General features: G+C 47.2%; 33 protein-coding genes across 33 annotated transcripts in view; 20 read left to right on the forward strand and 13 right to left on the reverse strand.

Moving 5' to 3' along the window:
* Nucleotides 1-707: 707 nt before the first annotated feature.
* On the forward strand, nucleotides 708-1,465 carry H6S33_001939 (uncharacterized protein; the record flags this gene model as incomplete). The annotated part of the gene is made up of 3 exons (XM_044833641.1): nucleotides 708-1,012; nucleotides 1,100-1,198; nucleotides 1,273-1,465. The coding sequence occupies 3 exons, from the start codon at nucleotides 708-710 to the stop codon at nucleotides 1,463-1,465; spliced, it is 597 nt and encodes a 198-aa protein (XP_044693082.1).
* An 875-nt stretch (nucleotides 1,466-2,340) lies between these two features.
* On the reverse strand, nucleotides 2,341-2,808 carry H6S33_001940 (uncharacterized protein; the record flags this gene model as incomplete). Its single annotated transcript, XM_044833652.1, has 1 exon — nucleotides 2,341-2,808. The coding sequence occupies one exon, from the start codon at nucleotides 2,806-2,808 to the stop codon at nucleotides 2,341-2,343; it is 468 nt and encodes a 155-aa protein (XP_044693083.1).
* Nucleotides 2,809-6,365: 3,557 nt separating this feature from the next.
* Nucleotides 6,366-8,254, forward strand: H6S33_001941 (uncharacterized protein; the record flags this gene model as incomplete). Its single annotated transcript, XM_044833663.1, has 5 exons — nucleotides 6,366-6,453; nucleotides 6,552-6,793; nucleotides 6,879-7,162; nucleotides 7,242-7,964; nucleotides 8,029-8,254. The coding sequence occupies 5 exons, from the start codon at nucleotides 6,366-6,368 to the stop codon at nucleotides 8,252-8,254; spliced, it is 1,563 nt and encodes a 520-aa protein (XP_044693084.1).
* A 5,636-nt stretch (nucleotides 8,255-13,890) lies between these two features.
* Nucleotides 13,891-14,755, forward strand: H6S33_001942 (uncharacterized protein; the record flags this gene model as incomplete). Its single annotated transcript, XM_044833675.1, has 2 exons — nucleotides 13,891-14,021; nucleotides 14,116-14,755. 2 exons carry the CDS (start codon nucleotides 13,891-13,893, stop codon nucleotides 14,753-14,755), a joined length of 771 nt encoding a protein of 256 aa, XP_044693085.1.
* Nucleotides 14,756-18,224: 3,469 nt separating this feature from the next.
* On the forward strand, nucleotides 18,225-20,321 carry H6S33_001943 (uncharacterized protein; the record flags this gene model as incomplete). The annotated part of the gene is made up of 2 exons (XM_044833686.1): nucleotides 18,225-18,438; nucleotides 18,496-20,321. The coding sequence occupies 2 exons, from the start codon at nucleotides 18,225-18,227 to the stop codon at nucleotides 20,319-20,321; spliced, it is 2,040 nt and encodes a 679-aa protein (XP_044693086.1).
* A 2,010-nt stretch (nucleotides 20,322-22,331) lies between these two features.
* Nucleotides 22,332-24,128, forward strand: H6S33_001944 (uncharacterized protein; the record flags this gene model as incomplete). Its single annotated transcript, XM_044833697.1, has 3 exons — nucleotides 22,332-23,131; nucleotides 23,622-23,852; nucleotides 23,939-24,128. 3 exons carry the CDS (start codon nucleotides 22,332-22,334, stop codon nucleotides 24,126-24,128), a joined length of 1,221 nt encoding a protein of 406 aa, XP_044693087.1.
* A 770-nt stretch (nucleotides 24,129-24,898) lies between these two features.
* Nucleotides 24,899-30,240, forward strand: H6S33_001945 (uncharacterized protein; the record flags this gene model as incomplete). The annotated part of the gene is made up of 3 exons (XM_044833708.1): nucleotides 24,899-25,767; nucleotides 25,902-27,034; nucleotides 27,278-30,240. The coding sequence occupies 3 exons, from the start codon at nucleotides 24,899-24,901 to the stop codon at nucleotides 30,238-30,240; spliced, it is 4,965 nt and encodes a 1,654-aa protein (XP_044693088.1).
* Nucleotides 30,241-32,876: 2,636 nt separating this feature from the next.
* Nucleotides 32,877-34,072, forward strand: H6S33_001946 (uncharacterized protein; the record flags this gene model as incomplete). Its single annotated transcript, XM_044833719.1, has 8 exons — nucleotides 32,877-32,971; nucleotides 33,039-33,137; nucleotides 33,199-33,262; nucleotides 33,446-33,486; nucleotides 33,580-33,669; nucleotides 33,739-33,906; nucleotides 33,975-33,983; nucleotides 34,051-34,072. The coding sequence occupies 8 exons, from the start codon at nucleotides 32,877-32,879 to the stop codon at nucleotides 34,070-34,072; spliced, it is 588 nt and encodes a 195-aa protein (XP_044693089.1).
* Nucleotides 34,073-34,501: 429 nt separating this feature from the next.
* Nucleotides 34,502-36,502, forward strand: H6S33_001947 (uncharacterized protein; the record flags this gene model as incomplete). Its single annotated transcript, XM_044833730.1, has 1 exon — nucleotides 34,502-36,502. One exon carries the CDS (start codon nucleotides 34,502-34,504, stop codon nucleotides 36,500-36,502), a length of 2,001 nt encoding a protein of 666 aa, XP_044693090.1.
* Nucleotides 36,503-37,008: 506 nt separating this feature from the next.
* H6S33_001948 (uncharacterized protein) lies at nucleotides 37,009-38,145 on the reverse strand (the record flags this gene model as incomplete). The annotated part of the gene is made up of 2 exons (XM_044833741.1): nucleotides 37,009-37,337; nucleotides 37,404-38,145. 2 exons carry the CDS (start codon nucleotides 38,143-38,145, stop codon nucleotides 37,009-37,011), a joined length of 1,071 nt encoding a protein of 356 aa, XP_044693091.1.
* A 614-nt stretch (nucleotides 38,146-38,759) lies between these two features.
* Nucleotides 38,760-39,393, reverse strand: H6S33_001949 (uncharacterized protein; the record flags this gene model as incomplete). Its single annotated transcript, XM_044833750.1, has 4 exons — nucleotides 38,760-38,786; nucleotides 38,846-38,939; nucleotides 38,999-39,290; nucleotides 39,348-39,393. 4 exons carry the CDS (start codon nucleotides 39,391-39,393, stop codon nucleotides 38,760-38,762), a joined length of 459 nt encoding a protein of 152 aa, XP_044693092.1.
* A 3,404-nt stretch (nucleotides 39,394-42,797) lies between these two features.
* Nucleotides 42,798-43,912, forward strand: H6S33_001950 (uncharacterized protein; the record flags this gene model as incomplete). The annotated part of the gene is made up of 3 exons (XM_044833751.1): nucleotides 42,798-42,855; nucleotides 42,912-43,275; nucleotides 43,333-43,912. 3 exons carry the CDS (start codon nucleotides 42,798-42,800, stop codon nucleotides 43,910-43,912), a joined length of 1,002 nt encoding a protein of 333 aa, XP_044693093.1.
* Nucleotides 43,913-48,221: 4,309 nt separating this feature from the next.
* On the forward strand, nucleotides 48,222-48,561 carry H6S33_001951 (uncharacterized protein; the record flags this gene model as incomplete). Its single annotated transcript, XM_044833752.1, has 2 exons — nucleotides 48,222-48,233; nucleotides 48,283-48,561. The coding sequence occupies 2 exons, from the start codon at nucleotides 48,222-48,224 to the stop codon at nucleotides 48,559-48,561; spliced, it is 291 nt and encodes a 96-aa protein (XP_044693094.1).
* Nucleotides 48,562-52,313: 3,752 nt separating this feature from the next.
* On the forward strand, nucleotides 52,314-53,027 carry H6S33_001952 (uncharacterized protein; the record flags this gene model as incomplete). Its single annotated transcript, XM_044833754.1, has 1 exon — nucleotides 52,314-53,027. One exon carries the CDS (start codon nucleotides 52,314-52,316, stop codon nucleotides 53,025-53,027), a length of 714 nt encoding a protein of 237 aa, XP_044693095.1.
* Nucleotides 53,028-53,936: 909 nt separating this feature from the next.
* On the forward strand, nucleotides 53,937-54,503 carry H6S33_001953 (uncharacterized protein; the record flags this gene model as incomplete). The annotated part of the gene is made up of 1 exon (XM_044833755.1): nucleotides 53,937-54,503. One exon carries the CDS (start codon nucleotides 53,937-53,939, stop codon nucleotides 54,501-54,503), a length of 567 nt encoding a protein of 188 aa, XP_044693096.1.
* A 5,832-nt stretch (nucleotides 54,504-60,335) lies between these two features.
* Nucleotides 60,336-60,886, reverse strand: H6S33_001954 (uncharacterized protein; the record flags this gene model as incomplete). Its single annotated transcript, XM_044833756.1, has 3 exons — nucleotides 60,336-60,705; nucleotides 60,765-60,818; nucleotides 60,873-60,886. 3 exons carry the CDS (start codon nucleotides 60,884-60,886, stop codon nucleotides 60,336-60,338), a joined length of 438 nt encoding a protein of 145 aa, XP_044693097.1.
* A 1,269-nt stretch (nucleotides 60,887-62,155) lies between these two features.
* On the reverse strand, nucleotides 62,156-63,319 carry H6S33_001955 (uncharacterized protein; the record flags this gene model as incomplete). Its single annotated transcript, XM_044833757.1, has 2 exons — nucleotides 62,156-63,074; nucleotides 63,165-63,319. The coding sequence occupies 2 exons, from the start codon at nucleotides 63,317-63,319 to the stop codon at nucleotides 62,156-62,158; spliced, it is 1,074 nt and encodes a 357-aa protein (XP_044693098.1).
* Nucleotides 63,320-70,044: 6,725 nt separating this feature from the next.
* Nucleotides 70,045-70,843, reverse strand: H6S33_001956 (uncharacterized protein; the record flags this gene model as incomplete). The annotated part of the gene is made up of 2 exons (XM_044833758.1): nucleotides 70,045-70,751; nucleotides 70,810-70,843. 2 exons carry the CDS (start codon nucleotides 70,841-70,843, stop codon nucleotides 70,045-70,047), a joined length of 741 nt encoding a protein of 246 aa, XP_044693099.1.
* A 4,505-nt stretch (nucleotides 70,844-75,348) lies between these two features.
* Nucleotides 75,349-76,544, reverse strand: H6S33_001957 (uncharacterized protein; the record flags this gene model as incomplete). Its single annotated transcript, XM_044833759.1, has 5 exons — nucleotides 75,349-75,431; nucleotides 75,485-75,555; nucleotides 75,793-75,803; nucleotides 76,342-76,419; nucleotides 76,515-76,544. The coding sequence occupies 5 exons, from the start codon at nucleotides 76,542-76,544 to the stop codon at nucleotides 75,349-75,351; spliced, it is 273 nt and encodes a 90-aa protein (XP_044693100.1).
* Nucleotides 76,545-82,494: 5,950 nt separating this feature from the next.
* H6S33_001958 (uncharacterized protein) lies at nucleotides 82,495-82,992 on the reverse strand (the record flags this gene model as incomplete). Its single annotated transcript, XM_044833760.1, has 1 exon — nucleotides 82,495-82,992. The coding sequence occupies one exon, from the start codon at nucleotides 82,990-82,992 to the stop codon at nucleotides 82,495-82,497; it is 498 nt and encodes a 165-aa protein (XP_044693101.1).
* Nucleotides 82,993-89,405: 6,413 nt separating this feature from the next.
* Nucleotides 89,406-89,819, forward strand: H6S33_001959 (uncharacterized protein; the record flags this gene model as incomplete). Its single annotated transcript, XM_044833761.1, has 2 exons — nucleotides 89,406-89,736; nucleotides 89,800-89,819. The coding sequence occupies 2 exons, from the start codon at nucleotides 89,406-89,408 to the stop codon at nucleotides 89,817-89,819; spliced, it is 351 nt and encodes a 116-aa protein (XP_044693102.1).
* Nucleotides 89,820-97,925: 8,106 nt separating this feature from the next.
* On the forward strand, nucleotides 97,926-98,382 carry H6S33_001960 (uncharacterized protein; the record flags this gene model as incomplete). Its single annotated transcript, XM_044833762.1, has 2 exons — nucleotides 97,926-98,214; nucleotides 98,273-98,382. The coding sequence occupies 2 exons, from the start codon at nucleotides 97,926-97,928 to the stop codon at nucleotides 98,380-98,382; spliced, it is 399 nt and encodes a 132-aa protein (XP_044693103.1).
* A 938-nt stretch (nucleotides 98,383-99,320) lies between these two features.
* H6S33_001961 (uncharacterized protein) lies at nucleotides 99,321-100,403 on the forward strand (the record flags this gene model as incomplete). Its single annotated transcript, XM_044833763.1, has 2 exons — nucleotides 99,321-99,411; nucleotides 99,487-100,403. 2 exons carry the CDS (start codon nucleotides 99,321-99,323, stop codon nucleotides 100,401-100,403), a joined length of 1,008 nt encoding a protein of 335 aa, XP_044693104.1.
* Nucleotides 100,404-101,833: 1,430 nt separating this feature from the next.
* Nucleotides 101,834-103,303, reverse strand: H6S33_001962 (uncharacterized protein; the record flags this gene model as incomplete). Its single annotated transcript, XM_044833765.1, has 1 exon — nucleotides 101,834-103,303. The coding sequence occupies one exon, from the start codon at nucleotides 103,301-103,303 to the stop codon at nucleotides 101,834-101,836; it is 1,470 nt and encodes a 489-aa protein (XP_044693105.1).
* An 8-nt stretch (nucleotides 103,304-103,311) lies between these two features.
* On the forward strand, nucleotides 103,312-104,037 carry H6S33_001963 (uncharacterized protein; the record flags this gene model as incomplete). Its single annotated transcript, XM_044833766.1, has 7 exons — nucleotides 103,312-103,338; nucleotides 103,397-103,488; nucleotides 103,551-103,598; nucleotides 103,693-103,760; nucleotides 103,830-103,835; nucleotides 103,912-103,923; nucleotides 103,982-104,037. 7 exons carry the CDS (start codon nucleotides 103,312-103,314, stop codon nucleotides 104,035-104,037), a joined length of 309 nt encoding a protein of 102 aa, XP_044693106.1.
* A 1,278-nt stretch (nucleotides 104,038-105,315) lies between these two features.
* H6S33_001964 (uncharacterized protein) lies at nucleotides 105,316-106,335 on the forward strand (the record flags this gene model as incomplete). The annotated part of the gene is made up of 1 exon (XM_044833767.1): nucleotides 105,316-106,335. The coding sequence occupies one exon, from the start codon at nucleotides 105,316-105,318 to the stop codon at nucleotides 106,333-106,335; it is 1,020 nt and encodes a 339-aa protein (XP_044693107.1).
* Nucleotides 106,336-108,558: 2,223 nt separating this feature from the next.
* Nucleotides 108,559-109,584, forward strand: H6S33_001965 (uncharacterized protein; the record flags this gene model as incomplete). Its single annotated transcript, XM_044833768.1, has 1 exon — nucleotides 108,559-109,584. One exon carries the CDS (start codon nucleotides 108,559-108,561, stop codon nucleotides 109,582-109,584), a length of 1,026 nt encoding a protein of 341 aa, XP_044693108.1.
* Nucleotides 109,585-114,047: 4,463 nt separating this feature from the next.
* Nucleotides 114,048-114,680, forward strand: H6S33_001966 (uncharacterized protein; the record flags this gene model as incomplete). The annotated part of the gene is made up of 2 exons (XM_044833769.1): nucleotides 114,048-114,299; nucleotides 114,360-114,680. 2 exons carry the CDS (start codon nucleotides 114,048-114,050, stop codon nucleotides 114,678-114,680), a joined length of 573 nt encoding a protein of 190 aa, XP_044693109.1.
* A 10,309-nt stretch (nucleotides 114,681-124,989) lies between these two features.
* On the forward strand, nucleotides 124,990-125,539 carry H6S33_001967 (uncharacterized protein; the record flags this gene model as incomplete). The annotated part of the gene is made up of 2 exons (XM_044833770.1): nucleotides 124,990-125,214; nucleotides 125,288-125,539. 2 exons carry the CDS (start codon nucleotides 124,990-124,992, stop codon nucleotides 125,537-125,539), a joined length of 477 nt encoding a protein of 158 aa, XP_044693110.1.
* A 2,809-nt stretch (nucleotides 125,540-128,348) lies between these two features.
* H6S33_001968 (uncharacterized protein) lies at nucleotides 128,349-128,921 on the reverse strand (the record flags this gene model as incomplete). The annotated part of the gene is made up of 1 exon (XM_044833771.1): nucleotides 128,349-128,921. The coding sequence occupies one exon, from the start codon at nucleotides 128,919-128,921 to the stop codon at nucleotides 128,349-128,351; it is 573 nt and encodes a 190-aa protein (XP_044693111.1).
* Nucleotides 128,922-129,447: 526 nt separating this feature from the next.
* Nucleotides 129,448-132,360, reverse strand: H6S33_001969 (uncharacterized protein; the record flags this gene model as incomplete). Its single annotated transcript, XM_044833772.1, has 7 exons — nucleotides 129,448-129,706; nucleotides 129,941-130,197; nucleotides 130,263-130,357; nucleotides 130,463-130,688; nucleotides 130,838-131,011; nucleotides 131,067-131,735; nucleotides 131,788-132,360. 7 exons carry the CDS (start codon nucleotides 132,358-132,360, stop codon nucleotides 129,448-129,450), a joined length of 2,253 nt encoding a protein of 750 aa, XP_044693112.1.
* Nucleotides 132,361-132,981: 621 nt separating this feature from the next.
* Nucleotides 132,982-135,374, reverse strand: H6S33_001970 (uncharacterized protein; the record flags this gene model as incomplete). Its single annotated transcript, XM_044833773.1, has 4 exons — nucleotides 132,982-134,681; nucleotides 134,714-134,873; nucleotides 134,927-135,313; nucleotides 135,372-135,374. 4 exons carry the CDS (start codon nucleotides 135,372-135,374, stop codon nucleotides 132,982-132,984), a joined length of 2,250 nt encoding a protein of 749 aa, XP_044693113.1.
* Nucleotides 135,375-138,447: 3,073 nt separating this feature from the next.
* The window catches only part of H6S33_001971 (uncharacterized protein), a gene marked incomplete at both ends in the record, with an annotated part of 3,483 nt that continues 2,827 nt past the window's right edge, over nucleotides 138,448-139,103 (reverse strand). The window contains one exon of the mRNA XM_044833774.1: nucleotides 138,448-139,103. This exon is cut by the window's right edge and continues 2,827 nt beyond it. Within this exon, the coding sequence (XP_044693114.1) occupies nucleotides 138,448-139,103 (656 nt within the window).

Genomic DNA, 139,103 nt, shown 5'->3' on the forward strand with positions numbered 1-139,103 from the left:
ACCTTTTGCGCCGGAGGGGGTGAGGTGTGGTGACGGCGTGGGTATCTACTCTAGCAAGAGGGAAAAAACAGGAAATGGGTGAAATTACTTCGAGAGAGCGGGATAGGATTGTAACTAAGCCTAATCCACTAAATTCTCCTCAAGATCTTGCGATACGAGATCAAACCAGGAGAGAAGGGGGGGGGGGGGGCACCGCAGATACGAAAACCACCAATTCGGTGCCACATGGAGCCTATAAAAAGCCCATCCTCTGTACATCAAGATACCGAGGGATTCGAAACGGGATAACGTTTCCACACTGGTGTCTAGCTGGCGATGATATAGTCCGTAGCGTTTCCGTATCTGGTGAGCCTGTGTAACCTGTATGCTGCGGTGAAACGTTCCACTGCGTACATATAGATGGCTTTAAACCACCCGATCTCAAGATCTACAACGGATTGGATATGGCGCAAATGCACGGACGGAGCTGAGGGAGAGTGCTGTGGGGAATGTGCAGAGCTGAGGACGATACCGCATTCCGCATTCGAATCACTATTGGGTCGGACGGTATGGGTATACTGTGTCAATGATATCACTTGATGGGATAGCTATGTATAGGATTCGGATCCAGCAATTGCGCAACCAGACGCCAATATAAAACCAGCCCTCGGCGCCCTCCAATCCCTCTATCAACCCACAGCCAGTCCCCTCCCCAAGGCCCATCCAAGATGCAGCTCCTCCCCCTCCTCACCACCCTCCTCCTCACCGCCACCACGGCCTCCGCGGCCTGTAATGGCACAAGCACATGGGTCTCCTTCGTCAGGCCCAACGGCAGCATCACCACCGCTGAGCGTCAGCTCTCGGTCAGCGGCGGCACGGTCTATATCGGCAACATCAAGTACTCTGGCCGTGTGGAGGCGCTGGTCCTTAACTATCCGGGCGGTAGGCCTGGCGGTGGGGAGGGCGGGTTGACGTTTACGAATTACTTTAGTGGCATGACGGGGTGGAGGAATGGTTATGTGTTTCCGAATAAGTAGTGCTTTTTTTTCCTTAGACTCGGTGTTTCCTTTTTTTTTGATTACGGGGAAAGACAGTGCTGATAGGTGTCGGGGGTGACTAGGTCGGAGCCAATCGGGTTTACGTCGCCGCACTCGGCGTATGTGCCCGCGGACGCAGACACGGGCAAGTTTTCGGTTGGCCGCGATGATAGGCTCTTACGGTATTAATTCCTCTTAAGCTTTCCACCCCGAGTTTCTTAGTGTGTGGGCATTGGCTGATACGGTGCGTGAGTAGATACAATGGTTTGGACCGCTGGTATTTGTGTCCCACGACCGACTATGATAAGACGTATAAGCTGCATTTTGTCGGCGTGAATGTGGCAGTGCCGGAGGGGTGTGTGAGGACGGATATTCCGGTGGTTGGGTATGGGTATAGCGATTGGAAGGCGGATGCGCTGGGTGCGTATGTTGCTGGGGGGGATTTATAGTGTAAGCTTAATACGATCTGGGGAGGTTTGCGGATTTGGGGAGTGGGAATTAAATGAATTATTGTATTGCAATTGGGTGACGATGTCTAAGATCAGCGGGAAAGGGGACTTATTATGAGAAATAAGGATTGTGATGAAGCGAGAATTTATATAGCAGCTGTCTTGGTTAATTACATATAGGTTGTGACTTTTGTGAATCAGGCGGGGTAGACGAGCAGTTGACTTCCCCGGTCTGAACCTTAAATTGACATCCCCTGTACTTACCTAACCCTAATACATGTAGGAAGGAAGTGCTCAATTGCTCAATTGGAAAGCCATTACGACTGCAGGCACATGGCTTTCTATGAGGGTCATATCAATTCCTAAATAGAAGGATACATAGCTCTAGACTCGCTGATGGGGGTATGCCGAAGATGGGGGGATGCCCAACAAGGATTATGTTGAGTTCCAGTGTAATTCGGTATTCCCCCAACTTCGGCATACCCCCATCAGCGAGTCTATCAATTACAATTGCGACGATTCTGGTAGTTTCCAAGCCCACTCTAACGTTACATACATGTATCTACATAGAGAACTGTTGGTTGTAGTCAGTTATTGCGGTGGTGGATATTGTTAACGATTGCATTGTTAAACGTTCCATACATTCAAAGTTTGGGCGTTATTCCAAACCATCTGTACTTTTGTGTTCGAGGTAGTTTGGCCTCTAAACTATAACTATAAGAGCCTTTGTTTCTACTCATCAGTTCATACAATACATTCTCTACGTTCTCGGTTCTTCACTCCGCTTCACAAAGATCATCTCTGAAAGCATCTACTATTCAATTCCAAGCCCACAATCCATCCCTAATACCACTACTCACGCGCCTTCCACAATCCTACCTCACCTTCTTACTCTCCCCCACTGCCCGCAACCCCGCTTCTACCCTCTCCATCAACACTACATGCTCCCTCCCCGCCGTCCACCTCACAAACCACCCCACCCCCCACCAACACTCCAAAACCCTAAACACCTCCCTCACCACACACCCCTCCTGCCCGTCCCTATCACCATCCCTCGCCTCCAATCCTGCTACCGTCCACTCACTACTCGTCCGTACCCCGCCCGTCTTCGTAACTACAAACACCCCGTCAACGCGGTTCTCAAACACAGCCTCCGTCGTCACCGTGAACGAGAAGAACCAGAGCACCGGGATCGAGAGCGTGATGGTGTAGGCGGTGGGGGAGGTTTGGGTGTGAATCACGCCGGAGGGGTTGGCGGCGAGGAGGTTGGGGGGGTGCTGGAGCCAGTTGATGGCGTGGGAGGGAGGGAGGGGGAGGGGGGTGCTGGTGGTTGTGATTGGCATTGGGGCTTGGGATTGGTATGGAGGTCTATCTGAATTGGTCAATCTTGGTAAGTCAAGCCTGGTCAATGGGCTGTTAGAGGTATGGAGAAGATCCAATAACGATAACCCTGTATGCGTTACCCACGGTGAGTGACACAGCTCATCTCACCTCAAAACTACGAGGTTGGTCCCCCCGGCCGGCTGTCACGCTTTCAGCCATGCAAGATGCTGTCACGGAATGCAGGGGTCCCTTCCTACTCTACTTATTCCAACCACTTACCCACGCCAAGAAACACAAGCATTATTTGAACTCCCGACTCTAGCTAGCTGAGTTTCAAGTTTCACCGTTAAATCGCGCTCTCTTCTTTACGGTTATCGCAGGTATCGTACCACTGTCCTCCGTACGTGCACTGCACTGCGCTTTTGCAAAACACAGACAATTGAAACGTGGGGAAAGTAGTACAAGCGAGCGACCGAGCGAGCGAGCAGGCCAGCTCCTGGTCAATGGTCTGGTTCCTAACAAGTACTCCATGAACCCGAAAACCCAAAACCCCTGCCCTGCCCTGCTCTGCCCTGCCCTGCAATATTCCCCAGAATCTCGCGCGACGATAATTATCGTGAACACAGCCAGGCAGGGCACGGCTGGGGTGTACGTACAGTACCCCGCGATTTTACAAAATTGTGGTTTTGGTTTGCCGAGGTAGCCGTAGAGTATGTTTGGAGTGGATACATAGGGATAGGTAGGGTTTTTTGTAATAACTAGGAGCTGGGAGCTGGGAATAGGGACTGCATGATTTCTCATGATTCGGGGTAATTATATCACGCTAATCCATGTGCCTTAACCGATGAGTTTATCCGCCAGCAGCAGCATAGCATCGTCGGTAGATAGATACACGAAGCAAAGCAAGATAAGTATTCACAAGCTGGCTGGCTCGTGAAACGTTTGTTTCGAAATGAAGGATTATATCCCTAGTCTAGAACATCTCCACCAGACAGATACGAAAAACAAAAAAGAAATAAATAAAATATTTCTCGCGAGCGATTTTAATTTTATACACACCGGCTGCATATCATATCATATCAACCATCCCATCCCAAGCGACATAAAAAAAGTGAAAGGGCCAGCCAGGGTTAGAGTTACCCAAAGCGTGGACGTGGACGTGGGTCCCTATTATAATGCATCGAACGATCATCCATCCTCTCTGGCAACATCAGCGCAGAATGCGGCTGTTGAGCTGTTCTTCGCTGCTGCTAGAGTTCTCTAAGTAGAAATTGTGCATGCAAATGACGGGTGAGAGACAGTGGTCCCTGAGAGAAAAAGAAGGATGAGTTGCATAATATATCGAGATACATATGACGATCTGGCCGCGCTACATGTACCTACAGTGCTGATCACCCATCTAGCTAAGCCATTGTAATTAAATTAGTCGTCTGAGAAAGACAGAGGCGCCTAGATGGATGGAACTCGCCGTATTCACCGCGCAGTTGGAGTTATTCCGGTAGGCCGATGGCATGGCATCGATCTGGGAGAGACAGGCAGGCAGACAGGCAAGCAGGTGCACTCTGTATGTATGTATGTATGTATGGAGTCCCGACGGCCAGGTCTATTGAAACGAGAACCTGGGTCTTGGATGACGAGAGGGCGTGTTCGAAATCCGTCCAGAACTGCTGCTGCAGTGAAGAGTGAATCAAAAGATGGAAAAAAAAACCAGATAGATGCGATCTATGATCTCATAAGTCCCGCCGCCGCTGCGTTTCCCTTTGAGTTTGTTCTTCTAGAGTAGATTATTGAATTATCAAGCTAGAGTAGAGTAAGAGTACCCTTTACCTACTCTAGAATACTCTGCCCATATCTGCGGTTTTACCCACGCCCCTAACTGGTAATGGTGATAATCACAGCAATCACTCGTACCCCAAGCCAACGCTTCGGAAAAACTCGTTCGTTCATGATCAACACTCAAAAACCTTTCGATTTCCAAAGAGTTTTTCCGAACCTTTTCTTCCGAAATGTCATTTTTCATCTAAAGGAATTAATCCGTTAGCTAGTTCTTTCATTTCTTTCTGTTGGAACTGCCCTGAAGGTGTTTTTCTTTATGAAATTCGTCGATACGTGTATTTGCGACCCCCGCGCCCCATGTCGATCATTGACGCAGTCACGTGAGCTCGGCAGGTTGGCCGAGAAAGTGAGGTCGAAGGGCTTGATCAAAGCATTTCCACATGTTGCGACTTAGTTAGCACTCGACTACCGACGGGCTGTTTGGATTGCGGCTCACCACGGGTGTTTTCGTTCCTTCCTGTTCAGGCCCGATCTGCAGAACTTGGTCTTACTCAGGGAATTCTGTTTTTTTGTCTTGTCTGCAAAAGCTTTTCTTTGGTGGTAGAAACGTTACTTCATGGGGCACGTATGACGATTTCCCAGCCTCCCCTGCCATGCCTGGCTTGCTTTTGCTTGACTTGCTTGGTTGCTGTCGAGAAAAGAAAAGCAGCCCTACCTATGCAAGCACTCTCACCCAGGCCAGGGCAGGGGTTCTTGCTCAATCTCTTGTTTTTACCCGACTCTCCCCTTGAACTTATGCTTGCCTGTGCGCCATATTCAGGCAAGATTCACATGCTGCTAGCTGCGGAGAAACTATTCAGCATATGAAAGAGAAAAAAAGTTTAAACCCTGGTGCCGCTGCATACCCGAAGCGCGCCAATGGAATGGAGGAGAGACCCTTTCTTGAAGTTCTTGGCAACGCCGTAGCCGTGGAGGCGCATCAGCACCGGGAGCAGGAGTAGAGCAACGATTCGGAAGGCCAAGCGTGTTAGGAAGGAAGCACAGAGAAGTGAGAGAAGTGAGAGAAGTGAGATAAGTGACTGGTCGTGGCGGTTGCCATCGACGACGACGATGAGACTACTGACTGGCTCAGTTACTCAAGTCCACGATTCCGAGCTTGACCCTTTCTCCTCGAGGGTAAAAAGACCTCTACTATTCTCCCTTTAAGCCCTTCCAGGTTTAGGACACAGGAACGAGGGGCGGTTGGTTGACAGAAGTCGGGGTTATGACGTGTGGGTGTTGCTTTCCCCGGGGAATGTTAGTTAACTGCCCTCCCCGGGGTAGGATGACTAGGCCTGATGTGGACACTTGGTGATATGTTACTTCATACTGCCGACGATCATTACCCCGTCACCCGCTGCAGCAAAGTGCAGCATGTTCAGACTCGGCAATGTCTCCGGGCCTGGGGAAAAGGTTCACTCGCTGGTGGGGGGAGGGGGGGGTTGCTGTAACTGATGCTCTACCCTAGAAGGTACATAGCTTACACGATGGGTGGTGATCGATTTGTATCGACAGGTGGTGGGTGGTGGGTAGGTACATACTTTACTAACTAAGTAGCTAGGAAATGCAGATTGGGTAGCGGAGGTATATCTATATAACCAGTCCCTATTTCCCAGCTTTTGTGTTGTGACAACATCTGCCATTTTTTTCGCCGTTGGAGTTGGGAGTTCTTCTTTTTGATCGAATTGAAGGAACGAATTCACGAAAAGAGCATAATACCCAACAACATATCCATAGACACGACAGAAAAACAGAAACAATCATGGGTTTCGAACTTCGAGGGAGATCCCTCCAGTTTGCTATCACGTTCATCTGTACCACCGGTTTCCTGCTCTTTGGTTATGATCAAGGTAAGCTATCTACCTACCTTCTCACTTCAACAAACTGCCTTCTAGCCTCTTCTCGTAAAATGTAAGCAACACAAATTCTAATAGCTCCTTCTGCACAGGTGTCATGAGCGGTATCATCACCGCCCCCGAATTCAACGCCGCCATCCCCGAGACCAGGGGCAACCCCACCATGCAGGGTCTCGTGACCTCAATCTACGAAATCGGCTGTCTCTTCGGCGCCATCTCGGTGCTGTTTGTCGGCGAGAAGCTCGGGCGCCGCAAGAGCATCATGACGGGTGCCGTCATCATGATCTTTGGCGTCATCATCCAGATTACTGCATTCAGAGGTCATCAGTCGTTGGTATGATTACATCTTGATTACCACCAGATATACGCAATTTGCGAGGGGGTCGAGCTTTTTGAATTTAACTAACATGCAAATCTAGGCCCAATTCATCATTGGTCGAATCGTCACCGGCATCGGTAACGGCATGAACACCTCGTCCATCCCCACCTACCAGGCCGAGTGCGCCAAAACGACGAACCGCGGACTGCTCATCTGCATTGAGGGCGGGTCTATTGCGTTCGGTACCCTTATTAGTTACTGGCTCAACTACGGCGTGTCGTTCACCAATAGTGATGTCGTCTGGCGCTTCCCCATTGCGTTCCAGATCCTGTTTGCTGTCATCATGATTGTGGGCATGCTGTTCCTGCCTGAGTCGCCGCGTTGGTATGTAGCAGCACTATACATAATAATCTATATAGTTTCATCACTCATGGCTCTGGCTAACGATGATGCTTTTTTACAGGCTACTCTCCCGCGACCAAGACGAAGAAGGAACCCGTGTCATCGCCGCCCTCGCCGGCGAAGACATCGACTCCAGCATCGTACAGATCGAGAAGCGCGTGATCCTCGACTCCATGGCAGCGGCCGAAGTCGGCAACAAGTCCAGCTACAGCGACCTCTTCACCGGCGGCAAGACACAGCACTTCCGCCGCATGCTCATCGGCGCCTCCTCGCAGCTCATGCAGCAGATCGGCGGCTGCAACGCCGTCATCTACTACTTCCCCATCCTCTTCCAGAAGTCCATCGGCCAGTCCCGCTCCATGTCCCTCATCATGGGCGGCGTAAACATGATCGTCTATGCCATCTTCGCCTCTACCTCGTGGTTCATCATTGAGCGCGCCGGACGCCGGAAGATGTTCCTCGCTGGTACTATCGGTCAGGCACTCGCTATGACTATCACCTTCTGCTGCCTGATTCCTGGAACACAGGCTGCCGCCCGCGGCGCCGCTGCGGGTCTGTTCTTGTATATTGCGACCTTTGGCGTCACCTGGTTGCCGCTGCCGTGGCTGTATCCCGCTGAGATCAACCCGCTCAGGACTAGAGGAAAGGCGAATGCCGTGTCGACGATTACCAACTGGCTGTTTAACTTTACGGTCGTGATGATTACGCCGATTATGATTGATCGCATCCAGTGGGGGACGTATCTCTTCTTTGCTGCTGTCAATGCTGCTTTCATCCCGTTCATGTAAGCCACTAGCTCCACCACCATCTATCTAATCTTGAACACTACAATACTAATAAACCACCAGCTACTTCTTCTACCCCGAGACACGTCTCCGCTCACTCGAAGAGATCGACTTCATCTTCGCCAAGGGCTTCGAGGAGAACATCTCGTACGTGCGCGCCGCCAAGGCCCTGCCGCTGCTCTCCCCCGACGACGTTGAAGAGTATGCCATCCGCTACGGCTTTGCGCCAAGCACCGAGAAGACCACCGGCGACTACATTGAGGACAACAGCCGCAACAAGACGGCTTAGAGGTCCGAACAAGGCTAGTGTTAATGACGATATGTAGTTTGTTGTCGCTTTACTTTTTTGTCTCATGTCCCCTAGGCTAGGCTGGAACGTTGTGCGCTGGATGCGGCATGCGTTTGGGTTTATTGTGGGTTTCGGGATGGAGAGGACGGCAATTTTTGTTGTATATTTTTATTTCTTTATATTATTTTCTACATGAGGGTTTATACTCTTAGAAAGCTGGGATGGGATGGGAAACAGGGTGATAGAATTTTGTCTAGAATTCTTATGGTCTGTGTATTGTGAATAGCTACGTTTGAATACAGATCTAGAGTCACGCAAGTCATGTTTTGTTCCCAAGTTAACCTTGTTCAGAAGTGAAATATTGTTCAGATGTGAACTAACCACCGCGGGCCATCTCTTTTGCACGTGTTCTCTCTTAAGGCCGATGGACATCATACATGCCGCGCCGCACAATAAATCGGCCATTGATATATGCGAGCACCCATAACCCAGATTAGTATCTTACCCTACACTACATAATACAATACCTGTAGAGTACTCATTCCAACCCCCCACCGATGACGACCGACACCATAAACTCAACAGTAATCAGAACCTCTAATGCGCCGTCGCCATGCGCTAGAAAGTATTACTAATATTGCGATTGACATACCCGCATCCGCACCCGCACCCCTGCAATGATAGAGTGCCCATACCATCCCGTTATGCAGGTGCAGTAAAGTATAGTAGGGTACAAGTGTAGATCTTCCTTAGCGATCGTCGGAATCAAATCTCGTCGTCTGATGAAAAAAAGTGAAATCGTATCATTGGCAGATGCCTGTACTCGCTTGGACTTGACGACTGGGCTTAGCTAGCCGGATAGAGATGGAGGGCCAAGAAATTCAATCTTGGTGGATACATAGGTGAGTTGTGCAGGGGGGGTGTTCTTGGCTTCATTGTATTCCCAGTAGGCAGAGTGAAAGAGGTATTTACTAATGAAGTGAAGAGAGGATTCGGAAGGAGAGTGGATTGGCGGACGGGACAAAGGAGAAGTTCGAAATCGTCGTAGTAAATTCGAATTCAGTATTCGTATTGGAATAGGTTCTCTACGTACCCATGCAAGTACTTCGGTAGTAAGAAACACATTATTAGCCCAGGCTTGGATGAAGGGCTTGGCATTTAACTCAATACTCAACCAACCAGCTGTACTCGAAGCTAAGCAGAACTTACCTAGTCCTTAATTATTGTGCGGGTAAATTCTTTTTTTCCTGATGTCTATCAGTTGAGCGGCGGCCGGTGGACTGATTTAAGGAGTGGGGCAGATAAGTGATTCCCGTTGTCGGCGGTGTACCTCTGGCACTACGGGTTATCTGTTACCTCCCGTCAGGATTCGTTTGCAACGGTGCACATCGGGGATGCCGTTGAAGGTTAAGCAAGAGCCGTTCGGGAACTCTTTTCTTCAAAATACCGTGTAGGGTAAATATGTTGATAAAGTAAATCGGGATGTTGGAGCTTATCAGTTTAAGAGAGACTAGATAATCGAACCTAGTGAGTTGAATTACCCGCCAAAATCGTCAGTTAATCAAGGACAAGCCTGTATTCAAGTTCCTGTGAGCGTCAAGAGAATGATTTCTCTCCTACACCCTCAAACATCTTGTGATGAATAATTAAACGGCTGTGATAAACAGACTTCTCAGATCTCCCGTGATTCCAGGCCCCAAAGTAACTAGATTTACAATATTGGGATGTATAAGAGTCGACAGAGAATCCGTGGGTGAACATGCAAGGTGATGTCGACAGCGGTGACTAGACTACTAGAGGTGATGATCAGCGACTGCTACCAAGAAGGTATCCGGGAGAGCACACAAACATTACCCAGCAGGGGTCTTTGAATAATTGTCCGTTCCATAGTTGCCAAGCTCATTGGGATCCTATACCAACCTGAAGGCCGAACTTATGCAGAGCGTCAGCGAAGTCACGCTTAATGTCTACTGTAGATGACTTGATTGATGATAGAGGAAGAGTCCTCTCACCGTGAAGATATACCAGCTAGTCTAGTGTATCTGTTCTACTTATACAGTGTTGAGTGCTCTCTAGCTATGAATACAGTGTTACTAACTAAGAACTAACCCTTATCGGTAGTCTCGTAATGTATCCTTACAGTCAGATGTTGAGAAAAGGATGGCAGCGTTGATAAGACAAGAGTGAAATGGAAAGTTTTTTACTCCCCCGCGTCCAACTATTACGTATCCTCTTACTTTGTAACGTGTCCTGCTGACAGTATATTTTCACCTTCATCTGCTAAGAAATATCATTGTTCAGTATTCGAGTGATAGTTCATGATCAATATATCTTTGCTGATTCATTCGTTAGCATCCGCTTGACACTCCCTTAATGTTTTTCTTTTTTTTCCTTTTCAGACGTAATGGAGTTATACTTGTGAGAGTATTAACCCGTGAGATATATTATCGGTAGTTCCATAGATATATCTCGAGAGCAACGATATTGGATTTATCTCTATGAAGCCCCGATACACAAAGCTCACGCCCACGTATACGAATATACACTTGGACAAATTAAAACAGTTCACCCGAGACAATGTGACGAGGTGACAACTGTTTTGAAATCTTTCGACGATATGAAGCCCCACATGCATAAGAGGCGAATATACGAAGTCCATAGTTATATTTCCGATCTGGCCTGGGACAAAAAACAGCTAAGCCCAGACCGATCCAGACTATATATCAAACCCTGGGGACAGTCCAGCCCCACAAAATCCTGGCCAGAGCAGGTTCATGTATGCTGGTCTACCAAATGCTCCCGCCACGGGTTAGAATCGGGAGCCTTTATTTTCCAGTGAGACAAATGTGGGTGATAAAACACCGGGCGATTGATTACAGGAGAGTTCTTCTCAGCTTTACTGTTAGTGTTAGAAAAGTATAAACGAACGAGAGCCAAAGCGTATGTACTATCTTCTCTCTCATCCCTTGCGCGCCAGGGCCCCAAAGTACATCCCCGCCCACAACCTACTTTATATCTAGTGAGCCTTTCAACCCGCGGAAAAAACATATCATCACCCCAAATACCGGGCGTGAGCTCGCGCATTATTCCAGCTCCGGTATCCCCCAGAAATCTAGAAACATAGCCGATGCTACTGGAATGGTTAGCCCCCCCCTCACGCTACCCAATTCCAATCCCCCGGGGTTTTAACTCAAGTATTCCATTTACGCTCCGATATTCCGCGGTAATGACGAGAGGGGATTCCTCGGCAGGCAGGGACCAAAGGATGACTCATCGAATGAACGTTCCTACCCGTTGAGAGGGACGACCGTGATCTGCATACGGGTACCGGAATGCGGGGAATACAGGAAGGCCGAGGAACTAACAGCAATCCCTGAGCTCCATCCGTGCCCGGCTTTAGCAACATCTTCATGAGGGGCAAAAAGGCTTTAACTGAGGTTACTATTTTTTGGTGGCAAATTCGGATTGCCTGCAGGTTCAGGATCTGGGGAACGCACAGAAGGAACTCTTCAGAACTGTTGTTTTTGGGGGTCCCACTCTTAGTAGTTCAGAGGTCTTCCTTCTCTGCGTTTCCCAAATCTCGAACTTGCAGACAATCCGAATTTGCCAGCTAAAAAACAGTAGAAGTCTACTAACGATGCTGCCTGGAATTCCGGTCACATGTAGGCCAAATAATGCGTAGGTGAGAGTAGAAACTGGTAAGGCCTTTCCTACTCTCTAGATGTATCCCCATATGACCGAAATTCCAGTCGGCATCGTTAGCCTAATGCGAGGCTATGGACATGCGATGAATATAATTTAAATATTATGAAATTCCATATCTCTGGTCGTATATATTACTATGGCCTTGGCAACGAACATTGCCAATAGATATTACCAAGAAACTGTTCCTTGAACGAAAAAGTAGGGTGCACATCGCAGACAAGCCCTATTATCCGCAGGACTTTATTGATAAGTAAGGCCGATTTTGCGGGGGCGATATTAAGCTTTTGAAACTGTCCAAGGCTGCCAGGATATAAGCGAGTGATGTCGAGTGATCTGAAATAATAAATGTCTGACAGGATTCTCTTGATATTTATGTCGCGCCGTCCTCTACCATTTATACCTATCCCGCGTGCGTCTATATTTTGTCGTAAGATACGGTTAAGTAGGAAGGCCAATCCCCGCCTTTGAGTAGAAAGGACCTATGAAGAAGAATTTATACTAATCCTTAATAGGCTCGTGCTTGTCTCGCGCCGCGCGGAAAATAATTTCGAGATGACTGCCCCCACGGAGGTTCGGTTTCATTGATTCGAACCTGTTATCCCGAGGCGAGACTGTGAGCCGGATCGTCTCATGGTGAACATAGCTTGTGGGTAACACAATATGAAAACCGCACTTAGATTGAAAAGTGCGGTTCTAAGCCTCCACATCCTCAATCCTGGCCCAATATGCAATTGAGATAATTAGAGTGCGGGCGGTTCCAAAATTTTTGTGGACTATTCGGTCCCAATTATAGTATTCGTTTATAGAATGGATAGAAGGCTACTGTTGACGTCCGGAAGCCTACTCCAGGCCAACATTGTAGTTCGAAGGGAGCCAAAATCTGCTGTTTGGTTATTATTCGATGCATCAGCTAGATGTGCGGATAACTAGTATTGTCGACGAAGTGTGTTAATGGAGATGGCCTCAATTGAATATCCCTATCGCTTCTGCTGTCTATTAGGGGCAAGAGCACCTAAATTGTTGATTTGGAGTTTCAATATTTATCCGCCAGAACTTAAGGCTTTCACGGCTGAAACAGCCGAGGAGAGCATGGTCGGAAATGATACAGGGCCTTGGGGCTATGTTCCATTCCATTTAACCTTCTCCTGTACCTCAATTGAAGGACAAGCTTTTTCCAGCGGGAAATTGACGTCAAAATGCTTAGTTACTCACGTGTCGCTAGATGCGTCTAATCTAGCACCGACGCGAAAGGTAGACCCTAGAATTGTTGTCAAAATTAGAACCCTAGATAACCATCTCATCTGCAGACTGATGGAAAAATAAAATGGGTGATAACCACGTACCGTACCAGAGTCGGCAACGAAATTTTATATAGGATCCAAGCAGGAAGTTCATCACACCGATTCTTACGCCACCGGCCACCCCGTACTAGAGTAGAGTAGAGTGGGGTCGAGTGATAATCCATGGTTACACATCTGCTTAGTAATCTACCCCTCTCGAAAGCATAGCCCCAAATGTTGAAACTATAGAACACCCGGTCGCCACATACATAAAACTGGGACAAGATTACCATGGGCTAGCAAAAAAAAAAAAAAAAAGTTCCTAGGCACTGCCCCCCAAGGTTTCCGATTTAAACACCTGCCGTACTAATACCTAATTCTTAGTGGGAACTCCTAATAAAGGAGGCGAGAAACCTATGAATAGCGATAATGGTATGCATATTTCGGAAGCCGGGTCATGCAGTAATAAAGTCGAATCGTCTTGACCCTGAGACAGGGTCATCGTTGCAAGGTGATAAACTATTCAGGGGGTAAGGATCTGGATGAGGGTATTGTAACCTACATATATATACCAGTAGAGAACACCGAGCTGGATATTCGCAGAACTAGCAAGAATACCCCTAGAAGAACGAACAAAGTTAACCAAACAAAATGGAAAGAATACATGTCGTTGATCTCTCATCCACCAGCCTTACCGGTGGTGCTCCGGTACTCACAAACTATACGGCTTTCCCACTCGAGGACAACCCGTATCCAGATAACCCTAGCATTAGGGTCGAAAGGTAAAACCCTGACTCGCTTCCCTTTATGTCCATACATCCGTCCGGGGCACGAAGCTACTTGACACGGTTTATGGTCAGTACTAACAACTTCCAGTCCGCCTCTCGAAGTCTATGTCGGGACTTCCCGCATCCACTTCACAGTCCCCCGAAACCCACTCATCAAACATAGCGCCTACTGGCGTCACCACCTCACTCCACAAATTCTCTCTCAGCCCGCAATAACACTAACTCTCCCGCACGACCATCCGGGTACTTTTGATCTCGTCCTTCAGTTTCTCCAACGCAGCACCTACAGCGTTCCTCCGGAGTCACAGTCACAGTCGCCGGCTATATTTATTCACGTGGCCGTATATCTCTTTGCGCACAAGTATCATATGCCACTACTGTCAACACACGCCTTGCAGCGGATTTACAGACTGCTGGTGTCATATCATAGTGCACGGTATAGCGCGTTTGCAGAGAGGCTAGAGCTACCAGAGAGAGTAGAGCTGGTGAGAATGGTGTATGCTGGAACAGAGGGTTTTCCAGAGGATCCGTTGCGGGCGCTTGTCTTGAAAGACTTTGCAAGAAGGTGGGAGGAGTGGAAGGTTTGCGGGGGTGTTGAGGGAGTGTGGGGAATCGGCGGGTTCGTGAAGGATTTGATGGGCTGTTTAGGGAATGGGAGAGATGAGTTAGAGGTGCCGGGGAGTGTGAGAATGAGTGCGAGGGGAGGACCAGGTGACGGAGGTGTGTAGGCGGAGCAGCCGTGTGTTATCTGTTGTTCTGTAGGCGTCTTATGGTTTGGTTATGATTGGGTATCTTTCTTTTTTCTGTGGGCGTTCTTATTAGCAATCTTGTACATCCGTTTTTAAGCTTAACATATATTTCATAGTCCTACATATAGATATAGACGCATAGATGAAGATGAGAGATGAGGCATAGTTTATCAATTTTATGCCATGAATATCCCCAGTCCAGCAATGTACTGTAGCAATTGACCAAGTTTCTCGTACTATAGCTATAGGTAAGTATGTCCCCACACAGTCACTAAGATCAAAGCGTTTAGGCGCCAGAATGGAAGAAAGAAATTTGAACTGATAATCCGTAAACCTATCAGATTATATCTCAGTTAGCCTCTCTTTCGGAGAAAAGACGTTAGGCTAGAGCACATACACATACCGGCATGACAGGTGGAAGTTGCTGCTGGGCATGAAAAGAGAATTCTATATCGAGGAGCCGGAGGGATCCTGATCAGATGCATGTTTGCCTAGCTGTCAGAGACTACCACTTGAATCCATGGTCTCATGCTGACTCTATTCACTTCATGAATAGAGGAGATAGAGTCGATGCGATCTTGATGAACGGAAATGGCAGTAACAAAGAACCGACGACGTGGTGATGCGGGAAACAAAGGAAGTGTAGTTGACAGTCTGCCTTTGTTGCGGCTGGGTAACTACATGTATAAATGAACACAGCCGAGTGACCACCTATGTCCCAGGCCAGATCTGCAGCTCCCGTGCCCAGCCGGCGAATCGAAGACCTACATACGTCGTAAGATAAGCATCCCGAGTATCTGTGTCACGGCTGGAAGTCTCCGTACCTTCTCTTCCCCACAATCTTTTTTACCCCACTTCCCCACTTCCCGGTCACTCTGTTATAAACCCTCGCGTCTTCGCCGTCGATCCCCCTCCTTCTTTACTATGTAGTTAGCTGAGCTTCCAACTCGATAAATCGTGCTGATGGACGCAATCTTTTACAGGATTCATGTTCTCCCCCGCCTCCCCTACGGTGTTGCCCGATGGACGAAATGCGACCTTTATACCACCAATTCTTGCGAGCCGCTGCAGATGATGCGATTGTTGTTCACATCGGGAAGTTGTCCAGATTGAAGTGCTTCTACGAATGACTCATATAGTGCATCTACGCCTAACGCTTTAATTCCACAATTAATAACGGGCTGAAAACCGTATCTGCGGTATTAAACACGGGCTGAAATGCACTGTCATTACCTAAACGCTGTATCAAAAGAAGTGCTTAAAAAATAAAAATTACGATCTGCGGATGGACCCCGTAAGTAACCACTCCACTCATCTTTTTCTTTTTTTTTTTTTTTTTTTGCTATCCTATGACACGAGTTTTTTTCTATCTCAGGGAACACTGAACAGCTTCACTGCAGAATTGGGTCCTTTACTCTCACTATTGACACTCCACACAACACGACAAAAGAGGAAAACATAAAAAGACACCATAATGTTCTCTAGAGCTCGTACCCAAACAGCAAAAAAAAAAAAAAAAAGAAGCAAAAAACCGAATAAAGGATTATGATCACTCAACCGCGTACTCTATCACCACCCGGAACCACCATTTCCAGTCCGAATGGCCTGTATGAGTGCATACAATTTTTATTCCGTGTCCGGATGGGATACGAGGGAATCTTTCTAGAATACCGGTTCGAGTTGGGACGAGAATAAGTCGTGAAAATTTTGACGACGTTAACGAAGGCAGCTGTCCTTTTTGGACGAATTTGTGGCAAGGTACCGTAGTACATTAGGCCAGGCTACATAAAACGATACGGCACAAAAGCAAAATCAAACATGAACAGAGACACCCACTAAGAAAAATGACAGTTGCCTGGGGTTTTTCATTCAATGCAGGCTATTATGCAGGCTCTTGTAAGGCAACAATACTCACCTGCGGAACTTCAGAAAAGGGCAAAAAGTATACCAGCTTCAACTGAATGAAGCCCCACGCGGGGGTCGAACCCGCAACCTTGAGATTCCGCTTAAGAGTCTCACGCTCTACCGATTGAGCTAGCGAGGCATGGTGACCGGCGGCCGTTGTACGTATTTCAGGATGCGCGGGTTGTGGAGAGAAAATTTGTTGCCCAGGATGTTGCGACAGGGGTTGTCGCTGATTACAAACAAACATGTCAAACATCCTGGTTGTGAGGGACGCGGAGCACTGCCAAAGAGCACTGCACTGTAGAGCATTGTAGAGCAGGTATCTGACGATATTTTGCAGCGGTGATCCAAGATTCAATGTGTGTACTCTATTTACACACACAAACCGAGTCGTTTACCCAAAAACCACATCCAGAACCCTTTCGCCCCAAACTCAAGGTAATCAATCAATCAATCCCTCCCTGGCCGTGCGCGCGCACAGTCAAATTAACCCCGGATTGCCCCAGAACGGCCAGCTCAGACAGCGCTGCTCGCACGAGCACACGCCGTTTTTCCTGATCACACCATATTTCTCGCCGCTAACCCCCGATTACTAACCCCCGCAACAATCACAGACACAGACACAGACGATCACTCGAGGTTTGCGGGGGCGGCTCGGAGACGTCGGCGCGGATTAACGTTATCACGCTAGGTTGTTTCTTTGGGGCCGGCCGGGGGCGGAGGGGAGGGTTTGTTATCAAGGCATCGGCGGTGCCAAGAATAGATAGAAATGTAGAGGAGCCTTAGCCTGTAGAATCTAGATAGAGAGGACCCTGGTAGCGGACAAACAAGGGATAGGTTGGGGAGCGGCAATGCGGGAGGGTCCCTTTGCAATTGTATCTTTTCCTTCTCACGCCGCAAGCATTGCAATTTGGCGACGCTACTTGCGCGCCGTATATTGGGCGTCGTGTACCTCGAGAACAGGAAGGAGAGAAGTATCGAATTGCAAGCTGTCCTAAAGGCGTGAAAGTGGGGTGCATGACAGGCGACTGTTGTATGTGCACTACTCTACATGTACTCGTAATTTTTTGGCGTTTCCGGACTAGACTAGGTCTGCATGCCACCAAAATATGATTGTTATGCACGATTTTCGCCCATATGCAGACCCAGTTCAGTCCGGAAACGTCAAAAAATTACGAGTATGTACTTTACCTGCTCTACATACGTGCAATCCGCATTCGCACAATCTCGCCGCGGCAGAACGACAGATGCTCCCCATATTGAGGTGTATTCGTCTGAGCGATCGACAAACCCTTTTATAACCACCACGTTTCCCTCTCTCTACTCTACAGTCGCACCTCGCTATGTCGTAAGCGCGTGTCCGAATGTCAACCCGTACGAGATAGCAAATATACGAGATAGCAAATATACGAGATAGCAAATATACGAGATAGCAAATATACGAGATAGCAAATAAATATTTTGGCTGAGGTAATACATATACATATAAATCTACAATGTAGGGTGCAAGTGTCGGATAACATTGTTCACTAACCTATCCGAGATGCCTCCCAAGCGTCAGAATTTCACCGGTTTGACTCCGATTCAAAAATATGAGCTTTGCAAGCTACGGGAAAGGCATCCAAAGATGAAATTGTCGGAATTTGCACTGCTTGCCGATTGCCCAAAAAGAAGCGATGGGAGCCCACTAGCACTCTCTAGTCTTTCGGACCATTTGAAGGATTGGAAGAAGCGTGCAAACGCCGGTCCACCTGATGGTACGAAACAACTGATATTATTGTATCTATCTATATGACTAATAATTATTCTGGTAGGTCCAAATGCGAAAAAACAGAAACTGCGAGCTGCAAATTTTCCAATTTTAGAGCATTTTTTGAGCCTTTGGATAGACGCAGCCGAGTCTCAGCGTGTCCCGGTTACCGACGATGTAATCCGCTCCCAAACGAAGATAATTCAGAGCCAATTGGTACAAGCTGCAGTAAACGAAAACTACGAAAACTTTGAGCTATCATCGGGTTGGCTAGCCAATTTCAAAACACGGTTCAACATCGGTAGATTAAAAAATTATGGTGATGCACCAACGATCGATGAATCCATGCTACCTATTTGGAGACGCCAAATAGCAGAGCAGCTGGCACCGTTTGCTGAAAATGATCGTTATAATTGTGATGAGAGTGGATTAGTCTACAATAAACAGCCTAAAACATCGAATGTGCATAAAGAGAAGGGCAAACTTATTGCGGTAGGAGGAAAGGATGATAAGCTTCGGATTTCAACTTTTCATATTGTTAATTCAACTGGAACGGATAAGAGAAAGCTATGGGTGGTTGGTCGTGCCATGGAGCCTCACGCATTCAAAAGAAACCGAATCAATACTGGAAACCTACCAGTTATCTATCGCAGCAATAAGAAAGCATGGATGATTACCAGCTTATGGTTCGAATTCCTGCGCAATTTGAATGTAGAGATGCGAATTGAAAGACGACATATTGCATTGGTAACCGACAACTGTCCTACCCACCCCGATCCAGCAAATCCACCACTCAATTGGACTGGACCTACTCCACCAGAGTTGACAAACGTAACTCTAGTATTCCTTCCACCCAATACAACATCTATTTTACAGCCCCTCGATCAAGGTATTATCAGATCATTCAAAGCAGCATATCGTCGGAGATATGCAGATAATATGGTTCAGCACTTCAATCTACACGCCATACGACCAGACAAAATTGATATACTACAGGCAATATATCTGATGTCCGATGCATGGGATTCAGTAACGAAGGAAACGGTCATCCGTTGCTGGAAGAAGGCAAATATCTGCGGAGAGAATGACTTGAATGGGCCTGACAACTGCCAAAACATGAATCCCAACATCGAACAAGATTTTGAAGATCACCATCAACACTTCATTGCTCGAGAGAGAAATTACTGTCATATCGCAATGCGGGAAATCTTTGAACATCCTTCAATTCAACGACCCGATCCTGATTTCCCACCTGCCTTCGAAGAATTTTTCAATTACGATGAAGATAATGAAGAACCATTGCCAAATGATGAACTGAAATTCCCTGATGCGGCCGTGATTGTTCAAAGAGGAATTGCAGAAGGTATTCTCTTGAAAAACCCTGATGAGCTCGACAGATTCCTATCAGCGGAGAATACAAGTCAGTTGGACGATGGAAGCATATCAGACTCCGAATCATCAGTTACAACAGCAGCCGTACCTCAACCACTTCCAATTATAACAATTGACGGTGCAATTCATTATGCCAATGAGCTCACTCGGTATCTTCAATCGATGAAGATCACTGAACTTTACACACCGAGTGGTAAAGAGTTATCTGTATCAGAATTATCAACCAAAACCGTTGAGCTCCGCAATGCACTCTTCAGGCACAAAGCTACCTCTAACACCCGGCAAACCTCAATCAATAACTTCTTCAAACCGGCTCTTCTTGTTGTTCCAGGGTCATCAGTTATCAATTCAGATTATATTAATTTGCACTACCCAATGGAGCCGAGTGACTACATAGATGAAAGACAGAGTAACTGTGTCCCAACAGTTTGGAGGTCCAGCAGCGGAGGAGAAGGTAGTAGCGAACTGGAGAACATGTACCGTAGACTTCTAGAATGATTGTCTCTGTATGTAGATGAGCACAGTAGATGGACAAGAACGGATGAAAAATTTGGATTCCTCGTAAAATTTCACCCTATATAACACCTAATAGCCTACGGATTTTATTTGTAGAAGCTGCGCAATGTCAGTAAACCTCGTACTTCGTAGCAGCAGCAACAGGTGTGCAGTACCAGTAACCCTCCAACACCCTCGTGAGGTAGCAAAGATCTTATCCATCTCTTCGCCTGTTCCAGTACCTCCATCTAGTGGAAAATAATCTGTATGTGCAGTTAACATAAGCCAACGGAAGCTGGGGTGCTGTTGATCACCTTTCAGACAATAGTCCGACAGGGACTGATAAGGGTAGAAGCTGTTCCCTATAATAGGTTAAGTTATTAACAATTCCGAGATAGCAAATATAATTTGTATAGAGACCGGGGGTACCTGTTCTTGATTTCCCATACGATCCGAAAAACAGCCAAAATCCGAGATAGCAAACGACTTTTGGTGGAGACAGGACGTTGCCGGCGGATCGTTACGAGACAGCAAGGGATCCGACATAGCAGGATACGACATAGCGAGGTGCGACTGTACTCACTAGCAATTAGTCGTCGACAAAGTGAGCAGGTGGATGGTGGAGTGGAAGGAACGGATAGCCGCATGGCGTTATTCAGCCGGCAGATCATGGCCTGTCTCCCCGCGAGTGTGATTGTGATGTGGTTGAGCATTCGTCTGACTGAAGGAAGACTACGGCGGCGCGATCGATAACACGTTTCCTTTCACTTGTGTAATATGTATAATGGGGGGATTGATTGTGATTGTGTGTGTGTAATTGAATGCGAAATCAGTTAATTCAGTGGATTTGCAGCACGCAGCGAATTTAAGGCACGACGGCTTGCAAATGCCATGTCGCGTAACAGTGGCTGATTTGCTTGAGTAACCTGAGCTTATGTAAGTGCATTTAGACGTTGGGTCGTGGCAGCAGAGGTGAAGAAGCAGGAGGGACACGGGCCAGATAAACATTGAGCTGTGGAAACGTTGATAGGTCGGATGACGGCTGGCATGATACCCAGCCAGTGACCTGGTCTGGTCTCTCGGGCTCTTCCAATGGCTTCATGTCATCCAATATCAAAAGTGCAGAGGCATCAACATAACACCCACAGGCACCCACCACCCACCACCCCATGCACCGAGATATGCACATGCACGATAACCATGCACCTCCAACCCCCGGAAACCAAAAGCAAAACCAAACTGCACCTCTGCGAGTGCTCTTTTATGACGCGGAACCCCACCTCTCGCACTCACCGCAACCTCTCACCTCACCTCACCTCACCTCCTCTCCTACACATTCCCTATCCTCCCCCCTCCCTCAATTCCTCCCCCAATTCCTCCCAATTCCTCACGAAGAAACTCTTGACTGAGTTTTCTGCCCAGCATAGCTAGCTGCCCTTTTTCATCCTGTTTCCCGGACAGACGTACCTGCTCTCGGACCTTGATCCAGAATACGGTCGGTCGGTTGGAACGAGCACGTGCGCGACGCCTCGTTAATCTCCGCTTTGCTTTGCTTGAGGACTGAGTTGGGACACCTCTTTTCTTGCTTTTGCACCGCTTTGGATCTTTGTTGTGCATTGGGTCTTGGATCAATCCTGGGTGGGGGGTGGGTGGGACTTTTTTTACTCCTTTCTATTTTCTATTCTATTCTACTTTCTGGGGGGACGGATTGGCCCTTTCTCCTTCCTTCTCTTTCTTGCACAGCAAACGAAAAGAGTCGGTAGTTTGTTTGGGTTTTTTTTTTCTTCTGTCCTTCCTTTGGGTGTGAATTGTCGGTCGTTATCGTTTTGGAGTTTTTGTTTGTTTGCTGCGTGGTGGATAGTTTAGTATCAGTGGTTTATCTGGTTTAGTGGTTTTTGCCCGTCTATCGTTAATATCAGCGCCCTACTTACTAGCTATACAACTACAACCTACACACTCCCGAGGGCGCTCTCTACAGCTCATCTGTCTATCAAATACCACACCCAGCTCACCATGTTCAAATCGCACCCATGGGTAGTCAAAACCCTCTCCTACGCCCTGGTCCCGCTCAACCTCGCCCTCCTCACGCTCATCATCCTGATCACGCACGCCTACATCCACCCGACAACCTCCGCCCCATCCTACTACCTCCGCTCCCACGGCCAGCACACCTTCACCATCCTCACCATCTGCACCATCACCGGCAGCGCACTAATAGGCATCCTCAACGCCCTCGTCATCCACCACCACATCACCTCGCGCCCCCGCCGCTACGACTCCTTCAAGCGCACGCTCACCATCCACCTCCCGCGCCTCCGCCTGCGCACGCACTACATCGTCGCCGCCCTGCTCCTCGCCGTCTCCGCCGCATATCTGCTCATCGCGGCACTCGCGTTCCGCGAGCCGTTCCAGAAAATGGCGTGGGCGGGCGCGTGCAGCGGGTATGCGCTCATGGCGGAGGTGGAGGTACTGCCGGGGTGGTACGACGGCGGGAACGGCAGCGTGTTTGGCGCGAGTAGTCGCGTGCGGTACTGGAAGGATGGGGAGGAGGTGGGGGTCATGGAGCTGGTGCGGCATTATAGGATGGAGCCCGGGTTTAATCTGTACCGCAAGGGCGCGCCGGAGAGGGAGCGGTTTGATACGTTGGCCGGGTGGGGCATGCTGGATATGAGGTTGGTGGTGGGCGAGGGGGCGGGTCGGTATTGGGGGGGTGGGAATGGGACGGGGAATGGCACGGTGGGGAGTGGGGGGAATGGGACGGTGGCGGCGAGGGGGAGGGTGGGCGAGGTGAAGCTGGATTTGAAGACGTCGACGTAGGTAACGAGCGTTTCTTTGGTTTTGGCTTTTGGCTTTTGGTCTTGGTTGGCGGTGTGCGCGGGGGTAATGATTAGGGGGCCGGTTTTTTGGTGGGGCGCTATTCCGAGGCGGGCGGTTAGTGCGGGGGGCTAGTACGGATTTGGGGGATCAGTTGGCATCTGATAAGATAGCGGGTTTATCGGTGCAATTGATCTTCCGGATGAGTACAGGTCAAAGAAGCCCAAATAGTAGCTTAGTAGGGCCCTTGGCATCGAGAGAGCTAGCTTTATTTCCAGGGATTTGATTGGCGGGAAATGATCAAATCACCGGAAACAGAGCCAGCTCAATCCGCACAAAGCGCCCACCGAGATTTATTAAGACCCCGCAATTAGCCACTGTATGGCTCTAATCCCCCTACATATCCCAATAATTAGATTAAGAACTCTGAGCTAGAATCTCACCAGCTCACAAGAAACCCCTACTAACATCTACTCCCCCCCCGCACAGCTACGACGCAACCTACACAAACACCACGCACCCGCACCTCCGCGGCAGCTACGACATCCTCCCCAAGAACCTCACCTTCCCGGGCCTACACCTGCTGCACGCCCAGCCCGGCGAGGAATGGCGCTTCACGGACCACGTGTGTCTGCCCCCGCGCATATCACTGGGCGATCCCGACCGCCAGACGAAGGAGGACATCCATGGCGAGTTGAGCGACGACTGTACTAAGTACCGGTGAGTCTTTCTTTGTCCCTCGTGGTGGTAGTAATGGTAGTGGATGGTTGTGGGTGGCTGTGCTGACGAATGATGGGTGGATGTAGGCTGTGTGCGCTGAAACGCGCATATCCAAACAGCGAGAAGCGAGCGGACGGGAGCAAGGAGCTAGCGGGTGGGGAGGGCGAGGGGTGGCAGGAGTGGTGGGCGTGGGTGGAGGATGTGTGGCCGATTGTGACGGGTGTTGTGGCCTGGGAGGTGGAGAAGTATTCGGCTTGTTGTGTACGGAACGAGTAAAAAGTGGTAGTAATAATAATAATGTGGTGGTGGTTGGTGTCTTTTTTTTTTTTTTTTTTTTTTTTTTGTTTGGGGTTTAGCGGATACCCTGGCCGGAGCAAAATAAATGGTTTGTTTCCTGCGCTTTTGTTTGTGGGTGGGCTTCCTTTGTTGGGTTGTGGGGGAGGGAGGGGTGGGGGAAACAAAGACTTATGTGCTTAGGTTTCTCTTTGACCGTGGGGGCCGGACAATACAATGCCATTTTTTTTTTCTCACTCGAGAGACGGAGCGAGAGCGAGTGTGTGTGTATGGTGCGGAGGTGGGTTAGAGGGGAAAGGGGGGGGTGGGGGTAATAATATTAATGGGGGGGAAACCATTAACAATGAAGCTCACAGTAGCCGTTTTTTCTCTCTCCCATCGTCCTCTTCCTCGAGGTCATACACAGGCCCCCTTTGTCCGCGGTTTTTGTTTTTGGTTTCCTTGTGATAAAATAGATCAAGTACAACAGCAGTCGCACTGACCCGACTGGACTGACTTACTAGTCTTTTTTTTCTTTCTCGACTCTCGACTCCCCCATTCATTTCGACACTCGGATCCCGTGGGTTGCTGGAGATTCCATCCTACGACGTCGACGACGACCAGACCGCCAACATCAACAAAAGACTAAAGACCAAAAATCAATATCAAAAAAACCACACACCACGGCCGCGAAAAACAAAAGGTAAAAAAAAAAACGAAAAAACCCCATGATCCCAGTGTCGGACCGCCGACACACCCGCCACTAGCCCGCGATGCCCGCCGGCGCAATACTTACCGTAGCCCTCAGGTCGGCGAAGACCGTCCTCAAAACCCCCTACGAATGGTACCAACGCGGGGTGCTCTTCCAGAAGTTCTTCCGGGTCTCAAACACCATCTACTTCGCCCCATTCCTGCTGGTGCACACCTTCCCCACGCTCAGCGGCTTCCACCTCCTCCAGTATGTTTTGTTCCGGACGACGGGCTACGGTAGGGGCGCCCGGGCGACTAACTACCTGAAGGCGCTCTACAGCTTGCTAGGGATCTGGGGTATCGTGGCTCTGCAGCGCCGCGGGTGGACGGCGGCGTCGCTGCCCATGCTGGAGTGGATGGGGATGAACATGGGCAAATGCATCGCCGTGTTCTATTTATCTTTGATGTGGATGAGCCCGCTCTCGCAGGAGTTCCGGCAGACCAACCCGGTGTACCAAGCGGTGACGCATGAGGTGCAGGCTGCGCTGCCGTTCCTGCGCTGGTTATCAATAAAGGTCGTAGTACCAACTATCCTTGTGTTCATTGCGCTGTCGCCGATGTATTACCGGACGCACCAAACCGCGGCGTTGCGGTTGATGCGGTTGGGCCTCATATGGTCGATGGCGAAGGCCGGGGTGCTTAATTATCTATGGTCTGCGAGGTGGGCGTGGGTCCTGTATGGACATGATGGGGTGTGGGTGGTGGGGATGGGTGCTTTGTTGAGTGGGTTTGTTGCAGTCATGGCCTGGGGCGGTGGGGATTATGGGACGGTGGTGAACAAATGGATCGCTACGAGCCTGTTGGTCTGGGATTTCTATCTGGTGGTTTCGCCGTTGATCTTTGTTCTCTTCTTGTTGGGGGCCTACGGCTCCTTGAATTGGGTTGGCCAATTGTGAGCTCTCTCCCCCCCCACCTCTTTCTCTCTTCGATCAATGACTCTCCCTGCGATCATTGACTTTGGACAAACCCCCCCAGTCGAGTGATAGTTGGTGATGCCAAAACATGAAACTGATATCGGCCGTTTAGGTGGCGGGGAGCCGCGGGTGAGGTAGTAGAGGGACCAGAGTTGCCCCCGCCCCTGACCCCAGCAGAAGTTGCTGAAAACGCCCGAATTGCCGCATCACTCCTACGGCAGGTGGATTCCGACAACCTGGCCGTCAACGCCCGTGCCCAGGCCCAAGCAAGCATAAGGCTCGCAGGCATCATGGAGGCGAACGAGCGGAGAAGAGTCCTTGTAGCTGGCCTCAGAGCTCGGCTAGCCGCAGGCATCAAGGGGCTGCGGGTCGAGCTCCCGGTGAATCCACTCGACGAGGCACTGCGGGGTGCTGCGGCGGCGGCGACGGCAACGGACCACGACGACGAGGAGGCGGCAGCAGCAGCAGCAGCGAGAAGAGTAATCATGAGATTGATAGTCCAGGGATACATGACACGCCAACCGGTGCCGCTGGAGCTCGAGATACGCATGGCAGATGCAGCCGGTGACGGTGTTCCTCCTGGGACGTACCCCCCCGCCGCCGCATTGGCGCCTGTTCCCCCCGCTGAAGCCCCGGTCTGGCAAGATGGAGATGGGAACAGCGATGCCGCCAGTGAGGACATTGGCGGCGCCTCTCCAGTGTCAGTAATCGGCTACCCGCCCCCGGCGGTTCCGCTCGGGCCCCCGCCCGCATTGCGAGCCCGCGGCCTACCCGTGAAGGACGCGCTCCGGGACGACTATGAGTGGGATGACCCCGCCTATGGGTTTACGACGGAGCTCATGAGCACTTTGAATGTCGACATGGAGGGCCAGGCGCATGCGACAGCTGCCGGATTCGATCTGGTGCCGGATTATGATCCCGACGCGGACTTTGATGCCGGGGCCGATGTCGACGACCCGGTGGACGACCCGGCCGCGGAGGTGGAGGGCGATCCGGAGGCGCCCAGTCTGTCAGAGGATGATAGTGAGGTTATGTCGCCCATATTCTCGCTGCAGCACGATGCCTATGAGGTGGAATCTCTGTTCTGGACGGCCCCGCCACCCCCGCCAGCGGGCGCGGCGCCGGATCCACTTGCGGGGAGGATCAGGGGTCCGATAACGCCGGCGGTGGGAGCGGCGAGGATGAGAAATGGAGCGCCGTGGGCGCCTGATGGGAGTGTTCCGCTTCCTGGTGCTGATGCTGACGGTATGTTGCGTTTTTATCATTACCCCTCCAGATATCATTACCCTTCCGAGATCATTCTCTCTCCAGATATCATTCCCCCCTCCAGATACCATTACCCCTCCAGATGCTATCCCTTATACCCCCTAAGCTACCCAAGCGCGCTCCCGAGTATCTACAACTTCGCACACATCGCTCACGCATTATATATTAACACCCGTCCTAAAATGCACACATACTGACCTGATCCAACCCCCCACTCCGCAGGCTACCACTACCAAACCGACGACTCCGTCGACACAATCGGCCTCTACCGCCCCCGCACCCCCGACACAGCCCCAAACGAAGCCATTCTGACTGCCCTCGAAGCAGCCTGGACCGCCGCCCGAGAAGTCCGCATCGGCCAAGAACGCACAAACTTCAACACCCTCGCATCGCGCGTAGACGACGAGGAGGAGCTCAACATCGACATCGACACCTACAACAACTGCTACGCCGTGACGCGCTCTGTGCGCAGCAACAACGAGATACATATACGCGGCATGGCGCAAGAGCTGCGCGAGAAGATGGACAGCCAGTATGCGTACGATAATATCGAGGATAACTATGTCTTTCCACAGCGGCGGGGGGTGCCTCCGCGGCCGGCGTTCAATGCGCTGCCGCCTCAGGACCCGGAACATATGATATGCTACAATAGGAATACTGCTGTCCAAGAGCGGGCCGGTTTCTCGAGTGAGCGGAGACTGTACGAATTATGGGAGAATAATGAACAGCTTTGTGGTGCATATAATAGGGGGAGAAACCAACATGTTATTGCCAGGGCAGCCGAGAGGGAATCAAGGCGCTTGTACAGAGATGAGTTGAGAACACAGAGAACTGCGAGAGCTGCACCACCCAAGGATGGTCCAAAGGACGGCCCAAAGGATGGGCCTAAGGACGGCCCAAAGGATGGGCCTAAGGACGGCCCAAAGGATGGGCCTAAGGACGGCCCAAAGGATGGGCCTAAGGACGGCCCAAAGGATGGGCCTAAGGACGGCCCAAAGGATGGGCCAAAGGATAGGCCAAAGGATAGGCCAAAGGATGGCCCAAAGGATGGCCCAAAGGATGGCCCAAAGGACGGCCCAAAGGATGGTCCAAAGGACGGGCCTAAGGACGGCCCAAAGGATGGTCCAAAGGATGGTCCAAAGGACGGTCCAAAGGATGGTCCAAAGGACGGGCCTAAGGATGGGCCTAAGGATGGCCCAAAGGATGGTCCAAAAGATGATTCCAAAGACGGACCGCCGCCACCTCCACCATATGAACCCCCTCCACCACCTCCACCACCTCCACCACCCCCACTGGCGCTAGGAACACCAGCAAACATGCCTCCAGTACTTCCTGCCCGCGTACCTTACGATGTTGATTTTGTACAGTCGAAAGACTCAGCCGATAAATCAGCCGAACGACTAGCCAAAAGCATAGACTCCCGCCCTCCCCTCAGTCCCCGTGCTGCAGCACTCGGCGCCGATGGCTGGTGGGACGACGATCCCGAGGATGACAACGAATCCCTAGGGGAAGACTACATCCTCCTCAACTCGCACATCCGGGATCCCACCGACAGGAATCGAAACAGGAGTTCGATATCTTCACGACGCGGCCACAGAACACTCCCGGCGGTCATAAACCAGCCCAGCTGGCTCAACTACATATACCACCAGGCGCCCGCGTTGGCGCCGGTGGGATATCAGCCGCCGCCGAGATGGACTCGCAGGGCAATACATGTGGAGGAACCGGGAGTGGAGGGCATGACGGAGTTGAGGATTCCGGGGGTGGACGGAGCGCTTGTGGACGACGGCTTTGGGAATTTTGGATATCCGAGGTATAGGACTCCTCCACCGAGGAGCCCTCTTCCGCATAGATCTCCTCTCCAGGACCCATCATCTATGCAGACTCAGCATTCCCCAACTACATGGTCTCAGGAGTCACCTCAGGATAAGTATCCTCTAGAAGACCATGGAAGTGAAGGGATTCCTGAAAGTAGTTATAGAGCAGTCCTAGCGTCATGGCTCCCATGGAAAGTTGCAGGTTTTGCGTGTGCAGAAGATGAAGACTACAAGCCTTTGGGCACAAATGACCTCACCGCCGACGAATCCGCAGCCATAGTGAAGGTCAAGGCCGAGAAAATAATATTCGCCCAAAAGCAAGAGTTGGAAAAATGGAACAAGCAAAGAGCATACGAGAAAATGTGGAATAGGCCCAAGAGTTATCAGAAAGAAGCAGAATTGACCTCTAGCCAGGAAGAGGGAGATGAGTCGGTCTCTGGAAATTCTTCGGATGGTGTTAGTGAATGCATCACCGACATCGGTGGCTTTCAGAGCTCTAGACACCCTACGGGCCCCGAGAGACCAAATGCACGATACAGATTCCGACGACAAGCCAAAATAGAAGCACCTATATACAGAGAGGCAGAAAACTTACACATTGAAAACTTTGGGTCATCAATACCAAAAGCCGACAAGCCTGTAGCTAATCCTAATGATGGTTGGAGAGCGTGGACCATTCCCGAAATAATGGGTGAATATTTCGACATGACAATTGCAGCAGTTGGGCGTATGAAGCCTAAAGAAGCGGAGCCAATGACAGAAGATGAGAAAGAGCAGGCAAAAGTGGATTCTATCATTGACTCTTACATGAAAGCAGCAGAGGAGCATAGAAAGAACCCGGGTAAGCCAATTAAAGAACTAAACAAAAGCCCCACCACAGAACAATGGATTAGAAGCGCTCTTTATAGTCCAAAACTTCCGTCAGAGGCTCGAGAAGACTCACTAGATTTTAAGTCACCTGTAAAAATGAGCTTGAACTATCCTGCAAGATCCCATACGATGTTCAACGGCAACTCACCCTTAAATTACACCGCAACACTGAAGAGAGTAAATCAACCGGGGCAACTAGGTTTTGATGCTTGGACAGCAGAAATAAACCGCCGTCAGAAAGAAACAGATACTCAGCGGCAGAGATGGCTGGTATATGCAATCTTCATGATCCTGTTTACTGCCATGATTCCACTGTGGCAAGGTATAACTCATGTTCGTGATGAGGGAATTCAGGAATGGTATTCGAGACTGGAGGAGGGAGATGTCGAGTTAAAGCAACCAATTGCCCGATTTGTTCATAAATGGGAGGAGGATGTGGGTGAAAGTTATGTGCAGTGGTATGATGGATCAGAAGAGAAAGCGCCGGCGGACCCTTGATATTCCTAGGTAGGAGTAGGTGCTAGTTGATGCGTCTGTACCGGTATTGACCCTTTCACTCAAGACCTTTATGCGCATATGGATTTCTTTCGGTATAACACGGTGGCGTTCTTGAGTTTTCGATATCCTATATATTATTCCCTGGTTTTGTAAATTTTCTGATTTTTGATTTATTTTGATATTAGTTAAATAGTTGGTGTTTATTTTCTAGAACATGAACAAGCAGCATTGGATTCCGATGTTGATTCGAATCAGTGACTTTAGTTAATGGAGGTTATTCGGAAGGAAAAACCAACGAGTGATATACTATGACTGGTATAATCGTTCGGCTTCGATAATTGACTGATCCTTCTAGGCTTGTCTATATCGGCGGCGGCTTGAGCCACGTACTGGTAAGATAGAAACTATGCCGAATGCCTAGCGATAGTATTTGAGATATCATTGGTAGGTAATCCTCGATTGACGCACCCAAAATTCTGCATCGAAATGCAAGTCAAAAAGATACAATCAATGGTATTCCCCGTCATTCGCATCACCCTTGGTTTTCAAATGAACCCCTGTTTTTGTAATTCCAGTTGGCGCAGATTATAGCCCTCATGAGAAACGGTTGAAACCTAGACTCACGACTTGGAATGAACACTTCATAGAGATCACCCCTGGCTTAAAGTATTTTCAAAACATGATCTCTTTCGACCTAAGGATTCATTGGGGGCTCAGCCGCTTATTGGCCCAATGATACATGTAGTTTATGTTTTCCTTTATAAGCTTCTGTTTTTCGGGTGAATTCAATAGCTCACTGGAATTTATCAGTACGAATCTTTCATCTTGAATGGGTAGAGTAGGGAGCCTATTTTATCCATCGATGACGTGACTTCGGTCTGACGTGCACTGAATGCGGTGCCCCAATCTCGATATCTCGTCTATCCGCTGTTAAACTCCCCATTGATCTTCGGGATAGCGCACATATGACAAACCTTTCTCTTCATCACAGCTCTCCGATACCTTAGCCATGGGGACTGTATGTACATGTACATTTAGTTGGGGAAAGGTGGGGCGTGCCCACGGGTGTCTAGATGTGCGGATTGTCTTTACCCTCTCCCTTCTCCCACTATCACTAAATGTAGTGTTCGTGGTATGCATAGAGTCCTTTGCACTAGTATTGTCGCCCAACATATCTGGCTTTATCCGAAACCTGAAATTTACATGTCTGATTTTTCAGCATGTTGGGTGCCGCTCGAGAATGTTACACCTGCCTGTAGCGGATGAAGCTAGTCAGGCGACACATGGATATCGGTCCCCAAACCATACCAATGTTCACAGACAAGAGTAACACCGCATTGCCCGCCACTCCATTTCAACATTGCTGTCCCTCCACATGTGACGTCTTTGGTAGCATGATGCTAGAGGTATACGGTTAAAGATAGAATGAGCTATCGTCATCAACAGAAACAAAAAGCGAGGATTCCTCTCAGCACCCATTCTAGACATCTTGACACGAACTTAGGAGCATTCTTAGAGGTTATCATCAAACAACAAGGCATTGCGCAGATATTCGCGTAATCTCAGCTTCAAGAATCAATTAGAAGAGGGCTGCTGACTTGTGTTCTAGGGTATCTTACATCTCTTACTATTGATCTTAGGTTCTTCGCGTCAACTCCACCGAAGCAAGCTAGTAATTACCACTGTGGGTGGGTGGCTGTTATTTTTTAAAGCCCGGAAAGGAAATTCTTGTTCCGATACTATACGCTAGAAAGATAGCCCTACTAACTTTATCTATTGTCGTTAGGAAAGGAGTGATTGCTTACACATGGCACATGAACACGAGGCTTGGAGTTTAACTTCGTCCTCTTGTTCGACTTTTGTTCTGCGGTCACCTGCCAGTCAATCGATTAGCTAAGAATGGGCCTCCTAATATATCCGTTCAGGATAAGAAAGATTTAATTAACCAGTCTATCCTGTCGTAGATTCTATCGGAAAACATCTCAAACACCGATGCGTGATCGCCCATGGGCTAAGACACCCATACCTAAATTGAAGGGACGATGATAGAAACGAAAACAATTTCACTCACTTACTTATCAAACGGTCAAACCTCATAAATGTTCCAAGGCGGTCTATCGATACCGTCGGTGGAAGATAAGTAGCCAGTCTGTTGGTTCTGTTCCTATTCCGGGGTTGAGGCGGTGCCGGCGGCGTGGATGTCTTGGCAACAGGGTGTTGTGATATGGCGAGGATGGAATGGGTGTGGTGAGAGCTCAGAGCAGGTGAGTTAGGGGGTTTCCGAAGTTGATTATTGATACTTTTGGTTTCTTGGAAGTCAATGGACTTTGAACTAGCTGGTGAGTTCATGGATCATCACTCGGTTTTCCTACAAGTACACTCTGCATGTTGGGTATTTCGAGCCTTGGAATACCTGAATAGGACCGGACCCCACTACGTCATATCTAGCCGCACAAAAAGCCGGAATAACCAAGGCTGTGATTACTGGTCTAAATGGATTGTTGAAGGAATTTGTTTCATCAAGGCTGCTGATCAATCTTGCGATATATCCCAAGATCAAAAACCATTCAACCACATGTATTCGGAGGTAGCCTATATATACTTACTGTATTGTACTCATGGTGCACTCTAGAATCATGTATGCCACTACCGGGAGTTTGGAATCGCTTTCGAGACCGAGTACTTCCTCGTCTGATTATGGGATGAAGGTTCCGACCTTCCCATCCTGTAGGTAGGGTCATACACACTTATGTAATTGTAAGTATTATAACAGTGGCTAATAATACGGCGTGAAATAGTTGTACAGATCAAGATAACCAAATTTCCATCAATCCTTACTTTCTCACCAAGTCTTACAAGTATCTTCCCACCAGAATGACGGTGCATGATACCAGCGAGTACATCCTGCACCAACCCGAAACAACGGAATATTGTTCCCAGAATTAACCTAGAATTAAGCTTCTTCTCGAAGTGCACGCTTACTGGATCGCGTGGCTACACTACATGTTCTTTCTCTTCGTGGGTGATATAAAGAAGATTAATTCGACTGGTCCTGTGCCGTAGGCGTGATTGAGGTCCATCCCGGTAGGTAGACCGAGCCCTGCCACAAGACCCCACCGAGATTAAAGAGGGGTTGTTTTTACCAATCGATTGGGGGATTGGTGCGATATCAAGATAGGGAGTTTACCTTTGGTGCACAATACAGTGTTATTCCGAGCAGAAGGGCCGTACGCTCAAAATGTTAATGTGCGTGTCGTCCGTGATCCAAATGATTTGTGCAAGACACACCTTAACGAAGTCGCATCGCTGATCCAGTTGGCAATTGAGCTTATTTATCAGAACAATGGTCAAACTCAAACGCTGTTGGCAGTTAGGAAGATTCGCCGCGAAAAGTGATCTCCGCCGCTCTGTTCCGGCCAATGACCCACCGTCGGTCGGGTCCTGGTCGCATGCCGATTGAGGCTCCGCATGAAATGCTTACAATTACCACCTAATCAGGCTTAGTGCGTGGTTAATAATACCTCGTTACAGGGGTGTTGAGTGGTCGAGTCACAACGTTGTCCAGGACCGTCTCAGTAGTTGCAAGACGTGCACGATCCACACGCAGATCAAGACATCTACCTATCGGAGTTCCAGAGGGGTATCTCATACAGTTCTTCTATATAGGTACATATCTTCGATAAAACTCCCCATCCTGTGACGGTGACCCATCGGTTGACAGCATCCATTTCTAGAACCCGTCGGTAAACACCCATCCTTCGGCCCCCGCCATCAACATGGCACGACAACACCGTACTGAGTGAGAGGCAGCCAACATGAGTGGTTCACATAGGACAAACCTACACCCACACCGTCGGTGTGGGTTATCACCGTAACTTCCCCACAATAATCAGATATTGATCTGCCGTTCCCATACCGTCTCTACCGTACATAATCCCCCGACCTCACCGTCACGGGGGTCTATTCTTTTCCTTTCTTTCCCTTTTCATATCTTGATTGATTTCCACATTCGTTTCGACACTCGCTCTTCTGGTTTGATCTCGGCTGGTCTGCGAGGGTTTGTACAGATTAGTACTATTCGCCTCATAGTACAGGGTCCATTCGTTTCGAAGAAAAGAAAAGTCCTACTTTTGATATTTGGAGGATTTAACGGCACGGCTTCATCGCTCTTTTACTGCTTGATTCTTCTCAGCCTATTGCATGTGCTTGAATTGATCAATTATCACGATCCACGGCGTAGATCGTCTACACGATATTCACAATGACCAAATACAGTTTCACTAGTACCACCAAACGGCCTGCTTCTCCGGCCCCACAACAGCAGTCTCGTCCTTTCGATCTGGAGCAACAAATGCGACAATTCATGGTCGAAAAACGTTCTGCAGGCCTTCAACGCCAGGTCTCTCCTCTTACTCCTAGTTATAACACTCAAAAGCAGCTTCCAATACCACCATCATCTCCGCCCACGCGGAAGCTCCTACGTCTAACCTCGAAATCAAAAAAATTCATGTCCCCCATCAGCAGAGGAACATCAACATCATCACGTACAGGACCAGAAATCCGCTCAGTACCGCATCCAGGCCGCATCAGAAATCACCACCCGTCCGCGTCCGCGCCATCACTGGTCTCACCCGGTGAGATGAGACGTCTTGTGGATTCCCGGCAAAAGAGACCATCTAGCTTCATTGCTCCCGAGACGCCAAATGACATATTCTGGCCAGGGATCGGGTCGCCAGGAATATATCCCTCACGTGCACGGCCTTGGAGATCACCGGAGAATAGCCCATTACTGCCACCACCCCGAGGCAACTGTGGTAAGACGATCCCACCACCAATTCATCTATCTTCTCCTACCCCGCGAAAAGGAACACCGGTACAGCTCCGCAACAAAACAAGTGAGATGTTTGAATCTGTACTCTCAATGTACCCAAACGCCAAGAAGCAGCCCGCAGCCAGGAGCAATCCAGATATTGTAACACTCCAAAACTCAAGCGGGATCGCGCCGCGCCGAATCACGATCGACTCAGTTGAGCGGCCGCCGCGCACGCCACCTCCTCCACCAACACCGGCGAAAAGCCGAGCTCAAAGACAACGTGCAAGACCTACCCCGCCGGTACCAACGCCAACTCCAACACCAGTGGGGTATATGGCTGAGCTGGTTGGCAGTGAGGTTGAGGTTGCACCAGTAGAGCTAATGGGTGATGTTGAATTTCCGGCGCCAGTTATAATGGCACCGGTTCCGCAGAAACGCAGGAGGGTTAAAGCGAGTGCTGTGAATAGCAAGGTAAAGCAAAGGCAGCAACATCCAAAGCCAGGTACACCGGAAGGAAAAGAAATATACGCACTTATGCCACTTCCCGAAGTCCCTGACTCTCCTCTCCCCACAAAGCCAGTCTGCGAGTCTAGCCCAGTCTTGGAGGTTGACTTTGAAGGCTTCAACGACGGCCTCGTGGAGTGGTTCAACAACTTTAACTGGAGCGAATCAGGAGATATTCTCTCCGCTAGCACCAGCACCTGTCAGTCAAGGCCTGCTTCAGACTCCATCTTCAACGTAGAGGCTAGAGCAAGCGTTCTAGACCCAGACGGCGCCGTAGTGAACAGCGAGCCATCCCCACCCCCGCCTCCATCACCCGCAAAACCTATAACTACCACCATGCTATCACCCAAGCTGCCCGGAGAGACAGCACTACTATCACCCGTCTACCCCGTCTCACCGCGGCTCGCAAGCTACTACGGAGCACGTGCTTCATTTGCCAGCAGCGTCGGTGATGCATTCCGCTTTGACGAGGATGAAGGCTGCGCACTCAGCGATGTTGATGAGCGCTACGAGGATGAACTTGATGTCGACGAGATGTACGAGGAGCAGTTCCTCGACGAGGGCCATCAGGAACAGTACGGGAACGGGGGACTCGAGTTTGAGATTGAGATGATCCTCAACGGGAGCTATGGCGGTGGGTCACCCGATGACTGGCGGGAGGGCATCTACAGTGCCGAATCTTCCGAGTCGAGTGTGGATGTCGAGGAGGTCATTGCCGACTACTGGACCGAGGAGGAGCGGGAGGGCGATATTCTCGTTGGTATGATGCAAGGGGAGGAAGGGGAAGAGGGAGATGAAGGCCTTGATTGGGCGGCGCTAGAGGGGGCGTGGGCAGAGGAGGAACTACTGGATAGGGGACGCCCGAGGACGAGGTATCTCGCGGGTAGGAACAGCGCCATTGAGGGGGATGTCGTGTTTTGTTTGAAGGGCGCGGATAGCATATAGACGCTGCGGTTGGGACTACATTATAGGAGTTTTTGTTTATATGGGCGTTTTGTGTTTGTTTTTATATCCAACTTTTTCTCACTCCTTAGTTGTAGTATTACTGGGCGGCGGTCTTTTTTCTTTTGTTTGGGGGTATGGAGGCGCTTTTGGAGTACTGGTGTTGGTTGGGGGGAGAAACGAATTATACTTATGAATAAATAACGAGATTTGAAGATAACAATTTATAAACACCTGCTTCATGGGATTGTGACATTGACTCTCATTCACAATATTACAAAGTTTGAGTCACAGGCGTTCTCTGCAAATCTTGAGGTTTGACAGAACCCTAACCCTGCATCTTCATCGGTTATCACTCGATGCTGCTCTTGGCGGGTCCGGGCGTTGTTTGGGTTCTGTTGCCTACGGGAAAAACTCTTGAGGTCAATTCATAATCTATTGTTTCGCTAAATTCTCTACCAACTAAATTTCCAACACTACATATATCCAGCCTACCCTCAAAAATAACTCTATTCCGAATCGCTGTCGTCTCCACTGATGGTAAAGAGCTCGAACTCGTCAGCATAGTCAAAACTCATGTCGTCTTCTCCATCTTCGTACTCAGCTTCATCTTCTTCTCCTTCTACCACACCATCTGCCTCATCTGTCTCAATATTCTCTGGCATCCCAAACCTCCTGCGGATCTCCGCATCAGTAACAACACTGTCCAGGCTCTCGGCCCATTCGTACCACGTTTCATCCTCGGTCGCCGCTGCCGCAGTCACAAAGCTACATATGTTCTTCACCCAGGCGACAATCCACTCCGCGTCAATGGTGCCAGCCGCCTGTCTGAACTCAACTGTCTTGTATGTCAACACACATGTCAGGTTGTACTTATAGAACCTGGATATACTCGTATAGTTACCGTCATTGGCGCCATTGATAATGCGCAACACCCTGTAGACATCGATTTGGTCATCGATTCTCCAGATCATCTGTGCAGGAGGGAGGCCTCTGAGGCCATGGTTATCGAGGTTAGAAGCGATCATGCTGCTCCTGTTTTTGCCCGGTGGTGGGGAGCGGCGGTGTCGCGGGTGGTGCTGGTCCATTTGGCGTTCAAAGAGGACGATCGCTTTCGCGAGCTGTTTTAGTTCTCGTACGGTGTATTCTCGGCCAAGGCCGATGTGGACGTGGAGGCCACAGGTGTCGTTGAAATGTATGGCGGCGCCGCATTGTTGGCATGCGGTGGTGATGGCGGTGCACATGGACCGAAGAGTCTGTTCCCAGTTATCTTGGGTGAGGATTGGGGTGCAGACCTCAACACCGCGGCCATGGAGGCTCTTGTTGGTCGGGTGAAAGGGCTTGATGGAGATGTCGTCTTTGATCTGGAAGTGGAGCTCTTTGTGGTCGCGTTGTGCCATTCCTTCAATAGAGGTGTCTTGAGACTTGAAATTCTTTAATTCCTGGATCATTACCCCCTCTATGATGCGCATGACACCCATTTCGGTAGCTAGCCCCTCTAAAGCGTTAGCGATAAAGTCCAGTTCACCATATGGAACGTGTTTGATAGCGAAGGGTAGCTTGAAAAGTATCATTTCCAGCTCTACGCCAATTGTTATATCCTTGACGTTAATTGTTTCTGTTTCGAGGCGCTTGGTACTGTCCATGATATCTGTAGTATATATGCTGTATAGGGTAGGTAGTTAACCTCTTTGATTTTCGATAGATCGATTAGTGTGCAAGGCTTGTGAGTAGTTTTTGGTCACCCTTGGGGAAGATATATGGCTTTTATGGGCGTGGGAAATAATTTGTTTAAGTATAATAATCGCCATCTTGAATAGGTAGTTCCAAGTTCATATGTTCTTGAGACTTGATACCTTTATTTTTACTTGAAAGATATAAAAATTCTTAAAGGAAAACGTGAAGTAATAAAATAGTACATATAGACCATCCTCAGACTAATAATCTTGAAAATAAAATGCCTCCTAGGTTCTTTTTGTTTGTTTGTTTGTTTAACTCATTAATCTTATAAATGCCTCCTAGCGGTAGTTGACTAAAATACAGAACGAATGCATCAATGTACAATTACTATGGATACAGAAGATGCGGATATCATGGGGCTTCTATGCACGATTTGATTAGTTTCGACGGAGGAGGTCAGAGAGGAACGGTAAGGTATATACCGAAAATTGGTGGCCAAAAGTTGGTACTTAAAGGAGAACTACCACAATGGTTGCGGAGAACTAATAGTAATACATTTACATGACAGCCATCCAATATACTAAGGGCTGTCAGATTTTTTGAAGAGCTACATCAGTGTCAGCTGTGTCATATAGAGCATAAAGGAAAACTTTGGTTATTAGATACCTTCCAGATGAGGACAAACAACGAGTTCTCAAATTTATCCCACTCATTGTATGCCGTCTCAAGGGCTGCGACCGCGAATTGACTATGTGGAAACCTAGAATCCGTATCGATATCAGCACAGTTTCTATAAGTCATCCAATGGGATTAACTGACTCAAGAGGCTTGATCCTCATGTATATCAAGGCACTTATAATCCTGCTGACCACCGCCAAGCGAGCTGGATTCAAGGCCTTTTCAATCTCGTCGGCACTCCCCTTGAGATGACCTGATGCCTTGAAAAACACCAGCAGATCGATATACTCAGTGTTGAGGAACTTAAAAGTCGTCTCCCACAGTTCGAGTTCCTTCGAAAACTGGGAATGAGTAGCCCCCTTCACCCTAAGCTGGAATAATATGTTTGCGCTGTAGCTTTCCTGGATCATCAATGGATGGGTAATCGCAGGTTCTTTACTTATGTTAACAGCAGCATTGATGATAGTGATACATTGAGGGTGGCTCTTACCTTCGCTGCATCGAGAGATTTGAAGTGGGTGGCGTACTTGTGACATGATGGGCGTATCTGTTTTAGAGAGAAGATGTTTCAGCGATACTTATAGCATGGTCCACGAGGACGAACATCCTTGTGTCCTTTCCTCGAGGACATGTCCTCGATAACATAAAAGGACAGTATTCTAAAAGAACAAGGAGTTTTGAGGACACTACCTGTCTTTGCCTTGAGGACACCCTGCCTGTCCCGTTATAAGGAAAGTAATCGGCGGTCCCGAAATGCGTTTTTACCCGCACCTCATTGCTTCTTATAGTGATACTCGCCTTATAAGAAAGACAGGTTTTCGGTCCCGACCGTATCCTTATATCGAGAGGCGACTGCCCCAACCACGCCTGATTATCAGAAGCATTGTCGTAGTACTCAGATTCCCCGTTATAAGAAGAACAGATTTTCGGTCCCGACCGTATCCTTGTATCGAGAGGCGACTACCCCACCACTCCTGATTATCAGAAGCATCGTCGTAATACTCATATTCCCGGTTCTGGTGTACTTAATCCCGCCAATTGAGATGAGATTAAGGACAGAATTCCGCTTTTGGTCTCGAGGAAAACGGCATTGGACGTCGGGGTCAGACAAAGACAGATGTCAACGAGGATAAAACACCTCGAGGGCACTCTCAAACCTCGCCTCCAGCGTCCTCGTGATAGTCTCTATTCTGTACGCATCAGTGACGCTCTCAATGGCCATTTACATACATGTATAGAGCTTACACATGAGATTATTCTATGTAGTCTCGCACCAGACTACCAGAGGTGCTTGAGGTTGGTGCCAGTTGGGGGCGGTGGGTGGTGAAGGCTACGCGTATGCGTTGTTGTGTGCAGGTAGCTGTGGGAGCTAAGGGTTTGTGGGGGGGGGGGGGGGGGCGGTGTACCCTAATTGCCCACAGGATTTAGCCCGAAATCACCAAGAATCCGGGAAAGCGTCTGAGTTTATCGAGACCAAGATTATTTTATTTAAGTTTATTTCTCTAAATTATGTGTACATGTAATTAATACTTGAAGCTGGATGAAATCCGGAGCATGTATGAGTTTGAATTCTTCAGGGTTAGGTGTAAACCGGCCAAGGAAAGCTTAGAGTCCTGTACCAACTACATGTACATGCACCTCTCCCCTATCAACATACACTGAATCTTCTTCATCACAAATGTCAGGATCTTTATCATTATTATCAGGCTCGGCTTCTGTTTCCTCTATATACCATTCTCATTCCGGTCGCCGCCTTTATTTTCTTCATCCAGGACTTCCTCTTGGCAGAGAACCGATCAACTCATGAGGAATGGAATAGACCTGTGCACTGAGAGAGGTGAATTATTTATAAGGATGCTAAGCACCCTCTTCTTGGCTTCATCGTTGATACCCCCCATGCATGAGTTGACCGGGGCTAGATCGAAAGCACCAAAATTTCATCAGCTACCCCACAAAAGCAAAGGGTTGATAAAACCACAAATGGGAACCTACCCTACATCGAAATCTCAATTCCCACCCTTTCTGTGATGGGTTATTTTTCTGCATAAAACCCCACACATATTTGGAGCTAAATACAGCATGAAGACTCAACAACGAGAAGAGGCACAGCAGAAAATCACGCATGAATTTCGCTCTTGGATGCATATTTGGCAACTATATAGTGCAAGATTTCGTGTCTAACTCTCAAGGTTCCCAGTCTTCCTATCACTGGCTGTCGTTTTGACACGCGGGACTCCTCCCGATTGTTGGATTGTTTGAACATTAAACAATAGAGTCTGGTCACGTGGAATTTGGATAATTCCGCACATAAGCTTTCGAAAACAGTCCCGCGTAAGTCAAACATACAAGGCGCAGCAGATATGATTGTAGGAGATATGTGCAAAATTAACATATTGTATCCAGTTAGACAATCCAACAGTTCTCTACAAGGGATCTGTCCTTGTTTGCGTACGTTGAAGGGTACTCGATTCCTTTAAAAGCTATGATACAGATCGGCCCCAATTTTGCGACAAGAATATCAAGCTTCACCGTAGGGTCTTTACTAATTTACCCGATGATTCTACTATAATACATCTACATACATGTAAGCAGTGTAACGTGACTGAGACTGGGGCGTTGATGGATGGGCCGCACAGATACACAGCCGTTTATCCTTTAGGGAACTTATTTACCATCATTTATCCCCTTTCTGTCTCTCTGTCTTTGCTACATTTCCTACTTAATCATAAGCCTTTGTATCCCTGCTAATTCCACAGGCGCTGGGGGGATAACCAACTGGAAAGGGCGGAAATCAAATTTCGCTTCGCTACGACCCCCGTCAAGTGATTTCTAGTAGGGATAACTTGGTGAGAACGTTTTCGTGGACATTCTTGTGCACGTGGAGTATCTAGATACAGGTTTATGGTGATATCAAGCAAAACTGCACATGCTTAGATCATTTATGACAGCAGAATTCAACGGAAGCTTCTTTATTTGACAGCAAATGACTTGAACTGGATGCGTACTTTATACTTTCCGCAGCAGGGTGCCATAAAACACTTTAACTTGGGAGAAGCACTAAAAAAAAACAATTGTGCTTTTCCTCTGCAACACAGCTAAGCGATTAGCCGAAGGTCAGTTTCAATAATCTGGTTTATTGTGCAACTCCCCGAAATCATCTTGAGAAATGGTTTTTTGGGGGTGCGTGAGAAATCGTGGGTGTTACTAGGTTCTCTGGAAGAGCACCCGGATATTTAGCCTGCACCTAGCCGCTTATGGTCCGAGAAGGTACCAATTTCCTGGTAACCCGCAAAAACGAATGTCAACTGTCATTAACATTCTCAGTTTCCCTGGTCGTGGGATCGATATTTACGGAGGTGTGAAAGATAGGAACTTCACAGTGGAAAATTACATGGCAGCTTCGAAAATGTTGCACAATGCTTTGCGATTCATGGTTCCGTCGTCGGTGGGGTGCCACCTGCGGTTCGTATCAACCCCACCGGGATATCTTCCTGGGACATAAATAGCAAAAGAGCCTCTGGCCAACCTCATATGGAGATCGACGCAGGGATCTCCGCCTCCTAAGCGCTTATTCATGCGAATTTAGTCTCCCATAGTGAAGCAAAGCAATAAAACTGTCAAGGCTTCAATTTCTCAGATACCTATTCTGTCAGTCAGACTGCGCCGTCGCCAAACCTTACGATCATTTCCATACATGACATGGATTTTCATCAACCACGCCGCTGGGGTGGGGCAGGAGAGTATAAGTTCTGTCGGGGTCCCCCGAGAGAAATCGAGGAAAGGTTTTGTTGACTGGAAGGTTTTCTTGAACATTACATGATACTATCGAAGAATCCGGGCGCACTCAATATATTTCCATAGCTCTTTCCTTTTCTAATCGACAATATCAACCCACGTGTATTAAAAAGGGAGGGTCCCGCTGGAAGTAAAACTCTGAACAATGTCAGACGCAGAAGTATCAGTAGCACTGATATCAGCATGTGTCGGGGAGTTTTGCAGTAAATACTTTCCCTCTAGCTTTTCATTTCTAGTTCTAATCAGGATGAACAAATAGCATCGGCGGTGACGGTCGAGCCAACCTCGGTAGCGACTACAATCTCGGATTCAATATCTACCCCCTTACCAACTAGCGTGTCAGACGATAGTTCATCTACACGGCCTTTGGTGACGACACATGTGACCTCAACTGTGAGGCCTTCGATGGTGGTTGTGACAATTACGACCCCACTAAATGCATCACCAACCTTGGATATAGATTCATCCCCGACCGAGAGCGCGACTTCAGATGAAAATCATCGATCCGGTGATACAAGAGTTGTCGCGATCACAATTGGTGTTGTTGGTGGTCTTGCGATGTTAATATTACTACTATATTGGGCCGTCAATTTTCTCGCGAGCCGCCGCTATGAAGACGAAGAGTAGGTGTCTCGGTTCAGAATATAGTAGTGGGGAACAATGGCTAATGGCACAATCAGAGACAGAGACCTAGAAGGAGAATCAGCAAGATCCATGCTAGGCGCCGCATCGTCAAAAACAGAGCGCGACACCCCCTTGCCCGGGCGCCCGATATTATCTCGACCAAAACGCGCATCTATAATACCATACGCAAGAAAGGCCGTAACATTCGACCGACTCTCTCGCAGCTCATACCATAATAGTAATACCAAACACTTCTCTGACCTACTCGCAAAGCGCTTGTCAGCCGTCCACCCTGGAACTAAAGTAGTATACGGAAGCCCGGCAACAAAGGCATCAAAAATAGTACCACCCCGGAAACCCGTACCAAGGCCAGCAGGCCACCCAACACCAGGCGCACAACCGCGGAATTATGCCCCCAGTGGGACGGAAAGTGACTATAGTGACGATGCAGATGATGTATCAACCGTACTTGGGGGGACTGGAAAATCGCAGAATCAGATTCAGCAGGAGGCTGCCTATCACCCGCTGCCGCCGGGAGTACCATTTGCAAAATGGTTGAATGCCGGGCGGGCACAGGAGCTGCCGACAAGTAATTCAAGACCGTCCTCTGCATGGCAGAGATCGAAGGGGACATAATTTAGAGGGGGGTGCGAAACTTTATACTGGATAGCATAGCAGGTTTTGTGTTTAATGAAGTTTTGTGTATATAACATTCACATCTGGATGTGTCCAAATAATTCAGCATGGACTGCATTTCAACCATATTTTGTACATTGCTTTACTAGCTGCATTTTCATGTTTTTCATTCGTCATTTTATAACCAGGAGTTTCCGCAGGCGACGGGTGGGGGTGGTCTTTTTATTTTTACCGCATTGTTCTTGACGATAGATCTACAGTCAGAGCGCAAAATATACTTTATTCTTCTGAAACCTCTTTTAAGCGCAGCTTCAAGAAGCAAATCTTACACAGGTACAATCGCATAAGATGCGATCTCACTCAACACGAATTAAGGCTTTCCGGGTGGACATCCGATCAAGACCCCCACCTCCACCACGGGTAAGGCCTCTCTCGGTAAAATAAAGCCCTACAAAAAAAAGCTTTGGGACCCAGATTTCGGTCAGCACCTCCTAAAAAATTCCGGAGTTAACGTTGTAGTACGCATCTCATCTCATCTCACTGACAGTAAGTAGGTATGCCAAGCTGCAAACAGATGAGAAATGCGGAGTCGTCGTTTCATCTTCAGAGGCTGCATTGGCGAATCACGGCTGAAACATAGACCACCGCTCACTGGTCGGCGGAGCCGAGGCTTAAGCTTGACAGTTATAATAGCGTAAGGTAAGATCTCGGATCTGCGGCGAGTAATTCCTGGGCCTTGATTATGCATCTTGATAGTAATCGGGTCATGGCATGTCACTCGCACGTCTGGGCGGATGTCCTCAGAAAATGGCATGACTCTCAAAGATGGGGGACATCGAAGTGTAAACACCAAAGTCAGTATGCAAAAGAGTCCAGACATCACCAGTGGAATAGTCCAATGGGGCTGGGGAGGCGCTTCTGCTGAACAAAGCTAACCGCCTTTGTCTGGGATCTTATGTGGGTTCTCACCTTTATGACGGATAGACCATCTGAAGAATACCATGCGCTGTGGGTGTCTAGCCCAGATTAGAGTGAGCCATTTAATTTTATCTCCACCCTCAGGTTCTCTATATGTATTTAGGTGGGTGCCTCTCGCATTGCAGGGTTTATGGTTGCAGTAACTACATGTAATTAGAACCATTGCCAGTTTGAGAAGATCCGGCATTGCCGAGCAACTCGCCAACGTGTTTCGAGGGTGTGTGCAACACCGCGTTTATTAGAGTAACAAACATATCTGAAGCTGAATCCTGCCGCACCGCCGCACCGCCGCGGATGCGGTCGAAGGCGGAAGAGGCGCTTGTTGGCGTAGTGGGCGATGCACTGCGGAATGTTGTAGTGCGACGTGGAATCGGTGGATGATACTGTCCTGGTACGAAGGAAGGACCTTGCTCCCACCAGACGTCATTGACGCCACCCGGGCCACTTGAAGCCCAGCACAAAGTCGAGAGTGTTTCGTTTCCTGGAAGGGTCAATCATCAATCAATTCTTGGAAGGGTGAGTCATGTGATATCACTCGTAAGATCGCAGATAAACGTTGCGGGAGAGCCTCGAATCAATTCGCGAACTTTAGATTGTCTAATTGAGGAGGCAGTGAATTCTTCAAGTATATTCCGACTCAGCTTCTGCCACAAAAATAGGTTTAAAGCAGGTACCCTATGAAATTTAGAATGAGCGGGAGGGGAAGAAACATAACTGCTGTGGCTGAGTCCTTTGAAAAGTACTTCTAGTCATTGTACTTGTTTCATTCGGAAATACATTATCCCAATACAATACCGGTTCAGTCAAGTCGCGTAGTGCTTCACACAGGTACTTGTGTCACTATGGTACACTCCAGCCAGTAGCGTGAGTCTCTGTCGGCAGATATACTAAAACTCTCACAGGAACAAGTAACGTGTTGTCCCGCGCTATAACCCACACGGCCAATTGAAGAAATTCAATAACGGGACGGGACAGAGCGGCTGGAACTGATGCTAGCTATCATGTCCTTATAATTTCCATACAATTGCCCCAGGGCAAATCTCATTCTTTCTTTTCTGCCAAAAGACTGGCCTGGAGGGAAAAGAAAAAATCCGGTTTTTAGCTAAGGTGAGATCAGAAATTTATTTAATTTAACCCTATGTCTGAAAGCACCGTTGAATTTTCCGAGAATTAGAGGATTTATTTGCTCCTCCTTCAACTGTGATAAGGCTTTTTTCTTTTTTCTTTTTTCTTTTTTTTTTGATTGAGACCTCATCTTTCGGATTCCATTGTAACTCATTAAATAATTTCGTTTTACCAGCGGAGTTCCTTGTTATGAGAGTATGCGAATAGGAGGTGTGCTATTCCAGGTGATGCAACGTGCTGGGGTGACGGTAATAGGGTTGGACCTTGTGCTTTGTGTGTGTCCGACATAAAAAGGCCATTAATTACTTGGAATTTGTGATATCAGATATTAGTACCTCGTACTACGTCTGACCAAAGATATATTTTACTAGACTAAGGGAAGGTCTTCGAGTTTTCTGGTAAACACTGTGGAGTAAACTCCAGTGTAAGAGACCTACCATATATCATCTAGCAGGTAACTTCAGAGCTAGTAGTATGCGATTAGCCTACATGCTCGACAAAATTGTATGATAATGGAAGGAAGACCGTTTAAAGACAAGTCGAAGGAGGCTTCTCACTCAAAAGGTCTCAGACTTGGTACATATCTGACGTGACCGATAATAATGGTTCTCTAGTCCGATGAGATCTTTCCAAATATATGGTCCTGATGTGACATATAAGAAGCTTATATACATGATCTCTTGGGACAGGAATTGACTTAACTTGGGTTTCTTCAAACGAGAAGTGCGGACACCCCTCTCCTCGCATCCTTCAAAGAGCTAACTAATGTTCTATAATGATAGCACCAAAATAATAGCAGAACATCCCCACCGACATATTTCTTAGGATGAGCAAATGATTTCAACCGGGGGCATAGCCAGACTCGGCCTAGCATTACCCTCCTAATAACGGAGGTGATCAAGATTCGAGTCATTGGCGTGTCTATGCTAGTGGTTACGCGTGTCCAGTATTAATTGGCAGCGTAGGGGTTTTCTTTTTTTTTTTTTTTTTTTTTTTTTTTGGGGGGGGGGGGGGGGGGGGTAATGCAAGAACAGGACTTAATTGTCGGATGAAGAGTTAGACATCATTCAATCTGAGGATGTGTAATGCGAAGACCTTGCTACCTATCTTGAGCACGACGTGGGGTAGTTCAAACTAGAGTGGATCATGTGTATTAGGGTTATCATAGGTCACCCGAAAGCGATTAAGGTTTACTCTCGGTTTTGCAGCTACCGTATACTATCTACCAAGGGAACTATTTCTCTACAAATACCTCAAATTGAACCCTTTCATTTTCATTTGTCACACTACTTTCCGTATCTAAAAGGAAATAATATGGACGGGAAGCCAGGCTTTGTTCTGATGCGCGAGGGGCTGTCACTCTTCTATGATCGCTGGGAAAGTAGATAGCATTTGCTATTGGTTAAGAACACAGTAAGTGTTCATAGTACCTTGGGTTTAAAATGTGCCTATACATGTATCTCTAATATCATAAGTAGGGTTACATTATTGGTTCAACTTTTGGCCCAGCCTGGTAGGGGTGAAGGTAAAAGCTCTAGACCTCAAGCGAATCAATGATTTACGACGTCATTATCGGCAGGTTTTCTTTTTGTGCAACGGGGATCATGTCTCAGCTAGAGCAAGCCACTCGATATCTCCAGCCGGCATCACGAAACAAAATCTCCGGATGGAAACCGCCATGTGGTGCTGAAAACATACATGTATGTATGAGCGGCTGGGTCTCGCATGAAAACTTGGCGCAGGAACAGAAATCAGTCTGTAGAGCGATCAATATCAACCAATCAGTAACAACATCTCCGATACATCATAATTGTTTGAGCTTGCGTGTCATCTTTGCTTTTTGTTTCTCATCGCATCTGCATGGCATTGGTCAGGTGAATGAGGTGAGACGTGGGGGCCACATCTTTTTTATTGAGGCTTGAGGCTTGTATTCCATTCAAGTATGGGCACGTCATGAGAAATGCTTCTTATACAGAAGTTCTATAGTACTTAAACTCCATCACCCCTCAACTGTTCCGAAACCAGATATTTATCCACCTCTTCAACTACTACCATCATTATCAGATCTGTCTCTCCCCCGGTGCCCCAGACTCTGGTAATCAAAGAGATATTTCACTGGTAATTATCTTCAATTGCCGTCATTATCAGCCCTTCGCCGGAAGGATTTTCAGACAAAACTATTTGAACCCAAAAACCAGCAGATAAGATGCATTTCAAGGTTTTCCCCCCCTTGTCTCTGATCCAAACACTATCTAACCTCGTTATAGAAAAATTCCTCCCGACTATCCTTCTTCTCACTTCCCCGCTCCCGTCGTCAAGCGGCCGCAGAAAAACCGCCAACACCAAACCCGTACATTCCCACATACGCTGCGCGCTCATTTACCTCGTCGACAACACCGGTACCACTCGAGCAGCGGTACTACGCCCGGCAGAAAAAAGATGATGCAACAACACGAGAGACTACGATGACGATAGCTGAGAGATCCGAAGCTATGCGGCAGCGGGGAAGAGCTCGTGGGCAGATCAATATCGAGCTTCAAATCTAATGAGCGTTGGCTTCTGGGATGCCGTGGAGCTATGGCAGCCCCACCTGGGCTCAGCCCTGTATGCAACCAGGAGTGGGGGCGGGGAATGACAAGGATTGGAAATCCTGCAACCTGACGGAAGGTGGGGGGGGGGGTGTAAATAGCAACTTCACAGTAGAGTAGATTTACTCTTTTAATTTTCTTTAGGAATAATAAATTTATCCCTTCACAACCAAAAGCTTACTCCATTCTGAAACCATCTTCCTCATGCAGCTTTCCGACGATCCCGTTGTATCTTATTCTTTCCCCAAAAAACCTAAAGATAACAACGTCTTCTAAGTAAGGGAAGAGGATCACATGCAAGACACACTCATGCGGGGTTAATTCCTGTTCCTTTTTGAGATCGTGTGTAACGTCAATTAGCCAGATCGGTACATACGTATTCAATTTCCTTGTGTTGAAGTTAGGACTTCATGAAGTCTTTCTGAAGTGGTACTTAGTGGATATTGGTTAGACGCTGTGTTTGAATAATCCAAAAGTGGTATTGAGGTCTGGGGAATACACCCCGCATATCCGACCTCTGGGCTCAAACCAGCCCACAGAGTTTAGCCCGCTGGGTGTGCAGCCCCAGAGAAACTGCATAGCGCAGATTATATTGACGTGTCGATGGTAGCTCCAAGCTAAGAACAGTAGAAAAAAATCTAATGATACCGTTGAAACTAATGCGGAGTCATAGAATATCACTCGGTCTGGAATCAAGTTCTATGTGCGCCTCTCTCTTCTGAGTATCTAGAATTCCTGGATGTTTAGTAGGGATTAATAGGGTACTGGTTGGATAACTGCTCACTTTATTGTGTCCTCACGCCTTCCTGACTCCTGGGTCCCGAGATTCGATGGGTGAACGAAATGGATAATCCTATAGCTAGATGTATATATAAGTCGGTGGCGATCTGCGGGCCTGTACTGGCTATACAGGAATATGGGACTAGAAGTTGGGATAGATTGAGCCAGTGAAGATGATCCGGAGGCGTATTGGAAGTTGTGCTAATGAACAACAGTCGAGTATCCTTAGTACCCTACTAGCGTAACCATTCAGATCTGCAATCAGGTCAGAGCTCTTAATGCGGTGTGATCTGTCGGTGTGATCTATCGGTATGTTATTATAGTAAACTTACGTCTATTCTCTTTGCGCTGTACTAAGTCAACAGTTTGCGGGGAGGTGTACATGTACTCGCTCGTTGATTAAAATGTCGGAAGCCAAATCCCCACACAAAATTCCGATCTTTTTAATTAACGCGCGAGGAGTTGTTGTAGGGTATAACGTAAAATACGAATGCTAGCGATTGACTGTAGTCCGTAAAGAAAAAAACGGCAAACGTTACTACGGTGCTTTAACATGAGGCTTTGCGGTCCTGGTTATGTATTCGGGCGTTGTCTCTATGTAAACTTCGGTATCCGCGCAACACTACGAGTTTTACCAGGTTCTCGTACTAGTAGCGTAGCCCGACGCACTAGTGTTAGTGGTCTTGGCAAGAAAAGAAATTTCCTTCACAATTGCAGGACTACGTGGGCCTGAAATACGCTTTCGCAATTTTCACAAACCAAAGCAGTCCGGTAACCAGAGAGAGTTCGAGACCAATCCCGGAAGTGCTACAGATCAACCTCCCCTAGCCCCGAAATCCGAGCTTGGCGCGGATTCAAAGCCATCCCAGCATCACCGAAACAGGACATCGTGGCCGAGTGGTTAAGGCGACAGATTAGAAATCTGTTTCGTTCGCGAGCGTAGGTTCAAATCCTGCCGATGTCGTGTAGAATCTTTCTTGATGGGCCAGTTTCGTGAGAATGCTTCTTTTTGTTTTTCTGGCCCGGTTGGGCTTTTTCGGGTTGGGTTTGGGTCGTGTGTGCAATGGCTACATACTTGTGGTCCGAGTAGCGGGGATATCGTTTCTTTTGGAGACGTTAATTCATGCTCGTCGTTCTTTATGCTTCTTCGTGTGATATTGTTTTTAATCCTCAAGGGTACGTTTGAAAGAAAACAGTTTGTGGTAAATCCCGGTATACATGGACATATATCATGAACCAGCATTCCTACTACATGTAGTAAAAAGGTCTACTAGCGAGTCGCCTTTATATACACCCACCGGACCGACATCAATACGGAGGAGAGCTCGAGTACTTGTACGCACTTCGTAGTCAGTGTTAGTTAGATTGCCAGAATCAGGATTCCTGGCTATCATGGAATATCACTCGTTTTTACAACTTATCCGACCTTGAGCGACATCACCCCCACGGCGGTATTTTTCGGTGTCCCCCGCGGGGGGGGAGTGTTATGAGATGATCAGCGGGCTAGTTTTGCATCCTTTGAAATTTAAAGTGGAGACTGTGTAGTGTGTCTGGGTAGTGTACAGCCACTCTGCAAAAAAGTGTTTGTGATCTAGGTTTTAATGCCAGTGCGCAGTGTGGCGCACCCGTGGAGTTGATTCATGATGTTATTAGTGGTGAGGTTCAAAGCAACGAAAAAATAGATGATATAGTTGGTGACCTGTATAGAAAAGAAAGTAGGTCATTAACCACCCACCTTCAACATTGATTTTCGGGCCGCCATTGGTCACCAGGAAAGTCTTCTATTGAGGGGGGGGGGGGGGGAGGGGGGTTTTGATGGTCCGCCACGGTTACATATGAAGAAATTTAAATGTCTCACCCCGAAACCGGACTCACAAACACTTTTGCAGAGTGGCTGGTACGCCACACTCACATCAAACCCGTCATCAATTCGATACAAAAAAAAAAAAAAAAAAAAAAAAAAAAAAACACCTCTGAAATGACCGCGTAAGGGGGGGGGGGGGGGCGGGGGGGCAGCGCAGCTAAATCACCCATGATTTCAATAAACTGGGCTACGGGTGTTTTTCGGGGGTGCCCGCTGGATTCGACCGGCTCTAATTGGCTGGAAAATATATACGATCCGGTAACGGAATTTCTTTGCTAAATCAACTGTTGGAGGACCAGATCGGTATTTTGGACGGGAGTGTTCAATACCCCCCCCGCCCCCGCCCCCGCCCCCGCCCCGAGCCCCCCCCCTAGGCCTTCGATCCGCCGCCTACAGCAGGCCATCGACGTGTATATAGCGAGCGCCAACCAGCCAGAGGATCCGAGTGCTACCCATTAATGGCCGACACGAACTCCATCTCCGCTCCGCTCCGAACCAACCGCAGCCCTTGCCGGTAAAGAAACAAACAACCACGGGATAAAACCACTTCGATCTTGCAATACTTAGTATGTACACATACGAATCATCCAGGAGCATTTTACGTCTATTGATGTGGAATGCGATTGAGATGGTACATGCAGGACATTGTTCGCAACAACCAACAGCCAATACAAACCCAACCCTAACCCTGCCACCATCCAAGCCCGAGTGATCTTTCGTGAGTGGTATTATTACCGTTGTAGTTAATAGTCTTCCTAGTATGTAACTGGGTTGACTGGTATGTGCGGTCTAGCTACGATTCTATGGATGCCAGAACCGGTAGGTTCAATGTCAATGGCTTGCGAGGATTATGGTAATGTCAATAGAAATGAGATAACCTATTGTGTCTGAAGGGACGGAATATTGGTAGGAATAGAATGCTACTTCCCCAAGACGCATTCGTGTGTTCGGATACTTTATAACCCCCCCCCCCCAAATCCCCTCGACCACCTCCCCGCTGCATATAAACACCCTTCCTCACACCGCACACCCTCTGCCCCGGCCCCACACACCCACAATGCCCCAAATGCGCAGTTCCCCGCCCCCGCCCCCGCCCCCGCGCTCCTCACCACCCCCCACACCCACACCCCCGGGAATGACAGTCTCCCAATTCTTCACCACCCTGCGCCACCGCCTCGAGATCTTCTCCGCCACCGCCGTGCGCGACACCAGCATCATCCGCTTCCGCCGCGACACACATCTCGAGCGCGACCCCTCCTCGTGGCGCTACGCGCTCGCCATCGCGGCGATGGGCGACTTCCTTACGGGCGTTGCGATGGAGCTGGAGGTTGTGGGCGCCGACGAAGATGCATATGTTCAGGACGACGATATTGCCACCCGCGGGAGCGGTCGTGAGTATGTTCGAGGAGGCGGAGGAGGAGGGGACGACGGGTATGCGCCCGCCCCGGAAAGTGCCGAGAGCGGCAGCGAGGGGCTGATGTCGCCTGTGCTCCCGGGGGCGAGGTATCTGGTGCTGGGGTCGGGGGATGGCGGGGTTGATGAGGATGGGGATGTGGAGGAGGGAGAGCAGGAGGTTGGTGTCTGGGATGGAGGCGGGGTTGTGGAGTCTCCGCTGGTGGTGGCGGTCGCTGCTGGGGGTGGCGGGAGGGGGGGTGGGCGGAAGAGGAAGGCGGGGCGGGAGAGTGGGGATGGCGATGGGGAGGAGGAGGTGGAGGTGGAGGTGGGGCCGGTGAGGAAGTGTCGTCGGAGTGCACGGCTTGCGGAGGGTCGGGGGGGATAAATCTTTGCTGAGGGAATAGGGAGGGGTGTATAGGAGTATGTTGGTTTTGCAGACTTGTTTCTTGTTTCGTCTTTTCTCTCTGTTTAGTTCATCTCCCCTTTCATACCTTATTACAGAGAATACCGTCGCCTGGGTAGCGATGTAAGGCGGGCAAAGTGCGGAGTGAGGCGTTTTGCAGCGAAATAGGAGTTCAGTGTAGACCTTGATCCTAGACGAATCACATGAGGGATGCTCCAGCTCTGTTCGTGAAAGTAGACGAGCTCAATTGAATGATCGTATTGTTATGATGATGACGAAGCAAAGAAGACACCCCCCCAAAGACACAGCACCCGCACTGACCTGCCTGCGCCACAGCACCCACGAGTGATGATCCGTGCATGAGGCTATCACTTCTCTTTATAGCCGCCGCATTACGTATTCCTCGCGCCCACGGGTTTCTCTCATTCCTTCACCAGCGATGTCGACCTCTCTCCTATTCTCTTCTATGACACTTCCATCCATACAACTCCCCACCTCTATCGACATGTACGTACATTCTTCCACCCGTTGACCCACGCCCCGAATAGCGGCTCCGCAATCATTGACCCGCACCTGACTGCACCGCTGCGCACTCCTCCAATAGCCACCCCGATGCCTCGCAACCAACCAGCCAGCCAGCCAGCCAGCCAGCCACAACCACCACCACCACCACCACCACCACCACCACAAAACCTGCTTGCGATCACCGTTAATACGCAAACACACAACCACAACCACCCCACCCCTCCGTCATAGCGAGCCATCCCATATAAGCACCCTGCCTCGTAAGCATCCCAAACCTAACCCTCCCCTCCCAAAATTCCAACATATGCACCCAGCGTGCACGCACAAACACATCACCGCCATCACAGCCTAGGCCTGGTCCACAAAATGCAGGCACCCCCGACCGCCCCAGCACGGCAATACACATACCTCTTCCCCCCGCACCACCGCGACGCCGCCGACCTCCCCAGCACCAGCACCAGCAGCAGCACCCCCCGCACCGCGAGCGAAGCCGTCCCTGCAGAGGGCGCCGCCGAGGAGGAGCCCGAGCGCACGATATCCGACCACGCGCTGTACCTGCTGCTGATGGTGGAGCGGCCGCTGTACGAGGACGTCTCGAGCTCCGACGGGTCGAGCTGCAGCGACGGCTCCAGCTCCAGCTCCAGCTCCGGCTCTGGCGGGGAGGAGAGCGGCGCGGACAAGGCTGCGGAAAGGCAGGGGCCGAAGCACGCAGCAGCCGCGACGAAGCCGTCGCTCAAGCGCGCGCTCAGGCCCGACGAGGCGCCGGAGAAGCGGGGGGGGAAGCGCAAGAAGGTGAGCTGGGCGAAGGTCGTGAATGTAAGGCACTACCCCGAGGACTCGTATCCTGATGGGCGGCGGTTCGAGAGGAGGCATCGGAGCAGAGGAGGGGGGGAGGAGGGGGCGGACGGAGGAGAGGGAGCGGAGGGGGGGTAGAGTGGCCATGGTTGGGGAAAGTGGGTATTTTAATTTTTTTTCTTTTTTTTTCTTTCCATTTCTTATTATTCTCCGCTCTTCCTTTTTTTTTTTCTGTGGGTGGTTATCGTCTTTTGGTATCTATCAACCGGGCCGGGTGGGGGTTCTTTTTTTGTATTTCTGGCGTTTTCACGGTTGGGTTGGGCATGGCATGGCATGGCATGGCATGCATGGGTGGGTTTCTTTATGTTTAACTGCCCGGGGTTTTAATTGTTTCGGGCTGGGATGGGATGGGATGGGATGAAATGCATCATCATGACATGTGGTGAATTGTACTACAGCTCGCGCGTTGCATGATGGACCATTGATTTTTTTTTTTTTGTTAAAGTACTAGCGTAGTGTAATGGGATGGGGACCGATTTTGAAATGTAGCTCGTTCATGGAACGGATTGGGTCTTTGGGGGGGGGGCGAGGTAGAACTTTGGGGTGGCCGTAAGAAATGGGGTTGTGAGATTATGAGATATATCTCTGTCATGGATATGATGGCGAGTAGAGGTCTGTCTGGTTAATGCGCGCGGTTTATCGAGGGATGTGGAGACGGACAGGATTGTATTGTATATAGCGAACGGTCTAGATCTAACTGTATGTACAGAACAAAATATAAGGACAGAGAATGTGTAATTAACAAGAGACCTACATATCTAGTACCCCAAGTACTTAAAGGTTGGTAAAAAACAAAATCCCTGACATCACCATCATGTGACCGTGTAGAATGACTACATAGGTAAAATCAGATCAAATTAAGGCTTTGTATATAATGCTAATATGCTTCACCGGAAACACAATATTGCACCACCTCCGGTATTCTCGGCGCCGCACGGCCCAAACGTGGCGATAAGATCCTCCGAACGCCGTGCCCATACAACCCGCCAGATCCGGGGAGCCATACCCCCCCAGCCAACGCAATATTACAGCAAATCCACACCGTACGCCCATGCACTACCACCACCCAGCACCACTTCCCCATACCTCCCATATCCCACCCAACCCAACCCAACCCAACCCAACCCAACCCACATACACATACACACACCTAGCTCGCCTCCCCAACCAAACTTGAGAGCTGGTACACTAGCCAGATCTACGATCTATGTCCCAGATCCGTATCTCTCAACACCCCTCAGCCAATTCCACCATAGCTACCTCATCCACCTCATCCACACCTCCCACCACGCCGAATTACCCGTCTTACTGTACACGCTCCTGATTAGAAGAGAACGAGCTTTCGGCTGTTGATATATTTAAATCTCTGGTACACGATGCGGAAGCTCTCCAGCTGCCTACCCGGGGTCCGAGTAACGCATCACGTATACCACTATCTCGAGCTGCAGCTCGATCCAAAGCCTGTCTGTCTGTTATCTGGGGACGAGGGGGGGGGCGTGGGAGGGGTGTCAGCCCTACGGCGTTTATATAATTGCATTGCATGGCTAGATCAAGTCTTGGCTGTTCCTGACAAGAGCTCCTAAGTGTAGCTATATGTAGAGTAGTAGCCAATGACAAGAGCTCCTTCCATCGCCGCCCATTCGTGCGGCCATCCCCGGACCCCGGACCTCCGGGGCTCCGGGGACAGCACCTTATCCCCCCGCTGGCGCCGCCGCCGCCGTATCCCCACAAAGTCCAAGCCAATTCCAAGTATGTACATGGAAGTACTGCGCATATTAGATCAGATCCAGATCTTATCACACACCCACCAAACAGCTACCTCCCCCCAGAAGTACATCACGTGACGCACTTCGCAGCCCGACTCCCAACCTCCAACGCAGGTACGGCGACGCTACATGTACGAGCACAACCCCCACTCCCCACACACGTCTTACGTCCCTCCCTCCAGCCATAGAGAAGAGTACGTGTCCTGAACCAAAAACAAGCTCCTTCCCCACACGTTACACCAACTCTCATTGTCGTCAAGGAATAACTCGGAACCGCAATTGTTGGTCACGTGATCACGTTTTCAGCGCTCGTTTCAGGTGGCGGTCCTGGGAGGCAGAGCAGTTAGGTAGCAGTAGATCTTAAGGGATAAGGAGAAATTCATTCTCGTTGTTGCCGCTGTCAGCCCTAGGCAGCAGCAGGATAGGGCACTAGAGACCTATTCGCGAACTGGAACTGGCTGTGTACTTACTGATGTTCATTAAGGATGGTGATCGTTACACGAGCACAAAACAGCACTCGCACAAAACCTACCCACTTCTGCACGTGTATCTCGCTGGAAGAGCGAAGAAGGAAAAAGCGAGCGAGGGAAGAGCATATCAACGTAAGGCATTGCGTATTGGCGGCCATCCCATCCATCCCATCCCATCCACATGCATTCCCATTCCCATTCCCCCGTCCGGTGTGACCGACCGTCGCGTCGGCCTTTCTCTCCGCCGGAGACCAAGCACCGAGCACCGACCGACACGACCACTCCGAGTCGATTGATTCGCAAGGCACACCCTCCCCCCCCCCCCGGAGCGCTCAGTTGCGTTGCGTTGCGTTGGGGTTGGTTGGTTGCGTTAGTTGGGTTCCGTTGCCTCTTCCACCAATCACCCGCTGCGGACACGGAACTCCAGGACTGACTGGCGGCACTGGGCCCTTCCTGGGTCGTTCTGGAAGTCTTACAAATTCATCGTATGGCTGGCTGCGAGATAACCTTAATGCGGCTCTCTTGTAGTCTTACGACGCGAACGCGTTGCCGACCCCACGGGTTGCGATGCAGGGATTGTTGATGGCAGCCGGGGAGGTGGGAGGGCAGGTAGGCAGGCAAGCAGGCAAGCAGGTAGGCAGGCAGGCAGGCAGGCAGGTAGACAGGCAGGTACTTACTCTAGGTTGTAGGTAGGCAAGAGGCAGAGGCAGGGATAAGGTAGGGATGAGGGAGGGGCTACACAACCATAAATTGGTTTTCGCTTAGGAATCAAACACCTCTGCTCCTTCGTTTACGTCAACTTTCCCCTTCCCCTCGATACGACGGACGGCGGAGGAGGCAGTGAGTGGTAGGCAGGCAGTCGGAGGAGTGGGAGTGGTGGTCGACGGAATGTAACCTCGCATGGATAATGGATACGACCGGAAACCGGGGTGTTTTCTGGGAGCATATAAAGCTTCGGCGGTTCCTCCCTTCAAGACTGTACACCCCCCCCCCCCCCCACAACTGGTTACCCTCAGCTCATAATCCGAAATCCTCCTTCGTTCGTGGTTTCTCTTTTTCCTTTCTTTCTTCGGTAGCAAGTAGAACGTATATAGATAGGTATGCTATATGTGCCCCTCCTACCCCCCCGTCTGTGTAGCTTCAGTGAAACTAACACTTTCGACAGAGAAATACACTTAGAGCCAGTAGCAATGTCGCAAAGTCTCACAGCACCTCCATCACCTCCCTCGAGGATGCTATTCTACCACCCACGAACCTCACAAAAGCAACTTTCAATAACACTATTCCTCAATACCGTAGCCACAAATACCTATTGTGGTCCAACTCCTCCTCCGGCTCCGCGAATAAGCAGACTGCCAACGCCGGATATACCAGATGCCCCGGAGGGGATGTTTTCATATTTTGACTTTGATCCTCAACGGAGTTGATTCGAGGTAGGCCCGGTTTTTTATTTTTCCTGCGCGAGACCGGTAGCGTTGTTAGTGCTAACTCCGGCCTTACATAGAACTATGTAGATCTTCACCAGGATCCTCATCTTGGGCGGGTTGGGTTTATTTGATTGGCGCTTTTCTTTCTTTTTGGGCTCAGGCGTTCGGGTTCGGTTCTTGTTTTTGGGCTCTCTCCATCTTCCTTTTGTTCCTGGAGCAGGCGGTCGGTTGGGATTCTCCTTATTCTTCTCATTCTTACCTCATCATTACACTATTATTATTATCTACTCCCCATTAAATTTCAACTCACTCCATATGGCATATCCTGTAAAACTGTATCTATAAACTCCACACACAATATTAGCCAAATCATTGACACAGGAAAAAAGCGTGAAAGCAATTCTCCCCACTCTCTGTTGCAACCCCGCAGCAGCAGGAGGGGAGAGAAAAAAAATTTCTACATCAGATGACACGAACAGAACCACGTCTAGTTGCGTTGCACCCATGACGTACCGACATGAGGCTCAACAAACAGTTGCCAAGATTGCTAGTCGTGGGTGTGTGTACCTGAGCTCTCTGCGGGGAACCACTACCACGATGGAGGGAAGGGTAAAAAAAAAAAAAAGAAGAATGGGGTACCTTAAGCGATGTCTCATGTAGGGGGACAACAAGTGCAGGGACCATTTCATCCGATCTCGTGAAAGTGTGCAGATCGGTAATGACGATAATTGAGACTAGAGGTGAGTTTCAGGTAGGCTCGTGGAATAAAATCTGTAGGCTCGTGAGAGAAAGTGTGCTGGCCATGTAGAGTAAACGATGTCCGTGCATCGTTTATTCTCATGTGAAAGAAGGCTCTGGTGCGCATGGGAGCGGGCGTACGTAGTTGTGTGGTGTATCCTACTTGACAGGTCAGTAAAATAACCACATCTCGGAGCAACTCGACACTAGGAACATGTACCCACCCGACAAGTGTAAAGAGCAATTATTTCTCAAAGGACACCTCAACCCGGCGTCCCAAAGTCTCCGACACAAACAGCGAAGCTCCCATGCAAAGGCCGAGTATCTCCGAACCAGTAACCGTATTTACGGGAATCCTGGTACTACATGGAGCCTATCGGTGTCAGTAGAGTATCGGTGCACGGACAGCGGGAGAGCTACGAAAGAGGACCATCTTCCCTGATTATCATGGGTCCGATAAAAAAAATAATGATATTGGTACTTGTCCAGTGTGAGAGCCCTTATCGTCAGGTGATGTTTCTGGTGCGTTCCAGTTTACCAAAGGACGAACAGTTGGCACCGTTCACTGGTTCTCGCTTGTGAAGGCAGTCTATTCGGGTTGACAGCCAGGGCAGGGGGTGTCCGAGTGATCAGAAGGATGGGAATGTTCAAAGCTGCTGTTTAGCTAGCATTGGACGGTGTTGCAGCTGAGTCGATGCTGGTTAATTTGTCTGGGTTAAGGTCAGCGAGAGAAATGAGGTGCCTTGAGCTAGGGAAAATCACTGAGTGCTCTGAGCTGCATGGTAGAAGTCTCCGTTTTCAGAGTTACCTAAGCACATTTCGATTAGATTTCTGCACAGGATCCAAATGAGACGACGAGATAGGAAGGGTCGGAATGGATTGGTGCCTAATGAGGAGTGGGGAGAGACAGGTACCTGTACACTGTCCTGTGGTACACAGTTGCAGACAAATAACGGGTATCTCATGGGTTAGGGTTACAGAGGATTTTCAAACCTTTTCTTAGTTAAATGCTGTTAGCATATCCTTATATCAAATGTGAGTTCCTTATAGTGCACATGCCATAAGAAGCAAGTACATGTAGTCAGAGAGACAAAGTCACCTTTTCAACCTGGTCGAGTGAGAATTTCAATCAGCCTGCAAATCAATAGTATCTCCACCAAGGTTATTGCCGGGGCTATGGAGCGTCTGCGGCTTCCAAAACCATGCTTTTTTCCTTGTAGAACACCTCCGATACTCAGAAACGGAAGCAAGAGAATGGAAGTAACCATTCCGGGTTGCTGCAATTATGGCTAGCAAGAAAATATATTAAACATAGACATATTCTGTCTATGCCAAGAGCAGCTGTATATCCTCAAGTTGTAGCTTTAGATTGACAAATCTACCAAGCTTGATCATGATCAGAGAGCTTTTAATGAAAACAAAAACGCCTCCCAGAAAATATCAAATATGATGACATTCTAATTGAAACCATTTCTAACAAGGAAAAATACCACCAAACATATCCACCAACTACTTCCCAGCGGTGAAAGTAATCGGACCTTTCTGTCCGAATTCAAATCCAACATGGGGCTTTTGATGGAAGAAGCTTTCCATTCCCGAAGGCTTCTCGGTAACCTTCGCGGAAGGTGTGACCTCCCCGAACAGGGTCAAATTCTTCGCAAGATGAGATTCATGAGCATGCTTGGCCTCCTTTTGCAAGTCCGCCTTACCGCGAGCTCTCATGACCATCATGAGTTCTTCGAGTACATCGTAATGACGGTTGAGAACAGCCAACGGCGGAAGGTCGTCCTCAAACAATTCTTCAAAGTTGGAGCCATGAGTGGCGTTCGAATCAAACGAGTGCACGGACCCGGCTGGCTCAGCAGTCGAGAACATATATCTGGTAGCGGTCAGTGAGAGTTCAGGTTCAGAAATTATATAAGTAATGAGGCATCATACCCGCCAGCAAAGTAATCAAATCCGTTAGCCATGGCATACGTGGAAACCAGCTTCCTGCTCGAATATCAGCATCGAGAATTCATGCACAACGGATCTTGGAGTACTTACACGTTTCTTCTCATTTTATCTTTCTTTACGAGGTAGAAAAATAAGTGATGAAGACGATGATATTAGAATTGGTGAAGGTCGACGAGATCTTTTCACAAGGAGGGGAATTAGCGTTCATAATTAACCTGAGTGCGAGAAGTCATGCAAACTCGGGATTCTTACCGCTTTGCTGTCTCTCAACGGTAGGGCGCAGAACACTTTTGAAATTGAAGTTTAAGAAGTAGGTAAATATCGCTATTCTTGAGGATGATAGTGAAGAAGAAAAGGAGGAGAGGAGAAGAAGAGGAGAAGAGAAGAGAAGGAGAGTCCCAAGAGGCAGGGTGACGAGGAGAAATCATTATGTGCTACGTAGTATATGCTCTCATGTATAGTGCATATACTACGTAGCATTAATAATAATCTTCACCATTTCTACTGCGTACACATAGAGAGAAGTAACGATTCAGGTACTTATTTCAAGAGTCTTGGCATTCGAGTGATAACATGTGAAGCTCAAGTTACTTGCGACAATGAACATTCATACATCTTCTCAAGTTGTCGACAACCTGTAATTGAAAATGTTCATGTATTCTGTATGTCAAGTATAAATCTACATGGAAATGATATATCTTGACAATGAGCAGGTCTCTAAAAGTTTGGGATATGTTCGTGTAAGGTACTGGATAACTGAAAATTCATAAAATTCACCGAAATAAATTGAAACATAACAGCTTTAATTAGTAATTATATCTGAAGCCAAGCTTGCTTGCTAAAGATCATGCTATTTTTCTGTTTCCTCTCTTTTCCGAGATCTTAAGTTTAGCAAATATCGCATCCCATGCTAAGTAAGCTGAACTAGCCCGACCGTACTCAATTACTCGCCCTCCTATCGCTATAGCCCTATGTCCCAGCTGCTCAACGAGTGACTTCCTATCTGGTATCATACACTGCGCAATTACGGACCAGCGCAATCCAATCGATACGGACTTTTCGTGGTGGCAGGTAAACTGGTTATATTCTTTGGATGACTCCTACCACACAAGAATATACCCACGCAGTGGTTCGAATCTCCGAACACCGACTTAGTTAGGAGATACTAATACAGGTGTATATAATTGACATTTCCACTACTCATACGTCCATTTATCAAGCCTATATACAACTGGAAAAAAAGACGATAACCCAACTCACTTGAAAGCATATGAAAGCCCGACACTTTCAAGATAGAGGAAGATCTTCTAAACACCGAACAGATCACCTTCCAGTACTCCTACAACGAAGGGAGAATACCCATCATAACCAATTCACGTACTGGGTGAATATGTTCCATAACCAAGCCAGCCATAAAACCCTACCCCCCACCGACTCGGCCTCGGATGCATCATTTCCGGCATCATCAACTCCGACTCTACCTCACGTCTCCACCGCTGCTGTATCTCCCAAGCAAGCATCGACTCCGGCGGACAATTCGGCACCAGAAGCCGGCTCAATCTCTCAACGATCCTCGAGTCGATCGTCGTATCTACTCTTAGATCAAAGGCCGCTCTGGGCTCGACATTAATATTGGCATTGACTTTGGCATAAGACGCCGGACTTGGGGTATCCCTGGGAGATAGTGGGGTTAATGGAGAGATAGGAAGGTATCGCCTCGCAGCCTCCTTCTCTTCAGCGCGCATAGCGGCAGCGTGGAGGTGGTCGAGGAGCATGCGGCCGCGAGGGTCCCTGAGACGACTGGATGAGGGCTGGACATAGTGAAAGATATCGGGGTTGGGTTTATGGGTGCTGGCGTCGAGATGCCTGCGGTCGTCAGGACTATCATTCCCTTGCCCTTCGTGAACCCAAAACTGGGAGTAGTTGGGTGAGTAAATGCGGGGCGCATTCGATTTGGAGGTGACAGGCTTATGATTGCTAGCGTCGAGATTTATGCGTCCTTCAGGACTATCACTACCTTGCCCTTCGGCAACCCAATATTTCGGGTATTCGGGTGAGTAGATGCGGGGCTCATTCGACCTTGGGGTGATGGTGTATGGGGTCCATTGCGCGTAGCCTGCGGGTAAGTCCAAAAGGGGCTCATTGAACCTCTTGGTTGCAGTGGTCGGACGGGGCAGCCCGCCGCGGACTTTCGGCGCAGGGAGGATACTCTCCACCATATGGCCCAGCAGCACACCAGGCAACTGAGTGGCATATGTATCCTCTGGGTAGACTGAGCTGGGCCATGAAGGTCTATAGTAGTAGCTGGTTAGTTATGTTCGCAGCGCGCTTAGGTTTCCCTAGGTGGGTGAGAGGGAGGGGGAGGGGGGAGGGGAGTCATACGTGTGAGAATTTTGCGATTCGTAGGCCGGAACTGACTCGAAACAGTAACTTTCATTCCCATACATCCCAAAAGGGTCTGAGGAAGCATCCCCATACCCCATTCTTACACCTGGAGTTGGTGTGGGACGAAATGTGGTGCAGTCGGGGGTGTACATGCAGGGAGGAATGTTGGTGGTGAGGTGCACGGAGCGAGGTAAGAGTAAGGGTGGGAGGGGAGTGGTAGTTGTAGTGGATGTATCAGCCTGGTTACACTTCTGCGGCCCTACTGACATACGTAGACTCATCCCTCACGAATAGAATGGCGCTGATGTGGACGTGATCATCGGACAGTCAAGGGCATCACCGGATATCACTCGTGATATGCCAAGACGCGAGATGTGATATTGCCAGGGTATCTTCAGTGTAGTCAATATCAACCCCGCAGGAAATATTCCATCCGCAGCGATTTTTTTGAGCATGTGTTCAATCACATGTAATGCAGTGAAGAGAAGGTAGACGCATCTGGTTGGTCAAGCTACCCGCGTCCCCCGCGGGATATGTTTGCCCAAGCGAGGAGGTTAGGAGGGCTCTGCGGCTTGAGAAAATTATTTATAGGCGACGTTGATGATAATGATGGGACGCACAATTTAAAAATCAAAATCACCTTTAGCGACGGAATGACGTCAAGACCAGAATAAGGACTGAGAACGGTAGCCATGTGGTGTTACGTGTATATATCATGAGGGCACACAACAACAGTAACCGGTTACATGTACAAAAATCTCTAGTACCAATAACGTACGGTATAACTCATGGCTGCACGATATTCAGAATTGAAGCCGTTCCTCGGTCGATTTCCCGGTTGGCCAAGGGAACGGGACCAGGTCAGAGGTACTCTTCGGGTAAAAATACTAGTTTACGTATGTGTTAGGTTTCCCTTTCCGAGGAAATCCTCCTGCTAGCGCGTTGTATCACTGTGCTCTTTCTATCGTAAAAATGCTATCGAGTGATAATTTATGATCCAGCGCTCAAAGGTTGACTTTTTGTTTTTTTGTTTAATTCATTAATTGTATGCAGCCCTTAAGCTATGACAATATCGCACTACCCCAGAACTACCCTACATACATCCACCGCTACTTACAAATAAAAAAAAAAATTAACTATTCAAAAAACAATTTGTATTATCTCTCTTTTCCCACCGCTCAAAGGTTGACTTGGATCTCTTAGATTATCAATTTATTATCCTAGTGTATAGTCTTCCGTTTATAGTACGGAAGAAAGCTACTCGTAATTTTATGGCGTTTCCGAACACGACCAATATTGCATGACATACAAAAAGGTGGATTTGGCGCTTTTTGTATTGTATGATTCAATAGTAGTCGTGTTCAGAAACGTCATGAATTTGCGAGTAATAAACGATACTTGAAGTATTTTATAGCCTGTACGACAAATACTAAGAATAGATGTAAGGACTACTTCTGTATGGTTTATGTGATTGTACGTTCTTGCGAGTACTTCTGGTATCGAAGGTCGCAGAAAAAGGTAGCATTAAAATTCTAGCTAGAGTAATAGCACCAGTAGTTGAATATATAGACTCGGAGGATTATCACTACAGTTAGTTACAGCAAAGATTTGCTATCCAGGACTTCTTAAATTAAGGGAATCGCCCTTCCACATGATTTAATTATGTACTTATTGAAAGTTTTCTTCGTCGTTGGGGATCAAATCATCGGGATCTTTACCCTGACGTTATAATCCCAAGCGAAGGCGTAGTAGAAGACTTTGACTGTTTTTAACATTTAATTCGATATTAGTACTGGGTGATAATGCTCAAGGTCGAGTACGAGATCCAAGTGATATATATGAGACTAGGGAAAAGTGAGATTCTGGTTTATCCCCGTATAAAACCTGTTCACCGCCGGGGTGTTCATGAGCCGTTTTCAGGGCCATTACTGCCTCTTTGATCTCTTGCTAATCTTGGGCTATTGGTCTAAGTTCGAAGCAATATGCTATTACCTGGGAGGGGGATATATACATTCCCGGCGACATGTAGTACCATCAGCACATGAGAGCCAAAACAATTATCTATCGCAGCACCGTGGGTCCAACCCTAGAAATAAAACCCACTACAGAAGTGTATTTTCCCGCTTCAATCCCAATTCAATTTCATCAACGAACACGTCTTGATACTCCTGGCGGGATTCCTTGCCAAGTACTTGGCAAGGCGGGAAGATGTGGCTGCCCGGAGGAGAGTGAAATCTCGCTGGGGTATATTTCGCCAAGGATGACACGTCCCTCGTGAGAAGGACCACATGGTATCGATCGCACAGTGCAGAGATTACTTTCAGTCTCTTACATGTCTTTTTCTGCTGTTTTCCCATCAATTTGCTTTTTTCGTCTTATCTGCTTTATCTAGGGGGAACATAAACTCCATGCCTTACTTGATATTTTCTATGATTACCACAGGAAAGTCACATATTTCCTCCACCTTTTTGTAGAGCTGTATACTCTTCCTTCTGTCAGGTTTGTTCTACGATAGAGGCAAGCATGGGATTAAAACGAATTGATTAATTCTTCACACAGGTCGGGACAGAGCTCTAATATAGTAAGCCAAGATATTCCATAAGATGAAAGGAGATAAAAGCCAGGCTTGGCAGGCATATGTTCACACGCAAGTCAGGATGATTGTCACAGATATTGTCAAGTCGTAAAAAAGAGTATATTTTCTAACTAAGCATGAAAAGACACAGGTCACGCGGAACAAAGAAACGCAGCATATCCGATTTATTTCCGACACGACGTACTAGCCAATCAGAAACAAGTTCGGGGAGCGCATTAATACCCTCGCACAAAACTCCCAGATACGGAGTCACTTGACGAGTTCTCTCCAAGCCCGAACCGCAAAAGAGAGACAATGTCTGGAAAAGGTAGACTTTGAGATGAGAGTGAGACGACAGGTGCTAGTACTTCCAAGCTGGTATCATACATATCATGAGGCACAGAAGAGTAGTGCTCCCACCATACAGAAAAACAAAATAGAAAAAAACGATGCCGAGAAGACAGAGAAAAAAGCGGGAAAGGAACGAATATCGGATATTGCTCCGCGACCCGACAAATCAGGGCAAGCAGAGAAAGGACGGTCACTATGCGCCCCGCTAAATATGGTATAGCGGTGGTGGGATAATTCGCACCGCTCACCAAGCCGGGACAGACCTCCAAACGACTTTGGGGACGTCAATTAGCCAATCAACCTTGGGGACGTCAATTGGCCAATGATATGAGCCCCTGTGCAAGACGTTTGACACCCACTGCGAGAAAAAGTCAAGAACGAGGATGAATCGGTATTCAGGGGCAGCGATTGGTGAAACAACGAAGCAGTGACCTCACAGGAGGATATCGAAGGGTGAATAGGTCGCCTCTACTCAAATTATAAGAAGTTACTTATCTTCACCTGGAAGTATGTTAGCTGAAAGCCCTAAGCCCGGCGGGAAAATTATTTCCATGAATCGAAAATTGGCCCCGGGGGGGGTAACCATACTTCTCAAAAAACCCTTGAGGAGAATATGTCCGTTCTCCTTCAGCTCTATTATCCTGCTGGGAGAATTGACTGAGATATATAATCCAAGATTGAAAAACCCATGGAAAATCATTTCCTTGACGCAGGGCGGGGGGGGAAGAGAGATGTTCGATTATGTTGAATCGCTCATGTAAAAGTAAACCAGCGGAGAGCGGCGCACCACCCGGATGAAGAGAGAGGGAGGGGCCTCGATAGAGCCACTCAGATATTGGGGACGGAACCCCGAATCATCCAGTTCTGTATCAAAATCATCTCCATCTTCATGGCACGATATTTCATCAGTGCGTATGAACTGAGAGAAGGGAGGCGGGCGAGGAATGCAGTCAAGCATCTGCCAAAGATTCCTATGGATTAAGAGCAGGCTCCGAAGAATGCCTTTCCTGAACCAAAGCCCCTGCAGGGCTTCTTCGACCCTGATGACATGGTGTCGGGTAGTTATTGGTCCCTATCTGGGTGGTAATAGCAATGAGTAGCCAACCGTACTATACTGACTCCAAACTGCTCAGAGCGTCAGATAATGCGTCAAGGATATAAATATAGCGGGTATACCTTACACTTGGAGTTTCCAAGGAAAACAGCCAGGGGAAGCGTATCGATGACCGCTTCGAACCAGTGTTGATGCGTTGATGAGACGCTCTATGGAACAAACTATTAAGTTAACAACATTTAATTCAGACCAGATCAGATAACTCACAGAAGATCCTCCATAGCTTGGAGGAAGGGCAGTAATGTTTAGATACACTATACTAATATTAGTATAATAAGGACCCATTAATGATGGCTGGATTGATGAAATATACTGGTCCCCTTCCGAATTTACAAACTAGAACTACGGTATATTAGTAACGACGAACTAACTTGAGTGACTTTTGAGAGAAACTCACAAAATCTATCTTCTAAATTGTCCCCCAAGGCAGGCGGTGAGAAATCTCGCTGGCCAACGACCTAGCAGAATGCTTTATCACCAAGCCAAATGTCAGCTACAAATATATATGTATACTGACTTTTAGAAGTATGTTGAACGATGGACTAACCTTAGTCAATGTTGTTTTCTGTCAGAGGAGCTCCATCCCATGGGTATGCTCAGATACCAGTATTCTAATGAAATTAGAACGAATGATAGCTATCCGAAATAATGGATAGAAAAGTACTTCGTTTCCAGATGGAAATACAAGAATATCCAGGTTCCAGAAAATAGGGAGAAGGAATGATGGATGACGGAGCTCCTTCTCTCAGACGCTTTGTAAGGCGAGCAAAGATCCCGGTTAACCTCCATTGAGGTAAGGATAAGGACAAAGGAAAGATGATGAAGAAAGCAGAAAGAAGGAAGAAAGTAAAGAGGGGAACGATAAAAGCGCTTTATATACGGACGAAGAGGAAACGTATGGTTCTTGAACCTTCAGTGTCTCCAGCAGGTTCCGGGATACCTGCTCGGAACTTATATTACCATGGATAATATGCGGAGTGTTGGTGTATAGGCCGCGTACCTACAAGGATGTGGTTCTATATTCCCCAGTGAGAGGCCGGGGGAAGGGGGGTGAAATTTTAATAGCGGCGCCTAGATTTAAGGTTGTCTGAATTTTAGAAGAATGCTAGGCTTTGTTCTCTGAGGTCTCTCGGGAGATGAATCTGTTCCAGGAGAGTATTAGACTTCCGGTCCTGAGTGATCGAAGGGGTTTGCAAGAACCTCATGGGATCACCCAGAACCCTCTGCGGGTGAAGAAATCAAATGAGACTTTATTGTTTAATAGTAATTTAGTTGGTTTCAACCATCCGAATTTGAGCTCGGAATGGTAGCGGGAAATGGAAAATATCACGTTTAACTTCGCCGTAGAAAGGCTATGGGCGGCAAGATATCGACATACATGTATGTAGCCGTTTTGAACCAAAGGGTTGTTGCAATCATTATTGAGAACCAGATGGACAGGCGTTGATTGGATATACAAAAATACTCTCATCTGTTAATAGTGCTAGAGAAATAGGTTTTCATTTCCATTTTATTTTGACATTGAGAACTGAGTTAGAACAGGATTGGAATGGCAGTTAAAAGTGTTGAGAATGGCAATAGACGGTTAATCCTTAAGCTTGAAGTATCTGAACAACTGATGAGTACTGTTTACGAGGAAGCCGTGGTTAAATCTTTTGGTGTTCAGTTAGTGTTTCGTACAAGATGTCCCTCAAACATGAACTCCCATTTGTAATTTGTTTCAGATCAAAACGTGTATCACTCCAAAAAGTAAATCACCAGAATATTTGAAATGTGGCTAGGCTATCTACAGGGATATAAAGTGCAGAGTTCAAATTTTTTTTCAAGTTTTGCGAAATGAGTTGTACTCTGACTTTCTTAAGGGAGGGCACATCATACCTGCAATTTTGATCAATTTGAAGCTAATTAACTTGTCTTTTTACTTGGCCTGCGCGTGCTAGTATATATTTACTTTTTCACTAACATCGTGCAACTTCATGTCTCGTATTACTTTAGACTCTGAAACCCTGCTGTTGATTGTATATAAGTACATACACTGCCTACAAAAAGCTCTCGAATGGTGGGGCAATCCAAGCCGAACAATTGCCACAATATCAAAATCTGCGAACAGATCTTTGATGCCGTTAAACCTCGCGGTTTTCCGACCTGTTCACCGGTTTTAGTGGGATTCTTTGCTTACGCGAGGAATAGCCCCATCGAGGAAGAACCCCATCATCACTCACTTATAACCTCACCTCAACTTTGTCGGTCAAACCAGACAACTTCTTTCAGCCCCCAAATCAATCACGACTTGAAATGACACGACCATACACTCCCATTACTCTGAATCCTACGACTAACACAACCCATGGTGTCTGTACGATCTCTACAAACATCTAGAAAAACACCGGAGAAACGGAGCGACCACTGACCACCCTCAAAGGAAATGAGCTACCAGTGGAGGATTAATATATCTGTAGTGGTGTCATCTGAGTTCACGTATGCCATTCCAATGTCATCCCTAGATTATTTCTTAGTTGCCCGCTAGAACAGCGAATGTCCTATCTTTCCATTACTATGTCTCATTGAGTAGATATAGACTTACAGATAAAATCAAATAGTAATAGTATATCCCGGGGACCCTCTGGATCACGTCCATTACTAGGCTACAGATGTCAAATAGATGAATTTGAACAGGTAGGAACTGCACCACTTTAAAACCGTTATGTGAACTTATTTCATAAAGAGAGACTTAAACTAAACGAAGGTAGTAACTATAAAACGAGCGAAATATAAAAAGTTGTGTGCTGTGCTGATGATATCCTTCCTCCCAGTTCCAGCACAGCATATAAAAGGGACTATGATTTAATCTTGGCCCATGCTTCCAAGAATTTAGGAGTGGTGATATTCCAGACTCGGTCATCAATCCTGAACGTCGCTTCCTTCGCCTGGACACCAAAGAGCCACATTATTTGCATCCATGTGTAGCCGGTTTCCCACAATAGTTGTGTGATGTATGTGTATCTTGGGTGAATCGGATGCATTCTTCTTGTTGGTGGTTTAGTGAAGCACGCTTCACCTCGGCTTGGAAATCCGTCCCGTAGGTATGATTCTTCCATCTCATCATCCCCGGGAATTGTAACGTGATCTTCAAAAGCCACAAAGTATTGGAGTCGAAGATAGTGATAGTTATCACAGGGAACGGGTCGCTGATGCTTTGGCGTCTCTATTATGCTGTTTATCAACACCATGGAGTAATACTTGTTGCAGACACCAGCATGTGTGATTGGAATGCGGAACCGCTCTCTGAATCTTTGCATGACTAAGACAAGCTTAAGTGCAGTGCTTCCATCCAGGGTGATATTGGATTCAAGCCAGGTGTGCTGTTCATCGGAAAGACTACTCGGGAAAGCAGGAGCGGTATGGCCGGCAGGGGTGCTGGGGAGAGTAGGAGTGTTGAAGGAAGCAGAGGTAGTCCTCCCCGTTGGAGCGCTGGAGGAAACCGGACCACTGGGGTCAACAAAACTGATATTTCCCCGCCGTGTCTTCTTGTTTTGCCGGATTGCTAATCAAAAAATGTTAAAAACTGACTGCGAATGAGCGGTAGAAAATTTGATACGTACCTCCTTTACCCGAGTGACGACGTTTACGGTTCATTTCACTTGCCAACTGAGGGACCTCTAGATTTTGTTTCTTTGAGCACGTCTAGGTGTCGGTATTTGCGGGATGGATATCCTTGTGGACGCCTTGGTGACAACCTTCGGGGTAAAAGCCTGTGAAGATAAAGGCTGTTGGGGTAATCACAAGGTGAATTCCGTGAGTGAGCAAAGGGAGAGCGACTTCAGATGGTGTGGTAAAGGACGGTAAATTGTTTGTGTGTTCTTGATAGGTTCTGGGTCTGTGGTGAGTCCCACTTCAACGCACGGTGTGGTCTGTGGCCTGGAAAGAGCAGGCGCGGAGCGGGGGAGACAGAGGTGATAATTAACAAAGATTGTGGAGAGTTGTAGGAAGACTAGTTGAGACAGACGAATGTGAGAAGGGTTGAGAAGGAGGTGGAGGGCCTGTTGTGGGGTTTTAGTGGGACAGCGTCGACAGGCAGTCCACAATGTTGTAGAGAGAGCTACTCGACTGGTGTCCCTTTGAACGTGAAAGGTTAGCTTGTAGGGGCAGAGGATAGGGAGTGGCCGGTTTTCCAGAGAGGAACTTTATTGAAAGAGTGAAGAGAGGGTTGTTGCGAGAGATAAGAGCTTTCAAAGAGGTGGTGACTTTGCTGTTAACTACAAAGTTGTTCAGGTTCAAATCAGCATACAACAGGCCCAATGTTCGCCAGTACCCGCTACCGCCACTTGCCACTTATGATCCGATGCGACACAAAAGCAAGTGAATCTGAAAACAATACCAATATCTGCAACGTACTACTTTGGGGTATGCAAACAAGAAACATAATGAGCTTTGTTCTCACCTAGTTCGGTGTCCAGAGTACCCTTCCTTTGACCAAGACTCTTATTGTGGTCCATAAGATGACGAATTTACTCTTTCTCCCAGACAGCAAGAAAAAGAAGAAAAGAAAGAGAAAGAAAGGACGTAAGTAAGAACCCCCCCCCCTCTCCAGTCTCCATCCCCAGCATGAACTGCAAGAGGAGTCAATTCCCACTCCTATATAATACATGATTCTTTTAAGATAGCCGATCTACAATGATAAGGCCGGACGAACGTAGTTGATTACTGACGAGCTAAACGGTTGTCTATCATGTTATTTGTACAGGTGCCGATATCACACACATGATGACATGAGACTAATGAAGACCAACATCGTTTCCATTGAAACGGTTTGAGTGTTCTCAAGTTATGGCATTAACATTAATTCTTCAGGTTTAGATTTAATTACCATATCCAATACCGACCGACGCTTTTCTTGTGGGACAGAACAGACTCCGAGAGCTCGAGCATCCAAAGTTATAACCACCAAACCTATCTTTCAATCTTTGTTATTCCACTCTAGGTTCGAAGAGGTAGGTCATAAGGGTTTGATGTAGAATGGGTAGGCTGGATTACCCGATATTTCTAAGATGCCGGAACGAGAACTGACTGTAGTTGTGGAGATAAAAACAGTAGAAAGCTATAAGGAAATCATCTCAGTAAGGGAAACCGTGGTATATCAGGTCTACAGACGTCGAGGAGGCTCGTCATGGCGTTTGCCTTCCCAATGCTCGTAACGATTCAATCACAAGCTCAAGATCGGATACCGGGAACCACGATGATGCTTTCTACCCCTGAAGAGAGCCGGAGGTTGAAATCTCTAAAGGAAAGAGTAGGGTGGCTTAGCCGCTGCATACCAATGTTCGTTTCTGTAGATGTTTGAAGAAGGGGGCTTAAGGCTTTTATATGATTACCATTCCAGTGTTACAAATATATGGGAGTAAGTTGGAGCGATCATGGCCTGATCAAAAGAGTTGGCACGCGGTGGGGGGTTGTTCTTGAGATCTTCGCACTTTCGTAATGACCCATTTCTTCGCCTTTTCACTACGACGATTCCCAAGAAGCACACATAAATTACCTAACCACTAACATATGATTTTCTTGAGACATAGATGTCGAAGGCTAGATACGTCAATCTCCCCCTAACTCTGGTAGAGTCGCCAGCTTTTGGCTACCCCAGCCGTTTGATATATCTCCTCCCAACCAATAGGTTCTTGGACCTACGCAAGACCAACCCCCCACCCCCCGGGGGAGGCTCGCACTTTGATATGTTACTGTCTTCAAGCCAACACACCATTACCTCCGCCCAGTAGTAGGGCAAACCATTATTTGGGACGCTGTTAGATTCAATGCTACATAGTGCCAGAGATATATAGCAGCTACTCTTAGGTATCTGTGTATAACAAGAGAAGAACTATAAAGGCGTTGGTTGGGTTAATATTCATTCTTTTCCATTTTATTTATGAAACCCTCTCAACCAGCTACAGCTCCCCGTTGCTTCATATAATGAAATAACTGGCTATATAGCCTGTAATGGAGGGTGAGAGGCTAAAGCTAACAATATGTACGCGAATGATAAGGGAATGCTCAGGGCCGGGAAGGCTCACACAGGACGCAGCCCAAAAGGCCACAACCCCGGGATAGCAGGCAACATTGTGTAGCCTGTTTTAAAAATACTTCTGAGTAGGTATTGAATATCAGAACATTTATAATTCAAGCTCATAACATTTATAATTCAAGCTCACCAACAAAACACCAACGGGGTGCTGCCAAGTGATATTCCTTGCTAGGGCGACAGACAGTGAGGGATGATTTATGAACATCATACCTTGTACTGCATTTGTGGCCATTGTCGGGGATTTTTCGTGGGTTGCGAGATTCTTAGCTCGCAACAGTTTTAATAATTGATGGAAAATAGAACCACGCTTCTCCGCGTACGTCGAAGTATATTTTCCATATGGACGTTGAGGCAATACATATTAGACTACTCTAAGACTACTACGGAAAGGTCTATTCGTCGAGAGAGTTAGGATATACGTACTGTGGAGGAGTAAGATATATAAAAGGTCTCAAAATATGCTTTTACAGATTCTTTATAAATCTTTCTTAAAGTATTAGTTATCTAACACAGGCTTTCGGGAGTGCAACTCCGCCCCTGCCCCGTATCGAGTAAAAGGAAGGGTGCTATACAAAACAATACTAGAAAAATGAGCACTCTGTAATAACTCTCACAGATATTATTCCGGGAATGGACCAATAATAAAGGAGGAGTTTAAGGGACCTTTCACAAACAGAAATACAGTATATTTGACGAACACCAAGTACAGCTGGCGGAGCACCAAACCAAGCTGTGAAATTGTTGCGTACCCTTACCTCTGTCCTCTCCAACGCTCACTGCTGCATTGGCTGACTGTTCATATACAAGTGATTTAGTTTTCTTGAACTCGGACCACCACCACTTGTCGGGACTCGGACCCATGGTATATAAAGGAGGGCGCTGTTTGTCTATAAAGAAAAGAAGGGAGGAGAATGATGGGGAAGAAAAGGGACGGATACCGAGGAAACCAAGAAAACATCTACCAAATTTAGTTTCTTTCTACTTTCTCTTCTGGGCTACAATGAGGCGGTACTATCTGAGAGTTATATCCATTGATTGTCTCTTGCCGACCTGTGTCGAGCGGGAGTGTGGAAGACTGGTCCTGGCTGAGTATAGATATGTTGCGAATAGTTCTTTTGTATAATCTTTGCAGCCTATTGCCATTACCATTAGTTTGTCTGCCTGCGTTCGTGTTATCTGCGTTGCCTTGGTGAGGCCCCGCCCTGTCGCAGTGTTTGCTGGCCACCACCACGCAATTGTCGTATAGGTTTTTAGTGGTGGGAATGGCGTTGCTCGAGACCGGACTCACCGTTTGAGAGAAATTCACATGAATGATGTGCCCGTTCTCATGAGCTCATGAAATGTCTGCAACCATATTAATCTAGTCTTATATCGAATATATAGGGACTTGAATGGCAAGAAAGATAAGTGAGTATACATAGTTATTGAAACTGTCAAAATTGATAGAATAAAATTTGAAACTCGAGCTCGATGTTTTCCCGCTTCTCTTGCTTTCTGACAGTCTCATGGGTTTCCCACGAAGTCTCAGGCTCCCCTATCACTACGGATATTGCATAAAATCAATAAATTATATTTCAAATAGCCGTTAACCATAATCCAAATATCTCCTTCTCCATTCTCTGGCTGTTTGAGCACAGCTCGAAGAAGAATATGTTATGCGATGAAGATAGATACATTTCTTATCCGGAAACCTGCCAAGGCCCGAGTGAGAACCTGTGAACGAGTGACCGGTTGTGATGCAGTCCCGACATCTCTGTACGACGGAAGTGGGAAGAGGGGCTTTTGGGGAGCTTGACTCATGTTCTGTCGTCGCGTTGAGAGAGAAGATTATCATGTGGACTGTAAAAGAAACTTTTCCAAAGGCGTTTATTTCCGTTGGAAGGCATGAACGGAACGTCCGCTCTCGTTGTGATGAAAGTAGTAGGGGTCATAAGGTTTTGTCAAACAGTTCTAGTTTTAGAACACAAGAAACAAAACAAAGACGAATTTCAATTATAAAGAAAAGGCAACACGGCGTTTGTTGTGGGATGCTGCAGCCAAATGCTGGTTATATATTTTGATGGAGTTAGATTAATGCGTAGGTCGTTTCGCAGGTGGTGGGCTTTGGATATAATATGCTTTCGGTTTGGGCTTGTGTAGTTATGCGTACTGTAGAATATTAGTGAAGATTCGAGAACGTATATAATGAGGAGAAGACGTACTTGAAGGTAATGAGACCCGCACGTAAAAGGGGTAGAGCTCCACTCTTCCGGCTATACTAGAATATCGGAACCTCAAACGTGGTTTTAGAATCAACGTAGAAGAGAATATACTGCAGGCAGGCAACGTGTAAAGAGATGTTGATTAGGGAAAAACTAGTAAATTGGGAAGATGTGTAGAGATTTGCCAGGTCAGATTTCAGACCCAATACTGCAGAGTCGGAACGGTGATTCATGGCCAGTTTGGCGGATATGATGGTGATGCTGATACATTGAAGATGAGTGTTTTCGGCAATGTAAAAGAAACCTACCATGCAGCGTACTTTCAGACACCATCATCAAAGCAGAGATCGTTCCCGAATAAAAGGACGAAAAGTGAATCTAAGAGGGCTGGATGTGAGAGTATGGTGTTAATTAGCGGTCTTCGGAAGAAGGGAAAAAATGAGGAGAGAGTGTATGATTGCTTTTACTTGGCGCAATGCTAGAGAATGAGGTTAAAATGACTACAGGGGAATTGTAAAATCTGAAGATTGTCTTCTATGCGGATGAGAATATCTCTTCACCGCCGTACTCGCTCGTAGACCGATGAAAATCAAGAAGGGAGGGTTTCAAGTAGAGAGGAGTAGGATATGGGGGGCTTGTAGTTGGAAAAGGCTGATCGGTCAACCTTTGGGAAGCATGGATCTGTGGAAGAAGGAGTTTCTGTGGGAAAGAAAAAAAGCACACAGGCCAAAATACAAACATTAATGAAAAATGGGTGAAAAATGAAAAATCGGTACGAAATGGTGGTTAAGTGACAGCGAAGAGAGTAAAGATCCGAGTCCTTGATGAGGAAGTGCAAAGAAAACGGAAGAGCAGACCTCCGGAAGACAGAGGAACTTGGGGAGAGGATATATGGATGGGAGTGAATAATCCGAGGAGATAAAACACATCAACACCTAAATTCATGTCAAAACAACCAAATATCAGCAATGGAGCCGAAGATCATATCTCAAGAACGATGAGGAAACCAAGAGAGAGCAAGAGAGCCCACAATAAAATTATCAGCTCCAGTAGAGCGCATGTTTCACCGCCTGCCGCAAGCCTGCCGCAATCGAGGAGAAAATCGCTGCTGGGATGAAACATGTGATCCCCTCGAGGTAAATGCTTTCTTTTGTAAATGTGAAAAGAATGTCAAGAGTGCGGAGGAGAGTACTTCCTATTATTAAAACTATTAAGTTTGAGCCAAGGGGGGTGCTTTTACCGGACTTAGGGCATGCCCTCAATTCTTGGCCGGGGCGAATGATAAAGACGGAATGGGATTGAACGGGGTATAATACCTTTAGCGGGCTACGATAGTTTTGAATACTGGGGAGAGGTTGAGATTATAGTTGTACTTGTACCAATCGTATAGTTTAGTCTGTGGTGCGTGCGTATATGTAGCTTCGTGGTCAATGTCTAGGACCAAATATGATGTTTGGGAGTGTTCTTACTTGTTTACCCTTATTCTTATGCTGGGCGGTGCGGACAGAGACACGATAAATGAGTATAGTATTTATTCTTCTTGTACGACCGGCATTACAGTGCTGTGGGAAGCAACCGTATCACTGAATACCGGAGGGTTTGGTTAATCGTATACTCACCCGTTTATGTGGCCGTAGGACAGTGGCAGATATAATGCAATGTTACAACCTCTGGAGACGGTTCGAAGGTAACCTATATATGAGAATGAAATATGAGAAAAATGATGGAATATCGGATATGTAGGTACCAAATTCGGTTTAAGAAATATTCATGTTCCGGCACTCTGTAAACTATAATGAAGGAAGGTCAGAATCATATTTTTGGAAAGAAAGGGCGCCCAAGAAACGGATATATAATAATGAGTACTACGTAAAATAAAGATATTTAAAGACGTTCTCAATCAAAGGGCATTGTCAAACAAAGCTGAAGATATAATTAAGGCCTTAGATATTACGAGCCGGTAGGAGAAGGCGGTGGACTGGGACCGGGAAAGGCACATGTAGGTATCACTCTCGGACGCCACAACACATCGACAGTCGACAGAAATCACAAATCACGAGGAAATCACAATAGAAAACCAAGAGAAAAAACAAAAAGATTTTATTTCATCTTTGCCCGCTGTAGCGGGCAAAGGCACCCCAAACCCCACAACACACCGATCACGCACCGGATCCCCTCTGGGACCCGGCAGGCAAGTCTGCCACATTAATCCTTCGAGATACCACCCTGATCAACCCATCTAGGGCTCCCAAGCACACCCGGAGGGAAGGATGGCGCCAGCGCCACCTGGGACCACCCAGATAGGCTGCTGCTATTGTATGGAGAATGGTTAGTTATCAGTTCCAAACGACAATCAATCTAATGAACGGATTTTGTACTAACCAAAGCATATTTGGCCCACCCCACTCGATCGGGGAACTCGCACGCGTAGTGGAACCCAATGCGGTGCTGCGCATTGGCAGGCTGCCAGGAGAAGCGGAGGCGGGTCGGCGACGTCGAAGAACCAGACAGGAGGGACCGGATAACCAACCAGGGAGGCGCACGCTCGTTAAGGGTAGAATTTACTACCCCACGGCAGGTAATCTCTCCGATAAAGGCTCCCTTGGCCGGAAAAAGGGGGTATTGAATGCTGCCCCGGAGTGGCCTGTGTTGCAGGAGGGAGGGTCGGCGACACGAAGCACCAGACTACAGAGGTCTCGGACCCGGTGTCGGTGACGAGAGGCGGAGGGGGGAGGGAGGCCCAATGGGCGAGAGGAAATGCGGGCGCTGCAGATACTGCAGATCGGGGCGCGACCCCGATCATAGAGCGCCGTAGATACGGGTGCGACCCGGATCATAAATAATCACCAGGCAAAGACCGCAGGGTCGGCGACTTGGAAGCACCAGACCACCGGATAGCATCGATGTGCTTCTCGGACCCTTTCTGATTGTCAGCGATTATATCATGGTGAGTTTCTTTTGCAAATGTCAATGATCATGGGATGGGATAATCGTGACTACTTACCAGGGTGCCTTAGGGGCAAGGGCAGGACAATTGCGGATGCCAGTTGAGGTAAAGCCTGCTCAGTGATAAAACGTCAATGATAGTCCTCCTAATAAAGGGGTTAGGAGATAGAAACTTACCCGCAGCAACCCGATCCGGATCCACCGGTTATGCTCGACGACAAGCTCAAGATCCAGCCCGCGGCCAACTCTTCTTTTTTACAGGATACAAGGACAAACGAGGCTCTTCCACTCGGGAAAGAGTCCTCATTGCCTTGACCTGCCGTCCCTACCAGGCGGATATGCCCTGATTAATATTTAGTAAGTTGTCACGTTAAAATGGAATATACTACTAACTAACCTTCGTTTGACCGCCACACCTGTAGGTGCGCCGGATAGACAACGCTGGTCTCCCTTACAGTATAACGTCGATCTAGGAAAAAGAGATAGATTTACGTCAGTATTGTTTTCAAGTCTTTAATTATGATGGATGATAACAACCTCCATTCCTGTCCCTAGCCCCCAGGCCCGTCACCGGGCACACAATGAGGTAGGGCTCACTTCTCCGCCCCCATGGACTGGACCTTTTTTGCGCTTCCCCAGCTATTTTAGATATGTGGGTTAGCGGAAGATGAAAGTAGATACGGGGAGAGATACTTACATCTAGCGCCCCCCGCCTTCCCTGTCCAATCCCCCTATCAACTCCGACTGCTTTCCCCTCGCTCACTTCATCCGACCTTCTATGTGCCACATAATGGTGCCGCATAATGGTGCCTTCTCACCCACGCAATGTGGGGAGTAATTATGCCACCGTCTCTCAATGGCATATGGGCGGAGACCCGGCTTACCAGTTGCTGGAAACATTGCCTCTGAGGCTTCTGTTTGCGAGCAGGAAGGTTAGCTAAATATCAAAAACGATAGGTGAACGGAGAGAAGAGAAACTTACATCCAACGTCCACACGTTCCACTCCCTACCCCTCGGCCTAAAGGCATGCAATGAGAGGTAGGAAGTGGGGGAGCGGAGGCCAATGGTGCAAGGACAAAGGCCCAGCCCACCATGTGGGTGAAAACTTGGAGGGCCCCGGCACCTGGTGAGAGCAGGAAGGTTAGTCAAATATTCCACATGATTGATTAATGATAGGAGTAACTCACATACATTGGAGAGGCAGAACGCCCCTATCCTGATTAAGAAGAGTAAAGTCAGCTAAATAATACACGAAATCAACGAGCACTGGAAAGAAACATAACATACTAAAGGTTGTTCTGGCCCGGCCCAGTCCCACAGGACCCGCAACCACCGTAATTAATTGGCGGCCTGAAGAGTAACGAAGTTAGTGAAATATTCAAAAAAAAAACACTATCAAGGAGAAAGGAGCGATTTACATACAGGCCTACGCCCACATGTTCCACCACTTGATCGAGAGCAGCGAAATTAGATAAGTGTTCTAGATAATCGATGGCTGATGGAAAAGAAACTTACATTGCCCCCAGCACCCACCTCGGAAGCAGACCGTTTCGTCTACTCAGTAGAAGATCCTTCAGCTGAAGATCCCGCAGCGGAAGCCTCTATTTTCCCAGCTTCCTCTGCCTCCAGGGTGTCTCTTTTGCGCTTTTCAGACTACCCACTCTTCTGCGACTGCCGCCCAGCCGCTCGCAGCTGGTATGTGCAGTGAATCGAGAGACCCACAGACACACGAAAAGCAGGGAGGAGAGGAAGGAGAAGGCAGGCGGTGGATGAACCCCAAAGCAGTGGTATCAGAGCACCACCGCTCTTTTGCCGAGAGGGGCAGGAGCCGCTCCCTCTCCGGCCTTGGGCTTGTCCCCATCTGGTGTTTTCATCAGTTAACTTTCTAATTTTGATAAGAGAGAAAGACTTACACCTCGTATGGCACGATGCCATCTAAAGCAGGGCATATGGGCACGATGGAGGCGGTGGTACGGTTGAAAGGGGTGTTGAGGTACGTGAGTGGTCTTTTTTCGTGTGTGTGCGTGTTTTGTTTCGAGGAGAAGTCTCTGCAAGTGAGAATATGCCCTAGGACCAGAGTTCGACGACTAAGCACCAAGGAAAAGCCTCGATTATCTGGTGATATTCCTCCAGGGTGAGAAGAGCGCCTTAGCTTCAAGTTTGGTATGCCTTGAAAATGCGGTTTGTACATTGGGTGGTTTTTATAGTAGTGTATTTACTGTGACAAATGGCGAATATATAATTCTTAAGTGAAGCATGATATGTCTTTAGCACGTATTTAATTATGAAATTGATCTTGATTGTGGTGATGGGGATTGAGATGGTGTAGTTGCTTGCATCATGGATTCTCGCTCGCTCGAGTGATAGTTTGTGAACCAGGACTTGAATATTTTGGGGGGTGGGGGAGGCTTGAAAAGATGTTTCATCGTCATGAGAGGAGTAACTAACCATCTACGTCATGTTTGAAGGCCAATATCTATTCTGCATAATATTACGACGATATTTATTTTCATCGTGTTGCGATCCAGGACAGTCATCGGTGTTGCCTCCCGCTGTTTTGCGGCAGAGGTTGAAAGAGAGGGCGCAGAGATTGGGAATAGGCGGGCTTCAATCTACGATAAGAGTAAGTTCTTTTGAAAGTAATTGATTAAGGACCCGAAGTTTACAAATTTTTTTTTTGCGAAGAATTACTATTGGTACGACGGTAAGGCAATTATACGGACATGTAACTGCCTCGATGTACCTCCGGCGTTGTTGTTGTGCTTCTGAGACACCACACCTAACCCTGAGGCTCCACGCCACGCACGCACATCGAAGGAATTGGAAGTCAAAGCTTGTATTTTTCGCCTTGCGCCTAAGTTACATAAGTTGCTGCCTAAGGTCCCTTTTTTCTTTTCCTTCCGAGCTTCGGTAACCTTACCAGGACAGCACAGCGATTTTCTGCTTGTGACCAACATCGTGGTTTCTTTTCCGGAGGTGAGAAGTCGTGAAGCAACAGTTCAACACACGGATTCGAGAGGTCTGTCGCTATTTCAGACCACTAGTGCGTAACGTCCCGGATTCATTTGACGGGTTTTGAGCCGCATACTGCGCTCTTCCGCTGCGCAACCGGTGATCTGCGCGCCCGGTAGAGCGGTAACTTTAGATCTCGTCCCCTCAATAACAGACATTTGCGAATTTTGACAGGACAATAGGTTTCTAGTTCTTGTCTTTTTCACTGGCACAAAAAATCTCTGAACGCTCTCTCCACCCATGGCCACCTCTCTAGCGGCTGTAGGCATGAGCGGGCGACGCGCAACACCACATTCAACAACCGCTGGTGAGTGCGAAATCCATGTCAAGGGCAGTTCACGGTCACCCTAATATCGGAACCATATCTGGATAGAAGGGTTTAAGAAATTTCGAAACGGTTGTCGGGGAATTGATACTCGTATCAAAACTACTATAATATATATCACCAGACGAAAATCGAGCGGAAACCGTTCTTTTCACGCCCCATCACTCGAGATTGACGGGAGAAGCCGGGTAACGTGGTCAAAGGGACCACAACTCGAGCACAGGGGGAAATACATTTAAGGATTATATGCCGAATTTAGTGTTTTTCATAATTTTAGAGTGTTAACTTGGTTTTATGGGCTATTAGGATGAAAATGACGGTTTGGAAGGCAGGTGTGGAGACGAGGTGGTGGAAGTATCAGTAAGTGTTCCAGGTTCTAGAAGGACATTAGCTATCGTGGAATATAGAAGATGTCTTGGCATAGTGAAAAGGCTGACCCTTTGAATTTTGAACATATATTGCTTCTACCTCTGATAGGGTCTTTTTTGGGAGTTCGGTCATCTTGAGACGTTAAGCAAGCCTTAGCTAGAGGGAATGTTATGGATCAAAGATAATTCTTATTATCCTTTTCACAAAACGATAAATTTTTTCTAAAAAGCTCTTTAAGCACCACATGGTTTTAAATTTTTATTATTGTGATAGCTAAACCCAATATTGCACTGCTGACACGACCTCGATCCTACGTTAGTACTATTGTGTACGTTAAGAACTTCCTCATATGACATCTCAGTCAAACCTATCTAAGTTCAAACGTCTATAGTCAACCTTAGCATACGGGTTCCCACTCTGCTTAACATCTACCGCTTCCACCCTCGCCGTATCTAAAAGCTCCTGCACCTCCGCCATTCTCCTATCTATTCTCTTCTTCAACATAACCAAGGCGCGATGCTTCACCATACTCTCAGTAAACCTAGACCGCACATCCAGATCCATCCTGTTCATCGCACCCTCTACATCCATGCCCTCGAAGCATTTCAGCCCCACCCGGATGAACAGCTTAAGGGGAGGCGTGATCTCAGGACACTGGAAACGTAGCCCGTAGTAGATCCCGTTCTCGTTGTGGTGGAGCTTAAGTCGGGAGCTGTCGCGAATTTCATAGAGCTTGCTGCGGCGCTTTTCGAGGCGAGCTATAGTATTGAGCGGGGGGGAGAGACGAACCCCGAGAGGGACGGAAGACTGGGGCTCCATGATGTTTGCATTATTGGTATCTTGGGAGCTGGTCATCTTCGATTTAGTATTGATACTCGAGGAGAAGTTATATATATGTTTGATATTTTTTGTTAGCAGATTAGGGCGGTATTGCGAATATATATAGTTAGGCCATTCAAGATTAGAAGTGATGAAATGAGAATTAAAAATCTCTTTTCAAGAGCCGAATGGTTTCTACAAGGGTCAGAATCTTGCTGCATACGTTCCTTATACTAAGCATGAAAGTAACAATGCCTAGAAACGACTAATTATAAGAGAAACACACCAGGAGCGAGGTATCTCACCCACACACTCCAAGATTATGTGTCCGGAGAATAGGCTCCGGCCTCAGACCCCGCAAATCGCCTTATGTGTAGTGTACTTTACAGGCCACGATGAGCCGCCAATACAATACATGGCCGTTTCAGACCCCCACGAATCCCCTTCGTTTTCGGGTTTGGACAGCTTTCGAATTCGATACCCGTACTCTCTCTTGTTGACCCGTACTACAACAAACTATGTTGCAACGATCCGATAACATACGTGTTCTCTCTGCCGGTATAAATAGAAGCAGAAGAACCTTCACCATCACCTACTCGACAGCTGCAGCGGTGTTTCAACGCCCTATACCCTTTCTCTCGGGTCTAGACACGAGTGGAGCATGGAGACCTCCGACCGCAAGAATTCTTGGGATAATACTAGAGGATCTTGCATGCATCCTGCAGTGTCAGGACTTGCGCCGGCCAATTACCTGGTATTCGGGGGTGCGTGGTATGTTCTGTCCGAACGAGATAGCTATTAAGATAATATCTGGATAGTGGGTACCATTCGGATAGCCTTTGCTATTACGAATTAATCTGAACAGAATATTCCATTCAGATAGCTGACATCATCTACCATGTAGGGGGAGAAACAAGAAAACCTGATTGGACGGAATATCACCACAACTGACGATGACCGAGATGTTCTTTAATGAAACATGACAAAAAGGTCGGGCATAAGTTCCGAACAACACTTTGAACCAGCAAAGGAAGTGCAAGTTAGTTTTGTTATTTGGTTCAACAATATCCGTTACAGTTGATACTATCCGAATAGTACGTACTATCCAAACATTATCTGGATAGTACGGCTATCTCAATGGGAGAGAACAAGCTCCGTTAGTATCCTTCTATCAATTCATAACTTGATACCTATTACCACTTCACAGGAGAGGGTTCCGGTGAAGAAAGATGACCAGACTAACGATGCATTTGTTAACATAGGGGGAGGTCAAGAGAAAGACCAAGAACAATAACTACATCATCGAGTTCACCCGCCGGGCGATTCACTGGCGGCGGTTTTCTGAGTTATGAAAAGGCCCGAACTGCCTGGTCCGATGAGCAGTAGCTTTACAAAAGCTTAGCGGATTATGACATTTGGGCGCTTTCGGTATATAAATATGACCGCCATGCGTGTTAGGAGAACAATCCAGCTTAGTTCTCATGAGAGAAGACTCTGCACTTGCAGTCAACTGCAAAAGCCTTAGTTTTTTTTCATGGCTTACCTAGCGCTGTTTTTTAAAAATATTTTCGCTCATAAAATGCCAAGACGGTGCGAAATACTTCAGACAAAGTGCCAAATGGGAGGTATTTTGGTTTGAGGTGATCTAGTCGCTTCATAAACTATTTTTATTTCTATTACCTTTTCAATATGAAAGATTTGGCTTCAACTAACCTCCAGGGGTATGATATGGTTTTTGTAAATTTTGATTTCTCTGAAAAAAGGTTGATGCAAGGCGGAAAAGGAAAATCAAGACTTTTGCAGTTGACTGTAATTGGAGAAGAGAGGACTAGCCTCTCTTCTCCCCACCATCAATACAAGTAACCTCTCGAGTTAATACTTCAAGACCAGCCCGATATTGAACTGCTCGAAAACGTTAAGGCATGGTGTAATAACCTGTGTTAGAGATCTTTATAATCTCAAATAAATGGAATAGCTCTAAAATGACACAGTTTTTGGTATACGTGCCCTGCAATAACACATGATGCAAAATGAAACAGTTCGCCGCGATCAAAAGATAGAGTCCACTCAGCCTCACCCCGAGAGTACAAAAGTACCGGCAAGTGCTCGATTCCTAATCCTACTACTTACATGTATCCCTTCTTCCTCTAGAGAAATCAAAGATCAGAATAGAAAAAAAAAAGAAAAGAAAAGAAAAGGTTCTACAAACACCGAGCGTACACTGCAGTCTATCCACTAGACCACCGCCGATAGTTGATGCTGCGCTGGAAGTGGTACTCAAGCTTGGCACACTGCCAAGGTGAAGCAGAACCCTAACCCTTCGATGTCAATGCTTAGCCATCCATCCATATGTATATTCATTTCGGATGATAGCAAACTGTGTCATCTTACATCATGTATTATTTTAGGGCAGGTCTACCGAGAACTCTATAGAAGACTGTGTCATTTAGACCTTTTCCGAAAAATCTAACGTGGTCTACGATAGACTTTTCTTATTATGTTACACTTTCTGGGCCAGATATCTCTAAGGTCACGGGGTCCAAAGGAATAAAGGTTTCAACCTTGGTGCTCTATACTACAACGATTGATCTTGGACGACAACTCGCGGATTAAGACTAAAGAAATGTTCAAAAACAAGCAGTTTTTACCAACAAGCAGTTTTTTTCCCGAATCTCAATTACGGTGAAGCCGGCGCCTGGCCCGTTGGCGGAGTTAGTGGAGGGGCCTAGTCGTGGAATTTGGGGGTTTTATCCGTCCAGGGGATGTACTATTATTTAAAAGGCATCTGGTTTGGCGTTAGGAAGCCTCACAACGAAGGCCAGACGAAGGTCACAATCTCCGAGTGATATATCATGATTAACACTGGCGGGTCGCTTCTTATTTGTGTGAGGGAATTGAAGATGGATGGTTGGGATTTCCTGGAGTGGGAAAGTACTAGAGAATGCCAAGAGAACATCTATGGTTATAAAGAAGGTGCTATTATTTACAGTTTCATGCTAAGCTACCTGCTACCTTATTCGAAACAACTCGAGGCTAGTGCCACAGAACGAACCTCCCAATCAGTATCATCCTACGGACTGCACTGAATGCCATCATGCTGGAGTATTGATGGCCCAAATCTGATTGACGTCCTTTCGAAGGAGTACAGTTCGCCTTGCTGTGATCCTCGACACTTCCGGTAAATGGTGGAGTCGTTAACGAACACATCCGAAATCTTCTCGAACTCCGGTGGGATAGAAAGACATGTTGACTTCGACCCCCTTCTCGTACTACAGACCTCCATTCGTTTACAGAGCGACCATCCCCCTCTCTAGCATTTTCGGGTCTGAATTATCAGCGTTCTCCCCCTCAAGAAAAAATTAGACGTTCACTCGTACTCCTCCCCTAGCGCACCCCCCCCCCCCCCCCCCCCCCCCCCGAACCTCTTGAAGCCTTCCCGATCAATCACTCATATCGGAGCCGTCAACGCCGGTGAATGGGTAGTACAGGTGTAGGATGGGCACACTACAGAAGTGGGGGTTGGCTTGCAGAGAAGTAGAGAATGCAGGCTGCCGGTAGTATCCCGGACTAACGCAGCGCGAAGATCCATCGACCCCGCGCCGCGCGGGTTGATTGTTCGACTGGCGGTAAAGCAAGCGTCCTCCGTCAGTTTACCAACAGTATATAATTAGAAAGCGGTATTTCTTTGTGGGACTTAGACCCAATTACCTCCTAAACGCGCAAACAGTAATTATAAGTATATGCCCTTTGGAGTAAGTCGGCGATGGCCGAAGGTGAGGTGAGGGTAATTACGGTTTCCTGGTCGCACTGCCGGAGCCGCGGCCTGTAACCTCGATCTGCTGCCTGCCCTGTACTAAAACTTTCGATGACCAATATTTTCTGTGATGGTTTACCTCTGCGAAATAGTTGTACTTATCGGTTGGCAGTCGAGGCAGGCTGCATGGAACTATCCCTCGGAGACGCCGCTCTCATAATTCGGTTTTAGCCAAAGGCGAACTAATCTAACATAGACGAGTTCCCTCCGAAGCCAACGGCGTCAGAACAAACTCTTCCATGCCACATCGTGCCGTGTCGTGTCGCAATTGAGAAAGAAAGGTTGGTGTTTTGTTTCTGCGAGGGTTGCGGAAAGTAAGGGAAGAGGCTCTCTGGTGGAAGTGGGCTAGGTCGTGCCAAGACTCCCGTGCGATGTGTTGTCTCTTCCCGCTACTGCAGACCCCACAGCCCAGGCAACAACATTTCCTCACCGACAACGTACGTATGTATCCGAGAGAAGATGTTATTGAACCATCTACAGAAGAATATCCTCAGAAGAAATCCTCAGCATCACCAGGGCCCTCCGCCATCCGTCTTTACCGGTTCGGCGGTACCCAGAAAAAGTCAACTTTTCTGCGCATAAATTCCGGCCAGTTCCCCCTACCCCCCAATCTACTCCCACTACTATTACAGCCGCAACTCGATATGCCGGAAATCAATGTGCCGAATCCCTTGATATTCCGTACGAAATCCCTTGAATCTTGGCAATTCGGGATATCGAGTTGCGGCTGTAATCATTAATCTGACAATCCCACTCGCCCGCACCGCACCGGGAAGGTATCTCTAGAGCGCCAGTCGACGTGGGAATTCGATTTTTAACTCGGAATTGGCTATCATGTCTCCTCCTGGCTGGAAAGGAATTGTCATGTGGGGTCTAGGTTTGCTCTGTCGTCGATACTATGCGGTGGGGAGGGGGGATGCCCTGTTGAAAATATGCAGATGTTTTCCACCAGGGAAAGGACGATGCATCGTAGATTTTGTGCTATTAACTGGTAGAGGTGTCAGGATACGATTGTTTGGGGTCGAACTTTTGTCGACTTCATTTCGGGCTGATTCTCCTCTGAGTTCGTTGATCTACAGAGCGAAAAAGGTGTCAGCAGTGTGCATATTCCAGAGTATGGCGGGAAGGTCTTATTGACGGCCGCATACTCCAATTGATCAAGGTAGGGTGCAGGTATTCGGAGTTTAAGGGGAAATGTAACCATTCCCTAGCCCTCCATCGCTCGAGAGAAATTTTCAGCATGGACAACTGCACGACCTAGGCCAATTTCGATGTTCTGGGGTGCAAGTCCTAGAGTGGAGAACAGCCAAGACAAAGCCGCGAGGCATTGATTTTGCATCTTCTTTCAATTACTGGCATTAAGAAGATATTTGAAGAATTTATTTCTTCGAGAAACTCTCCCTACTCCCTTCACTACAAATGTTTATCTCCACGCCCAGAGCAGAAGAAGAAACGATGTCTCAGGTGGGGCTGATCCCACTAGCACAGATCACCTGCTTACTGCAACGTTTCCATCGGTCTGCTGCAGCGCTCACAGTGGGCTTGTCGGCAGAGCGGCGAAGTGTACTACACAACGTTAGCTATATTCATATCAATTTTCCTAGGGGGTTTGGCGGGAGGAGGGAGGAGGAATCTTGGTATGAGGTTATGACGGAGTCACGTAAATCCCCAAGTAGGGGAAGTCTAGGAGGTGGAAAGCTAGGACATGGCAATGATCTGGCCCACTAGAACAATCAGCGGAGGATGGCTACTGGTTTAGCGCGGGTATGCCTGCCCTGCCGGCCCAGCTGAATGCAGGGTATGAATGGCGCAAGGTTCTATAGAAACCCTACATGTACTTTATTTACCATGTGCAATCCATTATTTATATAGGTTTCTAGCGCTGCAAACCTTAATAATTCTGATTGCGAAGTAACAGACCAATACACTGTTCCTCACAATTAATATTCTTCTTTATGGACAGGTTAGAGTGTAGTGAATACCTTAACTTTATATTATGTTTCCTTATGCATGAGAGTGAGGGCGGAGGGAGGTTCTAGAGAGAAAAGTGTTCATATCGCCATAGTTTATGGCTCCTAGCCTCCTACATATAAATAATTAGTTCAATACCATACGGTGTTATATGGCTGGCGGTATTTAAAGTGCAGTAATGGCGGGAATACAGGTTATAAACCCTCATAGCCATAGGGCTGTAAGAAAAACCATTAGATAGTGGTGGAAGCCTGGGTCACGGAATATCACTCGCACTCTGGACATCTTTGTGCATGTGGTAGGGCGCGTAGAACGCTGGTATATTCTAGGTGGCTAGAAGAGTGGGGGAAATGATGCCGCTTGAATACGTCCTTTTCTGTAAGTGATTGGGCATCTCTGATTATATGTTTTAGAGAACAGTTAGCATTTTTCTTGGGAAGAAGTGGTCACTCTTGAGCGTTCGCACTATCCGCCAATTCCAACACAGCCACTCAGGGCAAAGCACACATTTTGCCTTTTGATCATCCAACCTCCTACGTCTTTGCAAATTCTTCTTTCACCCAACACCAACTTCTCTCGCCCAGGTCCAAAAACAGCCACAAGCCAAACGTTCTACTCACAGCACTGTAGGGGGTACCAACCAACTCGTTCAACACCAGCGAAAATGAGCTCTTCACCAACCCCCGACCTAGAGCACATCCCCAACCACAACTCCCACGTTCTTGAGCACTGCGAAAGCCAATGCTTCGAACTCATGTCGGACGTCTGCGACCTGCAGAACAATCTCCGCATCGCCAGGGCCCTCCTGTTCATGCTACAGTGGCGGAACGTAATGAAGCAGCTTCTGGCACGGCGCCCTGCAGTTCCGGACATACCACATGTGATGAAGTTGGATGAGAAGCTAGTGATAGACTGGGAGAATGAGCTGAAGAGGAAGATTGCGGAGGGGTGGAGACGGATTGATGAGAATGATCGCTTGTGGGATTCGGAGCTTGGTAGGTTTTCTGTCTGTCTGTTGGGTGTCGTCTGGTTTGGTTACTGATGTTAGGGGTGTTTAGTCGCCGCTTTCGGAAGGTGATCTTTGAGTAGAGGTGAGCGTGCCAGAGGAGAATAGCTTTCAAACTTTGTTTAAGGCTTTTTGAATGGGGAGGAAATATGGTGTCTGACATCATACACTTGCAATTGACTTGCTGGTGTGTGTTAGATGTATTAATTTTCCGCATTTTTGTTCTCCTCATTAAATTCAATACTCTTCGACAAGGCTTCAATATTATTCTCTTGATTCTCTAGTACCTTTTTTTTTTTTTTTTTTTTTTGTTTAATTTATTAATTGTATGTAGACTGTAGTTTATGATAATTCTAGTACCTTTCTTGGCGACGGTATCGAGTAACGTTTTTCCAGAGATCCCGGCATCGTTGAAGTGATATATCATAAATGTGACCACATGTAGCTAGCGCATTAGCAGGAAGCGGAGCCGCTTCATACCTCTTTTTAGCACTGCGGCTCTCTAAAGCCTCCTCTCACGTCATTTCCATATTTTTCCAAAAACATTCCTTTCTACATACACCTCTAGTTCTGACTTCCACTCTATACTCTGTTGAAACATTATTTATACTTTTTTTTTTTACTCTTATACGACTAACCAAGGTTTCCCAGTCTGCTTCTCAACTCCCCTAAACATACCACGCCCACCCATTACTCCAAGTCAGCTCCTGGACAAGGATCACCATCTGTCACAACGTTGAATACATGTAATCTTCGACAGAACCCAGAGCTCCGGACGTCATCTATCCTTGCTATGTCACTACCCGGCCAACTCTCACTTCCCCTAGCAAAAGAATCCGTTAATCTCTCTGCGCGCCATTACCGGGAACACCGCCTACGCCCTGTGGGGTTGGGAACTCTCGATTTCTCGCAATATAACAAGTCTCTCCGCGCGTGCCCATTGACGCTTAGGGTATTGCTTGTGAGTAGCAAAATGTTGCTAATTAACTCCTCTTTTTCTTCTTGCGCTAATACATTGATATTCTTGCCTCCATGGGCACAGTTAGATGGATGCTTAGTGTCAACTCCTGAGTTACTGCTTCCTTCTCTGGTTGGGGGAGCGAGAGATTTAATCCGGAAGAGAAGGGTATACTGAATTCACCGAGAAGATCCATCTCGTAGCGGAGGTAGGTGGTCCGGGACTGTAGAGTAGTGGTGACCAGTCTCTCTTGTGCCTAGTTGATCTGGCGTTACTGAATCATTTCCTTGTTTTTTCAACCTTGTTCAATTGATGGACTTGTTGCTGATTTGAATGGAAACAAAGGAGAACCAGGCGAAAGCAAGAACAGTCGAATTTTTACTGCTATACACTACGAAGGCTGGCGGTGGATCCTGAACTTGTGTCCTCCAGCCTCTTCTGATTGTGGCATCTCTATTGGGGGATTTCCTCGAAAAACCCGTTGCGGGAATGAACTCTCGCCCTCTTCGATTCGGCAGGGCCTCTTATGATCGCCTAAAAGGATGTTTTATGTTCCGGTATGAGGTGGTAATTGATCTGGCCCAGCGACGAACCAATCCGACTAAGTAAATCCAACATTACCCAACGAGGAACAACCCCAGCGTATTCCGGGATCATTATAGCTAGGTCCACACCTCTTTCGCTCACACCCGAGGCCAAAAGCTCATCTTTCTTTAAATCCTTTTGGAGTGAGAAGGGGGGAGGGGATGGATTGCCTTCACGGGAAAGAAGATGATTGGGCAAAGATGGGGCATAATCACCGGAGACTTTTGGACTCCCTGAACCGAAAGAAAGGAAGAAAGCTGGTAACTGGTTTGACGAAAGCTGGTGAGAGGAAAAGAGGAACCCCAACCACTGAGTGATTTTTATTCCTCGCTGGCTAATGGTAAATCTACCCAGCTAGATTTGTTCGCCGCTGGATATAGCCGGTGAGGAGCATTCATCTATGCGCATTGTTCGACGGTGGACCAGATCATCCTGCTATCTCGGTAGATATTTGTTCGAGATTTCCTCTCTGTAGGCAGTGCATAATTTGCAGTTCTAGGTCCGGAGAGCTGTGGTATATTGGGCGATGTTCGGAATCTTCATTGAGATTGGATACTTGGTGCCCATTCCAACCGATGATTAAATGACAGCATGTCTAGAGAGGCCTTTCGGTTCATGCCAAGTTCGCCCACAAGCTCTGGAGTCGGGTATAGTAGTAGGTCTTGGATAAACGGAAAACTACCTCGATAATTCCTTCAAATGACTGGGATATATCGAAGTTACGGTGGAGCCTCGATAATAGTATATGGTTTGGAACGGCTTTTCCTGTGCTGCTATCGACAACATGCTTGGATCAAGAATGCTGCTATCGGGTCTCCACTGTAATTCACCTCTACCAGTAGCGAGCTCGAGCCTGTGGAGTCTTTAATAGTCCTATAATTGAGTCTGGAAGAGACTATGGAATGCGAAAAAATGTTTGGAATAGTAGGTTTGATTTTTGTCTCGAAAAAGACGTCGGATTGGATGGGTCTGAAAATCAACTATAGCATTAGAATAGCGGTCGTTGAGAATTTTATTAATGAAGACGCTATTTCTAATTGGATTGGTTCGGTATAAGGCTTTCTTACAGCAGTCTCTTCTTCAGATTTTCTTGTTTCATAATACCTGGCTGCGCCAACCTAACTCACACACATATAATTACGACTCCCAAAGTCTTACACTGCCTACCTACGTAGAATTAGAGGCTATCGAATAGGAGTCCGGTACTATGGTTTTGCGATACTTACCTGTATCATGTGAAATATTATTAACAGGTGGCCCGACATATGTGTGTGAAGATTTACGCAGCCAGATAATATGAAAAGGGAAAAAAAGAGAAAAAACGGCTGTAAGAAATGGGAACCTCTTCCACTCTAAGAAGAAACGAACTATTTCGTATCTAAACCCCAATGCTGTTCTGTGTTGCCATTTCTTTGCCGCTCTTACTTGAAATAGTATGCCCGAGTTACCTAAGTAGTACGATCTCGATGTCAGCCTTAATCCACTACTGAAATATCAAGTTAGGGCTGATTGATTACATACATGTAAGTAATGTCGATGACTTGGAGTATCGCTCGGCTTCTCCCCATCAATGAAGGAATATTCCTGTGTCAGGCCAAGGACTTTGAACTCTTAGCCATTACATGCCAGATCGCAAGGAATATTTCTCCATTGGCGGGACAGCCAAGAAATACTCCTAAGAATTTGCTGAGGCTGGCGAGTCTGAGTCTAGAGCATCTAGATCTCTGTATCTCTCGTTGGAAGAGCCGCTAGAAGCTTTAACCCCCAGATGTGTGTCCAGTCTTCAGTACGGTTGTTGACTCCACGGCGTATCTGTGCCGTAATTAAGTACTCTCAGACACTCGGGGATTTATCTCTTCCTACTGTAGTTAGTTACTTGATTAATAATTCAAGAACTACAGGTAGTTTTTGAAGCTTCAGTGTAATTGGTATCACCTGATCTACATATGCGGGGATGGGAGGGGCTACAGGGATGATATGAGCTTCCTCCGGTACCTGCATTAAATCTAAGTTCCACACAACGTTGCGCCCTATCGATAAGCTTGCTGTCCTTGTTCGACTGTCTGGCCCTGCAGCGGGTGCTGACAAACTCGATAGTCCTACTCTCTATCTATCATGTCACAGAAGAGTAATGAGTTGACCAACTTGGTAGTACTACAGATTAAGGTCTCCTGCGGAAAATCTGGATATCTAAAGATTGGAGAGAGCCGCAGAGACTAATCTATATTAGTCTCGACCTCCTCAACAGTCGATCATAAGGGATTGGTCAACATACGTATAAACGTGCTTCAACCAATGACATTATACTCATTAGAAGAGGTACGATATATAACGAACGACCTCTGGCAACAAAAGGCGAGAAGGGTACGTCGATGTTTCTCGTCAGTGGCCAAGCTGCATGACCTCCGATCAGAGTTGGTCCCGTCCTCGGAGGTATCCGGCATGTTCTGGTGTTCATAGGGCTTAATATCCTTTTATCCTTTACCCAGAACTAGATATAAAAAGAATATCATCAACATTAGAGAGAGAAACCATCCCACTAAATATAGAACGCCTAGAGCACGGGGTCGTCAAATGCAGAAATAGATATACTGAATTAAGGGGGTATGACAAGAGTATTGATAATAGAGGGAAAGTTAATATAATTTCGGAGGAGCTAGTATGATATGATTAGTCCATTAAAGGAATGATGATAGGCCGATTGGGAATGGATCAGGGTGAGATATGAGATTCTGGGGGGGGGGGGGGGGGAACCCTGGCCCGCATACCCGATGTGTAGATTTTCACAAATACTTGATAGACGGAAAATAGAAAAAGGTTCTTTGATGAGGATTGGGGGTTTCAAAACGAAAATATCTGGGGGTGGTGGTTTTATACATGAGAATTGTTGCTATAACGTGAAAAGGAGTGGCGGGGGCGAGGGAGGGAATGAACTTTGTTTTTTACAAGATGCATCCGGAAATCTTACGACCCTGGATAAAGGACGAAGGAATAGCAAAGGTGATGAATAGTAAGAGTAGTGGTATCAAAGTGAGAGTTTGTCTAGTGTTTGTTTTGTGAAATCATGAAAATTTACTTGCTATAATGCAGAGGAAAGCATCTGGAAAAATGAGAGTTGAACATAAATGCTCGTTCGTCTGAGCAAATAGAGTTTAAAGCTAGAGAAGATGGGAGTAACGTGATGACAGTGATGGGTACGTGAATTCTCGTCTCGTCTTGTGTTTTTTAACATAGGTTTTGAAAGCCTCGAGAGGATGGTGTAGTCTCGTCAAAACCTCGTCGTCGTGCGACCTTCGAACTCTGACATCTCTCTGCAATTATACTCATTAATAGGGTGAATGAGGATTCTATATTCGGGGGGAGTAGGGGCTAGAGGATTTAGTCAGGTGGGGACAAATGCCAAAGATGTCTTGAGACCTTCAAACCTAGTCTTGTCTCGTCTTGTCCTTTCAGCGTTTTCAACAGACGACAGTCTCCGGGCAAAGAAAAAGAACCTAGCTGAGGGGTAGAATCAATGCGGGGGAGCTAGAAGATGATCTATTTTTCTATTGATGCGAGACAGGGAAGCTGCACCCTTCTGGATATAGGTATACCGCCAAAACTCGAAAAATTGGCTATCTCCGTCCAGGGATTACCACTTGAGTGATTGGTTGAATGGCATCGATCTGCACCAGAAATTTCCCGCACAAGTAATTTTGATCTAGCCAATTTTTCGAGTTATGGCGGTATTTGATAGGCAGACTATACTTTGCATGCACAATTGTGATGGGAAAAAAGTACCATTGGTCGATAAGTGGGGTGGTATTGGTTAGAAGACTACTGCCAGTAGGAAATTGAAAGAAGACCTAAATGTGGGTGGGTGATTGTGACAGAGTAGATATCAGGTTATGTCACTCGAGAAAATATGTACGTAATGCAAGCTTCCGCGGGAGTCCATATCAGGACATTCACTCCATGCGAGTATGTACCTACATGTCCAACATTCTAATTGACGAGATCGCCAATTAACATCTAGTCCAATTGAGGCCATAATTCATGGTGATCACCCTTTCGACCGGCACTCTTTCAAACCACGCTGTCCCATTTCACTCTAAGCAAATACCAGCCTTGATGCCTCAGAGCTTCATTTCATATGGAATACTCTCGGTGATAACGTTTATCTTTCCCCAAGCCTTTGCACACAATTAATGAAGTAATTAATCAATTTCCCCGAGCCTGCCGGTCGTGCCGGAGGTGTGAACATAGCTTGTCACTCGCTGTGGCAAACGCCAAACGGACCCCACGCAGCACACGCAGAACATGCGACACTAGGAAGAAATAAATCTGCGACGTGACCTCATTCTTTTCTTCGCGCGGCGATTATATCGCCTTCGCCTCTTTAGCGAGCCAATAGGAATACCACAGTATCAAAATAGTAATCTCTATCGACACTATTTGTCACTATGCGCACTATGCGCAACCACTCTTCTAGAGCACATGTCACCAGCCTTGCGATTAGCTAGGATCGATCAGCATCCGAATACCAAATCCCGGTTTCTCAAAACAAGGCCGAGAAGTCTCGAATGTAAAGTGTGTCGATCCAAGGCGGCGGTGCAACACAACCACACCTACAATGGTAGAGCACATCTCCATATCTTTATCAGAGACGAGCGTGGTCGTCAATTAGCTTTATCTTTGTCCGCATCCTTCAATAAAATTTCGTTTGCAACTACTTTCTGCACTTCTAGCCCTCCATATCCTCCGCGTATCATTACTGCCGCATAACGCAATATCCAGCAGAACGAATTAACGCAATATCCCGTAGAACGGATTTCCACACCCCGACACACCCGACACACCCCGATTCCAAAGAGCTCTACACGTGCTATCGAGGATGAATGAGCCCTGCGGGTTAGTGTTTTCTTCGATTCCACTTCATTCCAACCACAACGCGCACGTGATTATGCACCTCAATCATCTCAAAACGAAAAGCAATCAAGCACAGCAGGATTGCATATCGAGGATCAAGAACCTCCGAGATTACTCCGAAAATAATGATGAGAGCCTGAAACTGGAGCTAGAATATATCAGAGCCCAGCTTCAGATGATTGAAGAGTGTTTGTGGGAGGAGGCTGGTCAGTATCGTGTTATTTCGTGGGGTTAATTCATGGCTGATTTGTGTGCGGTTCATAGGTGATAATTGTGCGATCTATTGCATGGAGTTGGCGGCAGGAGTTTGGAGTCCTCCACCGAAGGATATAGAGGTGTTATATGCGTGAAATAGGCCCAGGGTGGTAGAGGGAACGTTTGATTTCTATATCTTTTTCTCTTCAGCTACAGCCTGATACATATATAAGTGTAATATTAACTATTTCCGAATCGTCTTTCTTTTCAAACTCAGGTTTGAAGTATCGTGTATTAGTGAAACAGCAGAAATCACTTTTTGAACAGCACATCCAAGGCTTTCCTTTGCAATACTGCTTCGATATTTACATTTGGACAGCTATAAATTCATACATCTTTGACTTGCATGCCTTGTAGTAGTAAATAGTTTCCGATCCACTTGCGAGCACAGAGCCCTAACTTACTTAAATCCTCAGAGAAATTGCACGTGTATTCAATTCGTGAAAAAGAGTAGAGACCCTGGAAGAGTAACTGATACCTTTTTTTCTGAAATTGAAAGTGCCTTATCGAGATTTAAGTCAATCCGTATTCATATTTGTTCTATTACATTTGGCTAACGTTGTGCGACTTTCAACAGAGCTGGGGAGCGCCAGGTCTGCCGGAGCATACAGCTGCAGTAGAACATTCTTCTTTACCGAAATCTTCTATGAAGACGTGGGAGGGATAGACTACGTCTCAATGCATACATACCGATTGCTTTTCATATTGCTTAATCACGCTGGATTGCACATATCCCCTCACAATATAACCTCCGTTGATTGTGGTGACGTTTCCAACAGTCGGGGGCTGTATGTACATGTACATATATTAAAGAGAATATCGTTGCTTTTACCAAAAAGCAATACTCACGGACTCCGGACAACGTTCAACCCCGAAGCCAACGCCAAAAAAGTCACCATCGCTTCATCCGCTACGAAGTACGTATAATACGAAATGTTTCTTTGTTTCTTAATTTTTCTTCTGTGTTCTATGGTATTGTACTTTTCAAGTATTGGATGTATATTCTGGTCATCAGGCTTCTGATCATTCCATTACTGTGATCTTATTTCTATCTCCAACCTTAAACAACATCACCACCAGGAACAAAATCTTTTTATTATTCGCATCTTCTCCAGATTCCTCACCGATACTCATTCCTCCCTCAACATGTCTGTATTTATGTTCCAGTATCAATGCTACTAGCAGGATCATACACAGATACATTTCTATCAACATCCCGCACGCTTTATCGTCCTGAGTGCATGTATGTTACCATGGCGATGGCATTGCTCTCTTCTTTATGTCTACCCTTGAAGGAGCAGATACGCACAGGTTCGGAATATATCTCAGCGCAGCTCGGCGCGTGTATATAGATCTTCTGCCCCTCTCTTCCTTCCCTCCTTTCTCCGATCCCATCATCCCACCATCAACCAAAACTTCGATTTTCTATCCAATTCCTCATCTCAATTTCCTTCTTTCCCCGTTTATCAGAGATGGACCCCAATATCTGCTCTAATCTTAACGGCCACGTCTTGCTCCACTGGGCAAATGGCATTAAACTGCTTCACCACTCGCTCTGGAACTATACCGTCGCTGCAGTGACCCTCAGTCTAGTCCTCGCGGGAGACGACTACCGCATTCATCGTACCGGGGAGATCATATCCAACGGAGGCCGTATCGTTCCGTGCCTACAAATGCAGAGGAAGCAAGCCGTCGTCGCAATGTACAACCGTGACCTTGAGCTCTATCACAGGCTCATATGCTTAATCAGAGAGGAACTATGTTAGTTAATAAGCACCCTACTTCTCAAATAAGTAACACTGACCTCTTTATTAATAAGCTCATGGTACTTCCGAAGCGATCGGCCAAATGATGCTTGAGAAGTTGACCCAACTACCATGCCCCGCATGGGACCTTGCGGGGGTCAGGGATATCATCAACTCTATCTAGATGTGGGGTCAATGGCTGTCGATCTGGATGATAGTGCTCTTGTGAGTAGAATATAAAGCCTCTCTTTCATCCCCCTTCCGCCATTCATTTGTGTACTGTCTTGCGGAGGCGCTTTCTCATCCTTGAATCCTGCCAGGGCTCTGGAGTATAGTAGAGCCAATCTTTGCTGACAGAGATGCGGTGATTGAAATAGTTACATTCTCGAGTCTTCGTTTTTCTTTCCTACTTTGTAGTGTAAGCTTCATTTGAGGAGGAAACACCTGGTTAGGAATTTGTATTAACTCGTGGTGCAAGGAGTAGATTTCTGTTCTTTTCTCTTTCTCCCTTTTTTCTTTTCTTACCATTGTCTTTCAAATAAATGTCATGAAACCGGTCAGAAATTCTAAAGTAGATTCGCTCAGCTATCAGCAGAGGATATTGTTGTAGAAAGAGCAGGCTAGGAGTGGTTGGCCGCGGTCATAATGGTTAACTAGTATACCATGAGGGGTTTCACACGGAGGAATAAGAAGTATTGGGCGGATGCTATGGTGTGAAAACCGCGGGCAACGTAGTCCAATGTATTGATCATAGGCCCGGTAATGATATCGCAGACCCAGAAATAGAAGCATGTAGTTGAGTTTAGATTTCCGATTCAGTCACTATGACTTCACAGCGGCAATTTCCGCGTACTTTCTAGCTTCGATCTACATATATGAAAGACAGGCGAGTACATGTAGCCTCCTGCCTCTACATAAATTGCTTACTTGCAGCACCACTTGAGGACAGCTATTTCACTTCTACAAATACCCAAATGCCAAGAACCTGAGTCTATAAATTCTTACAACTCCCACTACCAGACGACAACATTCATAATCTCAGGTTTTCCACATACGACAACACTCGAGCTCATAATCTCAAATCTATACATACGAAAACAGTACCCGAAGACTCGAATTATAATGGACGCCACACAAAACGAAAACTTCACCAGCACCGGCAAAAGGCAATTTCCGGCTGCTACTCTTACCACTTCGCTTGACCTGCCAATTCGTAAGTACTAACATTTTAAAATGACCGCCCTTGGTCACCTCACTAACACTACTGTCATTTCGCCACCTACCGCAGCCAAACAGGGGCCAACAGTCCCCCCGTATTATATTGTTGGTAACAAGCGTCGCGCCGGTCCTGCTGCTCCTCCTCCCCCTACTTTCAAGGAGGGCGAAGTAGCTACTAGTGAGCTGATTGGGGCTTGCATCTCCGTAATTCCCACTACTCCGGGCTGCTGGAAAAAAGTTGCCAATGTGTACAACATCGGCTGTGACGCTTTTGACTATACACGCCAGGACGGGAAGGCCCTCAGAAACCACTTCGGCCGCCTAATTAAAACTGCTTCTTGTAAGAAGCCAGGTTGCCGGGCAACGGCCCTAGCTCAGAAATCTGGCGTAAAATGGAATTTTAATACTCCAAACAAAGAAGAGATTCCTTCGACGCCCTATTCTAGTTGGATGAAGAAAAAGTTGGCATACTCCACCGCTAAAAAAACGGATACCACACCTGCCACGTCAATGCCGATACCTCCCAGCTCCAACTCCGAGGAGAACAATCCAATCTTACCAGCTTCGACGCCAGTAGAAACGGAGGACCATCCTGACGATGAGGCAAAGACGATTGCTAATCTACGCGAGGATATAGAAGCTCTTGAGGATAGGCTCCGTGTCTCGGAGGGGAAGAGAGATGCACTTCTAAGGGGAACTAGAATGTTAAAGAGACATAATGAGTTTATTTGTCGAGACCAGAAAGCACTTTACACTAAGATAGCGAGATTAGAAGGTTTAATCACAGACCTCGAAGGGTTTGCCTCAGACCCTCATTACGACCCTTCTAAGAACAGAAAAATCGGCGATCCTTCTGAGAACGAAAAAACCCTCCACCCTTCTAAGAACAAAAAAATCGGCGATCCTTCTGAGAACGAAAATACCCTCCACCCTTCTAAGCGCAACAAGAAAGCCCTCGACCCTTCTGATCATGTCACGAGTGGTTAAGGTTACTCGAGAAAACGCCGACGGAAAAGGAAGGGAATAAGCATAAGCTTAATGTTCCGTTGGTTATCCCCTCGTGTATATGTCATTTACGATGTTAGAGTTTTACAATTCGGGATAGTGGTATCTCATTGTCACTTTTTACCCCGGGGGGGGGGGGGGGGCGGTTCTCCCTTCCCTTATAGTAGATGAAGAGTCAACAGTTCACTGGTTTTAGTCGTCTCACCGACCTGCACCTGAGTTGTCTAAGATGCATTCTCTTTTTTCTAAAACATTTCATTTATCAAAGGTTACTTGTTACTTTTCTCTCCTTCTTTTACTTTTACTTTCACGTTTCAATCTCAATATGGTTTGAAGACGTTCAGCTTCGTCTTCTGTTTATATTCTTATTTCGTTCTGTTACGTACTAACTACATGTACTGCCAGATATGGTCACAGCCAGTGGGCTAAAAAGAAAAAAAAGAGGAGGAAAAAGAGGTCAGTGTTTATCAGTAGAAGAATTTTGCCGGAAACCCTGCACTACTCACAACGCTCGCAAATAGGCTAGATTAAGTTGAGGGCGCGAGAAAATAAAAATTGTGTTTTGCCACGAGTCCAAACTACATTATCCCATTTTAATCCGTCACTGCAAATACCACCCAAATGCATTTCCGGATCTAATCTAGAACAAACTATTAGCGGCCATATAGATTGAATTACGTTGTCCGTAACATGTACAATTCATAATTTGCGTTCTCCTTTTATTCTAACCGTGAGAAAAGTGAGGTTATGCCTACTTTTCACCATATTATATGCGAAGTTCGTAGCAACACTCTTCTAATCAATGCATTATCTATATTCTCAGTAGCATAACTTTTATTGATCCATCCATGAAAATTGGTATAAATCGAATGTACCAGATCTTCTATACCCAACACTTACCCGCGGTTTTTTCCGGTTTCCTAAGATTCGAAGATCGGATTGTAGATAACCCTCTCTCTGCACAGTCATAGAAGTGATAAGCTTTACATTAATTATATTTATTATTTTTTTGAGAAATATCATAGTCAAGAATTCCTAGACTAAAATCCTAATGCCTTAAATATGATACCAGGATACAAAGACTTCATTTATTAACGTCGTACACAGCTGAAACTCCCCTTTAAAAAAAAAAACAGTCAACCATATCCCATTATAAAAATACAAGCACAATGGGAAGGTTGGGCAGAACAACCACCGAGTTCCAAGGATGGGAAAAGTGTTGATGTGTAACCGGTTCTTATCCCGGCAGTAATTATGGTGTATGTGCCGATGGTGGAATTAATACTTTTTTTCTCCTATTATCTATGGTTATCCGTTAGTGATTTTAGACAGTAATTGGTTAATAGGGGGTATTTTAACATACTGGTATACCATTACACCTCTCTCTGTGGTCAGACAGTATAGAGCAGGTATTACTCTTGCTGCGCCCGGCTCCTCTGTATCAAAGGAGATCCATTTTGGAGTAGAACATAGCGTCCTTGGAGACAGGGAATAGTCACCACGCTGTAGGACACCATGAAGAACTCCTTTTGGATCTCGACCCATGCCTCCATGCCTTCATGCTTTTCTTGAAATAACGGCACCATCTTTAGCAACCATGCGTCATTGGCAGCACTGAAGACGTTATTGTTAATTGAGCGTGGATCCAAAGTCAAAGGGTCAGTCAAGGTGAGAGCAGCCAAGGCGTTGCTTCCATCGTCGATGGCCTTGACATCGGCATTGAAGCTTTCGCTACCTCCCGACACATTCAATCCGGCGGCAACGTTTAGACCCTCCTCCTCACTACTGTTTTCCTCCTCCTCTTCGATGAGCTCATCCTCTTCATCATCTCCTTCGTAATTAACTAGCCCAAGAGATTCTTCCGCGCCATCAGCATCTGTGGCCTTTGCCCACTGATAGGAACATGGGTCGGGCAAGTCGACATCCGAGTCGGAGCTGCTGCATTGAAGCTCTAGATTGTAGTCGTCGAGGTTATCGTCGTCGTCGTCGTCTTCCATTGGCTCGTCAACGATGTCGACGTCATTGCTCATCGCCTGGTTGTCGATCGAGAGCCTCACCCTCTTTGACGGCGAGAGGATCTCCTCGTCCTCACATAAAGCTGGATCCTCAAACACGATACCCGCAGCACGCATTTCCGCTTTATGCTCCGCAATCTGTTTGGCCCTCACCCTTTTGGTTCCCTCTTTACGCTCGTCCGTCCACTTGATGAACTCCAACGGATCCATACTCGCAGTACTGGTCGCACGGCGCATCTCGGGGGTCTTTGGAGTAGTAGGACTCTCAGCAGCCCACGGATAGAGACGGGCCTGCGCATCACTCCATGAAGCTCCTTTGGCCTCACTGAAAACGACGCTCTCAGTCCTCTTCAGCAGGAAGGAGCGAGCTCTTCGTGGTTCGGGGGTCGCTGGTCGATCCGGAATATCTCGTAAGCTGCCACCGCCACTGCCCTCCACGAACATGAAGGGGATGCGGAATGTCTCTTTGAGGTCCCCATTGTTCCTCTTGCGGCGGATGCTGTTGGTCGGGATCACCAGGCTTGTCGAACGCTGGTGAACGTGGATGGAGGCAAGAGGGCCGTATGCGCCGAATTGCTCACCCACCATGCCCATGCGGCCGATGGAGGTGACCTGGGAGCTTATTGGATGGACATTGTGCTCATGGGGGCAGCCTTGAGTAGTTATGGTCGGGAGCGAGTTCATCGAGTGGTTGGTGCCTGGAAAGCGATGATGAATCTCGGGAGAGTGAGCATGATTATTAGGACCGTGTAGGGATGTGAATTCGGGGATTTTGCTGGTTTGGGCGGAAATCTCGAACCTTTCCTGAGACATTGTTGGAAGGGCAGGAATATATTGTGGATGGGCAGATATCTTGTCCGCAGACATTTTATCTGATGAATTCGATGCACGCCACATTGAACGTGAGCGGAACCCAAACCTGACGAATTATACCGGTATTAAACTGACGGCCTGGGCAAGATTGGAATCTTAAGGCTGCGGCACAGAAGACATAAAAGACACTCCAGGAAATCGAAAGGAAAGAAAAAGAGAGATCCCCTGGTGGGGAGGACGTATCCGAACACAATGAAAATAGCTGAGATTGGATGAAAGCGAGTGTCTGCTATTTTTGAAGGATGAACGACAGTCTCAAAGATCAGAAGTGGGAGGACCACAGGTTAAAGTACTTTTCCTTGAGGTCCGTTCTCTTCAGCCATAGAAAGGGAGAGTTTCTTTTAGGCTTAGCCTACAGCTCATTTCCTCACTGTCGCTCATAGAAATGGAATGATTTTCTTTAGGGTTAGCCTAAATTTTATCCAGCGCAGTGATGGCTGTCCGCAATCAGGTTCGTTGACCTGCGGACTGATCTCGTGTCTTCATGTACATTCTTCCATTGATCTTCTCGTACGAGCAGCTGCCGGTAATGATTAATCAGTTCTCCATCTTCAATAAGAATACTCGATGTTCACACCATGGGCTGATATAAAAGAGCGCAGAGAATGGGAAAGGTATTTGATCTCTGCTCCCATTGATCTCTCCGGAAACAAGGGCTAACTGAATGAGCAGGAAACCATGTTCGAGAAACGATTGATTCTATGAAACTGCTGAAGGCATTTCCTTGATTGCGGAATACTACGCCTATTGTGGGCGAATAGGATGAGCATTGTTCTGTGTCTTCGTCTGTATTGATATTCCACGCTGAATGGATCATTCCGCTGCCCGTCTTCTTACAGTGGGAGTGAGTCGGGGTTACCGATTCAAGGTCGCAGCTGATGCCCTACAGAAGCAGCGAGGAATTGCATTCAATCTCCCCTACTACGATATTTTGAAAGGAATAAGAAGGTAAAAAAGAGCTGGCACTGCTAGCACAATTTTACAGTCTATCTTGTTACAATCACGGAATGGCGGAACTGCATGTGTGGGGGGGATTTAACGCTGGTAAATGGTCTTGGTTCTACTCTCAAATGACGGCGAGAAGAGTGGAAAACAGCCTAACATTTCATTCTTTTATTATCTCCAAACCTGGTGAGTTCGCAGTACCTCTGTTTCTTGTTCGTCTGCCCCTCGAGCTATTTTTATAGCTTCGGATATGACAGCTTTAGCTATGGTGACTAATACCAGACCATCACCAGGGTCCTACATTCTTGCCAAGTGAGAAATGATAAAATATTCATTTCTACCGTCCGATATCAACCCAAACATTAAAAGCAACTGAGGACTCCCGAAGGCAGTTTCCACAGCCATGTACCAGTTGTAAGTAATTTTACACTGCTATGTGGCGTGCAGAAGGAGTTCTAGCCCATAATTAGTGTATGCATAAATCCATATCTTCCGAATATCAACCAATACCCCCTCGCCAGCTCTCACTCGGAGCTTATTCTCGAGCTCTCCATACAAAGAAACGCTCCTCCATAGTTTGTAGAATCGTGTTTATATCCCCCTGATAAATCCAGTAATAGAAGAATATTCATAGTTATCTCTATATTGCCTAGATGGCACAGTGATATCGTTTTCTTCCCCATTTGCAATCTCTGAAATGTCAAAAATCGTGAAACGGGAGGTGCAGTGAGCTCATATGGCCAGAAATCAGGTTCCATGTGGTGGACACGTCGTGCACGTGCTCTGGAGCTAGCTTGCTGGCTAGATATAACAACATCCCGAGCTCAGCTCAACCCGACGTCCAACCACCTTCTTCCATCCTATTCATTTCCTCGAGAACATTGTAACATCAAGCACACACTGTACGCGGTAAGCAGGCTACCCTTATCATCTCTTGATCAAGATAGAACTAACGACTGAATGCCTTCCACACTTCTCTAGTATCCTGTTCTATTAGCTGCAGACAGACATCAGCTTGCTCCTTCTCAGTGTACTTATAGCTGTACATTACATGTCACACTATGATGTTTCCACGCACCATTCAGACCTCCAGCTCCAGGACCTCCAGCTCCGGTTCCTCTGCGCCGGCCGCCCCCGTCCCCGCCCCTGCCACGTTCACTCCCTCTAGAATCCCCGGTGGAACCTTCATCCCCGGTGAAACACGGGCCACCCGCTCAGCCCGCTCCACACAGCTCTCCCTCCAGGCGCACACAGCCCGCATCGACCTCACTCCCCGCGCCCTTACCTCAGCCCGCTCCAGCCAGCTCTCCCTCCACGCACACACAGCCCGCGTCGACCTCGCTCCCCGCGCCCTTACCACTCTCACCGTGAACCTTCCCACCTTCACCCTCCCTCCCAACACCACAAGACACCCCGTCCACGGCTTCCGCCCCGTCAATTCCACCACCTCCGCCGGCTTCCACTCACCGGCCTTTGGCGCCTTCGTCGAGTGCACGTCGCGCCTCGCGCTCGAGCAGAACAGAGCGCGGCAGCGGCTAGTTATCGAGCCTTGGCTTAGTAGGCGGGCCTGGACGAGGAAGGCGGCGGAGTTGACTGTGCAGAAGGGGTTGCCACCCGGCGCGGACTTGGGCTGGTTTGAAGAGGCCGTGAAAGTCGTCCCTGACGACGGCGAGGAGGAGAAAGGAGAGCATCGTATCGCCATCAAGAAGGCGCCTGACGGCTTCCAGCCCAGGACCGGCCCGGGCCCTTCGATCGTTGCGCGCGGGAGAGGGTTCGATAGTTTCTACTACCGCAACCGCGCTGGGAACGTCATGCTCGTCCTCGACAGCCGGCGCGAGGGTCTATCGAGGGTGGAGATTGGCCTTCTGAACTGGATTGTGGAGTACGTGCGCACGCACTCGTGGGAGGTGCTCATCCGCGATCAGTGGGATGATGTGTGCGTGGCGCTGTGGCGCGAGAGGAACGTGGATATGAGTGTGAGGGAGATGAGGGGGAAGTGGTCGTTCTTTTGGGACTGGGTGGTGAGGTGGAGGGGGAGGGTGTATGCCGGGAGGTTTGTGCAGAGGGCCGAGGGTATGTAGGAGTAGTGGCTGGTTGTGTTTGTGTTGTTGAACTGTTTAGAGGAGTATGGATGTAGGGGGGAGTGGAGGATTGTAGATGTAATTTAGGTACTCGTCGGGGGAGACGAAGACACGTATAAGTGTCAGTGATGCACGGCAACAGAGTCGGTATATCAACCTTTTTCATCGCCTTGTACCACGGTCTGAGTAGAGGTATTCTTGTAGGTAAAGGTGTCCTTCTGCAGCGAGGCTGATAATGCATCATAACGTAAAATGCCTTGAGCAATTTGAATCCTGCATAAAGCCTTAAACATCGATCGACACCTAAGCTCCACGGCACTACTGCATGTGTACGAAGTCTAAATAAAGTTCTACCTCCGAGACATTTGGAATCTCTGGAGTCGCTGACTCAACTCACATCCTTGCAATGTACGAGTGATGAGCCATGAATCACGATGTTTTGGCAGGTCGGGTTCTACGGAGAACAATATGCATTTTTGGCCTTGGGGAAGCTTTAATTTTTGATATGTGCACCACACAGCCATTTATTCTTTACTCTTGATGATCATTAACGATCAGTGAAAGTATAATAAACCGGCAAAGCCGTATGGCAGCGCAGGTTTCGAGAACTCGAGATTAGATATTATATAACTCTGGTTATTTACATCTAGATTTGAGCTATTTACCTGTATGCTTAATGCCAATTTATCCACAGGAGACACGATTTACTACTTGATAGGTAAACTACATTTAATTCATAAGCGATCCATTGAAGCAGAGAGACTACGGTCTGCATACAATTAATGAATTAAACAAAAAAAAAAACATTGAAGCAGAGTTTGCATCATATGTTCTCACTCGTAAATTACATTGGTGAGGTGCGCATGTTGTCCTGGGATCATCATCACAGGGGTGAAACAAAGCAACAAAACAATGATAAGATATAGGGGTTAATACAGAACAATCCGTAATTGACACTATGGGCGATGCTACATGTAGAAGTGCCAGATTAATTGTACATGGTGCCTGAAATAATATGAGAAGCTGTATCTGTATCACCACGGCAGTCGAGAAGCGTATTGATGAGTGCAGCTGCAATTCTACGATTCTTTCCGGAATTATAGCTCCCACTATACCAGCGTCGGAAGGGGCTTTTGCACCTGTTTGGTGGCGGCTCCATCGGTAGACTGCGTTGATTGTACAATGTTTCACCCTATTTCTTGTCAACGTGGGTGCTAAATGAATGTTTACCAGATTGAAGCTGAGCTAACAAGGCATCGATCACAGGAAGATCCTATTTGGATGCTTCTCAATGATAATTCAGTCGGTCCCATATACATTGTCGATTGAGGAACCAGCGAGATGAAAATAACCTGACTCTCATCCGAACCTGCCCAACGTCAACATGGGGGGATCATCCCGTTCCGTCCTAAATCCTTTTTTTTCGTGGTCGTGGGGCGAGGGAATCGACCCTTCCATATTGTGTAGCACTGTGCGCCAAGACGAAATTTCTTGCCCTACCAATATCGTCGGCAGTGTTCCCACATAGACGACAGCCATAGAATGCATGTTTTTTGTGGACGAAAGCCCTAACAGACACTTCCTTTGACCCCACAATCCAGCCTTACCCCTCTGCAATCTCTACAAAGAGCAGCAATAACCATCACACAACACACAACCACACATCTCCCTCCTCCACCACTCTTCAAGACTCTCAAACACAATCAATCCTTCTCCCATTGATCCATCCTCCTCTCTCTCAATCACTCTTCCATCTGTCCTACCTTCTAGAGCTCACCATACCTTTAATTCTCCGCAAAGAGCAATTAGAACAAACAAGCACTCACCTCCGGTTCAACCTTCCCCCAACTCCCCGATACCAACGACCACCATAAAACACTCTCCTCTCGTCCAAGGCGTCTGCACTCAGTCTCAGCAGTAGATTCTGCCCCTTTCCAGTGACAGTTGAGACCTACAACAACAATCTCCAAGAAAACATTTGTTCCCAGTAACGTTCAACAACCACAATATCACGCAACCATAACATTTCATCTTCGCCTATCAAAATCTCTGGTCCATACCGCATTGCCCTGTTCTCCCTCCTTAATTAGCACCATTCTAATAAAATTTACAGATAAAAGCTTCAGCATAATCACCTTGTAGGTATCCCTGGATAGATAAAATATGATAGCCTGTGATGTTGAAGATTCTTACTAAGACATACCTGCAGATAAATACCTCTCCATGGCTCGAAATCCCCGTTCTACTGCCCGGAGATCTTCCGGGGTCACTGATGCTTCTTCTCCTTCCACTGTTTCATCCCTTCCTCCCAGTGGTCGTGGTCGTGGTCGTGGTCGTGGCCGTGCTGCTCGTGCTGCTCGTGCAGCCCGCCCTACCCGAGGCGGTCGGTCATCTACCTCTGCCAAAAAGCCTTCGTCATCAAATTCCGCTTCATTTACCTCTTCCATTGATCCAGCTACTCCAAATTCTACCTCTCCGTCAGCAAAAGCTGCCGATGCTCCCACTCCCACAGCTACCGGTGACGGTACTCCTACTTCAGTTGCTGCTTCTCTTTCTGCTTTCCCTTCTCTCGCAACCGAAACTGCTCCACCCTTCACTCCTTCTACAATAACCGATGCCGCTTCCGTCTCATCCTCTTCTTCACTCGCTTCTCTATCATCCCTTTTAGCTGGGCCATCTCGAGCGTCTCATCGTGCCTCTCCCAAGATCCCTCGAAGCGTTCGTTCGGCCTTAAAACGGTCTAAGAACCATGCATCTGGAACGCGAGTCTCAAAAAAAGTACGTTTTATCAGTAAGGCCACAGCAGAGTTTTCTCCGGCCAGGTTCAGTGAGGACAACGACGGTCCAGAGATTGAACACCGCTCTAAGCCCGACGGATTTCGCTACAGAGAAGTACAAAGTGCCACAGGGTACCAGCAGGAAGGAACAAGACGCCTCGTATTTAACTATGAGTCAGAGGTCACCGGAAACCAGGGAGCCCTACATCATCAGGCACTCTTCAAAGTCGGACTTGGTGGAGGCCGCGTCAAGCCAGGGAAAGGAACGTTGGCAAAGAGGACCCAGGTCGTCCTGTACATGAAGGAGGACTTGAACTTGCAGGGCATTCCTCAAAGCTTGGGGATGGTCTTCCACAAGGTTGCAGCAGACAAGTTTATGCCTGTCATCACCGTCGAGGGAGATTCCGCTGCTATCAGCGCCCCAATTCCTTCTGCTGGCAAGAGATTCGATCCGGAAGACCCGGATGCGTAGAGGCCCTTGGAGGGTCCGGATATGAAGAGGGGGTTTGCAGGACAATGGGCCATGATTCCTTTCAAATTTTGTTCCTTTTTTCACCTTTTTCCCCCTCATGTTTTTTTTTTCTTTAAAGGTGATTTTTTTCATTTTCTTTTTCTTTTTCAGTTGAGTTCCTGCAGAGATGGGATCAGCATAACGATAATTAGATATCATATGTTGTTTAAAAGGCTTCAATCTGTCTTGTCACCCAGTGAGCTGTGGTTTCTCTCGTAAAAGTCTTGTATTTTCACACGATCTTGGGATTTAATATACCAGACGCCTCTGTTTCTCCATCAATATTTATCATCCAACCTATCTATTTGGATATAATATTAGCTAAGTTGAAATATTTTCTGGCGCTCCAGTCGTTGGTTTTCCAGTATGCTTGAGTCCCGAGTGATCTTTGATGAACCGTTCTTGAATGATGGCACCAGTTCTGAAATTGTCTTCCCCCCGTCTGGTGAGCTTTTACCTCGCCTTGAGTACTTTATAAGTCGACTTTTCCTAATTTTATCAGAATTGTCATAAGTCTTCAATTATTTTCCGCTCTGAGACACAACGCGGGGGTGCTAGTCATACCTTTTTCGACGAAAAAGATTAATTATGTAGATTCTTAAGAGCTCCCTCGCGAAAGATGAACATGTGGTAAATAGTTGTGCCCATAATGAGGTTCTTTTTCACTCTTATCTTATGACTTTTATTCCTGATTGGGATCAACACCGTCTCCACAAGACAGGCGATCGATCATTGAAGTCCATAAATACTTAGTTTTGATGGATTGAGACGAAGCACACATTCTATCTTCTTGAGAGCCAGATATCCTACTCTTTTTAAACCTCTATGATCATAAGAGAAAGAAGCGCACGGAGTCGCTGGCGTCATGCGGACATTCAGCCTTTTCCTAAACTAGCTAGCTGCAAATGCAACGTGGCAGAACTTCTAGAAATTTATATGAGCTGAGAGATGAACTTACCTCACCTTACTCTTCCTGCTTCCTATCAGGTTACCTATCGTCTACGAAGCGAGTAGGTCATGCATCGCGTTGTGTTACTTCAGTCTATGGAAGTGGTCCTCGGCATCATCACATGGCTTTTCACCTACGAACCCCGGAGAATTCTCTCAAGCACTGACCGAAGAATGGTAATTCATTTCACGAATGATGCTGTGCGCACATTTTGCGCACCCGAGCACGTATAATACTCAGGTTTCAAGTTTCAATTTCAGTTACCTGTCACTCAGTCGATAGCTTTTCCGAACTCAGAGTACTTTCAGCACTTGCTTCTACTAATCAAGGCACCGGAATACCTCATGTATACATAGATAACCCCACTCCTCTCCCGAGCTCCCAAATATACAGGTGGGCGTTTATTTATGTAACGACTGAAATCATTTCAAGATGCCCTAACCCAACTAAGGCCGCCAATCACTTCTTATTTCGCTCCCCTCGGATAGCTGGCCAAAGAGATCATTGCTCGTTGGTAGCGGTCAGCTTGGCATACATGTATCTACTTGTTGTCGCTTCCCCGCATGAGCATGGATCAACCAAGCTCTTTAAGATCCTCAACGGTAGTCTCGGACTTCGGCCTTGCTTCTCGCGGATCATGTAATTTTGAGGCGTACGGATCGCCTTTCTATCAATCAAAATCAGAATCCAGACCACCATTGAGGTATAGTTACACACACCCAGATAGTGCTACGATCGACTTCATACGGACGAAAGCTCACTTGATTCCTTTAAGGTACGGTAGCTTTGGATCTCTAGACGTGCGCATATGCGCACTGGGTTTAGGTAATGAATATATCTTTAGTATCGTTCACCCATCAAAAAGCTCACCAGTTTGCTGACTGAAGGTAACTACGTGTAGCTTTCTTATACAGTGGACTGGAAGCAGATCCGGAAGGCCGGAAACCATGATGCAGCTGGAAAGATGTTCATAAAAAGGAAATTCATGTTAAATATTCCGACCCTATCAATCATAACTATTTACGCTCCAAGCGAATTAAGCTCCTCGAATATTTCACATTTCTATTCCTAAACTATCTCGGTTCCTGCGAGTGATCGAAACGATATTTCTATATGAGTTCCGAGATGCGCAATCTTCCTATTTCAATCCAAATTGGGGCATATCTCCTTCCGAATATCTCCGGAGTTACGAAGAGTTTTCTAGAACGAATTACATCGTACGCGAATTCAATGAAGTGTATATCGCCGACAAAACCAGTCCGAGAGTCTGGCAATGCGTTCAGCCCGCATATATGCCCTTGGCCGATGATCTAGTTCTACTGGTGGAGCACAGCAACGAATATTACTACAGAGGAACCCTCTGTTTATTGTGGAATTATATACCCAGCCAACCCTACGTATGCACATTTCACAAACACCTTGATGCATTTCTTACCCATCCTGATACAGCATCACTTTTGCAATCTCGGAGAGTGTAAGTTAAATTGAATACCGCAAATAATTGCTACTGTTTTTTCCTCTTTCACAAAATAAAACATCAAAGAGGTTGATCATGAATTCATTCGATTGCTTACAGTTGGCATGAGCAACACGATCGTCGGACAAGGATATCGCGCGATCGACGTTTATTCCTAATGTCTGATCGCCCAGAACCATGAGGCGGAATCCATGATGCGGAGAATTGAAGAACCTCAGAGTCCTATGGTAGAGTATTGAACCCTTCTCTTACATACTGTAGCTCTTCATATTATAAATTACGTACACTAATAATGTAGCTACGCCAAGCCATATTTGCCCTCTGTGGTACATAAGGATGACCGTACCCAACAATTAGGTGTATCCTCAATACAGAACATATACAAAGACGAACTGCAAAATCCCATTGTATCGATCTCTAGATCCCTCACATAAAGGAAATCGACAATATCTCCTAATCCTAAGCTCAAGCCACCTTTTCAGCCACATGTGGCGGACAGCAAAGCTTACTTTTTCCTCCCCCGTTCAGAACACAGCGACATACCATATCCCCTCATAAAGGATTAAAAAACCGTCATTTTCGGGGCGAAGACAGTCACTAGCGGTCAAAGGGCAGGGCTCTGAGGCCCATGGCGAGAAAACGCCAAGCTCTAGAACCAATCCTTTTTAATAAAAAACGCATGTCCGTCACGTCGTGCAACACCCAGCATCTATATTTACCCGTGAACGACTCCACCGGTAACCTTATTATATTCATTGGGCACAGGCATCTATAAGACATCACCTAAGACTCAGATACATTTACCGGGTAGAAAGGAGATCTTCCTGTTGCTACAGGGTCTAGACAGTGCAGAGCTGCAGAGTTCGGGGCAACGCAACACTCCTTAAGCTTGGCTCTACGAGATTCGAAACCCACAATAAATATACTCCAGGTATTCTAAGACCCTTGTTCTCGGCAAGTGACGTTTGAGGCTATCCCCAAACGTACCCTTCCTATTTCTCTCGGCTCCATTTCATTAAGAGAAATTCCCAAACTCGGAATATATCAAATTAAGTCGTCTACCACACGAGGAAGCTCTTCCCTAATGGCAGGTAGGATCGGCACGTAACGTCTTGTCAATCTATCCTCATATGCTTCATAGACAGGAGCTCCGTCTGCTTGCTCTAATCCCTGTCGGCCTCCATCCAATCAGAAATACAGGGTTCAAAGTGTTGGGTCTGTCGCATTCAGGCTTGTTCCAATACCTTGGAACTCCGTCCGATCGAGAACCTCCAATGATGTTTTCTCCTAGTTCCCGTCCCCCATGTGAACATACATATTAGATCACTCGGTTGGAATCATTTACCCCTACTTACAGGCTGGTTAACCTCCGGCTTCTGTGAATAACATGCAAGTGGAAAAAAAGCCACTACCGTGCGACAAAAACACATGCACCGGAGGAACCACTACATTGCACAGCCCTGAGATCAAACTCCAATTCAGGGCGCTCTAGTCTGCAACGCTTGAAGATCACTAACCTAAAAGTTCAAAACGTACGATACTGAAAAAAAAATTTCCAAGATCGAAAATAATTTGTCCATATACCACCACCTCCCGTCTCATCTGTACTGTCGATCAATAAGTTAGAGACAATAAGGTTAATCATTGGAGTAAAATCCATCTACCACAAGCAGGGAGGAGTGTGTGTGTTTCCTACGCTCTGTAATATACCTATTCTCAATCTCGACGCAATATGGATGGTGGATTATGGACAACACAGATCGCGGCTTGAATTATCGTCAAACCACTATTGCTCAGGACACAGATCTGATGAGCCCATACACCGCAAAAATGACACCCACGTATTAGAATATTGATAGGTTGTCAGTGACTTAAAGACCCGAGGGGAGCCATGCCTCTTACTATAAGAAGCATCACTAGAGGTGCTCTTCGTGTCTTTTCTTCTTCCCAGCTTTTATCCTTCTTTCATTATCCCATAGCCAGAGGACGATATCAATAATGACCAGCTCCCTTACCCAAAACGACCACTTCGGATTCAACGGGGAAGCCGGGGATCTGGCGTCAAACCCAGATACAAACTCTACAAGTTTATCTGCCTTCGCGGAAACCGTTAGAGTTCTTAGAAGGAAGAGAAACCAATCCTTCCGCCGTTCTCTTTTGAAACGGAGTAAGGATTACGATGCCTCGAAGAAGGAATCCATGCTTGGGCTTTACCAGAAGCTGGACTTCCATCGCGATGCACTCCATACTGTCAGTCTTCTATAATCTTTCTAAATAGATGAGGGCTAACTAAATGGGTCGTGTTGATAGCAAAGCAAGGAGATTGCACTCGTTGCGAGCTATGGCTTAAGTGACAAGCAACAGCGAGATCTGTATGATGGCCTTGGCTATACCGGCCTATGTCGGTTTCTAGAAGAGCCGGACAACGCGATTTTTACCTTATCCACGGTTGCGTCCAAAGCCGAAAGTCCTATCAATCCCTCCGAGTCCGAAGTCGTTGAAGCGGCTCCACGATTCTCCTCCGGGTTCGAGGTGGGGGTTGAAAATGTCTGCGTAGCCACTCACAACCCACGCAAGAGTGCAAGCTTCGTTGAGGTGTGGAAAATACTAGAGTTCGAGCCAGTTCCCTGATTCCCGGCAGGTCCACCAACTCCTACCAACCTGTTCCTTGGTCTTTGCGGTAACGCAGATTCGACCCATGATTGATCCTTTTCTAGAGCTTTCCCGGACACTTCTTACTTCTATTCTTTAGAGTTATAAGTTATTATGAGTTCCATCTTTCGAGGGTTATTATTTCTTTGGTATACTATACTTTCTTCTGATGTTGTATTTTATTTACACGTTTAAGAAAAATTCCATAGCACCTTCCTCGGCTGAGAATCTTTCCTTTGTTTGTGTATTCAATACTGTGTGGAATAAATTCTCTTAGTGCTATTTGTTTACACTTCAGGAAAAATATGATGTTATGTAATTGATTGAAGTAGAGACAAGCAATCTGAGCTATAGAGCCTCCTGTCTCTCACGTGCCACTCATCGATGCAGGTCTACGTCGATGCGGAGGATAATTGTAGATATACATACTTCTTCCCAGTAAGTACCATGGGACAGTTGATGTTCAGCAAATTAATTGATGTGAGGCTGGGGATTGGACAGGCCAAATGCCATAACGAAATGCCGCATATCTCGGGTGAATTAGGGCGGCTTGTGAAGTGAGCTACACGATGATTTACGAATTTTGAAGGTTGTGGCAACTTCTCAAGGCTGACGAGCTCCTATTTTTTGAGGCTGTCTAGTTTCTTTGGAAGAGGTGCGCCATGCATGTAGTGCCAAGGCATTAACATTGACCCTAGAATCCCCCGAGTGAGGCTATGCTGTGTGAATGTGATATATCAATTTATAAATTTCTATGTAGATATACATTGTTTGGTGATGTCAGTCTTGACATCACCTAGCTCTTTTTTGCTCTACTGCTCCCTGCCAGCGCCATAAACCTACCCTCGATCAATGACCAACCTCAAACGATGGGTGATAACGAGTGATATTCCGTGACCTAGCCTGTATCCAATGAGCGCATGATGTAGCCTTCCGACCATGGCACATGAGAAAATATGCTGTGTAATGACATCGAGTTTCAGCCTTTCCAAGCATCGGGCTGAGGAAATCGGCCTCGAGCTCCCGAGAGTATATATTCGATATTCGGTGATAATAACTTTATATATGATCCCGTGTACTCATAAATTCATGACGTTTCCGAACACGACTGCTATTGCATACCATATAAAAAAGCGCTAAATCCACCTTCTTGTATGTCATGCAATATTAGTCGTGTTCGGAAACGCTATGAACTTACGAGTAGAAGGAGTGCTCCCAAAACCCGTCCGGACACTGCCAAGACGCATTTTTAGGAGTCGAGAGTAATGCGTCGGACCAGGCCATACCTCCGCGGACACCCCGAGACTGGGATCACTAATACTACTCCTAGTTTTTTGGCGTTTCCGGACGCAACTGCTATTGCATGCCATACAAAAGATAGCCTTGGCGAGTTTTTTCTGTGTATGCAATAGCAGTTGCGTCTGGAAACGCCAAAAAACTACGAGTATACTGTTGATTCATAGGAGAGAAGCTTAAGGGGTGTAGACATAAAACGTGTTATCTAGAAAACAATTTCTATCAGTGCACTATGAGTTTTACTAGCTCTTTAAACTCCTTAGACTGCCCTTCTAATTTTTCAAGACCGATTAGTTGTTTACAGGGCTCTTCACAAATATCTCTCGGGAAAGCCTCTATAGTATTTCCTGGGACAATGGGGAAACTTGTTGAATGGCGAATGGCAAGCTTTTAGCTGTAGTTGATATCCAGCCAAGCCAAAGATCGATAAGGCTCGCCATTGACCCAGAAAAGACGGTATATACACATCCAAATGCCAGACGGTGCCAAGCGTGATGGCTAAGGGCCCGTTTGGGAGCGGGCTTCTGATCTTCATTTTATCTTCGGGTGAGATTGATGCCTTCCATCCAGTCGGAGCCGAATTATATCAATGCTCACTGGAAGAGGACGAGATGATTAATATAATACCACAATTGATGAAGGGATTGAAAGGTTACTGGCCGGAGTCCAGAAAGGCCTTCTGGACCACCAATACTTACAAATACAAGCTCTTCTGGATTCCGGATTCATTTCCAAGCCCGGCCCCCGTACCCATTGAGCCATCAAGTCAGATCAATATGTAAATAGTGTATATTAAAAACCCAACGTAGAAATTGTGGTTGCCAGAACACTACCACTAGAAAAAATATTGCATATTTTCTCAATATCACGATATTGGGCTGAATATCATGATATTAGGGTGTTGCCGAACGGAGTGTAAATATATAGCTACGAACGAACTGCCACCAGCCCTAAGGATCTAATAAAGTAAAACTATCCTTACTATATCCAACATATCATGATGCCCCAAGAGACGCTTCTTGGATATAACCTTAATCCTGAATATCCTGAGAGGTTGTAGCGCATGTCATCTGAATTCGCTTAGTAAGAGGACCTACTCGGACAAGCGGTGTAGCTGAAAGGCGGCAAACCGGTGTCCGGAAAAGGCAAACATTAGTTTATATCCCTATCACTTTTAGTCTTGCTCATCTCGTCGCGAATAAGTTGGTTCGTCGCTTCGGATATCCACGTTTCACCAGTTCGCCGAGAAGGGTCCAGACGGGAACATAAATAGCAGCAACATTAATTTCGCTTAAGCAATTAAGTTAAAGATCTCGTACGGTACAGCAGGGGATCCGGTGTATTGGGTTATGTCGAGCCGCAATTGTACTTGTGTTATGGAAGTCTCGATGGCAAACGCCACTAGTACCGCGCGCAATATATATCTAAAGCCTATTTCCAACCTTAAAATTAAAACCCTTTAACTGAACTCAGGGGAGTCAACTCGGAGTTTCCCGCAGGTAAACGTAGAAGGGACCTTACGATATACATGTATCTATTAGGTTCGATCGAGATCTATATGATCCTCGCAGGGGTTAGGGTTGTTCAGCTTTGGCGAATTTCTTTGGTACTTCATGCGCACTAGAGAAGTGGCATGTGCATCTTACCTCAGGGCTCTGGGGGCACTTCCGTGACTCTTTAGACTGATATACCCAATCATATACATTACTAGGACTTAAACTTTCATAATTTTGTAGGCCTTTGCTATGCAGGCCTAGGTCTACAAAACTCGAATTATCCCATTGACTACCATGCCAAACCAAAGCAAAACATGTGGAAACCATAAGCGAAATCGAAAATGACGTCCAGCTAATCTCGGAAAGAGCTCCTGATATATTTATATATATATATATTATCTCCAGCGCTAGATAAGATGTCCTACTTGTATCACGATTACCAAATCGCGTTACATTCAACTAATTTCAATTCGGCCCGGCACGGCAGCTCAAGGCCAAAGGATACATGGAATGTTGAAGAACAAACGGCACACACATCTCAAAAACGAACTTGGAATTCAGGGGCCGGGCTTGTCCTGGTCAGCTGAGCTAACCCCCACCACTTCTAGAGTATCCCGTAAGTCGTGAATGTTGACCTCCTATGATACAGGAATTAAATTTATATGGTAGATCTATGATTTGATAAGAGAGATGACAATATCTATTAGTAAAGGCATTCTTTTTGTGGGGGAGGTTCAACATTCATTGACAGCTTAAGGGATACGAGAGGTGAAGTACAGCGCCGGGCAGTCAAAATTAACCCTCATGTTCTTTTAAAACCCAGCCACTAGTCCTAATTGGGGTAATAATATTCATTAATCATCCCAATCGGGTAATAAGTTTATCTAATTAGGCTTGCACAAAATTTTCAAGAGGTCGTAGTGCAACGAGTTCTTATTTATTTTAAGTACCCTTTTGTGGGAACGTTTACAACTATGGTTAGACCCATTTTACAAAAGAATATTATTTATGGACAAGGTTGCGTTGTTGAAAGTCGATGGGGTGAAGGGGTTGAGGTGGTTGCTAGGAGCGGCTTGTTATAGCTGTCCGGAGCTGTACATTGTCTATTATTACATGTATTTGATTGGTGCGGGTACATGTAGTTAACCATTGATTGTTACTTTGCAGGCTGTAGAACGGTAATTTGTGAATACTTCTTTACCCAGAGACCTACATATAATACGGACTTAGTTAACACCGCTGGTTTTGAGTATATCGGGCGTTCCTCTTGATATTGAGCGCACAAAACACCCAGAAAAAAAATCAATTTGGCTCATATGTGCTCAAGTTGAAATCAATACCTGATAACTCCTGGAGTGACTAATAGGTCTTTTCAATCGGGGAAACTTCCTATCGGAGCACTAAAGGCGTGAAATTTTATATATTGCACGCCTCGGAATTAAAATCAGGCTGTACCGCTTGAAGGTTATCAATCCTTTCCGTCTTCAGCCGCCTTAATTTTGGCGGTTAAAATCAGAAGAACCCCCGCCCGTCAGCAGATGGTAAATGATTCAAAGATAAAGCGTCATCTCTAGTTCCAGCAGTTTCCACGAGCATCCCATATCTATGTAGTCAGCCCAGTGAGATTTATTTTCGACGTGGCTAAAAAGAAACTTACAGATATCATTGTTGGGGTTATAAATACAAATGCGCACATGAGCCTATTATGTACGTATGTGGTTATGGCTATGCAGCATCATAAGAACTGCCTCGAAAATCCGATACTACTCCAGATGCAATAAAAGGAGGGCAACTCCAGCTACCCGATGATTCTCGAGACATCTTTGTTTCTAGATTATGGTCATTCAGAGTTTCGGTTAAACAAGGATTGCTACCAGGATACAGGAGCAAGCGCATAGCAGTCCCGTCACGTGCCTGCCAAGAGCACAAATATACTACATGTACATCACATACATCAACCGCCACAAACTCAGGCAATCGCGCGATGCAGGGCCTCGACTTCACGTTTGTTCAGGTGCAGGGAGGTAACTACATACATCTATGCTAGAATGTCTCAACTTTGCAACAAAAACCTTTGATTCTGAATATGGGTCAGAAGATTCATCGTATCGATTCGTTCGTATCTACATGGACCACTCATTTTCATTGGACATAAACTAACGGTAGATATATGGAAATAGTCAGAAGTGCGTGTGGGGACACAGAAACAAGGCGGGGCGGTCTTGAACGAACTAGAAGTGGATACCAGCTCTCAGGGTCAGTCCCAGTGGAATGATGTATGGATCGCCTTCTACAACTTGTGGGGAGAAACCCGATGAAGTCCTTGTGTCATGTTTCTGCGTCCTGAAATATTTATTGTCATCATCCATATCCGATGATAGAGGGGCAAAAGATACAATTTCCGCCTCTCCTGAACCCTGGCTTCCTAGCTTCCACTCATCAAGTTCCCTACACTGTAAACACTGGTGGATAGATATTCCAACACAACAGCGCTACAGAGGGAGGCTTTAAAGCAGATTAAGATTTTTAATATAAGAGTTTTGGTGTGAGCTAGGTAAGAAGACCTTCGTCGATCCCTACATTACATCACTGTCAACATCCACTCTTTTGATGTACTCTTGTAACTAGAAACATTCTAATGAATGGCGAGAGAGAAAGGTCCAAAAGCCGGGGTAAACAACCCTATATGTAACCGATATCGTTTCTAAATCTTATATTTACTAATGCGTCCTTTATGATGTGGATATCCAGTAACCCCACTTGAATTACATTCAACCCTCTACACAACACCATCCACCACGGCTACATAAGTTTAAGGGGGAGAGATGACGAAATATAACAATATTTCATCGAAATCAAACCTATCTAAATCATTCTCATGAAAGGGCCTCGGACAGGCCACTCCATCAAGGGGTTCAGAGAGTCGATAAGAATGTTATCCGCGCTTAGATGAAGTGTTGTACACGCCAAACTGAGAAGGGGTCGTTCACCCATGAGCGTGGCGGATTTTCAGAGGGCAATCATCCGATCGCGCGGGGAACGAGGAACGGGGGGCAGTGGAAAACGCTTTGATATTACGTACAAATCATTTCTCCCACACTCGAGTAGGCGATAAGAGGGATAACGGTACAAAACGCAGTCCTGAGTATTAAGCGTCAGCCTTAGAGCTAAAGCTTGCACAATAATGCTTCCACACGGCGAATTTATTAAAAGCATAAAGTCATAGTTCTCCATTTGGATACCAAGTATCAACCACGAACATACCTTTATGGTACTGGCTTCTCCCACTTCGAGTGCGTGATTTTCGAGACGGGTACAACGATATACCTCGCACTTGATTATAATTACTGAACGTTCGGGAGTACAATTAAGTGCATAGGACGAGTTGACCTTGTAAACGAGGTGAACACAAATTCTTTGGTGTCCCACATACTCTTTTTTTTTGTTTGTTTAATTCATTAATTGCATGTGTGTCCCACATACTGATTTGTTAGCTTCTACTGTATTCTTATAACCCATCTTCAAATGGAACATTGCGTTTCGGCCGAATCCTACTAATATATAATGGTAGTTCTAATATGAAACGATTTCTCCGTTGTAGGTGATGTTCGATGCTTTCGCATAATGCCGTTGTTCGTGGAGAGCCATGATTTTCCGCTCGGTTCATACCTGCATCAAGGTTTTGTACCACTACCATACTTACAATACTATCGTGTTTCGCCAAGGGACATCGGATACTTCTTATAATTTAAAAACGCGTTACCATCCTCACAACACTCCTGATCGGATTCAGCTTGATACTCTTCCTCACCTGAGTTGGGGACCTGGTGTTTCTACCCCTTTTAGCTGCACGCCAAGCCGATCGCAGCCTGACACGTACACACCGCCTGTCTAATTCGATCTATACTTAACCAACTCCCGAGCCACATTATCTACAAAGGCTTCCGTCACATATATCCAGAGTCACTTTTTTAATTGACACCGTTGAACACCTGCATAGGACCTGAATCAATATACTAGTGAACGCGACGATTTACATTTTGATCGGATTTAACGACCGGTCTGCCGCCCGAAAACTATTACGTACGGACATGAGGTGCAGGGTGTTTCCTATAACCTTGAACTCAGTCTCGTAATTAGTAAACAGAACCCACAGCTGTCAGCCTTATTTCCAACCTTCGCATCATTTTACCTAGTACACCGCGCCTTACGCTCTTGCAAGACAACTAAGTTCAATAATGATAGGATCTCGGCGCCTTGAAAACCTGATTTAGCAACCGCGTCTCAGGGATCCAGCATAACAGGGATACGCGATATGCGGTCAACATCAGTAGTGCTTGCAGCCCTCCTTGTCTGGAAGCCTCAAACTATTGCGGCAATCGGGTAGATCTGTTTTTTCCGCATGACCACGGCCCGGGAAATAATTATACCCGTGCTCAACCGACTGTATTTCCTTTCGCTGAAGTACCAAACGTCCTGTTTGATACTATTCTCTCTGCATGCGCTATAGTGATGCTTTCAAAAGAAAAATCCAACGATTTTTGCTCCTTGGCAGGTTACTCTCCATTCAAAATAAGTGTGGGAGTTGCTACCATAGAAGACAAAGCACCAGACGCGGGCAAGATAACGACTTGAGGGATTTTACCTGCTCCTTTCACCAGACACCGTAGAGGTATTGAGCCAAAAAGTTCTCTGGCATGGATAAAAGATCGACAATTCAAGATCAGTGAGTGGTTCAAATTTCATTCGAATGATCAAGTGCGGCATTGAGAACTAATAAAAACGTTCAAGTGTATAGTTGGCAATTGAAAAGAGAAAATAATCTTCCCTCTATCTAGGTAGATCTAACAGCCGATATTGTACAGCTCGTATTCCCTTTTTTTTTACTTCTTTTTTCTACAGAATCTGGAAAACGTGAGAGGCAGAGATAAAGAGATAACCAATTGAAGAAATCACTGAACTGATTGAATACGATCCACACGTTTGCATGTTCCTCGTCACACAACATGATATTGCAACAAAATATTTCCATGTAGTTTTTTCCACTCTCAAAAGCGGTATGTTTATGGGATTTCGAATCGTTTCTTTTTCAGATTCTTTTGTAGCACACTTCCACTTTAACTTTGCCCATTCCCTAACAGACTACAGATATCTACTCTTAACGAGTCTACATTTTCCCACATTAAATTATCCTCCCCCGACCTTTGGTTTAAAGAGCACAATCTAGCCAGCTATGCATAAGCTAATACAAGAAGCACTAAACAGATCCGATGGAGCCACGGCCATATTATCGGGCGCATCCATAATTCAATCAATTTGCTCGTACTGCACAACGAATATTCTGCGCGTTATTGTCTGCAAGCTCTGAGCAAATAATGCGTTTAAACGACCTCAGTGTTATGAGTTGAGTAGTCGGGAAATTTTCTCTCTTGCATTAGCGTCACCTATGCACCAATATTATGTTACCTCACTCTCAGCGTATTTCGAACTCAAGCAACCATGGCGGCCTAGAATTTACCCGCACGTTCTCTGCGCCAATTCGTTTGGGCACATGACCGTAACCGTAGACTCGCGCTAATGCGGGAGCAACAACATGTAAAAACATTGCTACGTGTTTGCAGCGTCAGGCTCCCGGGGCCTCACCTACGAGGCTGTCGAAAGGACACGTATGCATTTAAACTCATGTAGTCAGTCACATGTCCCTTGAGCCTCATCTAAACTCCAATACACCCCCGACATAGGAGAAGGTTGTTAACCCTTTTATTTTTACCCACCTTCGTTACTCTGATGACATTGTCTACGGTGATTAAATCCTGCCTTACATTGTTTCCTAATCCTCCCTTTTATTCATAGAACTTACCTTAAACCCCACTACACAGGTTAGGCTATTCATTAATATTAGGATGGGTCAAAATCAAATAACACAAAGCCAGGGCCTAGGGATGGCACTAACCGCATACAAGTATACTTAGGTCAGATCGAGTATGTACTGATTTTCGAATGGGAGCTGCGCTCCAGAATCGTCAGCTTCCCCAATACCGTGTACAGGCTATAGGGGAGTGATTCGTTGAATATGTTTGCTTCCGAGCGTAAATGCGAGTAAATAACACAGATCTTTGGCTTGCGGCTCGAGTACATGATAATCAAATACGACCAAGCGCTGATCCTTGCATTTCTAATATCGTAGATTACTTTCTACTATATAGCTTACTATATGTAGGGAGAGGGCTTTTATGGCATTTGCTTTTTAAATTTTGATACCTTCAATGGCCAATGTGTGAGAAGCGTAAAGTTTCTAGCTAGTTGATACGATTGGGCTTAAACGTGGACTTCATACTGTCTAAGCGTCCGCATCTATTAGAGGTAAATCGCGCTTTAACTTACCAACACCGACGCTATTATGATCATGAAGAGACTACACGTTGATTTACCAAGGCGAATTATTATTTCGCCTTTGAGGGTGGTCGATCTTCAGATTGCTTCCATTCCATTCCTTACGGTGCGCTAGTACTGGTAGATTTTCACAATCCGCTAGATACGTTGAATTCGGCTTTTGTTGCAAAAGTTACCCATTGCTGTTAACTTGCACTGTCATGCTCTGTGCCTGTTAGGTATAAAAAGTATTGATTTCCTACTTATATTCATTTTGATAATATCTCCAATGTTATAAGTCGATAACGTCACCTGCTTAATTATGTGCGCACATATAATGAGCTGGTAGAGAGGGTTAACCCTAAATATGGTTAACTTTGAGCCTCAAGCTAGCGCTACAGTCGTTCCGCAATAACGGCGAACCTGATCAGGAACAAACGGCGACTTTTCAGCCGGCCATAGACTTGATGCTAATAGCAAATCAAGACAAAGGGGCCGGTGCACTTTTGTATTCTTTTGTTTTCTTTTGTTGGCACTGATTGGCTCATTCGTCATCAAACCAGGCTCGCAATTGCCCCGGGAACGACTGTATCTAAATCCTTTTCAGCGTTCCACGAGACTACATACCTGTCATGATTTAAAGAAACTGGTTTTCAAGTAATAGCAAGCGTTCGCTTGAAAATTCTCGCAAATTTCCCTACCGAAGACCGTTGCCAAGACGGTGGCAAACACATACACAGGCTAAGTTAAAACATGTAGTACTCTGGACCTACCTGGGAACCTGCAACAAATCATGGAGTATACATATACAAATAAAACCCACATATACATGTATGTAGCTGTTCCAATCCAGCTCAGCACAGACCTCTTATCCATTCAGAAAACCTGTAGGTACATAATGTCATAACGCTCATGCTATCAGGTGCTGTATCGCACCATCTTTATAGCTGCGTTGTAGCTACATGTAATTATTCTTCTATAAAAGGTCCTTATCCACCAGGGCTAAAAAAACTTTTTCCTAGTTTATTCTGCTGTTTTCTTTAATTTCTCTCAGGCAAATTCAGGCCTACAATAATTCACTACCCTCACTCGTCCCACTTATTATCTCATTCCGCGGCATAACCATGTCTCACCCCTGCACTTCTGACTACCACTCGGACGTTGTTCGAGGTCCTAGAACTAAAATCACTACGGCAACTATCGATAGTCCTGTGGCCCCTGATTCTCAACACCCCACCCCTTTGAAACAAAACAACGTGTATAAGGTGGAACCAAAAGTATTAGAAGAACCCAACGTTGAACAGTCACGCCAAGACTTCGCATTTCACCCTCAGGATGCCCTTAGATCGGTGAGAATCGCCCTGAAATTCACTTCTTGATTTAGCTTTGTGAAGGAAAGCTAAGTGAGATCAACACATGAAGCGTAGGAAGATGCTGGATATTTTGGAAACATATGGCTTAGATGAAAGACAGCTACGCGACATCAACGACGGTTATGGATACTGTGGTATCGATCGCTTCCTAAATGAGCCTAACAACTCGGTTTTGACCCGGACTCAACCCGGATTCTACAATGGTGATCCCGCCGGTCTCCTGCCTCGAGACACAACGATTGCAAAGCCTCCTTATAGCAACCTATCATCATGGGTAGAGATTCCACTGAGCCCAAGGTAGGATGAAGAGCTCGAGCTCCTCTCTACTAATAGCAGCTTCTACATGGTGTACGAGGAAGGGCAGGGTGATGAGCATACAGGTATTGCCAATAGCTAATTCTATGGTATATGTATTTAAACCTTACACTCTTTTGATCTCAATTTTTCAGTTCCCTATGTTATTTCTTTTCTTTTTGTATTGCTTCTTGTTGTTTTGTGCGAATCCATTGCCGGTTTCATTTTTTTTTTTTTGTCTACATGTGGGGCCAATTTCTTCTTCTGTTCTATTTCCTCTTTTCCTATTCCTGACGTCGCTGGCCATCTCGGGAAATATTTGTTTCAGTACTCATTTGCAGCGCGGTCATTGTCTGGGTGTTTTATTAGCGAGCGAACTCTCCCCTCTACCTTGAGTTCACATTTCTTTAAAAATCGAGCGCTACTCTGATCACCTCCTTCTGTGATACCGAAACCTCGCTTATGTTGGTCATCGAGGGTTGTTACCTGCTATCTGCCATCTCATTACTGTCTATTCTAACCCCCCCCCCCCTCTCCGGGCCTTCCTTATGGAGGTGGTGAAAAGTGACTCATTACCTTTAATAGACTAGTACCGGTGATGACTTCCCTCCATATGGAGTAGAACATGATTAGCTTAGCCGACGGAGATTATTCTGAAACCTTGACGGATAAACCTGCCCTTAGTCTAAGAGGGTAGGTACATTATCGAGATTGATCTAAATTCTCTTTTGGTAGTTAGCGGTTGCTATGTACTCCCAGTAAGAATCTGCGTGCGGCTGGGAGAAACCCTGACTTCATCCGCGGATCCGTCCCTTAGACACGGCGATGATTCGTGCCCTGGAAAGTTTGTAATTTACATTCTCTGTCTCTGAGCTAGCAGTTAAACCGGGACTAAGCCTGTGGTTTGCTCTCTCAACTCGTCGGTGTTAGGCGTTGACAGCATCTTTTCCTTCGGCAAAGATATTCCCACCTACTCTAATTTCAGCCTTCCTCGTAGAGCGTTTTTCGATATGGTTGCACCTATGTAGTACAAAACTAACCACCAGGGACCAGTATCCCTCCAAGGCTGTGGTTCATCCATTCCGGGTACATATCAATCAAGAAACATCCCTCTGCTTCAGCCCTGCTTCCCCCACGTACGTAAGAGTTGAAATAACTGATTTTGCTGACCACTGTAAATTCCGTGACAAATTTTACACCCCCACCCTCCCCCTCTTCTTTTTCTTTTTATTCTCCACACATAACGTCGGTTACAGTTTCAGATGAGGTAATTGTAGCCAGCCACTGATCTGCGTGATTACCTAGATGAGATTTCGGCACGCGGAACCAATGATCCGAAATATCCCGGGCCAAAACAAAAGTAAGCATAATAAATTGGGGCATGTGCGAAATGATCTACAAAGCTTTGGTAAGGCGTGCTTAGAAACTAGTCTCAATAAACAACGCCAGTACTCTGATGTGATATGTTTATTCTACTCTCGCTTTTTACGCTTTCTTCACGCGTTCCTAAGGCTTTCTTAGCTATCCACTGATAAGGTATGGTGCCCCCAGTCTTAAAGGTAACCACGAGAGAAACGCCAAGGCTTTTATAACTTTACAACAACAACAGATATTAAAAATTTGTCAAGATAGAAGTCTAGGAATAATCATGAGGAGTAAAACGGTCTTATAGATTTTTTCTATCTCTCATGGTCGTGAAGTTATAAAAGCCTTGGCGTTTCCCCTATGGTTACCTTTCAGAGTGGGCGCACCATATATCGATTAATGTTCATAACAGCTGTCCCGTGTTCTCAGCTCTATACACGTACACGTAGCCCTCTAGTGACGTCAAGAAACTCACTTGGCGGGGAAACAGAGCCTCCTAAGCCCCGTGGACTCGTATTCGTATCTTTGAGACGTACTATTGTTGATTCTATTTTTGAGGCACGCATCCAGGTGTGAGGCGAAATCACATGAGGCTGAAGGTTTTAGGCTGACTACGGATTTACCCACAGTTGGTACCATATCTCACGCCGTCAGAGATCGAATAACTGATGTATTTGAGCCAAAGACTTTTTATATTGATGGTACTAATATTGATTTATTGTCTGCTATGGGGCTTATATCCTTTGATACATACTAGGAAGGTATAACAGGAGGTTGCCATATATCTCTCATGGATTGCCAAGCTTGAGGCAGGGTAAATTGTAAACAAGTTCCCACGAATCAGACGAGACCTGAAAGGATTTGGAAACAAACTCATCTAAGAAGGGGATGTGAAGTCTGATATATTTTTTAGTGTTCTGGGATAACGCAGAATCAGAAAACTATGGGCTTCCAGGCTTTCAAGTTTCTACATTGTTACGCTTGAGTCACCCGATACCGGCCAGCCACGAAGCTGTGATATGCATGAAGCTCTGAGAATCACGACGTTGGGTCGATATACATATATCAATAGGTATTCTCACAAAAAGCGCAATACCACATGTCGATCGTTCAGGATATACTGACCAAGATTGGCCAAGCCAAATTAGCCTCATATCACAGGCGCAGCAGCTTGTGCAGGAATAGTGCGTAGAAGCGCACCGCCACGTTCCGATTGGGATATATCCATATATCATTCTCGTCGATTAGACTTGATGTCTCGCAGAAGATGAGTCAAAGGAAACCCAGGGAATATGGAGCCAACAGATAACGTATTTGACCGTGATACCGCCCATGACATGGATACCGATCGCGGCGCAACGCAACCCGACGGGCCCGCGCGTGTCAATGAATATCAACGAATATCAATGAATTGTCAATGAATTAAATACTGTATATAAATTGAATATCTATTAATACTTTTTACCCCCTCTGAGGGTCATATTGGCCGTTCTGCGAGGTGGTGGTGGTGGGGAGCCCTTACTTTCCTCCTCAAAATCCTCAACCCGGTACCATTCATCCTCATCGTCATCAACGCCTACCCTATCAATATCCTTCAAATTATTTACAGAAATAGTAGTAGATATAGAGACACTTTTTTTTGACTTTGCTTTATATTTAGAGGAAGGTAGTTCCTCCTTTGATAACAATTCCTTTAATTTCTTCTTTTCCTCCCTAATACTTGTCTTTGCGGCTTTATCCCCATCTGCCTTCTCCCTTGCCTCTCTCAGCCTAATTACTTCTTCAGTAGTGATCACTCTTGCTTTGGTAAGTCTTCTTCTGTCAGTGAAGGTTGCATTGGCGGTTTTTTTTGCTGTAGAGGCCCGGATTTTGTTATTGATATGGTCAGAGATTTCCTTGTCCGTGATTGATATTTGAAGACCTTTGTCAAGCGACCCTATTAACTCTTTCAGCCGGCTTGCATGTGCAGATGCGCCGAGACTATTTAGCAATGCTAATGCTTCTTTTGTAGTTGCTCTGGCCATTCTGGTGGTACGGGGGGTTGCTGGAACAGTGAACACTTTTGGTTGCCAGTGCTTATGTTGTGAATGCACACCCGCATCCAGAACCCTGCGAGGATTGAAAGGAAAGATTCCCGCAGCTCTCCATGCGGAAAGAATATTACTATGGCTGTAGGTAAGGCGGCGGGCCCTGAATAAAAGTCTTCATTTATGATTAGATTAACAGATTTCTGTAAATGAAAAATATTTCAACTAACCTAAGAAATATACCCTTATTTATACCTAGATCCCCGCTGTCCATCTGTTCATCTAACAGATTACTGTAGTGTTTTTGAAGAGGACTGAAAAGCCCAACATCTAGAGGCTGTAATAGGTGTGTAGAATGTGGCGGGAGACAAAAACATCAGCAAACCCGCAACCTCCGCCAGACGCTCTGGACGCTCGAGGCGCCCAGGGCGCTCGGTAGACAAACTGCCTCTCCAGAGAAGCAGCAGAGCGTTCCTGGCGCTCCCTGGCGCTTAGCATTCCGCCCTGGCGCGCACTAGGCTACTCACACGCCCTGGCGCGCACTAGCCCTCCCAACGCGCCCCGACAGTGATACGCTTACCCCGACGCAATGCTCTCTCGCCTGACGCTCTCTCGACGGAATGTTCTCTCGCCTGAGACTACTACCTATCTCCTGGACGCTCCTGGAGCTCTCGCGACGCCTCAGGAAGCGTTTTGTCCGCTCCTGAACCTCTCTGACGACTCCTGGGCATATCACTAATGCTTCTGGAGCACTCCCGACTGCTCCAGCGGCGCCCGACGCACTGCATTTTACCTTTCAGCGCCATGTTTTTACCAGGCATACTACTCTTTGCTTTAGTAGGCACTGCTTTGCAGAGCATCCAAAACCGTGATTCTATTACTAAATACTAACACTACAAGCGTCTTGAAATCGCCAATCGAATATAATACAGGTATATAGGTATCTCTCCAAAGCACTCGCTGCTGCTCTCCAAAGCACTCGCCATTGCGCTTCAAAGCACTCGCCGGTGCCCTACAGATCCTTTTCCTCCTCCCCTCCCTCGCGATCCTCATCTTCATCCTCCTCGCCTTCCTCTTCCGCTTCAATGCCCCGAAGTTGAGCCTGAACCACCTCTTCCTGGCCGCCACCGTTGTCGGAGATATCCCCTGGAGCACTCGGGGGTGCTCTCCGAGCATTCCGGAATGCCGCAAGATCCGCCGCTAACGCTTCGTCGTCCTCGCTAAATCCATCTTCCGGTATCACCTCAATAGTGATACCCTTCTTCTCTCGTATCTATCAAGGTTAGCCTCCATATGCAGAAGAGCGCTCCGCCATTGTAGCACCCATCTATAGCATACCTTCTCCCGGAGGTTATCCTTGATCACCTCCAACTTTGCCTCCTGATTCTGCCTACTCCTCCCCTTCCATGTGTTGCTCATCCTGTTGAACGTTTCTACTCGTGTGCAATGTCAGCGCGCGAATCCACTATAGCTCTGGGAGCATCTGTTACTGCTCTCAAAGCACTCGCTATAGCTGTAAGGGGATCAGGGATGCTTACTGACAACACTCTCATTCTGTGACTGGAAATGGTCAGGCTTCACGTATGTTCCCGTTGACCATGCCCGAATGCCATGCCAAATTGCAGTGGATATCAGGCAAATAAATGTAGGGGTAATCCGCTCTAGGAACTCGGGGTCTTTTACCCCTCGCATCCTGACCCCATCAAAGTATTTATAGTACAATATGTCGATAATCTCTGGCGCAAGAAACCGTAGACGGTAGGTCTAGTATCTGTTAGCAGCGTTCGCGAGTGCTCTCCAAGCATTCCGGGTGTCCGGGTACTCTCCGAGCATTGACACCCGAGTGCTCTCTGGTCATTGACACCCGAGTGCTCTCTTAGCACCCCCGGGTGCTCTCTAGGGATTGATCATACCTCGTAATGCTGCGCAGGGCTCAAGAAGCGATCATTCTTTAAAAGATACTCTACTTGAGCAGCCCTCGCCTCAGGACTCGAGAGCTTTCCAAGCCCATAGATGGTCGAATCCGCCAGGCGCCCTTTAACCTCGTGCATCAAGTGCGAACGGAGTCGGGAGTGTAGACTTCTGACCTATCGTTGTCAATTACGCTTCCAGAGCACTCGTCAACGTTTCAAGGGCATTCACCTGTTTGATAACGACCTCGTCCATATCTACCGCACATCCCACCCTGCGACTGGCAGCTGCCCACATGTTCACTACCAGTACCGAAAGCCTCGCTGCAGGTGGAAAAGGCTCATGTAGAAGAGTGTGGTCCCCGATTAGCGTGCTGCACTCCTTCTCAATCCTCTGAGCCTGCATTGAGAGAACGTTTGCACTCCTCGAGCTAGGTAACAAGGATCTCTGAGATAGGTTGCTCGCATGAATGTTAACAGTGCTCTCAAAGCGGTCGTCAGTGCTATCGGGAATACTACTAACCTCGCTTTCTGCTATAGGAGCATTTCCTTCCCTAATAGACGACGAAAGCTGTGCAATATCGTAGACTCTTGGTTGCGCTTCTGGTAAATATACCTGAGGGCTTGAGGGAATCCGGGGACTGCTCATAGAGCTCTCACCAACGCCCTCAAAAGGCGGGGAGGAACGATAGGGGCGGTAAGTAGGTGAGGACTCCCCGTATCGAGAGCGCAATGAGGAAAGATCGATATGGCGCGTCGAAGAGCTGTAATCATGATAATAAACAGGTTCAGAAGGCCTAGACTGTGTGGGTATTGGCGGTGCTCTCTGGGATGCATTCTGGCTGGGTGCCGAAGTGGGAGCTGCTCTCCGTACTACCTTTGCACCCGGACGTGCTCCCCTCTAAATCGTTAGCGTTTTGTCCTTAACATTAATGGGTGGGATGGAGTCGAACCTGTACCACATCCACCGACACGTCGGAGGAAGCAATAACCTCCGCTACCGCTCCGGTTGGTCTCCTCCGAGCATTGCCCAGTGCTCTGGCAGTAGTCGGCTGCACTGTACGAGGCCTCTTCTCCGTACTCTGGGATCTCTGCTGAGTGGAGGCTTGAGGTTCTTCCGACTCCTCCGGGTCGTCCAGGTTCTCCTCAGAGCTCTCCTGGGCGTTCTCTGGGGAGTCATCATACTCCGAGTGACTGGTATCGGCGGTTTCCTCCACCTCTGGCACATCCTCCTGATGCTCCTGCACTTCAACGCTGTCAGTATTGCCATCGGGGAGATGGAATTCTACCCTTCTAGGGCTGCTTCTTCCAGTGGATGTGTCGGTAGAACACAGAAGCCCTTTACGCGCTATTGGGGCGGTTGTCGACTGACTACTCCGAGTGCGGGCTGGCAGTGGAGTCAATGGTCGGCAAGGTATCTGAGACTCGTCAGTCAGTAAATCTTCATGTTCTTCAGGTCGTCTTGGGAGTCGTGGGCGCTTTGGGGCAAGAGGTGCTGAACCGGAGGAGCGCTTGGTGGGAGCCATTCTGATGGCTAGCAGGAATATCCTCAGTGCTCTAGGAGCACTCGCGGTATCTTTGATTAGAAATCAATTCTTGGCGAGAAAATTTGCGCCGCTAATCAAGAAGAATTTGCACGGCTAATCCTCCTACGGCAGGGATCCGCTCAACCGCATCATTTGTAATCACTCGTTTTACTGCACTTTGCACTTTCTGAAGCAATACCGAGTGCTCTGAGAGCAATCTAGGAGTTTGACTCGACTCTGAAATAAAAGCAATGCAATTACGACACGGAATAATCTAATCTAATCTAATCTCATCTAATCTCATCTAATCTCATCTAATACGACAAAACACATCCATTGATATATGCTCGCAAGACAAAGGAAATCCAAAACATCAAATCGTACAGCACCTCCATCTCAGTAGCACTCGCGAGTGCTCAGAGAGCACTCCATACTGCTATTCAAAAACCCATCAATTCATATATGCTCGCAAGACAAAGGAAATCCAAAACATAAAATCATACCGCACCTCCTCCATCTCAGTAGCAGTCACGAGTGCTCAGAGAGCAATCTGTACAGCTTTTCAAAGGTTAGTAGTGAGAAATCCGCAGGAAGAGTGGTGAGAGACTATACCAAAGGAGACTAATGATGCCCACCACCATCACCACCACCACCACCTCCACCGTCTCCAGCTGGCCCACCACCTCCACTACCACCACCACCACCGCCTCCACCACCGCCTCCAGAAGGTCCACCACCACCACCACCACCACCACCGCCCGGAGGTCCGCCCGGAGGAGGAGGAGGAGGAGGAGGAGGAGGAGGAGGAGGAGGAGGAGGAGGTCCGCCCGGAGGAGGATTACCACCACCACCACCACCACCACCGCCGCCCGGAGGAGGATTACCACCACCACCACCACCACCACCACCACCGCCCGGAGGAGGATTGCCACCACCACCACCACCACCACCACCACCACCACCACCACTGCCTCCAGCAGCAGCCGCGAGTACGTCAGCAGCTCTCTTGGCTGCTATCCCGGCAGGCGTCCAGATTACTCCCTGTGCAAAGTTTGCGTCAGCAACCCCTACACCCAGAGGATACTTCCTCAGGTATTTGGGGTCTAAGTCGTCGATAGCATCCTGCTGTCTATCGCGACGTCTAACAAGAGTCTGGATTAGCCTTTGATTACTGGCATCAGTTCTGGGCAAATATACCCTCAGTCCTTTAGCATTTATGCGGTGATTTCCCTCCTCGTAATCAGAGTCCTCTGCTGGAATATCGATCGTGGTGTAATCGTCTCCCTCGATATGAGGGAATGCTCTTGTCAGCGGCGGTGTTTCAGCACCACCCAAATTAGCACCCGCGCCCGCTCTGTGGAGTACCGCCAGTATCCTCCGAGGCCTGCCAACGCTATTCTTCAACCAACCCTCGACCTCTTCCGAATCGGTGATCTGCACCTCCATCGGCCGAACAGGAGGATTGGATGCCGGTGGAACGTTATCGAGTGCTCCCCAGATACTCCTGATTGCTCTGCCGGGTGGGGTGTGCTTCAGGATCAAATTGCAGAGCCCTGGAAACGTTATCTTGATCAGAACTCCAATGAACGAATTCTGATTTCGTCGATAGTTCCAGTCATAGATAGGGGGCGGGGCAACCCTGGAGAATGCTCCTAGAGCATCCGGGTCTACCACCGTAACCATTATGGAAGGTCTATCGAGATCTGTGGACACTGGGTCCAGTTTACGCTTCTTAGAGCGTTGGGCGGGCAGACCACCGTCCTCATCATCATCGCTATCGTCAGTAACTTCTTTATACTTGCGATTTCCCTGCCCCCTCGATAGCTTTTCCTTCTGCCCAACATCACCGATGAGCCACTTCAAAGCGTCCGCGAGTGCTCTGCGGGTTGCGGAATCGCCTCCGTTCCACATAGGCAGGAAACCACGGAGAGGGCGTATGTTCAACACATGGAGGCATAGAGCATTGAACGCTGCTGCTCCGGAAACGGTTTTGTTGACCCAACCGGTGTTCTGCATCTCCGCTTTGAGGCTGTTGCGGATGTTAGTGTACAATTTAGGGAGGTTGATCAAACCTAAAGCCATCTTTGCTTTGTTTGCCTCAGTCATTCTGCCGGGGTATCGGGCTTGAGAGATTGGGGATGATGCTTCTGGAGCACTGGCGTATGCTACCTGAGCACGCGAGGGAGTTTCTGGGGCACGATCTCTGCGGCTTTGCCTCTGCTCTGCCGGTGGAGGGGAACTAGGTATTGGTAGCCGACGGCGACGTCGGGATTGAGAGCTCTGTGAAGCACTGGTGACTGCTTCTGGAGCAGGGGCACCAACTGGGAGTACGGTTCTACGGACAGGGGCCGACGGTTGTGGCGGCGAGCTGCCCAATTCTGGGGAAGTGCTGGAGACTCGTTGAAGTGCTCGTCCTCCTTGGGGTTTTGGGCCTGCTGCTGGGCCTGCTGCTGTCCCTGCTGCTGGTCGCTTTGCGGAGTGTGTTGCTGGGCCTGCTGGGCCTGCTGCTGTGCCTGCTGCGGAACGTTCGCTGTCGGACTCGGCTTCAGATTGCACTGATTCCCACTCTTTTGGGAAGAGTCTCGAGTGCCGAGTGGGCGGTGACGAGTGCTGAGGGGGCGGTGACGAGTGCTGTCGGGAGCTTGAAACCACTCGGGGATGCTTCCGGGAAGACGACGACTGCGGCGGGGGTGTCTCTTCTATCTCTTCTGGGATAGGCTGGAGGCTTTTCTGCTCTTTGCGAGATGAGCTGCTCTTTGCGAGACGAGGAAGGGGAGGACTTCTCGTTCTTCTTCTGCTCCTTCTTCTTCTCCTTCTTCTCCTTCTTCTTCTCCTTCTTCTTCTCCTTCCTTTCCTTCCTTCGGCGTTTTTTGCTATCTGATTCGTCGGTGTCTGGATCGCGATCTCGCTTCTTCTGTGAGCGCTCTGGAGTGCCCTGAGGGGAGGATGAAGGCTATAGTGAATATGTGATGAGTATGGTTCTGAAAGCAATAGGATTAAGGAGGATATACCATCTTATATATGATCGCTAGGTGTGCAGCTTGAAAGCTTGAACTTGAAACGAAACTTGAAACTTCAAGTTGAAGCCTAAACTTGAAACGTGAGCTGAATGCGCTTTCAAGAGGTATCTTGAAAGCTTAGATAGCAGGGAGGGGCTTGAAGTGATAGGTAGCGCTGGAAGATGGTTAGGAAGCTCTCACGATCTGGAAGGAGGAGAAGGGTGCTCTTATACCGAATACAATCAGCTATTCCAGGGCTCATCATGCTTCCGAGAGCACCCCCGTGTGCTATACGAGCATCCTCGGGTGCTGTACGAGCATCCTCGGGTGCTGTACGAGCACCTCCGGGCACTCCCACCAGTGCTGCATATGGTGCTCCAAGCCGTGCTGAATGTTTGCTCCAATACATGATGTAGATCAATGCTCTAGGCGCACTCGAAGATTCTACTCTGGAGGTTTGATTCAATTGAATGACGTAGATGAATGCTCTAGGCGTACTCGGGAATGCTCTGACGGTAGTACCAACAGTGGTGTCGATTGGATTCCTATGTTGGGTTGGTGTTTGTGTTCTTGTTGGTGTCGGGGCTCTGTGCGCTATGAAGCTGAGTCGGAGAGTGTGTATCCTCTGAGCGCATATCCGATATTAGTATCGAATTTGGCGGTGAGAATGGTCTCTCCATGATCTGAATAGCATCCGCGAGTGCTCAGAGAGAGAGAGCGAATGCTGAGAGGGTAGAACGGAGCATCGTTGGCGGCATGATTGTGGTGATTGTTGTTTCTTCTCGTTGTATGCTTGTGTTTGTGTTTGCATTATTCCGTTGGAGATGTATGACGTCAAAATCAGCCTCGCTATGGTGGAGGTGCGAGCGCAAGGCTCACAATCACTTGGCGAGCGCTCTGCAGCGAGCACTCTGTAGAGCACTCTGCACAACCGCTTGGCGGCGAGAGCCTCATTGGATGACAAATCGTTCGTAGAGCACTCTGCACCGCCTGCAGGAAAGAGCCTCCGCCTTGGCAGACTGCAAATTCTCGAGTCCAATGAAATCGTCTTGCCCTTTTTGCAGCAAGAGGTACAGCTCCTCCGCGAATTTTGACAGACATCTTCGAACGATCCATCCTTTGGAAGCAGATGAATGGCTGGGAAATCAATATTCACTGCTGGAGCACGATCAACCTGCAGAGACCCCCGACAACACTGACGAGAGCCCAGAGAGCATTCCCGATTACTATTCAGACACGCATTACGATTCAGAGTCGGACATTTTCGACCAAGATTCGGGTAACAATTCGGACCTCGAATCCGAATCATATTTCGTGATGGAAGAGGCAGATGGCGATTCAAATGGGCATAGTAGGGCATCTACGACAGTTTACGAGGGTGCTGGGGAGCCACTTTACCGCTCGGAGGACTACGACGAGTGCTCACAGAGCCTTCTCCAATACCCATGGCACCCATTCCGGTCAGCATACGAGTTCAGAATAGCACGCTATTTCACACTGTCCAAAGCCTCACAGGGGAACATCGACAGCTTCTTTCTACACGCTCCGCCGAGTAGTGGCGAGTGCTCCTACAGCACTGGGCGGGGTTTTATCAAGAGGTTGGAGGAAATGAACGATATACTGGGAAAGGCGAGCTGGAATCATTCGGAGGTGGATATTGGGGGGGAGAAGATCTCTTACTACTACCGGGATCCAATGGTAGTCGTCCGATATCTTCTAGGGCAACGTGCCTTCCGGGAGTCATTGGTGTATTCGCCCGTGGTGGAGCATAATGAATTCGGCGAGCGAATGTACGGGGAAATGCATACAGGAGATTGGTGGTGGGAGATACAGGTCCGTAAACTTCACCCTGTCAACTTGAGGTGCTCTATGAGCAGTCGATGATGCTACAGGAGCAGTCGCTAATGTCTTCTCGACAGAATACGTTACCAGAGGGGTCCACTGTCGTACCAATTATCTGCACGTCGGATGGCACACATCTGACAAATTTCAGCGGGGACAAGAAAGCCTGGCCAATCTATCTTACCATCGGGAACATCAAGTCGTCGGTGCGCAACAAGCCCACAGGGCATTCATTCATTCTCCTAGGGCTGCTACCAGTGCCACCGAAGCTCGGAAAGAATACAACACTCGCTAATTCCATTTTAAGACGTCAGAGTCAAATGGCACTGCATCGTGCCCTTGGGGAGATCTTTCAAAGCATTCGCGAGTGCTCTCAGGAGGGCGAGCTAATCAAATGCGCCGACGGCTACGAACGACTATGCTTTCCGGTGCTCTCGGGCTGGATCGCCGATCAACCCGAGCATTCAAACTTGCAAAACATTAGCACTAGTGCTTGCCCGAGATGCGAGGTGGAGTTTCACAATCTTGGGAGCACTCGTCGAAGCTCTATGCGCAATCACGAGGACTACAGGGAGAGGGTACAGCTATTTGGCGAGAACCCGGGCAATCTAGAACCGGTAGAATACCTTGTTGGGAGATCCGTCAAAACACTCTTCAATGCTTTCTGGGGTATGCCGAGGGTTAATCCGTACGATCTCAATAAACCGGACATACTGCACAATATTTACCTGGGGATGTTGAAGCACATGATGGAGTGGATTCAGGGTTTCTTGAAGAAGCATCATCGATTGGAGGAATTCGACAAAGCTTGGGCTTCGATTGCGCCTTTATAACGTGGGTCTATGGACGATGGACTATAGTGCCAAGGAATACAACCAAGGCAAGAACGTAGTAGAAGATATTCGTAACTATAGACTATGAGGTGGTTCAATCTTGATCTGAGATCCAAGACGAGCCCTATGACGTAGCGTAGAACAAAAGTAGTATTCGTGGAATAAATACAGAGGTTGCGTAAAGAAAGAAGAAAGAAGAGAAAACAAATAAAGACACAAGACAACGCCTCCTTATATACCCAACCATAGTCCGACGATGACTAATATCTTCGCATAACAGAAACCAAAAGAACATAACAGAAATCTCAATTACAAATCCTAATCCCACTGCACAATACCTCCCCTTCCCGTTCCAATTCATCACCTAACCGAAATCTATAGTTGCCATTACAGATCACGCCCCCTTCTAAGGCCTACCTCCTGGTAGGCTTAGGTTTCTCCGGATAGCGTTCGTGGAATCGTTTGACAATGTTAGGTGAATGCTCAAGGTCCGATAGTGGTTGCCAGGAGGCTTCATCATATCCTATATATCGTACCAAGTACTCAAACCTTCCTCTTCGTTCCCTCGAATCCAAAATATCTTCGACTTCCCATTCCTCCTCCCCTTCGATCTCAACCGGAGGTGGTGGTAACTGTTGTTGTCCAGGTAAAGGATTACCTGCTTCAGGAGACAATAATGAGACATGAAATACTGGATGTATTTTCATCGACCGGGGAAGTTCCAATTCGTAAGCATAGGGGTTAACAATCCGCTTAATGCTATAAGGTCCAATACGTTTCCAATCGAATTTCTTGGAAGGTCGCTTCGTTAGGATATGACGTGTCGATAGGAAAACTCTATCTCCTAAATTGTAGCGAGGGGCTGGAGTTCGGTTCGTATTGGCGGATTCTTCTTGTATTCTTTGTGCTCGGAACATTTCGTCCTTTAGGAATTCCACTATCTCCTTCATTTCCCGTGCAATGCTATTAGCTTGGTCTTCCGCTGTCGTTCGACCATATTCTAACGGACCAAAAGTCATCCTTGGATTTCTTCCTGAATTAGCATAAAAAGGAGAGACTTTTGTTGTTT

This window comes from Morchella sextelata, assembly GCF_020137385.1.
Source record: "Morchella sextelata strain SCLS chromosome Unknown scls_12, whole genome shotgun sequence".
NCBI classification, from domain to species: domain Eukaryota; kingdom Fungi; phylum Ascomycota; class Pezizomycetes; order Pezizales; family Morchellaceae; genus Morchella; species Morchella sextelata.